The sequence below is a fragment of the Sciurus carolinensis genome, chromosome 7 (assembly GCF_902686445.1).
Source record: "Sciurus carolinensis chromosome 7, mSciCar1.2, whole genome shotgun sequence".
Lineage (NCBI taxonomy): Eukaryota > Metazoa > Chordata > Mammalia > Rodentia > Sciuridae > Sciurus > Sciurus carolinensis.
In genome coordinates this window covers 118,563,623-118,707,801 of record NC_062219.1, presented here as the reverse complement: position 1 = coordinate 118,707,801, position 144,179 = coordinate 118,563,623, and the positions used below count along the sequence as shown (strand labels likewise).

Here is a 144,179-nt window from a genome sequence, read left to right as displayed (position 1 = left end):
TGCCACTGCTCTCCTGCACATCTTTGGCAGGCAAATCAACACAGAAAAGCGACATGTAGGAAAGAAGCCTGGGTTCTTCATTACCCACCACCTCACAGGCGGAAGCAGGATCTGTTTTGTTTGTTCCCCTTCCTGCTGAGTCAAATCAGGCCTGGAAGCTGGAGGTGGAGGCGGGAATGGAGTGGGCAACTGGGAAAAAATGTCAGGGAGATGCCCTGGAATGGTGATCCGATTTCTAGAAATGTGGGAACCCAGGACCTGCAAAGTCAGACCTTCATCTGGTGTCAGCAGTTTGCTTATTTGGGATGTTGTTGGCAACATCCATTTAGTGTCCCCTGATTATTAAGACAGTTACAAGGTCCAGGACTGTGCAGTCTGAATATCTTCAGAAGTCTCCAGGATATGCATTATGGACTCTGCAATGGCAGGCGGGGTGGACGCTGCTGGTGCCCACAGCCTTTGGCTCTCAGGGCTACACTTGAAGGCTCCCAAGGTGGCCTCCTGACTCCACCAGGGGCTTTCTTCTGACTGCTGGAGCCCTCTCTGCTGGCATGGGGTAATGTGGACACACTGAGGTCAGTACCCCTGGAGACTGCCCTCACTCCATCATGGGTGGGCAGTGAGTGGATAAAGCCCCAGGCAAGATACGTCAAGGTATGCCCCTCACTGTCCCTAGAGAGTCCCACTAGGATTGAGCACCTGCTGTCCAGTCTTACAGGGCCTGAGAACACCTTTTGAATTCCCTTCTCTTCTCTCTTCCCCAGTCCTTGTCAGCATTTTGGAGTGGGCTCCTGGCGAGGCCTCACCTAGATAGCAGGATTAGAGCCTCAGGAGCTCTGATCTAGGGGACAACAGGCCACGATGACCTCACCCCAAGTGGTATAACCAGAGACCAGGCTGCTCCTGTCACTAGAAGTACACTGGAGACCACCTCCAAAGGACCCCACCAAAGGGATCCTGCCTTGGTTGGCTTTGGTGCTCTTGATGAAGACTCCTAGTCACTCATTCATTCGTTCAACAAATATTTAGTGAGTTTCTGAGCTTCTGAAGTTTGGTCTTATGAAAATATGGTCCTTCCCTTTCCCATGTTCCAGGGAGAGTGGTGGGTCTTGAGTTTTTGTTTTTGTTTTTGTTTTGAGTTTTTGTTTTTTGTTTTTTTGGTTTTTGGGGTTTTTTTTGCACGTCTTAGTTTGAACTTCACTTTTAGGACATGTTTTTTAGAGATTGTGTTAAAATTTCCATCCTTGTGTCTTAGTTAATAGATAGGTGTGTCTTAAAAATCAGATCAAGTTGTTCCTTTCCTTTTTTGCCCACTTTAAGAGAGAACAAGAACTCCAGAAGTCTTTTCTCAAAGCATGTGAAAGGGTAGTTAATCATGGGGGCGGGGAGGGGCCTTATGGTCTTCAACCAGTCTTCCCAATCCTTCCCACCCCCACCCCAGATCTGACTCGCCACCACCTTCCAGGCTGGTTCACCTCCAGCCTCACCCTCCCCTGCATCCCCAATTAGCCCACAGCTTGTCCCAGGAGACACACTGCAAGGCTTGTATGTTTGTATTGACCAAGGTGGTGACTCAACTCTAAATACTCACTTCTCCTTCTGCACCCCTCACCCAGCGGGAGGCAGGGGACTGAAGGTAGAACAGGACCTTGGGCAGAACACAGCCTCCTGGGCCTGGATTTCCTTGTTTGGGATAGAAGGGAGTTTCCAGAGGCCATGTCAAAGCTCTCTCCCAGGGTTGACGTTCTAGGACTTGGCAAGTAGGACAAAATGAAGCAACAGAAGGTCCTGGTGACCCCCACCCCCGCCTTACCCTACCTTGCACAGCTTCTTCCCTCCACCCTGCTCTGCAGGACCTCCATGCTAGTCTCCCTCCAGAACCTGCTCCAGGGAGAGTCTACCTGTCAGTCCCACCTTCCCTGTAATCTTAGAAATCGGTTATCTTCCCCATCAAAAGTCAGGCAGTGGACCCCAGAGGTGTGAAGTCCCTTCACATTCTGTAAGCCACAGTTTACTCCTGTCACAGCTCAAAAAGTCAGGAAACCAGTCAAGCAGTGTTCCAGTGAGCCAGGGAGCAAGAGTGGCCAGGGCACCTCACAGCCCAGGGCCAACACACCTGCACGTGGATGCCGCAGACTCCCATCCAGAGCAAAGATCCTGGCTGGGGTCAGCCAGCTGCCTAGCCTATGATTTTCATGGCTCAGGAAGTACATTTTAAAATATCTTAATCTGGGTATGGAGGCATACACCTAAAGTCTCTGCTCTCAGGAGGCTGGGGCAGAAGAATCATAAGTTTGAGGTCAGCCTGAGCAACCAGCAAGACCCTGTCTCAAAATAAAAAAATAAAATTAAAGAACTGGAGATACAGCTTAGTGGTGGCGAATCCCTGGGTTCAGTCTCTGGTACCACAAATAAAATAAAATAAGCTAAAATTAAAATAAAAACTAAAACCAAACAAAAATCTCTTAGAAGATTACCATCAGGACCAAAGTGTGGCATTAGCATCTATCAAGAGCCTGTGTGATCTGAAATATGTCACTTAGCTTTAAAGCTTCTCATTTGAAACACAGACATAAATACATTAATTTCCAGCCTGCTCCATGGCTATAAGTATCCTGGGGTAGGAACATTACTTAGGAAAAGGACATGAAAGGAGATGGCCAATCAGCCAATCAATCCATTTCCCATGGTTACCTTTGGGTGGATTTGACTGTTCTCTAATATTTTCTTGCCCTTCTCTGACATTTTCCAATTTTTGACAATAAGTACATGCTACTTTTAAAACAATAAAAATGAAGCGGCCAGGCACAGTGGCTATTCAGGAGTCTGAAGCAGGAGGATCATGAGTTCAAAGCCAGTCTCAGCAAAAGCAAGGTGCTAAGCAACTTCAGTGAGACCCTGTCTCTAAATGAAATATAAAATAAGGCTGGGGATGTAACTCAGTGGTAGAGTGCCCCTGGGTTCAATTCCCCAGTACCAAAAAAAAAAAAAAAAAAAAAAAAAAAAAAGTTAAAAAAATAAAAATGAATCATTATTGCTTAAAAGAAGGTTTTATGTACATGCAACTGTTTTGCCCCATCTAGCTTCCTCCCTGGCAATGTTTCCAAGTCTCTAAACTGGAAAGGATTCAATAACTCATTCAGCACCAGTCCTTGTGTCCCCACTGCAGACTATCTGCTCCTCCATGCCAGCTGTACACCTTCTCTGACTTCCTCACCAAGGAAGAGTTAAAACGCAGAGGAGCTGGAAACAGCGAGAAAGTAACTCCTTGAATAAGAAGGGTTTGGGCTGGGGTTGTGGCTCAGTGGTAGAGCACTTACCCACCACGTGTGAGGCACTGGGTTCGATTCTCAGCACCACATATAAATAAATGAATAAAATAAAGGTCTATCGACATCTAAAAGTTTTTTTTTAAAAAGAGTTTATGAATTACATTTAAGACTTCAACAAAAAAATCAGCTTTTTTCCCCTCAAGTCAGAGAGTCTTCCTGGAAGCTCGCAGATGTGCACTTGAGCTTCACATCTGGCTTGGACCTGGGTGCCTAAGGATGATGTGGCCGCTGTAGGACCTACAGGAGAACAGGCCAATGTTCCCTCCAAGAGCAGGGGAAAACCAGAGCAGTCAAAGAAGGCTTAGCCACATTTAAATGTATTGAGAATTGTTTTTGGAGAGAAAGTGTTTACCTCTGCCAATGGACTGTGTCCACCATAGAGGTACCATCAACATCATGTTCACAGTAAATTTCATCCTTCCAATTCAACTTTTCCATGCATGTGCCTAACTCCCTGAGAAAGATCCCCTAGCAATATTTGACTTGTAATTGAAATCTGAAGGCCTAGAAATACTCCCTGAATTCTTAGTGAGATCACAACATGGGGAACCCAAGGGACCAGGATAAAAAGACCTTAACACAGAAGTAAATAAACAAACACTTTTTCAAAAGGGGAAAATATAAGTTTCTGATCCCAAGTTCTCACTAAGGGAGGTCTTTTAAAAAAAATTTTTTTTAGTTGTGAATGGACACCATACCTTTATTTTATTTATTTTTATGTGGTGCTTAGGATCGAAGCCAGTGCCTCACACGTGCTAGGCAAGCACTCTACCATTGAACCACAACCCCAGCCCTAAGGGAGGTCCTTATTCTAACAGTTTTACAGTCAGGATAGCCCCAGCAGTGACTTGGTTCATCCACAAGTGGCAAGACGTGGTGAAGAGGATCCTCGGGGCTCCTGCCCAGCCACAGCTGCCTCAATCAGAAAAGGAAAGGTGAAACTCCTTCCAGCAGAGTTCATTTTCACTCTCAGATCTTCAAGGCTTTTATATGCATTGGTCTGAGGAAGGCGATCTGCACCTAAGGATTTTGGATCTGGAACCAGCAAAGCAAACTCCAGAAGCCTTGGCTGACACAAATGGGGATTGGACACCATTTGGATAGTTCCCATTTCTGGAGGAGAAGGGCACCACCTGTACCAGTTGGTGCTGTTTCCCAGGTATCCAAGCCTTAGAAACTGAGAGGGAGCCAGGCTCAGGTGGCACAGCCAGTAATTCCAGTGACTGGGGAGGCTGAGGCAGGAGGATCACAAGTTTGAAACCAACCTTGTCAACTTAGAGAAGCCCAGAGGACTTAGCAAGACCTGTCTCAAAACAGAACATAAAAAGGATGGCTGGGGATGTGGCCCAGTGGTTAAAGGACCCTGGGTTCAATCTCTGGTACCCTCCCCCCGCCAAAAAAAAAAAAAAAAAGAAAAAGAAAGAAAAGAAAAGAAAAGAAAAAGAAACTGAGGGGCATTTGTGCTCCCTTGCTAGAGAAGGGGCTCAAGACCCAGCACTTGTCTACTCCACCCTCCTGCAAGCAAGAGGAGCAGGCAATCGTGAAGCTGGAACTGTCTGGGAAATGCCAGCCAGGGAGCCTACCAGAGTTGGGACCTCTGAGCTCAGCAAGAGCCAGGAAGAGGCTGATAAATGGCTGTGGTTCTTGGAGAAAGGGAAGTGGAGAAAGGCCTTGGGGTAGGATGGGGCCCCCGCTCTAAGGGAAGAAAATGGAGAGGGACTGCTGAGGAAGGGGTGTCCCAGTGTGATTATGTTTGACAATTGCAGGACCTTGCTTGTAGAGGAACTTTCAGGGACCACACATCTGGTTGGTGTAGCAGAAATGAAGCAAGGAGACTTCAGAAGGGATCAGGGGGGCTGGAGGGGCGGGCTGTGCGGGAGAGAGAGAGGGAGACTGTGACAGTGAGGAGCATCTGGGCGTGGAGCAGAGGGACAGGGTTGGTGGTGAGCTTTAGGAATCTGTTGGAAAATGAGATTCCAGGCAGTTAGAAGGTCTAATAAACTGGAAATCGAGGGGGCTGGAGAGATAGCTCAGACGGTAGAGTGCTTGCCTTGCAAGGCCCTGGGTTCGATCCCCAGCACCCCAAAAATGGAAATCGAGGTGGGAGGCGGGCAGGTGGATCCCTGCGTGCCGCCTGTTCGTCCGCCAGGCTCTTACCTGCATCACAGGTGGAGGTGAGGGAGCACCGACTTTCGTCGAGAGCGCTCCCCTGGCAGGCGCTGCTGGGCATTGTGTCTATGCTCCCGACCCCTTCTCCCCAAACCCCCTAACTTGGCGCTGAGAACTGAAAGGTCGCGTGGGGTGAAATCTCTGGCGAGAAGTGCCGGGGCCTGGAGCCTGGGCCCCCGGCAAGAAGGCGCGCGAGGCGCTCGGGTAAGCGCTATCCTTCCGGGAAACAAAGAGGACAGATCGGGATCGGCTGCCACCCCCGCCGCGAGGGCTCGGGGAGGGCAGGGCTGGCCCCGCGGGAGCAGAGCCCCGGGCGCGGGCCGCTCGCCGGCCGCGGGAGGCGTGGGTCCCGCTCGCATCCTCCCGCCAGCGGGCAGCCCCTTGGGCGCCCTGGCTCTGATTCGGGCGGACGGCGGTGGGTACTGCACATCGGAGGAGCCCAGAGACACCGGGTCCTGGGCTCCAGACCTCGGCGAACAGCTTGTCACCCGTGCGTCTTTGCTGATGGATACGAAGGGGCGCCCAGCGGTCTTCCTGGAGGGGTGAGGTGACCTTCCTGCCCCCACCCGCTCTGGGCCTGCCTTTTGACCCCCAGGAAGCCCGGCAGCTCGCGGCCGGGGCAGCACCGAGGCCGGATACTCAGATGCCTCCATCGACACCTATTCCCTGACTCTGGCTGCAGCAGGCGTGTCGGCCGCCCGCCCATCACCGCGTCCACTCGCCTCGCACCCCCAGCCTGGAGGGGGAAGCTCAGAGAGACTGTGAGCACCACAGCAAACAGCACACGCAGAAGAAAAGGAGGGAAGGGCTGGGGACATCGCTCCGTCGGTAGAGTGCTTGCTTCGCATGCACAGGCCCTGGGTTCAATATAAAAAAAAAAAAAAAAAAAAGGGAGGGAAAAGCCTTAAAATCTGAGGGTGGAGACAATGTTATAAAGAAGGCGGAACATTGGTATGTCATAAGCTCAAGGCCAACGACCCAACAGAAAAACAAGACAAGAACAAAATGGTTCAAATAAAATCAAAGGCCAAAAGGCTCCTGCATATAGAAAAAGATGCTCCAACCCTTTGTTCAAGATGTGCAATTTGAGCCGGGGGGCGTGGCGCCACCCACCTATAAACTCAGCGATTTCAGGTAGGAAGATCTCAGCAATTTGGCTAGACCCTGTTTCAAAAAGAAGGGACCGGGGGAATGTGGCTCAACGGTAGAGCACCGCGGGTTCAATCTCCAGTACTGGTTTTAAAAAAATGATGTGCAAATTAGGGCTGAAGATGTAGCTCAGTGGTAGAGCACTTGCCTAGCAAGTGGGAGGCCCTGCCTTCCATTCCCAGCACCGGAAAAAAATGCAAATTAGAATTAGTCTGAGGTATCATTTTTTTTAATCCCTTAATTTAATAAAAATTCAAAAATTTAATAATATAATCTGCTGGATAGGATGAAGGGAGGGCATTCCCTAGGGCATGCAGTGGTACACCCAGTGGTGAGCAGTGTGGCAGGATCTGGCAGTTATAAATGCCTTTACCCTTGGCTCAGCAATGCCGGCACCGGAAATTCAATAACTGCACCTGCCCATTTCCGAAATACACATGGTTACTTATTTCATCAGGGTTTATAACAGTAAATGATTAGAAATAGCTCAGGTGTCCATAAGGGGTTGATAGAATAGCTATGGTACATCTGTCTAACAGAATACTGTCCAGCATCTGATGAAGCTCACTGAGGACCAGGGAAGCCCTCCAAGAGACAGCAGAGCACAGTGATTAAGAACTGGACTCAGGAGAGGGGACCTGGCAGCTACTGCACTGACAGTCCCCTGGAAGTGGGGCTGGCACAGGGACAGCAATGATGACACTGAAGATATTTCATTGTTTGACACAGAAAAAGAGACAACAGAGCAAGAAAATCCAAAATCACGCATCCAGTGGCACCCTTTTTCCATTTGTTCTATCACATGATAGCCTGTCTTCTCTGTGCATTGCTCAGCAGCAGCTTTAGAGCCTGTATGATGGCAATTACCTTGTTGCTGCCATGTGCATTTCGGGCAGTAGAGAAAGCTAGACCAGTGGTGGGCCTTCTGTGGTAGAGTCATATCCGTGAGGATGGAAAGCCTCATTTAATGTGTGAATCCAGGAAGGCAACTCCTCGGGAGAACAAAACTGTTTTAGAGGCTGAATCAAGGGTTCTTTGACTGGGACTGATTGCCTGTCCAGTGCTGTGGTTGATGTTTGCCCTTAGTGCTCTCTTCCCCTTCAGAGTGCAGTGGTTGGCTGTGGTGATCATAGGTGTGGTGCTACAAGGTGCCAACCTGTTACAAATCGGGCAGCAGGAAGAACTTAACCAGCAAGTACCTTGTACTTGAAAAGTGTCATTGGAGATGATCAGATTTCTTCATATATATATATATATATATATATATATATATATATTTTTTTTTTTTTTTTTTTTTTTTTTTTAGTTGGCGGTGGAACTTCATTTTATTTATATGCAGTGCTGAGACTCCAACCCAGTGCATCACACATGCTAGGCAAGCGCTCTACTACTGAGCCCTACCCCAGCCCTCGGATTTCTTCAATAGAAAGCTTATACATTCTGTGACATTGGGGAACAGCCAAAGAGAATCTTAACTATGAACTGTTTGGAGCTCAGTCCATTGCAAAGAGAAATGTTGGGTTTGTTTTTTTCACTTAAAAGTTTTGTTTTTAAAAAGAAAACAGCTGTGTGTGGTGATGCATGCCTGTAATACCATGACCTGGGAGACAGAGGCAGGAGAATCACAAGTTTGAGGCCAGACTCAGCTAAGTACCCTGTTTCAAAATTAAAAAATGAAAAGATCTTGGGATGTAGCTCAGTGGTAAAGTGCCCCTGGGTTCAATCCCAGCATTAAAAAAAAAAAAAAAAAAAAAAGAAGAAGAAGAAGAAAAGAAAAAAAAGAAAGAAAAGAAAACCATTTTCATACTAAGTTTTTATTTATTTTCTCTAGAAGTTGGGGTTAGGAAGTTTGGGTCATAGAAACATCATCAGAATTTATTTTATGGGGTACATAAATACATATAGTATGTATATATGCATATAGTAATATATCAGTACATCCCAAATTAACTTGTTCATTCATATTACAGAGGTCTTTGCATTTTGACCCATAGAACATGGGAGGATGTTCTTAATCTATCTGAAAGTTCTATGTGTTTACATACTATTTCTGTAGGTTATATTCAGAAATAAGTTTTGATTCCATGGTAACAATGAGTACTTGGTTTGTGTATGAGTTAGAAAACTTAGAAAAAATGTTAATTTTTCATATATACTGCATGTTGAAATTGTTTACTGTAGACATGCACAAGTAAAAACCAAATTCAGACCAGTAGTGTTAACTAGTCTCTAAAATATTGTTTATCTTGGGGCTGTAGCTCAGTGGTAAACGCCTGCCTAGCACATGTGCGGCACTGGGTCCGATCCTCAGCACCACATAAAGATAAAAATAAAGGTGTCCATCTACAACTAAAAAAAATGTTTTAAATGTTATTTTCATACTGCAGCAAATCATTTACTTAAGGCCCAATTAAACATAAACTTGAGAGCTTAAGTTTGAGAAATATGCAGGGATTGCTGCTGTTTTATTCATTGCATAGAAAGGTTAGCCAGATTTTACTTTGAAACTTCTCAGAAACTCGTCAATGGTCTCTGGACTAATAAAATCTTATCTTTTATTGATAAATGAGTATATTCTTTATGTTTTAATAATAACCATTAAATACTTGGCACAATAAATGCCTGAAGACATTTTATTTTATGGATTTTTTCTTGCTATAATGGGGATATTATAAATAATACATTTGTATTTATGACTTTTAAAAAAATTTTTTAGTACTAAGGATTGAACCCAGGGGCACTTAACCACTGAACCACATCCCCAGTCCTTTCTTTTTTTTTTTTCCTTTTTCTTAATATATATTTTTTTAATTTAGAGACAGGGTCTTCCCTGAGTTGCTTAGGTTCTCACTAAGTTGCTGAGGCTGGCTTTCAACTTGCCATCCTCCTGTCTCAGGCTCCCCAGCTGCTGGGATTACAGGTGTGCGCCACTGCACCCAGTTTAATGATATTTCTTAAAACAAGGTAATGTGACTGTAAACTAAATCAATCTACAAGCTTTTGTAGGCATTCGTAAATTCTGTTGTAGGTTCTATAAACTTTGTTCCAGTCTTTTAATCAGCAGATTATGTTGTGAATATACGTATGCATTGTTAACATATTTTTAAAGGTGTTTTGTTTAGTTGAATAAATGTCTTTGTTGGAGTGATAGCTAGGAAGGTGCACAATTTTATATTTGTATAAAACTATCATTTACAAAGCAAACAAACCTGGATTCAGGACAACCTGCCTGGCTTGGAATCCTGGTCACATCACTTACTGGCTCTGAGCCCTTGAAGTTAGTTAAACTCTTTACTGCCTCCCCACTAAATACTGCCTCTGTCTCCTTAATAGTAAAAGAACTAATGATACCTAGCTCATAAGGCTATTGTGAAGAGTAAATGACTAAACATTTGCAGAACACCTAGAACAGTGTTTAACCATCATGTTAAGCAGAAATCCAAGGTATAGAATGATGTGTATTACATGCTACTTGTGTGTGTGTGTGTGTGTGTCTTGGCATTCCATATCCAAGGGTTCTACATCCTCTGATTCCACTAACCTGGGATCAAAAATATTTGGAAAAAAAGTTACATCTGTACCAAACATGTGTAGACTTTTTCTTGTCCTTATTCCCTAAACAATACAGTATAACAAGCATTTACATAGCATGTACATTGTATTAGGTATTGTAAGCAACCTAGGGATGATTTAAAGTACACAGGGAAGTGTGTGTCAATTATATGTAGATACTACACCATTTTATGTGAGATAAGCATCCATGGATTTTGGTATCCATGGGGGTTCCTGGAACCAATTCCTCTTAGATACTGAGAGATAACTAATATATATTATTTTCTATGTATATGTAATATATAATTTATATATTATATGTACATATAATATATATTATATCTAATATATATTATTTATACAAAGAAACTCTCAAAGGATACATAACGAACATTTGGAATTCAGCATAGAAAATAAATGCAAGAGGTTTCACCATAACTTTTTATATTATCTTGATTTTTTAACCATATGACTAAATAACTATTCAAAAGAAAAAAAAAATGAAAAGGAAGTTTCAGGGTTTCCTCCACATCAGCCAGCCATAACATGGCTGATGGAAATAAAGGAGCATTGCCTGAGATGGACTAAAAAATTGGGGATGTTTCTCTTTGGAAGGACAAAGGGAATGCTAGGAATAACCAAGGTGGACAAAACTATGAAGCAACACGAGCAGGAAGAAGTAGACTCCCTCCTCCATAAGAGAAATATGCACAAGTGTCTCATGGCCAATAAAATAACAATATTTATTTCATTTTTAAAGTTAGTTTTTTTAAATAACATTTTTCCTATGAAGAACTCAAGATACATAGGTAAAACTTCTAATTTATAACAAACTTTGTGAATACTTGTGATTCTGTTGACAGGGGTATGTGAGGCAGATTAGAAGGGAAGAGAGAACAATAACATGAAAGGCAGAAGAGAATGAGCACAATAAATCCAGCTGGCAAAGGGCCTGCCCGTCAGTAACAGCGAAACCACTGAGCAGTGGGAAAGCAGTCTGGGTTCTCGCCTGCTGACGAATTCATAATTCAGGTCTTGCACCCTGGGACTGCTGGCCAGGACTAAGCACCCCGATTGTAAACAGGCAAGTCTGAAGGAGGCAGTGAGAGCCGCCTGCAGGCAGGGTCAGGGGTGGTGGGGAGCAAAGTGGTTAGGAAAGATGTGAAGGGGTCGCGGGGGAGGGAGCGTGAGAAAAGAACTTCAGTGTTGTAGAATCCAAACCCGAGGAGGTTTGGATCACCAGCAGTAGTGGTGATGGGAGTGGGCAGGTTCTAGACATGGAATTGGGAATGAAGATCGGTGATAGATTTGAGTATTAGAGACTGAAGCTTCCTCAGACTTTCCACAGAGTAGACGAGCTAGGATTGAGGTGGGGCTGGGAAACGTGCTGAGGAGAAGCTGGCAGGGCACATCTGGACTTAAGGAAGTAGGGCCAAAGGTCAAGAAGGGCATGATCCCCAGGGAGATGCCCAGGAGAGAGTGCCCATCTCTGTGACCTGTTTTGATGACATGTTCTATTTCATTCATGGAAGGAAGTGATCAAGGTTTCCATGTAGGGATCACTGGGCCCATCCACAATGTTGGCATTTTCTGGGCTCCTGATTACTCCCCGGGCTTCACATGATGAGTCGCAGACATCTCACAGCTGGTTGCTGACAGTGCCCTGTGTGCCCACAGTTCTCCAGCAAACCCACACAGACCAACCATGATGAGTAAAAAGAGAAGAGGTAGAGGAGGAGGGTCTTCTTCCCATCTGTCTCAGCAGGATTCACATTTCTCAGAAGGCAGAGGAAAAACAGAACTTGACATTTATAATCCTTTTACAGCAAATGGTTATTCCAGAAAAAGCCCAACAAAACCCGAACTCTTCTAAAGACAAATAAAGCAAAATGAGCCAGCGCATCTCTGCCTTCCTGTTGAAGATCCTGTTTAAAAAAGAGAGGGTTAAAAAAAAAAAAAAGCAATAGAAATAATCCAGAGTTAGAAACTTAGCATGCTCGAAAATATAATTCAATCCATGTGGCAAACAAGCAATTTCTGAACTGTGTGAGCCAAAGTTGAGTCGCTCAGTCTCTATTGTCCACTTCACCTTGTTTGCTGGGGGCTAGAAGAATAGGCAGGACTTGGGTTGAGGGAGAGGTGAGATGAATCTGAGCAAAGTTAGAGGTGACAGAGTTCACCAACTTTAGAGGTGACAGAGAGTTCACCGACTTTGGTGAGCAATAGGCAAAGGTCATGTTTACGTGGAAACATCAGGAAAAGGAGGCTGAGAGTGAGACACATGAGGCCCCTTCCCTGGCCTGCAGTAGCCTCTTCTCAACATGGCAGCCTCGCTGGATCGTTCAACTGGGCTCCTCTGCTCAGCGATCTCAGATGGCTCCACCCGATTCAGAAGAAAAGTCAGGATGACTTCAAAACCCTGGCAATATGCCCACTGCCCACCTCTCTGACCATCTACTACGTTCTTCCTCGCTTAGTTCAGTCACACTGGCCTCCTCGCTAGGCCAGACACACTCTTGCCTCAGTCTTTGCTGTCCACAGTCTCCAGGGCTCCCTGCCTGTGTCCCCTTCCCATGCCTCTTTGAAGGTTTTACCCAAAGTCACCTCCTCAGTGAAGTCTTCTCATAACACCCATGCTAACAACTGCAAACCCTAACACTCCTCGTCCTTTTGCTAGAATTATTTTTCTCCTAAGCATGTATCACCATCTCATAAACTATACACTTTATTGTCAGTCTCACTTACAGACTCCATGAGATCAGGGAGTTCTGTCTCTGCCTAACTTCAGCATTTAAACAGCCAGGCACATAGCAGGTGCTCAGTAATAAATGAATGAATGATAAACCACCAGCAGTAGGGTAAGCAATTTAGACTGTCCTATAAGCAATTGTAAATCATTAAAAGATTTTTTCCTTTTATGTTAAGATAAGTTAGAAAAACTGAAGGTATTTCCTTCCAGAATAGCAGATGAGAAAAATAATGAACACCAAGTTGGATGCTCATATATTTAAATCCCAATTTTGCCACTGAGAAGCTGAGTGACCTTAGATAGGTTCACAATCTCTGAAAGTCAACCACTTCCTCTGAAATACTTTTGATGGCAATTTGCAGGGTTACTGGGAGAATTCAGTAAAACATGTAAAAGTGTCTCCAAGAGTAGCTGGAAGAAATGTTAGCTTCTCTTTCCTCTTTCTAACAAATTAAGAAATTCCCTGTGCCTTCCTGTTATCATTCAGGATTCCAGAGGAAATAATATAACACCTGAATTAGGCTAATTTGAGAAGGGTTAAACAAAGGAACTGGGCTGGGAAGAGCAGAGCTGCTGCCACTCCTGGGCCTGGAGGGAAAGAGGAAGCAGTTTCCAGAGCCCCAAAGGAGAGAGTCCTGTGGTAAAATTGCAGAGATTCTAAAAGCAATGAGAAGTCTAAAGTGTTATTTTAAAACACAACTTCTAGCTAGGGAAATTACATGACCCAGATTTAAAAGCATAAGAGTAACAACAAAAACCAACAAGCAGGTATTTGAACAAAAATTCCATATAACTAAATGGTAAAATAAATGCAATTTTGAGAAACAGATTACTTCTGAAAACACATAACACTAGCTTAAGTGAAAAGAATCAGAGCTGTGCAGCTCAAGAACAATCAGTTTAGCAGATGACGTAATTTGGGGAGCTCCTTGCCCACCAGCTCCAAGAGAAGGAACAACAGCTTCTTTAAATACACCCACAGCAGGAAGGCGTCTGGAGAATCAATGTGACCACTTGATTAAATAGAGTACAAAAGGTAAATAAATGATGACCATCTATGAAAGAAAGGTACTGTGCCAGATTTGAAATTCTATTATTAAAGTTGTCTGACCTAAGCTTTGAAGCAGCAGAGGCATTAGCATTTTAAAGCCAGCCTGGGAGAAATGTTTAAAAACCTGCTGTTATTTAAAGGTATTCTAAAATGCAATTTTGTGGTGGAGGGCAAGGTGTCCTTAAAGGTCTAGGTCAAAGCCAGCTGTAAGAAAAGCTATAGGTGATGTAAGGATAAACACATAGGTCAATGGAAGAGGACTGAGTCCAGAAACAAGCCATCACACTTGCAGTCAACTGATTTTCAACAAGGACAAGTCAATAGGGCAAGACTGGCAGGACAGCTGAAAACCTGCATGCAAAAAAATGAACTTCTAACTCCAACTGTTTATAAAAATTAACTTCAAATGGATCAAAGACCTGAATTTAGCAACTAAAACTACAAAGCTCTTAGAAGAAAAGTGTAAATCTTCATGACTTTGGACTAGGCCATTGTTTCTTAGCTATAACACAAACAACACTTGCATCAAAAGGAAAAAGAGAGGGGCTGGGCTTGTGGCTCAGTGGTAGAGCACTTGCCTGGCATGTGTGAGGCACTGGGTTTGAGTCTCAGCACCACATATAAATAAATGGATAAAATAAAGGTCTATCAACATCTAAGAAATTATTTTTAAAAAAGGAAAACAGAAAAGGTGAACTTCATTTAAAACTATACTTCAAAAAACGTCATCAGAAAATGAAAGGAGGACTGGGGATATAGCTTAGTTGGCAGAGTGCTTGCCTTGCATGCACAAGGCCCTGGGTTCAATTCCCGGCACCACCAAAAAAAAAAAAAAAAAAGAAAGAAAATGAAAGGAGCCAGGCACAGCTGCACATGCCTGTAATCCCAGTGACTCAGGAGGCTGAGGCAGGAGGATCTCAAATTTGAGGCCAACCTCAGCAACTTAGCAAGGATACCCTGTCTCAGAAAAATAAAAATAAAAAGGACTAGGGATGCAGCTCAGTTGTAAAGCAGCCCTGGGTTCAATTCCAAGAACCAAAAATTTAAAAACCCACAATGAGATAAAAGACAGCTAATAACAAATGTTGTAAAGGGTGTGGAGAAACTGGGACCTCATACACTGCAAGTAGACCATAAAGTAAAATGGTGACCCAGGTCCTTTCACATGCTAGGCAAGCCCTCTACCCAGCCATGTGCAGCCACTTTGGGGAAAAAAATCTGAAATTTCTCCAAAAATAAAACAGAGTTGACATATGAGCCAGCACTTCTGATTCTAGGTATGTACCCCCCCCAAACTAAAACATCTACCCAAAAACTTTACAAATGTTCATAGCATCATTATTCACAATAGCCAAAAAGTAGAAACAACCCAAATGTCCATCAACTAGTAAACAGATGAACAAATTGTGTTTTGTGTAAAATATAAACAATGGGATACTATCCAGCAATAAAAAGGATACATACTGATACATGCTACTGAAACCAAAAAATAATAGGTAATTGGGTCGAATAGAGGAAAGAAGGCCATCTGAGTCTGGGAAGTTGGAGACTGCCCCTAGGAAACTGGAATGCCAATGTCTCCAGAGCCCTTTTGATCACCAAGGTTACCTGCCTGTACTACCCCTCCAAAAAAGCTGCAGGCAGGGAATTGCTAATGAACGCCCCCTGGGCCCCTACCTGCCTGGATCACTCCATTTGGCCCTCCCCCCTGCAGCCCTTCCCCCTGCCCATCTGGTCTCGCCTTTTTGCCATCTCACCAGCATCTCCTGGGCCTAGCCACTAGGCAGGAAGGAGCAAGGTAAGGGGAGGGAGAACAGAAGAACAAAGGAGACCCTAATGTAGAAAAGATGCAGGGTACACTCACTTCTTGGGATACATCAGCCATGGCCCCCTGCTCCCTCCCAGGAGAAGTCTGCATTACTCCTTTGAATAAAACCTGCTCTATATGCTTGCCTCCCTGGCTTCTCTGGTGTTATACTTCAACATCTGAGGAAGCAGAACTCGTCACCGATAAACGGTGGTATCATACAACATGGATGAACCTCAGGGGAAAAAAAAAAAAAAAAAACAGCATGCTAATGAAAGAAATCTAATGCAAAGGGCTCTGTTTTGTGTTATTCCACTTATATAAAATATCCAAAATAAGTAAAACCATAAAGCAGAAAGCAGGCTGGAAATGTTAGCAGGAAAACTGAGGGAAATAAGAAGAGATTACAAACAGGCTTGGGTTTTCTTTATAGGGTGATGAAGATTTTCTAAAATTGACGGCACTAATGATTGGACAATTCTGTGAACATACTAAAAAATCCGTTAATCATGGGGCTGAGGCTGTAGCTCGGTGGCAGAGTACTTGCCTAGCGTGTGTGAGGCACTGGGTTTGCTCCTTAGCACCGTATAAAAAATAAACAAATAAAATAAAGGCATGCTGTCCATCTACAACTACAATTTTTTTTTTTTAAATCAGTGAATTGTATACTTTAAATGGGTGAATTGGGTGGTAGGTGAATTATTCTCAATAAAGCTGTTAATTAAAAAAAGAAGTTGCAGGAGGTCAGTGTCCATTTAGTGAGCTGAAGGGGCTAAGTTTAAGACTCATAAGTAAATTGCAACTTAAAAGGTAAAGGAGAGGGAAAAAATGGGCAAAGGTGACATCGAGCAGTGACCTCTCCAATGGGCACAGGCAACACAGAAAGTCATGGCTGTGAGTCATCCTGCCCTATTTCTTTCCTCCAAAGACAAAAAAAGAAGGAACCATGAGTCCTCAGAGTTAGCTAATCATGAAGTACACAAGTTGAGTTGAAGTTCATGAAGTACAGTCGTCAAAGAAAACTTTCCTACAGAAGAAACTGTAGCAAAGGAGGGAGATGGTAAACACCCGAATGTGCCTAACAAAAGATACATAAGACAAGAAGTATTCATCCCCAAGTACTGAAAGGGCAAAGGCAAAAAATACATATTTTTATTTAGAGAGATAACTTTTTTTTTTTTTGTACCAGAAATTGAACCCAGGGGCTCTCAACCACCGAGCCACATCTCCAGCCCTTTTTATTTTTTTTATTTTGAGACAGGGTCTCCCTAAGTTGCTTAGGACCTCGCTAAATTGCTAAGATGGCCTCAAACTTTTGATCCTCCTGCCTCAGCCTCCAGAGTCCCTGAGATTTCAGGCGTGCACCACTAACTTTAGATAAATAACTTTAAACATTTTTTTTTTTTAGTTAAATAGACACAATACTTTATTTATTTTTATGTGGTGCTGACAATCGAACCCAGGCCTCACCCATCCTAGGCAAGTGTACTACCTAGTACTAACTTGCTAGGCAAGTTGTACTGAGTTACAACCCCAGACCTAGATAGTTAACTTTTAATGATCATTTTCTGTGAGTCTCTAAGTGATTTACATAAATTATCTCATTTAAATTTTCACAACAACTCTATAAGGTAAGTACCATAATAATCACCATGTTACAGATGAGAACCAGGAAAACTAAGTAACTTGCCCAAGGTCACACAGTAGGTAAGTGGTAAACCAGGTTTGGACCCAGTATTTCAACTCAAAAAGCAGCACATTTGACCTTTTACACCATAGCTGGATATTCACTGAGTGGTGAGTCCCTATGTAAGTATCTCTTCTACACATGTCAAATTTCCATTGCAGTGTTCTCATAAGGTCATCCACTGAGACTAGAGGGTATGGCTTTCAGGTGAGTACTTCTGGAAAGGGATCCTATGTAGAAAATGTATGGAGTCGAGGAGGTATTCCCACCTCTCTCTGAGCCTCACACCCTTGGGTCCTGATGTCAGCGTTCAGATGGCGAGAAGTGGCTCTTGGGAGACAGTGGTCATCAAGCAGCAGCCTGTATGGTAGAGTGTGTGCATGGGTGTGGGAGCCAGCCAACGTGGCTCTGAGTCCTAAATCTGCAACTTACCCTCTGTTTAACTTGTCTAAGCATCAACTTCCTTATCTGAAAAGCAGGAATAATAATAGTTTCAACTTCATTACTGGGTGAAAGAATTTAAAAAACAAGGCAGGTGAACCCTTAACGTAGACCCTGGTAAATAGTGTTTACCAGTAAACATTATTACATAGATCTAGTTTTTCTTCCAACAGGAGCTAGTCTGAGAGCTAGGACTTGATAGAGGCTGTAAAGCTCACAGAGAAAGCAATTTATAATCCAAATTCTAACCTCAAATCTCAAGATCCCTGAACTCCAGACTGGTTCTTACAACTCCTACACAATTTCATAGTTTCTCAATTTGTATTTCTAATAGTAATTTATTTTTCCTAGTACTGGGGAATGAACCTAGGAGCACTCTATCACTGAATTACATCCCTACCCCTTTTTATTTTTTATTTTGAGATAGGGTTTCACTAAGTTGCTGAGGCTGGCCTCAAACTTAAGATCCTCCTGCCTCAAACTCCCACGTGACTAGGATTACAGATTTGTGCCACCACGTCCAGCTATTGTCTAATAGAAATTTCAAGCTTATATGTCTCAAACAGAGCTCTTTTATTTTTCCTTATCTGTCCTTCCCAGTTCTCCCCATCTCAGTAAACAGTACCACCATCCATTCAGACACTCAGGACAAAAACACTGAAGTCATCCACGACTCTTTCTCTCCCTCCCCAAATCCAGTACATCAGCCGATCCTGCGGGCTCTCCTTTTCCATTTTATCTGACAACGAGTCTGATAGTCTCTCACCACCTCCACTACCACATGCTGCTGCCTCCTTTGGGGGTTCCTCTGGATGCTGCCCCTCTTGCCCTATATACAGCCTGTTCTCAGCATGGCAGTCAGACTTCCTCTCTAGAACTTTCCTTTATACTTAGTGTAAAACCTGAGCACCTTTTCTCCATCTCTGAATCAGGTCAACTCCCAGGTCTCTCTCAGTCCACTCCAGTCATTCTGGCCCCCTTGCCATTCCTTTCTGGTCACAAGGGCCTTGCACTCACTGTACCCTCTACCTTTTCCCCAGGTGTGCCCATGCTCGTTCCCTCACTTCCAATCTCTGCTCACAAAGCGCCTGCCCAGGAAGGCTCTCCCTGATGGCCAATCCAAAGCCACTCTCCATCCTTCGGTCTGCCCTCATTCTGCTTTGAGTCCACATCCCTGACTGACTGGCCCGTCTCTTGCTCATCGACCTGTCTCTTGCTCATAGGCTTCATGGCCTTGCTCCTACATTTTCAGTTCTATGAGCTTAGATTCATCTCTGTCCTGCACGCTGCGCCAGCTACCAATACCTAGATGTGAGCTGGCACAGAAGGTACTCAGTAATATTGGTTTGCATGAAATTAGTTTATCAGATATTTCGTTTGACTGTGTTTGCCTCTTTCTGTTTCCTTCTTGCTTCTACAGCATTACTGTTGGGAACTCCTATTCATGTTTTGTCCCAGGGGATGTCTGAGGAAAAGGCTGTGTATTGTCCACTTTTGGACCAGAATACAGCACTCCCTGAAGACACCATGGTGGCAGCTAAAATGATAAACAGGAAATTATCACGGCACAGGAAAATGTAAGGGCAGGAAGTCAGGCTCCGAGGGGCAGGCACCCCTACTATCATGGAGCCCCAGGGAATTGCTGTCTACTGCCAAATGCAGGTTGTTGAGCAGGCAACTAAACTAGCTGTGAATTTCATCACCCCCAAGATTCTGAGTAGTCATCATTTCCCATGACCTCTTCTTATCTCTTATCATAATCAGGAGAAACTAAGATATCTTGTGGGGGTGGGGTTCACATCAGATCTTAGGACTGGCTCAAGGAGGATAGCCATAAGCTAAAGCACAGGTTCTCCTCCCTGATTGTGCATTACACTCACCTGAGGAGCTTTTAAAACACTGCCCAAGCCTCAGCCCCTAGTAAGTCAGAATTTCTAAGGGTTGAGCCCAAGTGTCTGTAATTCCTGAAACTCCACAGGCAATTCTAATATGCATCCTCCTTGAAGGGTGTGGGGCAGTTCCTCAAACTTTAGTGTGCACACAAATCCCCTCCACCCCCCGGAAATGTGTAAAAAGGTAGAGTCTGATCTGTGGTGATGTGGGCAGGAGACTGAGATTTTGCGCATCTAACCAGTTGCCAAGGGATGTTGATGCTGCCGGTCCACCAGCCACATTGAAGTAGCAACTATGAGATCTAACGCTGACTGACTCAGGCTCACAAGGTACAGGTCTAATGTTTGGTGACCCAGATATTATGAATCTAAGTTCTGATTATTCCTGGGATCTCAGGCACGTGGCAGCCATTGCTGCTTGTCTTCCTGCCTGGCAGAATCTTGCTGGGGAAACTGAAGTCTCACCTCTTGTGCCATCCTATAATCGATGCTGTCCCCAATGTGTCTCAATTGCATGGCCAACTTCTGGATTACTTCCTCCTGGTGATGATTCTGGCCAAGGCTACTCTCCTTGAACTGAGAAAGTGAATGATGATCTGCAATGACAGAAAGAGTTCAAGAGATAATTCCTCTTAATCTGTAAAATCATTTACCACTAGTTACTAAAAACTGTCTCAGACAATGAGAGTGATGAAATCCAGTCATTATAATCATCAAAAAGCAAAGCCTTGCACTGGAATAGATCTGCTCTATCCAACAGAAATATAATTAAATCTATCTATCTATCATTCTATATATATATATGTACACATGCACACACACATATGTGTATATATATATATGTATATATATATATGATTTTATTCACATATATATATATATATATATATATATATGGAAATTGAACCCAAGACCTGGGGCCTATTCACCAAGCACTCCTGCAAGACATCTCCCCAAGAAAAATGGAGGGGGGCTGGGGATATAGCTCAGTTGGTAGAGTGCTTGCCTTGCAAGCACAAGGCCCAGGGTTCAAATCCCCAGCACCGCCAAAAAAGAAAAAAAAAAAAAGAAAAATGGAGGGGCTCAGGAGGAGGGAGGGGAAATTGGTCAAACATTAAACCTCTCCCAGTGCATCCTTTCCTAATAACAATGGGCTCTAAAGGAAAGGGGCAAATACGAATGCTGGGTCCTAAACTTTGACCTTCCCCCATTGCAAATTAGTCCTAACTGGAGGCACAGCAAATATTAAAACTCTGGGAAATAATGAATCCCAGAGAAAGAAAAGCAAAGGGCAAGATTTGAGTACTCATCCCTCAGGATCTGGACTCCTATTTCCCCAGACAACGAGTTTCAACCTTTTTACAACTACCCTCCTAAATAAAAGTTTTTACCTGTGCAACTAGCCCCTGATGGTCAAAACTGAATGTACATGGCTTTAATAATTACATCATTGTACTCTATAAAACCAAAATTCCCTCTAACTGATGGCCATTTTTCCCATCCAGAAAATGGGCCCCAACAGCATCGGAGTCCTCGAAGGAATAAAGGCTTCTCTGAATCCACTGAGTCTGCTTCCCATCCTTTTGCGCTTACACACTCTATTATTACTGACCTACACTCCCAGCCCATAATTTTAAAGTTTCCAGTAGTAAAATCAGGTGAAATTAAATTTTTTTAAACTTTATTTATTTTTTTAATGTGGTGCTGAGGATCAAACCCAGTGCCTCACATGTGCTGGGCTAGGACAAAGTTTCTGTTCTCTAGTTCTCACAATCCATAGGTTAGGGATGATACAATTCCCAAGGAAAAAAGGGGGGGAGAATTGGACTAAACATATACATATGACTTTGTAGATAAAGTAAATTTTATGTTGGACTTGTTTTATTTCAATAAAATACAAGAACCTTAAATTTTCAGGTTTGACCTCTAAGGGTCCAGTGGAAGAGAGACAAAAACTTCAACATAAGATGTTATACTAATAAGATTTGCACAGAGTCAGGGAAATGACCAAGAAGATGATTATATTATCTGTTGGATCTTGAAGGATGAAGGATGACTTACAGTCACAGATGACTCAAAAGCCTGGAGAAGAAAAGAGAGATGTGGGTGGGAACCAACTAGACAGGAGTTGCAAACAGACATCCCAGACAGGGAGGGCAGAGTCTTAATGCACGAATTCGCCTCAGCCAAAACCCCTGACAGGTAGCTTATACAGTAGGTGAAATATATGCACTTTTGATCAAAATTACAACCCTGCTCCCAGTTATTTCCAATTTCTATTGTTTCTATTGTTATTTTCAAGTGTACCTTGAAGCATATGCATATTGAGATTCTCACCTCAAGTCATTTTGAAATAACACACTAATGATCAGCTGACACCTGCAAAGACTACTTAGAAAAAGTGAGGATATCTGTGAGGGTTGAGAGGTCACCCGGGTAAGATGCCCAAAGAAGAAAGGGGATCAAATGGGGAAACTCCTCCAAACAAATTGCTCCTATTTCAAAATGATTGGCCTTCCTGAGCCAGTCAAAAGCATATTAATTTACTATTATTTGTTTGCTAAATGAATTGTCACCTGGAAAATACAAAATCTAATGTTTACATTAGGAAAATGAAACACAAGTTAGATAAGTTTCAAAGGGACACTGGGAGGGCTGGGGTTGTAGCTCAGTGGTAGAGCGCTTGCCTAGCATGTGTGAGGTACTGGGTTTGATTCTCAGCACCACATATAAATAAATGGATAAAAAATAAAGGTCAATTAACATTGATTTTCAGATCAACATCTGAATTTTTTTTTTTTTTTTTTTTAAGGGACACTGGGAGAAATGAGGCAACCCACAAGCCTTGGGTAGTTCAGTGACCAGGGGAGTTAGGCAGACAAAGAGAGGAAGGACACAGGACAACAGAGTGAGTGTGCTAAAAGTGAGAGGTGTATTTGCATTCTGGAGTACAGCATGATTACTTATATTTTGTGCATACCTGAGTGACTAAGTGGCAAAACCCTGGAGGACATGAATCTATTTCACAACTCTAGGACCCAGCTCTGTGCCTTATACACAGAAGGTACTCAACAGATAATTGTCCATTAGGTTAGGGTTGAATGATAACTGTGGACTTCCCCCAACCTACCCATCCCTCAACTAGTTGTTACTTTAAGTTTACCTAAAGTCAGTCCTATCTTTTAGTTAGTCTTGGAGTCAGTTCTTCTTTCATTTAAGGTTACGAAATAGCAAGAATAATGCACATGCATATATTTTAAGCTTTGGGTATAGAATCTTATCAGAAGCCTGGAGATACTATCACAATTGCTATGTGAGTGTTAACTGGTACAACTGTGTGTGTGTGGGGGGGGGGGGGATCTGGACCTTTTTGCACTTATGACATCATATTTGACATTTATATGTGTAATTAGCTACCATCTGCCTCATCAGACCATGCTCCAAGAGGGAAGGAGTTATTGCTGTTTTTGTAATCCATTAGTACCCCAGTAGCCAGCTACTGACTGAAATATAGTAGGTCCTAGTATTTTCTTTTCAGAACTGAAGATACAGGAGTATTCTACCACTGAATTACTCCCCAGCCCTTTTTATTTTAAAATTTGAGACAGGGGCTAGCTAAATGACTTGGGGCCTAAATTGCTACCTCAACCTCCCAAATTGCTGGGAGATATGGGTCACTGCACCTGGCAGTGTTTTCTGAATGAACAACAAAAAGCAAACCAAAAAAAAAAAAAAAAAAAAAAAAGGCAAAAGTAAATATCCAAGCACCCTCAAAGGGAGATATTGAACAACAAAATTCTGTACTGACTTTTATATCTATATATCTCATTTATACTATACACATTTACTTTGCTCTTTCATTACTTTTTTTTTTTTTTTTTGGCACGGTATTGGGGATTGAACTCAGAGGCGCTCTACCTGAGCCACATTCCCAGCTCTTATTTCTAATTTTGGCTAAACTGCGGAGACCGGTCTCAAATTGTGATTTTTCTGCCTCTGCCTCCCAACTCACTGGGATCACGGTGTACGCCACCGCGTGAAGCTTTAAGTATTACATTATGTCCTTTGTCAAATCACTGCCTCCCCTCTTCCCCCATCAATGGGGGGGGGCTCCCTTTTCTCTTACTCATCTGTTTCTTCCAGGAGTCTCCAAATTAGCTTATATGATGTATCAGGATGGTGTGACTCTGGATTTCCCACAACCCTACCCATCCCTCAACTCTTCTAAGAAAAAGCGGCTTTAAATTCCCCCATACAAAAATTATGTCGTTTTTTCCAGTTACGTTTAAATGAGTAGATTCCCCCCAAAATAAGAGAGATAAATCTTGGCTTCAGGAAGCCCCTTGCCAATGAACGGCTTGTGATTTCCATTTTCAGTCCGACAAAAGCCACCAAGAAGACAAGGTGACCTCTTCAATCATCGGCTTTCTCAGTAAGTTTTTCTCTGAGCAGTATTCAAGGATTTTCTTTTTTTTTTTTTTTTTTTTTTTTTTAGGGTTCACTGCCGGAGAGTCCACGGGACCTCTGAACGACCTTCGACACCTTGGTGAGGTCCCCACTGCTCAACGCAAACTTCCAAACCATACACTTGGGTGGCGGGAACAGCGCGAGCAGGGCGGGCGAGTTGGGCGGGAGGCGTCACGTGGGTTGGTTGTGGCCAATCGGGAGCACACACGGCGGCGCAGCCTCCTAAGGCGATCTCCGAAGCCGCCCGCGGCGCATGCGCTGCTCGCCCCGCGCCTGGCGGAAGCGCGCGCGTGGAGCGCGGGACTCGGTTACACAGCCCTGCGCGCCGCTCGGCCTTTGTAGTTCTCGACCTCATAATGAACTCTGTGCGCTTCACGCATCCTCCCCTCAGTCTTCATAGCCCCCATTTCTTAAGCGGTATCATAAAACTAAGCGGTTATGAAGGCAAACCACGTTTCCTGGACCGGGAAAAGTGTGGGAAGGGAAAGGCCCCCTTGCTTTTCATTGATCGGCAGGCGTGGAGTGCACACGAGTGGACCGCCGCGCTGAAATACGAGGCACCAGTGAGATGTGTACCAATAAACAGGCAGAGTTCTCGGCATACAAATAGACACGAGGATATAAGCTGTTATCGATAAATCAAAGGGAGTAGCATGATGAACTCGTTACCCTGCTTTTTTTTCCTTTTTTTTCTCTTTTGTCAGTGGATCTTCATTTTATTTATTTTTATGTGGTGCTGAGGATCGAACCCAAGACCTCACACGCACCAGATGAGCACTCTACCATGGAGCCACAACCTCAACCCCCTGCTTTTGCTTTTGAAGTGAAACCGTAATTAAGAAAGCATTTAGGTAAATGTGGCAAGTTCACAGGCATCTCGGAAGATAGCCATCAGCCTCGTAAGGACTGAAGATTCCGTGGAATAGTGTGAAAATGTATTGGAAAGAGTTACAACAAAACAAGACCAGAAGCGTGGGGAAGATTGCCTAACTTCCTGAGCATAGAAAAACCACTGTTGATTCTCAAAACAGTGAACTTCATAGTCTATGAATTACATCTTGATTTAAAAAAAGATGTAAATTCTAGAAGGTATTCGTAGTTGACAATCTCATATTCTGAGAAATCATTGACACACAGATAAAATTCAAAATATTAATCAACCAAGTTCTTTCTAGACAATAGGTACCACATTTGGTGTGGTGGCAAGCAACTATTAAAATGCTTTGAAATTCCACTTTCTGGGCTGGGAGAGGGATTTCAGTAGCAGAGTGATGGAGTAGCATGTGCAAGGCCCAGGGTTTAATCCCCAGTACCATTAAATATATCCTCTCTATCTCTCTCTCTCTCTCTCACACACACACACACACACACACACTCTACTAATAATAAACATGCAACAACAACAAAATTTCAAGTTACACTCTCAGTGGCATGTAATTTGTTTTCAACTGAACTGAAATTAATGCTAGTCCTTTCAGGTAGCTAGCATATTTTTTAATCTAAAAGCCTAAGACTCAATACATTTAATTCTAACACTCTCGATTAATAATCTTCAAAAACATGGCTTTAGCCGGTCCCAGTGGTGCATGCCAGTGATGCCAGTTACTCAGGAGGCTGAAGCAAGAGTTTGAGGCCGGACTCTGCAATTTAGCAAGACCCAGTCTCAAAATTAAAAAATCAAAAGGCCTGAGGATGTAGCACAGTGGTGAAGTGCCCCCAAGTTTCCATCTCCAGTTCCAAAACAAAACAAAAAACACATTAGGTTTTAATTTGCCAGCATTTTAGGACATTTAGGAATCACATGTTTCTGCAAAACAAAATTACAAATTTATCTTTCCTTCATGTCCTCTTATATTAGTAAACTTAAGACGGAACCTAATCTGAATGATCCCTGCCTTAACAATACAGCTGTTGTCAGGTCAAGTTTAAAGACAAGTTTGTGTTAAAAGGTAAATTTGATCTAATTTGATTATTTGGGGTCATCTTAATTAGTTGTCACATCAATTCAGGGCTAAAAGAAGAAACAGTACCATGAAATAAAGTCAGTATTAGATGTTTCCCACTTAAGAAGTTGGATGAATAGATTTACCACTGTCTCCTTACAGTTAATCTTCAAATAAGGTATTTAATGCCCAATTTTATGTCCTCAATACCAAGAAAAATACATTGAAATTGGAATATTATCTTAGTTTAACATTAATATCTTACCTGGATTCCTTGACATGGCTGAACTGTGTGGGAGCTGACAAGTTGAGTCATGTATGCCCTCTGAAAACTGTATTTTGCCCACAGTGATTTGCAACAATTTGTTACTTTGAGAGCCAGAATTCAGAACTTCTTTAGGTTCATAAACAATGCCCTGGTGTTTTTTCTTCCTCATGTTTTTTCTCTGTTGAAAAATATATTTTCAGAGAATGTCCCCAATTTCCCATTAAATATTTGGTAGTTACATGAATAGGAATGCTTTAACAGTACAAACTGCCTTAATTCCACAAATAAATGGGTTGTGGGTTTGAGTGGGAGGTGAAACAGGATGATCTCTAAGGTCTTTCTCTGTCTTAGAATCTACTACCCCCCAACACCCCACACATTCTCATCTCCCATTAGTTTTTCCTTTCAATAGCCACATTCTATAGGGGAGGAGTCTTAAGTTGGTACACAAAAAAGAGAAATAAGTTAGTATAACCAAAAAAAAAAAAAAAGATCAAAACCTAGAGAGGTAGGGAGAAGTGGAGGTATAATACATAGGCCTAATTCTTTTGATGTCTCTATCACTGAGACATCCCCAACCCTTTTGTATTTTGAGACCAGGGCTTGCTAAATAGCCCAGGCTGACCTCGAATTTGCAATCCTCCTGCCTCAGTCTCTTAAGTTTTACACTGGGATTATGGGCATGCACATCATCCTTAGGTGGGATAGAAGAAATAAGGATAGGTTGAAAGGAGACGAACAGGGAAGGGAAAAGAAACTGTAATTTTAAATCTGCAAAGTTCCATGAACACCTCACTTTTATTCTCCAAACCTGTTTTCCTCCAGACACAAATTCTTAAAAAGCTTTCAAATCTTAAGAGTTTTGTGAGTCTGCATGATTAACGTCTACTACGTACATTGCTGACTTATAGAACATATTTTCTTTAGACTAAATAAATCAAAGGGAAAATACTGTTAGAGACTTAAGATGTGGGTATATTCCAAACATTATTTATTGAGTGGATGACAATTAACCTAGAGATTCTAAAGTGAACCACCACCCTGACCTACCCTGGGCTCCATGATTAGGAGAACCGAACTCACTAAGCTGAGGTCACCCCCACCTGCTTCTCATGTTGCTATTTACAAAGTTTTCTTTAAAAAGAAGAGCCCATGACCCCAACAGCACATGGCACCCTGGAGCACCCACCCGACCAGCACTCCTCTCCCCTTGAGTGTGTACCCGCTCTGTTGTTTGCTTTCCTGAACAAATCTCCTTCCTTTCCTAAATAAAGTTTTATTTGAGCCTCTTTCCATGCATCCTGAGATTCCTTTCTGTGGCATACGTCAGGAACCTGCCAGCGTCCCCCTTCTCCCTTCTGGGGGACCTCCTTGGATCTCTAACTGGTGACAATCCAGCTATTTGTCCTGCTTCTTCATGTGTGAGTTTCCTCTCCAGAACGATTCTTACATTTTCTCCTTAATCTCTTTATAGCTACTAATAAAGGCTCTCTCCTACGCCTCTCCTTTTACCTGATAATATTGTCGCACCAATCCAATGAACTGAAAAATCGAATTAATACTTTCATTATCTTTCTTTGTTTATTCCCTGGACTTAAAGATTGGTCATATAGTTCAAATTTCTATTGTACTGTGATGGTAAAACCAGATCTGGTTGTGAAATGAAATTACAAAATCATTACGGGAAGAGTCCAGTGCCTGGGGAAGGGGTCAGTTCTCCTCCCCTCTCTCAGCCTTTCTCAGGAAGCCTAATTTACCATGGGCCCTACCTTCTGCATTGTCAATAACTGCCCTAAGAGTCTGACTACTTCCTCCTGAAATGTAATAGATGTCTGCGAAAAGAGTTGTTTCTTCTTTGTTCTGTGAGCAAGCTTTATGTTAGAGACCCTGCACAGGCCTTCAGCTGCATAGATTAGGGATTTTTTTAAAAAAAGAGGAAAAAGCTCCAATGATAGGATGGGTCTAAGATGATGTCAGATAACCTATAAATTTTGTGAGAGGGCTGGGGATACAGCTCAGTGGGTAGAGTACTTGCCTCGCAAGCACAAGGCCCTGGGTTTGATCCCCAGTACTGCAAAAAAAAAAAAAAAAAAAAAAAAAAAATTGTGAGAAACTGTGGATCAGGGCTCAGAATTTTGGAGTGCTAATCTCCTCTGGGTCCACCGGCGTAAAATAAAGCTTGGTTTCTCCTACTTTCTGAGTGCTGTCTTGTCGTTTCCACAACAGTACCTTCCAAATCTAAAGAGTTACTGGAAAAGGAAGGAATTACACCATAATGAGTATGAAAAGAAGGTCACAGCCAGGCGAGGTGGCACATGCCTGTGATCCCAAGAGATTGAGGCAGGAGAATCATAAGTTCGAAGGCATCCTGGACAACTTAGCAGGACCCATCTCAAGATAAGAAATAAAAATGGCTGGGGATGTCACTCAGTAGTAGAGCACCTCTGGGTTGAATCCCCCATTACTGAAAAAAAGAAAGAAAGAAAAGGTAATAGAAGAGGCCTTTGGGAGTTTTAAACCAGTGTTAATAAAAGTAAGTGAACCAAATATGTAATTTTAAGTTCTCTAGATAAATTTTTAAAACAAAAACAAGTGCTGCAAATTAGTGCAGCCACTCTGGAAAGCAGTGTGGAGGTTCCTTAGAAAACTTGGAATGGACCCACTATTTGACTCAGCTATCCCACTCCTTGGCCTATACCCAAAGGACTTAAAATCAGCGTACTACAGAGATACAGTCTCATCAATGTTCATAGCTGCTCAATTCACAATAGCCAGATTGTGGAACCAACCTAGATGTCCTTCGATTGATGAATGGATAAAGAAACTGTGGTATATATATACAATGGAATATTACTCACCTTAAAGAATAATAAAATTATGGCATTTGCAGGCAAATGGATGAAATTGGAGAATATCATGCTAAGTGATATAAGCCAATCTCAAAAAACCAAAGGACAAATGATCTTGCTGATAAGCGGATGATGACACATAAAGGGGGGGTGGGAGGGGGGCAAGAATGGAGGAAGGAGGGACTGTATAGAGGGAAAAGAGGGGTGGGAGGGGTGGGGGGGGAAGGAAAAAATAACAGAATGAATCAAATACCATTACCCTATGTAAATGTATGATTATGCAAATGGTATGCCATTACTCCATGTACAAACAGAAACAACATGTATCCCATTTGTTTACAATAAAAAAAAGTGAAATTAATGTTAATGATGTATTTTATTTCACTTAGTACATCCCAAAATAAGTCTAAATGCTAGTGTTTCAACATGTAATCAATATTTTTAAATGGAATATTTTACATTCTCATAAATGTAAGTCTTGGAAATCTGGTATGTATTTAGCACTTGAGGGAGATGTAGAGGGACTCAGGCAGCCAGGACAAGATGGCAGTGAGGAGCTCTGGGCAGGCCAGAATAAAGGAGAGAGTGTGATGAGGTCAACTTCCTGGCTGAGGAAAGTGCTCCAGTCAGACAGCCGCTTCCGTACCCGTGCTCCTGCCTGGGAGTGAGGGGGGCTCAATAGAAAAACTCAAACAGACGCTTGGACAGAGGGGGCACCAATCAATAATAGCAAGGAGTGTGTTGACAGGGGAGGAGACGAGGAACAAGGAAATTCTAGAGACCATAGAAAGAACCCCCACCGGATTCCCAGCTCTGGGACCCCTTCTGTTTGGAGAAGTCTATCTCTGTATCTCTGTCACTTTTGCAATAAACCTACTTCCTGCTTGCTATCTCTGTGTCCTAGTCTTCAATTCTTTGTTGAACAGAGACAGGGAACCCTGCACCCCTAGAGGATAACACTTCCAGCACACCTTGGCTGAGCCACAGTTCAGGGTTCAACAGCACAGCTTCAGAAGAGCAAGCAAGGATTGAGACGAAGTGACTGAGAGAAAGATGGTAGCTTTCTCGGCCTCACAGAGCCAAGGGGAGGAAGGTCAGCAAGTAGAATTCCCACTCATCATTTTTCAAATGTACCACATTCTCCTGGGTAAAATGCTTCTTCAATATATTGAATAAGTTTATAATTCAGGTCAAACTGAGGGAGGGGGAACTGAGGATAAGAGGTTGTGGGTGTCTGGGTATTTTGTTGCCTTGGGTATGTTTCATTTCATCTATACTTTGTCAGGCAACTTTCTGTCCTTAATCAGACTTTTCAATAAACCTCCTACTGGGAAAAAGACTTTATATATTTAATACTTAATATAAGTATTAAAATTCCTAGATGAGCAAAGTTGGTAGTCAATACGCAGATACAATGAAGTACTTACCTAGAAGAGTCGGCTATAGCCTTGCCCTTTCGCCTCATGTGGAAATAACTTTTTCGTTCTAGTTATTCACGTGACATTGCTAAATAACTGAAAATAAAGTACCTAAACTATCAAGAATGTTGGACTTGGGACTGGGGTTGTGGCTCAGTGGTAGAGCGCTTCCCTAGTATGTGTGAGGCACTGGGTTCGATTCTCAGCACCACATAAAAATAAACGAATACAAGAAAGGCATGCTGTCCATTTACAATACAAAAAAATTTTTTTAAAAAAGAATGTTGGACTTGATTTTCCCCAAATCACTTATATTTTGTTATAACATTTCCCAAATAATAGCTCTGTATTAAAAATAATCAATGCTGATTATATTTATCATCTAAAAATCATTTTTAATATATGTAAGAAATACACCATGCTCTTTTATATAGTCATTAACATAACTGGGTTAATTACCTTTAGGAAATTGTGTCTAACTGAAAACATCAGGAAATCCCAGGATTCATGAACATGAGACTGACTTCGCCCTTGGAAGACTAGACAACCATTAATTGTGCATGTTGTCTATTTCATAATCATTGGTTAGGCTAGGTATCTTGTCTTATTATTTAAAAATATATTTATAAAATTTTTCACTTAATAAAATTATTTTATCTATTTCTTGGGTTGTTCTGCTATAAAGTTTAAAATGCCTATCAGTGAAGTGTTTACATTTCTTGTACAATTCATCCATTTGTGGATTCACATTTTGCTATGTGTAGAAGGCTGAATAATGCCCTTCCCACCAAGATTGCCACATACTAATCCTGGGGACCTGTGAATATGTACCTTCACTGGCAAAATGGACTTAACAAATATAAATAAATTAAACCTCTTGAGATGAGGAGATTATCCTGGATCATCTGGATCCAATAAAATCACATAGATACTGGGAATTGAACCCCGGGGGGGGCCTCGTTAAGTTGTTGAGGCTGTCTTTGAATTTGTGATCCTCCTGCCTCAGCCTCCTGAGCTGCTGGGATTACAGGCAAGTGCTACCACCCCCAGCATCATGTTGGTCTTTATAGAGGGAAGCAAGAGAGTGAGTCAGAGAAGGAAGTGTGATAATGGAAGCAGAAGTCAGGATAATGTGTGAAAATGCTCATGAGCCAAGGCAGGGAGACTGTCTGTAGGAGCTGAAAAGGGCAAGGAAACAGATTCCTTCCTAGAGCCTCCAAGAGGTATGCAGTCCCAACAAATCATTGTAGATTTTCTGACCTCCTGAACCATAAGATAATACATTTGTGTTACCTTAAACTGCTCATTTTTTGTAATTTGTTACAGCAGCAACAGCACATTTATATACTGCATTAGTCTGTGTGCGTATAATTGTCAGTACATTATAGTTTTTAAAATGTTCATCATAAAATAAATTTGGAGAGAGAGTTATGGAGACACACTCACTGTACCATAACATGGCTGTTGTCCATAATAATAAATAGATAGTCAGAAGAACAAGGAATGCTGCACTTAAAATACTTAATGCAAATTAAGCTTCAGATTTTTATAGCAAGCAAATAGATGTTGATTGACAATGAAAAATAACCATTGATCCCCTACTGAATGCCAGGCACTGTGTGAGACATTGGGGGCACAACTGTAAACAAGATGAAGAGTTCTCTCCCTTGTGCAGCTAATATTCTAGCAGGGGAAACAGTCATCACTTGTCATTAGACTTAAGTTAGGTATAGAAGAGTGTATCATGGCACGTGGACCTAACCTAGTATAGGTGTCAGCAAAGATGCATCTAGCCATGATGTTTAAGTTGGACCTAAAAAATGACTTGGAATTGACCAGGAAGAAAGGTGAGAAAAAGAATGTCTCAGAGAGTTGAAAATGTCAAGAGCAAAAAAGCCCAACGGCAGTAAAGAAATCAAGTCATTTGAAGAACTGGAAATAAAAACAGTAGACTTTCCAATTTATCACAGTACCACCATCTCAAAAATAATGAGAGGAAAATGTACAACCAGGAGCACACATTTCATCTTTACTGAACTGCAAGTCACCCCAAACCACAGTGCATGGAAAAGGAAAATGGATCAAGGATGGGAAAGAACTTGGTAGATCCCAGGAAGGTCAAACCTAAGTGGTTGCAGGAGAAGTAAGGAGAGTCACCCTGTGAAATCCTGTAAAGATCTGGGTAGCAAAAGCAGGTGAAGTTCAGAGGGAAGCAAAAGGAATAGAGAGGGGTGGAAATGTAGTGCTTCAAAAGGGAGATTTGTTTGAAAATCTGCTTAAGAAATAGTCAAATTCCCAGGTCCCCACCCCATCTCATGCAATCAAGTTACTATTTTTACAGTAAATGTCATTTCTGGAGAAAGTAAGCTAAAGAAGTTCTATTTGGAGAGACACCTGGCACAGATCACAGTGAACATCTGACTTATGGGAATGTAGGAATTAACTAGAATTGAAAACAAGACACCAGGGCCTCCTTTCCTACTTAGATAAAGAACTTGTGAGATGGTGGAATTCACTGCGGGCTTTTTGGGGGAAAAAAAAATATACATATACATATACACACACACCCTCAAAACCTCTGATCAGCTTTTACGACTTCACTCTTAAAATATGAATGGAGCCGGGAGTGTTGGCACACACCTGTAATCCCAGCAACTCAGGAAGCTGAAGCAATACAGTGAGACCTTGTCTCAAAACAAAAACTAGAAAGAGGCATAGCTCAGTAGTAAAGCACCTCTGGGTTCAATCCTCAGTAACATACACACACACACACACACACACACACACACACACACACACAGGAATTAGATACAAATGGACAAGAACCATTAGATACCAGAGGAAAACCTTCAACATGGAAAAAATTTTTAAATCTCCAACATGGGAAAATCAAAGGAAAAAAAAAAAAAAGGAATGACAGAAAACAGAAAATGTAGGGAGCATAAAAATACTTTAAAGAAATTATACTGTCATCAGAAAAATATTGTATCCATGAAACAAAAATAGGTACACTCTGAGGAAAAACATTCTACATGTTTTAGTGGTTGTTTCCCTTGTAAGATTAGCTTTCTCCCATTCTAATCCACTCCCATGTTCTCTCTTTTGCTTTGATTTCTCCTTCCCTAACTCTCTTCTTGGTGACTCTCTTCTTTTCCTTCTTTCCAATTCCAATCTTTTATCGCAGTCTCTGTGGCGCAATCCGTTAGCGCGATCGGCTGTTAACTAATCCCAATTTTTCTTCCTGTTTCTCTTCTTTTCCTTCCTCCTCCTCCTTCTTTTGGCCTTCTTTTTCTCTTTAATTTGATATTGCTTCCCCTGACCCTTTTTCTTTCTTTTTTCCTGCCTCCTTCTCCCCTCATGGGATTTCAGACATGCTAAAAAAATTATTCATCATATTTAGTGAAAGTTTTTAATTTACAGAAATTCTATTTTCTATTTTTGGTGCTTAGAATAATTAATCTCAAAGTAAAGAAAGAAAAAAAACCTGTAAAACTTTTGCATCGTGTCTCAAAATAAAGGCATTAAAAAAGGAAATAGGGGTTGGGACTGTGGCTCAGTGGTAGAGCACTTGCCTGACACATGAGAGACACTGGGTTCGATCTTTAGCACCACATAAAAATAGTTAAATAAAATTAAGGTATTGTGTCCATCTACAACTAAAAAAAGTATTTTAAAAAGGAAATAAAATAATTTTAAAACATGATGTGTTCTTAATTTTAAGAACTATTATAAGAGCACCATAGGAGCTTTTAAATCAAGGTGCTTTTAAATTATGTGTGACTGATTTTTTTCAGTGGTTCATTGGGTCTAACTGGAAAAGTTTTCCCAACCCTATTTTTTGAGTAAGAAGAATACCTGCTGGGAATCTTCAAATCTTGGAAATTCTGCTTACTTGAACTGACAAAATTTACACACACGACTGAGATCATCTCTAGGAAGCTTTTGGAGCCCAGGTCAAATACTGCTTCCTGATCTCCTTTCCCTATATCCTTCTGTACAAGTAGAATCAGGTTACCAAGGCATTATGGTTAGTCCAAGGCAACCATGGACTAGTTACTGATCCCTGAGCCTCAGATACTTTCTTAATAAGTGAACAACCTCACACAGATGATTTATAAGACCCTTTCCACATTTGGCATTTCGTGATTGAACCCAAACAATGGAATTTTTAATAGAGGAACAAGAAACCCAAAGGGTGGACTTTCTCTCTAAGGACTATTAGAATTTCAAAGCTGAAATGGTTCCATGGAGTTGACCTACTGTAATCTAAAATGATGACTTCATCTCTTTGAGCCTTGATTTCTGCACCTGTGACAGGGGACTAATCAGACCTGTCTTGACAGGTTGCCAGAAGCTGGTGTGTGCATAGCCTTGATACTAATAGTATCAATAGACACTTAAGGGTCTCTAATTCTCAGTGGGAGAATTAGAGCTGCCACATGGACGGTGCTTGGAAGATGGTAGCTCTCATTTGGTCTAAGATTCCTCACTTTTAGATAAAAATAAATGAGACCAGTGAGGTAATGAATAACTCAAAGAAGATCAGCTAGTGCCAGATCCCAGAATTCCTTAATTCCTATTGAACCTGTTCATCACTGTTTCTCAAAGCCAATTTCTAAGCATATGGTTCCAACCTGAGTTGAGTATCTACTAATTTTCAGCATCTTAGAGGACTACATTCATTTATAATAATTTACAAAACAACAACAACAGCAACAACAACAAAAAACAAGAGACACCAACCTAAACTACTGGCTAACTTTGTATCAAGTGCTGCAGCCTTTCAAAGCAAAAAGAGAGCTTTCTGAAATTATTCCTGTACATTTGTTGCTATCATGTGGTTTATTAGAAATCAAAGAGCAACTAAGGAAGGAATGAACTAGCAATTCCTAACAAGTCCTTCTAGGTTCAGCAGAGGACATTGATAGTTGGGTGTGTATCGGCAACTTTTTAAATAAGAACTGGGCTGGGTATACAGTTTAGTGGTAGAGTACTTGTCTAGTATGTGCAAAGCCCTACGTTTGACCCCCAGTACTACAAACAGCAACAACAACAACACACACACACACACACACACACACACACACATACAAAACCATGAGCGCAGTATTTAGTGTACTATAAAAAAAATTCACTACAGAGAACACATTTGGTAGAAAACTAAATATCCTCTTAGGAGATGTTTAATTCTCTTAAAAATATTAATTCTATTGTTATCAGTGATTGTGGATAAAAGGAGAAACTATTGAAAATGTTTTGTCAGTGTAACATATTTTTATTTTCATTCAAATGTCATGACAATCGTTAAGGAAGCCCATATATATATATATATATATATATATATATATATATATATATACACACACACACACTATATATATATATATACACACACACACACTATATATATATATATACACATATATATTTTAAAATAATAATAAAAATAATATTTTGGTACTAGGGATTGAACCCAGGGGTGCGCAACCACTAAGCCACACCCTCAGCACTTTTTATTTTTATTTTGAGACAGGGTTGTTACTTAGGCCCTCATTAAATTGCTGGGGCTGGTTTTGAACTCGAAATCCTCCTGCCTCAGCCTCATGAGTTGCTGGGATTACAGTGTGCACCATGGTGCTAGGCATGAAACCAGTATATTTTGACATAAAAACAATTTAAGGTTGGCATGAGGGAAGACTACTTTACCTGAGAAAAGAGTTCTTGGGTGATCCTTTCAGAGGTAAGATTAGTTTGAATGGAATGTGTGTATAGCATTGATACTAACAGTACCTTAAGTTTCTCTAGTGTTTTGAGGTAATAAAATACTTTTGCATACATTTTGATTTTTTTTCCTTCTTAACAACCTGATGTCAAATGTAGGTCAGTTATCATCTTACAGATTAGGAAACCTAAACTTCCAGTCAGTCAGATGGAATGGCCCCAAATTGAGGTCATCTGACTCTTTTTGCCAATATTTTATTCACTCTATTAATACTGCCTTATAAATATAAATATCACTTCAAGTTTTTTTGTTTGTTTCATCTGTACATTCAGAAACACTATTTCCAGGTAAGCATCACAATCCTGTGTAAACAAGGAGAAAGCTTTATTTAGGTTCCTAGTTAAGAAGCAGAGGAAGCTTTCTGAACTTACCTAGTTACCTTTTTGTTTATTTGTTTTTCATTGTGAAGTTTATTGGTGAGGGTTAGTGAAAGACCCTCCGTCCCCCTGTCCAAGGAAAATCACGCGAACACTGGCTGCAAAAGCAAGAGGCTATTTATTAGGTACACAGGCGCCTGCGGGTGCGCAGCAAAACCTCAGCCGGAGCTTCGGTGAAGTGGCACACCGGGCTTTGGGGTACAGGGTTTTTATAGGGTGAAGGGGCAGGTTTCGCGCGGGGTAAGTAACAGGTTTCTTATTGGCCATCTAAGGGTAAGGTTATTTTTCTTCATGGTTCCTGCTTATCAATGTAACTGTGCTGCTAACTGTCTCAAGGACAAACAGGACTGCTGGACCCCTGTGCTTAAGAGGGATATTTGTCTGAGGAATGTGCGGTAGCCTGGAAACCTTATCCGCCAAGGACGGGAGCGGGGCTCAGCCTCGACTCAGGGTTTGAGGCATGGAGCTGGGGCCTTTCATTAGAAACCAGGACACATGCTTTGAAACAGACTTTGCATATTTTCAGTTATGGAAAGTTTGGGGAAAGGAAAGCTATGGTCAAGGTAAAAGAATTTCATGGGACTGGGGATGTGAAATTCAGGGTAGAGAACTAGCATGGGGCCCTAAGTTCTACTCCCAGCACCTCAAAAAAAGAAGAAAGGAAAGAAAGAGGGGAACAAGAAAGAGGAAGGAAGGGAGGGAGGGAGGGAAGAAGAGAAAGAAAGAAGCAAGGAAGCTTGGTTAGTTAGTTTTGTGGTTTTCTGTGGTAGCTGGTGGGCATCCCAAATCTTTGTAAGCCTAAGGTTCACTGGTTCAAGTCCTAATATGACCAATGTGTACTTTGGGACTTGTGTATTTGTTTTCCTTTTCAAACAAAGTTGAATTAAAACGCATATAAGGTTACAGAAACCTTCCCAGCATTCTCAGAATCGGGTTCAAGAGTGAGACTGTGTGTTCACAAACAAGAGGCAACGTGAGCCATCAGGGCTGGCACTTGGGATAGGACCGTCAGAGTCTATCTGCAAACCAGTAAGGGGAGTAATGAGAGATAAACATGTTATCAGCTTACACCCAGCCTCCTCGGAGCCCGGAGCCCGGGGAATAGGCTTCTGCATTTCCTGGCTTCCCCATTCCGGCTCCCTACAGGACTTCGATTTACAGAATTTAATTTGATTCTGGAATCTCAAACTGAGCATTCTGTGTAGTTTAAAAAGTCAGATTTGAGATTGTCTCGGCATATGGGCAGGAAAGGGAGGGAGCTCCTGTCTTCACCAACATTATAAAAGCCCTTACTGGAGATTAGTCTTGTCCTAGGCTGTTCATTGTACCATTTTTCTAACACTCACACTTCACCTGCTTGTCCATTCCCTTTTCAAAAAACAGATATCTAAATAAAGTTCCAAAACTGTATTAAAATGTGGAATACTCTCAAAGCTTTCCTTTTTTAAAAAGCTTTCATTCTTTAAGTAATTTAACTTTTAATGGATGCATTTACAAACAGCTTGGTATAGAGAAAATATATTTAAGCTCTTGGATAGGACTAACCTCTTCCTCCAGATCTTTTCTTTAAAATCTATTTGCTATAAAATAAAACAGAAAAAGAAAGCCACACAATGGAAATGTTTGACTTCATGAGTTAATACAAGGCAACCCTGAACGGAACTTCAGTCAAGCCCACAGCTTTTCTCCCCATCCTAGAAGACCCTTCCCTGTCTCTTCTGAGTCATAGCCGGGCCTCCCTATCCAGCAAGTAACCATTGTCCCACCTTTTGTAGCACTCCCTTTCACTTCCTTTTTCCTTAATGTGTATCACCCATATGCCTGCCCCTAGGCAGAAGGGTCTTCCTCATCACACACACTTTTTTAAAAATTTGATTTTTTTTTCTTTTTTCTTTTTCTTCTTCTTCTTTTTTTTTTTTTTTTTTTTTTTTTGGTGCTGGGGATTGAACCCAGGGGCCCTCTACCACTGAGCTGCATCCCCAGATCTTTTCGAAAAAATATCTATATAATTTTTAGTGTAGGTGAATACAATACCTTTATTTTATTTTTATGTGGTGCTGAGGATCAAACACAGAGCCTCGGACCCAGGGCCTCACTCATGCTAGGTGAGTACTCTACCAATGAGCCACAACCCCAGCCCCCCTCTCCCAGTCATTCTTATTTTCTGTTTTGAGACAGGGTCTGGATAAGTTGCTGAGGTTGGTCTGGAACTTGTGATCTTCCTGCCTCAGTCTCCCAGACTGCTGGGATTAGAGGCGTGCACCATCATGCCTGGCAAGATCTTTTAATTTTATTTACTTGTTCACTTTACAATTTGTCTTGAAAAGCAGAGAACTTTTTAATTCCTAAAATAAAAATGATTTAAAAAGAGAGAGAGAGAGAGACAGCCCCTTATTCATCAATCTTTGGGTCAGATTCCCACCCCCTCCCTTCAGGAGACTGAACCCAGGATGCTTTGCCACTAAACTACATCTCCACCTCTTTTTTCTTTTTCTTTTTCTTTTTTTTTTTAAACTTGAGAGAGGGTCTCACTAGATTGCCCTCCCTGGTGGCTGGATTAAGCCACACTGCTGGGTTGGGTCAGATTTTTGTATATCACAAATCTGTAGAGACAAATCTTTCCAAAACGGAAGAAATTGTTTCAAGAATTGTCTTGCAGGGTCTGGGGTTGTGGCTCAGTGGTAGAGCGCTTGCCTAGCATGTGTGAAGCACTGGGTTCCATTCTCAGCACCGCATATAAATAAATGAATAAAATAAAGGTCTATCAACATCTAAAAAAAAAAAAAAAAAAAAAAAAAAGAATTGTCTTGCAGGAATATCAAGAGAATTTAGTCAAACTATTTTCTCATGTTCCATCCTTTTCAACTCCAGTCCTAATCCTTATCTCCAACCACTTTTGAAGAGACTTTTGTAAGGAAAAAGAAAAAATTAACGGATCATGCTCTATTTATTTATATGGTTTCCAATACGTTTAAAATCAAGAGTACTTTTCATAATCAGTACGATTCTTTAGCTTCCTGTCTTGTTTTATTTTGTTCTGAGGTGCCCTGGATGAGCCCAGGTGTCATGCATGCTAGGCAAGTGCTGTTACACTGACATTACACCCCAGCCCTATTATGATCATTTTTAAAAGTACAAAAGTCACTTTAAAAAAGTACAAATGACAATCAGTAAGAACTGATGCTATTTTCTTTCCTTTTAGGTTTCCCCCATTCTTTTTATAGGACATGGACCACGCATTGATGTTTTGTCAGTTGAAATATTTTACATATAACAACCAGTTTTTCATTTTCTTCCAGTTGATCTGAAATCTAGCAACTACTTTGCCATCGCTGGTAGTTTCATGAAACTCAGTGTCTGAGAAAAAAAAATAATTTTTTTTCTTTCGACCAGAATGCATATCCAAAATAGGTGCTTCCGAGCAAAATGTGTTTAAAGAACTCAAATATTTTTACTACGACTGCACCCCCGCCCCGCGAAGGTACGGGGAGGTTGCGGCTCCGCATCGTCCTACGGCATAGCAGTTCGAGGACTGCGAGAGCTCGTTTCACAGTTCAGAACACTACGAACTTTCCCCTCTTAGCCTTTAATAACTGGCGGAGGGTGTTCGCGGCGTCGACGCCGAATCCAACCCTGCCGGGCAGAAGCGCCCGCGTCCTCCTGCGGCCCGGCGTGGAGTGGAGGAGAGCGCCAGGGACACCCTCCGCAGGGCGGCCTTCCCGGCGTGCCCCGCGCGGAGGGGACTCTTAACGTGAAGCGCTCAGTGACTCAGCCGCGTGGCCGCGCCGGCCAGGGCGGGGAGCGCGCGCCGCTGCGGCACTGCCGGTCCCGGCGGCGGCTGGTGGCGGCGCGGCCTGCGCGCGCCTCCCGGGCGGATTCCGGCCCCAAGCGCGGGAGCGCGACGGGGAGCGAAGAGTAAGTGCGGCCGGGACGGGTCGGGCGTGGCCCAGGGTTGCCTTTGTGTCGGGGCCTTCTCCTCCTGGCGCCGCGCGGGCAGACCCCGGCGGCGGCCCCGACCTGAACCGCAAGGCCGCGCACTCGGTGGGCGCCGGGAAGGGTCGGCGGATGGGTGACGGGCGCTGCTGCGGGTCGCAGGGTGAAGTCCGATGCGGGCGTCGTCGGGGGTCGCGTCGGTCCTGGTGGCACCCTGTCCAGGGGGCGGCCGGAGTGTCCCTCGCCTGCCTCGCAGGCCTCGGGTGGTGTATCCCGCCAGAGCGGAGAAGACAGAGCCCTGGAGCGTTCGCTGACAGCACGTTTGTGGGCGCTTTTTGTCTTGGCAGTTAACCGAACCATTAAAGAGAATGTAGCTGATCGGACTTCCTCCTAAACTCTGCCTGGAATAAATTGCATTTTGCTCGGTCCTTTCACCCCTGCTCCGAAGACTCTTTTCCTGCCACACACAAATGACTAGCTTTCTTCCGTGACTCTGAGTGCAAAAGAACCGAGGAGAGCTTTAACCTGTAATTTTCTTTTAAGTAAAACCCCACTTTTTTTTTTTTTTTTTTTTTTTTTTAAAGTGCTGGGGAATGAACCCAGGGCCTTGTGTTTGCGAGGCAAGCACTCTACCAACTGAGCTATCTCCCCAGCCCTAAACCCCACTTTGTATAGCACACAGCGTTTTCAGGTTTGTGAGCCCAGTTCTGCCTTATCAGAAAACCTCTTCTGTCTTGAAATTTGTGATTCTTTGTGAAAATTCTTGGGTTGAACCGATTATTTTTAAATAAGAATCCAGTGAACAAACTAACAAGATAAACCTTTGAAGGAACTGTAGAGCTTCTGAAAATACATTTCCAAGTTCTTTAATTGTGTCCTTGTTTAGTTTAACCAGTAGGTGCATCTGTTACCTGGGAAATTGAGTTTTTAATTGCCCCCCAAACAGTGTTGCAATATCAATCAGATGCGATGAATCCTGAAGCAGAACTTCACCTTCAAAGCCCCACTACTCTCCAATCCAGGCAGTGGTTCTCAAAACAAGGTTTTTCTCTAATAAGGTTAAGGTACCCTAGCACCACTCTCAAAGTTTGTTTTTAGAGATGTTACAGGTCTCTGAGTCTGCATTTTAAGCAAACACCCTCCCCTGGTCTGTTGCTAGTGAGCTAGTGACCACACCTTGAAAAACCACCATTGGGTTGGGCATATTAAAAATCTTATCTTTTTGTTGACTTATTCCTCTTCCAACTCTAACAAGTCCTAGGCCAACTGCCCTGACTCTCTGGAAGGCAGTGTGAAAAAAGATAGTGCCTTTTTGAACCCTGATGTCAGGACAGGAAATGACATTTACACATTCTCTTATGCTTTGGTGTCATAAACATTTGCTGTGCCTACTTAATCTGTCCATTTCCTTCTGGGGACTGTTTGCAGTGTCTTCAGAATTTAAGCTATACTGGAGGGCCAAATCTCCCCCGCTCCCAGCTCACTCAGTCTTCCTCCCCATAGAACAGGGCAGCCAATGCTGTGTACTTCCCATAGCCTTGAGTACTTATATTCTCTGGTATATATGAATACCAGTAGCAGTTTTGAAGTCTTTCAGTACAGCTGGACATTAATTTAGTCACCAAATATCCCAGTAATGCCTATTTTGCCCAAAGTACTGTAATAGGTCATTTTATCAACAATGTTGCTTATGTAGCCCAGAGTTGCATCCGTCTGTTAAATCAGAATTGAGGCCTGGCTGATCTGTACTCTGCTAAGAGTTTTTTCTGTTTGTTATTGCCCTTTTGAATTTTTGTAAGGAGATTGGTGTTTGATTTTTCTTACTAATCCATCATTTTTCCTGGTGATTCACAAAATGTCATGCTTTTTCTTTGATTGCCTTGGTCTCCTGATAATTTTGGTCTTGAGCCCCCAATCTGACATTATGACCTCTTCTTTAGCTAATTGGAATAAAAAGTTTAGGGGAATTGTTGGTTTACTGAGTGATTCATTTATTTATTTACTTATTTTATTTTATTTCCTCAGTACTGGAATTGGACCCAGAAACACTTTACCATTGAGCTAATATTATCCCCAGCCCTTTATAATTTTTTTTTTTTTTTTTTGAGACAGTCTCAAGAAGTTGCTAATCCTGGCCTTGAATTTGGGATCTTCCTGCCTCAAACTCCTGAGTTCCTGGGATTATACTCATGTACCACCATGTGTGGCAGGATTGCTGAGATCATGGAAATATGAGGCTTAGAGATAAAAGGGACCCTATTACAAATTTATCTAGTGCAATACTCTCATCTTTCAGGTGAAGAATCTAAAAGATGAAATGGCAGAGTGAGGACTCTTGGCTCCTAGCCTTGAGTTCTTCCCCAAATCATCTCAAGTAAAATGCTTCAAAAGTGAAAAAGGTCCAGAGAAATTAGAAGTAGATGAGGAAAATAGAGGTGACTGACTTCCTTATAATTACAAAAGCAGTATTTTCTTATCTGGAAAATGGAAATTGAAGGAGAATATGATCAAATCAGAAATCATGAGGAATGAGAATAATAAAAGACATCTTTAAAACTTGAAATAAGGAGTAAAATGATAAATAAACAAGAAGATGGCCATCTCATAAAACCCAAGAGATGTTATAAATTCAGTGTTTTAAAAGAGTCAATGAAAGTTTTAAATATTTTGGTGATTTTTATGTTAGATGCTTGAGCTATGCCCAGAATCTTTTGAAGTCTTAAATATGCTATTGTCCTTACCAAAGTTACTAGGTATCTCTCTGTTAATTAAGACTTATCTAACTTTGAATCTGATTCAATGTTTCCTAACTCCTATGGGAAATGAGATTATTGGAATCATACATGCACTTCTAGAATAGTAAGAAGGAAAGAAATTGGATAAAAGAAGAGGACCTTTGACATTTTTTGCATGGAATACTCAAACATTGTTGTATTGTTCTTGTATATCCATCAAAGTAATAGAAATAGTAACAGTAAGGGCTTAATTAGTATACCTTAGGTACCAGACAGTTTCCTAATGCTTTTACATCATTGCTCCATTTAATTATCTCTATTTTATAAATGAGAAATCTAGGACACAAAGAGATGAGGCTTATCCAGGCACACACTTAGGAAGTGGCTGAGCCTGTGTTCAAATTTAAACCCATCTGACTTCAAAGCTATGAAAACTTATGCTTGGTAGTGTCCTGGTTCATTCTGTGGTGTAGTTAAGAATGTGGGCTCTGGAGATACTCTTGTCTAGGTTCAACTCCTGGCTCCTTCATTTACTAGCTTGGATAAAGTACTCATCAGTTTCTGTGTCTCTGAAATAGAATTAGTACCTACCTCAAGGTTTGGGGGATTAACTCATGTAAAGTGCCTTAGAACTGTGCCTGACAGATTGTAAGTTCTCAGAAAATAATGGCTGTAATTGTTTTTTAAAAATTAATTTATAAATAAAAAAATAAAGTCACATTTTAGGATATCAAAAAAATTAATTTATTTCAAGATACTATTCTATTTAGAAAGCATGTCCTTTCCATTATTTGAAATACTAGGGTTTTATAAGTATAGATATAAAATAAATTTTATTTCTGTTTTTACTGAAATGGGGAGTCCTACTAAAATTTTAGAAAGTATTGGGATTTAATGGAAAGCTCCAAGACCCAGGCCATAGGATTTGCTTCTAGTTGTCTCTGCCTTTCATAGAAAAGATGTAGGGATCAGATGAACTAGCAAATATGAATGAAATTTGAATTTGGTATGCTATACAAATATAAAATTCAGTTATTAAAATTGTGAGGATAGGGCATGGTGATACACACCTATAATTCCAGTGATTTGGGATACTGAAGCAGGAGGATCACAAGTTCAAAGCCACCCTTAGTAACTTAGCAAGGCCCTAAGCAACTTAGACCTAAATAAAAAACAAAAAGGACTTGGGGTATGGCTCAGTGGTAAAACACCCTGGAGTTCAATCTGCAGTATGAAAAAAAAAAAAAAAAATTATGGAGGGATGTTATAATGAATTATTGTTGGGTGAAAGTTCAACTTTCTTAAAATAAAAACTACTAGTGATTTACACCTATATATGAAGATCACAGTCTATACCGTAAAACTAAGACACTTTCCATAACCCAGGGCCTTGTACTTATGAGGCAAGCATTGTACCAACTGAGCTATATCCCCAGCCTGAAAAATTTGATTTTTGCAGTTATGTCTTTGTATGAGTTTGCTCACACTGCCAAAACAAAGGACCACAGATGTGACTCAAACATAGGAAATTTATTTCCTCACGGTCCTGGAGAGAAGTCTAAGACCAAGGTGTCAGCAGGGTTGTTTTCTTCTGAGGCCTGTTCTTGACTTCACATGGTTGCCCTCCCTGTGTCTTCACATGGTTGCCCCTCTTTGTATCTTTGTCTTTACCTCTTCTTAAAAGGACACTAATCTTAGTGAATTAGGGCCTGCCTTAATGACTTCATTTTACCTTAATTGTCTCTTTAAAGGACTGTCTGCAAATACAGTCACATTCTGAGATACTGGGGGTGAGGACTTCAACAAATAAATTCTTCATTTTTCTTTTTAGATGTTGATAGACCTTTATTTTTATTTATTTATTTATTTATTTATTTATTTATTTATATGCAGTGCTGAGAATTGAACCCTGTGCCTCATACATGCTAGGCAAGTGCTCCACCACTGAGCTACAACTCCAGCCTAGATAAATAAGTTCTGCAGGGGACACAGCATTCCATTTTGATGCTCTCTACCTGGACATAGTATCCTGCCCCACAGGTTGAGGGCTCAGTCTCACAACACTCCTTACCAGTCTGTTAGGAATTTGCATGCTGGGTAATCTGAATACTCCATTCCCTTATCAGGAAGTGCCCTCTGCGCTGGGCCCTGGGCAGCAAGCATCCTTTTTCATGTGCCTGTCAGCTATCCTACCTTTACCTGTTATTTGGAACCTCCTTGCTATTGAGTATCCTAAGAAGCATATCGTACCTCTGCATAAATCACTGTGTTATATTTAAAGGTATCACAATTATCCTGTTATCCTACTGAATAATCTGCTTTAGAATCAGTTTCATATATATAACCGAAATTCCTAATTCATCTCTTAAGCATATTTCTTCTTCAGATAGAAAAATGTCAGACTCCCTTATGTGATAATGTATTGTTTTCTATTTCATCTGATAAAATTTTCTCTTAAACTCTTCTATTAAGCACTTAAAAAAAAAAAAAAAAAACTATTACAGTGATTCCATCATTTTCTTAGGGAGTTCCCTGGTTTTAGAGATACATTTTCCTTTTTCCTCATTTAAAAAGTAAGAACTTTCATTTTAGAAATTTTGGGATATTGTGTGAAACAGTAATTTTAAAAAGTTCCTAGGCTGTGGTTGTAGCTCAGTGGCTGAGCGCTTGCCAAGCATGTGTGAGCATGTCTGGGTTCCATCCTCAGCACTACATAAAATAAATAAATAAAAGTTTTGTGTCTACCAACAACTAAAAAATTTTAAAAATCTTATGACCCTATCATTAAGGGAGAATAATATTTCATCATTTTTCTATAAATACATTATAATTTCAACCTGCTCGAAAACCCTAACATATCAACACCATTTGCATGTTTTTAGTTATTATTCTAAAACATACTTTTAATTTTTTAATTGATTTATATTGATTATTATTATTATTATTTTTGGTACTGGGATTGAACTCAGGGGCACTCAACCACTGAGCTGTATCCCCAGCCCTATTTTGTATTTTGTTTAGAGACAGGGTCTCACTGAGCTGCTTAATGCCTTGCTTTTGCTGAGGCTGGCTTTGAAATCACAGTCCTCCTGCCTCAACCTCCTTAGCTGCAGGGATTACAGGTGTGTAGCACTGCACCTTGCATCTCTATTGATTTTCAAATGTTAAACCAACCTTTGTCATTATGTATTATCCTTTTTTTATGTATCAGATTTGATTTTCTAATTATTTATTTGTTTTTTTAAGGTGGTACTGGGAATCAAACCCAAGCCATATCCCCATTTAGGAGTTTTGTGTTTATGTTTATGAGAGTGGCCTGTAGTCCTTCTTGGTAATGTCCCTGCTATGGATTGGATAAGGAATGTCCTCAAAGGCTCATGTGTTGAAGGCTTGGTCCCCAGTGCAGCAGTATGTTGTTGAAAAGGTCATTGTTTTTCATTCTTTTCTAACATATTCTATAAAACAATAGATTTCCCTCTGCTTGACTCAGCAAGTTCTGATATATTGTATTTTAATTATTCAGTTAAAAATATTTTCTACATTCCACTGTCTTCTCCCCACACCCTTCCGGGGGTTTTAAAGTACGAGGGGTACTTTACCACAGAGCCACATCCTCAGCCCTTTTTATTTTTTGTTTTGTGTCAGGGACTCACTAAGTTGCTGAGGCTGGCCTTGAACTTGGAATATTCCTGACTCAGCCTCCGAGTTGCTGGGATTACAGGTGTGTACCACCACACCCGGCATGATTTCTTTTTTTCAAAGTTTTTCAAAAGTGTGTTACTCAATTTGCCAACTCTCAGGGATATTCTTATTTTGTTATTGATTTCTAACTTTATTCCATTATGTTCAGAGAACAGCACTGTATAATTTCAATCTTTTTAAAGATATTGAGATTGCATTGCCAGAGTATGGTCACTTCTGACTAATTTTTCAGATACACTTGAAAAAGAATGATATCGCACAATGGTGGGATGCAAATTAGGTCAAATTTATAAATGGTGTTATAGATCAGGAGTTGCTAAACTTCTGCCAACTGCCTGTTTTTATAGTTTTATTAGAACACAGCCACACTTATTTATGACTAAGACTAAGAGTGTGACTGCTTTTACACTCTAATAGTGAAACCTACAACACTTAAAATATTTACTGTCGACTTTTTTTTTTTTTTTTTAATCAGAAAAGTTGGCCACTCTTGTTCTAAATTCTAACTGCCAGGCTCCCATCCGAAGGTCTTTTGTTTGCTCCTCCTGCTTGGTGGTAAGCTTGTTCTGGTTTTTGCCCCCGCAACACCATTGGGCTGACAGAAGCACTGCTTAACTCAACTTTAACTGCTGTTTAAGCTGCTCAGCTTTGTAGCCTCTTGGCAGTTGCTTCCAAATTGACAAATCTGTGGAGGGCGGAAAGTTTCAGGCTTACTTTAGTTTATTTCCCTTCTCTACCAGTCAGGGGTCCACAGAAATAGAACGGGTGTGTGTGTGTGTGTACGTGTACGTACACGTCCACCATATATATTGAGATGTTGCAAGCAGTTGACTGACTCAGGCTCAGAAACTGGCTGGTCTGAAATCTCTTGGGCAGGTTTCCATCACAAGGGGCAGGCGAAAACTCAGGCAGGAGCAGAAACCACCATCCACAAGTGGAACTTCTCATACCTCAGAGAAATTTCATCTCTGTCCTTCAAACCCTTCCACTGATTGCTTCAGGCCCACTTAGATTATCTAGAATAATCTTCCTTACTTAAAGTGATTACAGACACCTAGGTACTAACCTCATACCTAGTTTGAGTAACTGGGAGCTGTAGCCTAGCAAGGTAACACATAAAACTGCCCACCACTCCTCTCCAGGAACTGACCACCTTACTAGTTTTCTAATGCCTTCAAACATGTCTTTTTCCATTTTGCTAGATTTTGTGATAACTCTTACCAGATAGTCTGATAGGAACTTGTAAGTCATTAATAAGAAATGTAAGTCCCAGTGTTTTATAAAAATGTTCTAAAACATTTTTAATAGTTGCGTAGAAATGCAACAATTGGGCTTTATAATTTAGTTTTTTTTCCATTCCCCCCCTTGGAGAGCCATAGAGAAAAAAAAAAAAAACCCAAAGTGTTTTTCCTGTTCTCTACTTACCATACACAGTCTACCCTTCTGTGAGCAAAATGTGTGGTGTTGTTCCCACACACCAGCAAGCAGTTCTTCAGCAGAGGACCCACTAGGTGCCCTCTCATGCATTCAGTTCTGATGCAACCTGCCTGGACATAGTGACCAGCCCACAGGTCGAGGGCTGTCTCACACACTCCCCCACGTAAGAGGCTGTTTACAGGTGGTTCTACCTGTGCTTCTGACTAGCTGGCCATGTCAGGGTTCCAGCAGCCCCTCCGTGGATGATGAGTTTGCTAGAGTGGTTCATGGAACTCCAGCAAACACACTGACTGATGTGTAGTAAAGGATGTTTCAGAGGCTGCAGATGAAGAGATGCATGGAGCGAGGTGTGGGGAAGAGTTGAGGAGTGGCTGTGCTCGGCTCCCTGCAGCCTCCTCTGTGCTGTCTCTTTTGTGCTTTTGTGGCAGTTGCATTACGGAGGCAGGAGGCACAGGCTGTGGTTCCATAAGGTTTAAGCGTGGCCCCGGAAGGTTCGCATGTTGGGAACTTGTTCATAGTGTGGAGATGCTTCAAGTGGGATCTTTAAGAGGAGAACGAGGGGAGGTCCTTAGGTCATTGGGGGCATGCCCTCAGAAGGAACCGCGGGACCATAGCCTCTGGCTTCCTCTTTGGCAGTGTGATGTCTCCCTCTTGCACTCCTTCCATCTGCCATGAGGTCTTCACCAGCATCGTTCTCTCTTTTTTTTTTTTTTTTTTCAGTTGTGCAGGGACACAATACCTTTATTTTACTTATTTTACTTTTTATATGCAGTGCTCAGGGTCGAACCCAGTGCCTCACCTGTGCTAGGCGAGTGCTCTACCTACCACTCAGCCACAACCCCAGCCCAGTCCTCTTTCTTGAACCTTCAGAATTGTGATCTAAATAAATTTCTCAGCTGGTAGTGTATCTCAGTGGTTCAGCTCTTGCCCAACATGCACAGGGCCTTAGGTTCAATCCCCAGTACCGCAGGGAAAAAAAAAGAGATAGGCAATTGAAGAACTATAAAAATAGATGCGAGGGGTGGGGGGTCAGTGAGATAGAGCAGGGAGAATGGGGCGGGGGGAGAAGTACTGGGGACTGAAATGGAACAAAGTATATTCCATACAAGTGTGATTATGTCAGAATGAATGAACCTCACTGCTGTGTATAAGTTTATGCACTAATAATAACTTTTTTTAATTTAATTTTTTTTTTTTTTTACAGACTGCATTTTGATTCATTGTACACAAATGGGGTACAACTTTTCATTTCTATGGTTGTACACAATGTAGATTCACACCATTCATGGAATCATACATATACATAGGGTAATACTGTCTGTCTCATTCTACTATCTTTCCTTCCCCCATTCCCTCCTGCCCCATTGTTCTGTACACCATCCAAAGTTCCTTCATTCTTCTCTTCCCCGCCCCCCCCCCCCACCTACTTCATTGTGTATCATCATCCACTTATCACAGGAAACATTCAGTCTTTGATTTTTTGGGCTTGGCCTATTTCACTTAGCATATTTTCCAACTTCATTGATTTATCAGTAAATGCCATAATTTTATTCTTTATGGCTGAGTGATATTCCATTGTGTGTATATACCACAGTTTCTTTATCCATTCATCAATTGAAGGGCATCTCAGTTGGTTCCACAATCCAGCTATTGTGAATTGAGCTGCTATGAACATCGATATGGCTGCATCACTGTAGTATGCTGATTTTAAGTCCTTTGGTTATAAACCGAGGAGTGGGATAGCTGGGTCAAATGGTGGGTCCATTCCAAGTTTTCTGAGGATTCTCCACACTGCCTTCCAGAGTGGCTGCACCAATTTGCAATCCCACCAGCAATGTATGAGTGTGCCTCTTTCCCCACATCCACGCCAACCCTTATTATTGCTTGTGTTCTTGATAATAGCTATTCTAATTGGAGTTAGATGAAATCTTAGGGTGGTTTTAATTTGCATTTCTCTAATAATAATAACATTTTTTAAAAGATAAAAAAGGACTGGGCATATAACTCAGTGGTAGAGCACCCAAGTTCAATCCTCAGTACTGCAAAGTAAAACAAAACATGCACACACATTTGCTTATTACAGCAAAGAGAACCATGAAGGATAAAGAGAAACTAGTCATCCAATGCTATGGTTTGATTGTGTGTCTTTCCAAAATTCATATGTTGGAATTTAAACCCTCAGGGTGATGGTGTTAAGAGGTGGGCCTTTGGGGGGACAATTAGGCAATAAGGGCACTACTCTTGTACCTTATAAAATGGAATGGAAGGGAACCAGGTAGTTTTTCTGTACTATATGAGAACATACAGATGGCAACATCTGTGAGGGACAGGCCTCACCAGATACCCAGATATGCCTTCATCTTGAACTTCTGAGACTCCAAAACTATGAGGAAATAAATTTCTGGTTCTTTGTAAATTACCCAGCCTTAGATATTTTGTTATAGCAATACATGTGGACTAAGATACCTGGTTATCTGTACGGAATAAGTGGGAACAGATTAGAAGGAAATCAGAAGGAGAGAGGCTCCTGAGGCTTCCTTTTTTTTTGTGACTTTAATTTTTGTTGTTCTTTTTTTGCGGGGGAGGGGCTGCCGGGGATTGAACCCAGGGGCACTCAACCACTAAACCACATCCTCAACCCTTTTTTATATTTTATTCAGTGGCAGAGTCTTCCTGAATTGCCTAGGGCCTCGCTAAGTTGTTGAGGCTGGCTTTGAACTTGGGATCCTCCTGCTTCAGCCTCCAAAGCCGCTGGGATTACAGACGAGTCCCACCGCACCCAGTTTGTTGTTCTTTTTGATAACTTTTAATTTTATTAGTTTTTAAAAGCATGTAAATGTTTTATATATTTAAAAATAAATTTAAAAACTAATGAATATATACTATAATTGAATGTAAAGAGAAACAAATGAATCTAACTTATAGAGCATACATAGAAAAAAATAAAATAACTTTTGAACATAGTACATTGACTGTGCATCCTAGTGGGTTGTACTTTAAGGACAAACAGACTGTACCCGGGCTGGGGTTGTGGCTCAGTGGTAGAGCGCTCACCTAGCACGTGTGAGGCTGGGTTTGATCCTCAGTACCACATTAAAATGAAGGTATTGTGTCCCCCTACAAATAAAAAGTATACATTTTTTTTTTTTTTTAAAGACCTTACCTACAAAACTCTTAAACCTACTTAGTTTATTGTTAGGGCTGTTATTGACGTTATTATTATGAAACTGGTTTATGGACCAAGATTTAAAAAAATTTTTTTAGATGTTGATTGACCTTTATTTTATACATTTGTTTACATGTGCTGAGAATCACACCCAGTGCCTCATACGTGCTGGGCGAGTGCTCTACCACTGAGCCACAATGCCAGCCCCATGAACCAAGATTTTTAATGTGAGAGAAAAGATGTACTAATATAAAGAACTGTATTATTGGGTTTAAATTACAAATACCAGTATAAATTATGTTTGTTTGTTTTTTAAAGAAAATCTCTACTTTATTATTGACATGGCCTAGAGGTAATGACACCCCAGTGAGGATACCTAGTGCTAAAATAGCTTCCCAAAAAGCCTTATAAATGAAATATGAGACCAGTTGGATAGATCTGATTATGGATTATTTATTGATAACATGGAATTATTCATTTTTTAAGTGTGAAAATAGTACTTTTGTGTTTTGTAGAATTTTCTAATTAAGATACTTATGCTAAAATATGAAGGATGAAGTGCATTGATGTCTATAATTTTCAAGAAATTTGGAAAAAATATATAAATAGTGTGAGTACCGTGCTAACAAGGCAGGGTGATCACTGGTCAATCTGAGTAAGGCTATAATTTTCCAATGAATTTGAAAAGTTTCAAGATTAAAAGTTGGGGAGAAAATCTTACCTATACTTCAGAACCCAGGTCAGATTTTATCTCTTTTATGAAGACTTCCTTTTTCCAACTACACTAGCATATGTGATTTTCTAATAAGAATTTTTTTAAAAAATATTTCTTAGTTGTCGATGGACCTTTATTTAATTTATTTATATGTGGTGCTAAGAACTGAACCCTGTGCCAGCAGAAAGCCAAGTGGAGATGAATGCAGTATAAAGTGTGAAAGTGCGAGGCGGGATAGTTTCAGTAGTTGGGCAGCCACCGAGCACGGAGTTTTGTAGGGCACAGTTAACCAGCCAAAAGGCCTGACACCCCGGTGTGGCTCCTGTGGCTCCTCTCTTCTGCCCTGGTAGTGAGGGTCTTGCATGTGGCCATCACTCAGTGTGTCCTTCATTGGAATTGTGGGCTGCCAGGGGAGAGGTGGCAGGGTTAGCTTTATAGCCAGTGATTTTGAGGTGGCATTTGGGGTTGAGCATAATATATGGAATTTACAAAAAGAAAATGAAAAGGAGAATTTGAGTACTACAAATCAAAATTTCTTTTTTTTTTTTTTTAGCTCTGGTGACTTCTCACTCCAGCTTTTCTACCTCAGTATGGTTTTGATTGTTAATTTCCTGGGCTTAATTTTTACAAGAGTATATATGTCATTTTTTAAAAACAGAAGTTTTCTTTAATTAAACAATTGGACCCTTCTCCCTACTGCTTGTGTTTGTGTTATAAGCAATACCAAATTATTGTTTTACGATTTAATATGTAGAATTGATCATGTGTGTACCAAAGTCAGTTGACTGGATGTCTATTTATGGATAAAGCTTAAAATTATTCCTTGGTAACAAATTTATCATTGTTCATAGTGATTTGGTAAAAAACAAAACAAAACATTTAGATTAGTTCGAGTCCTCTTAACAAAATCACAAACATTCTTAAGATGCCCCTGTCTCCTAAGAACAAGAATTAGAGCTATCTGTCCTTTAGTTTGGCTTTCACACCATGGAAGTCCTTGGAAACCTGTTTTGTGAGTTCTAAATTATGCATATTCATGTCTTCCAGGACTCATCTCTGATTAAGCAGACAGTCGAGGACACAGGGTCTGAGAATGAACGTTCATCGTGGCAGTGACGGAGACAGGTTGTTGCGGCCAGAGGCCAGCTGCCTAGTGGATGATACCTTAGCTGCAGCTCAAGAAAAAGAAACAAATAGCCTGGCTTCACCTGGTCTTCATAATCTTACCTATCCCCTAGGTCCCAGGAATGAAGGTACATTGATTAGTTCTTGACTTAGTTTGAGGGCTGGGGGAGTTTTCTGACCCTTGAGCATCTTATTCTGCCAAGTAGGCATGAATATATTATCTACTTAATTGACTTAGCTTGCCTATTATAATTCTATTAAGCTGTCACAGAAAATATCCACTTATTTAATTAGCCTAGCACATCTAACTTGGTGATAATGGTGTAAGACAAACGCTGTAAGTTTGGAGTCAGAAGACGGATTAAAATTCTAGCTCTGCAGTGCATTAGCTATAACCACAGATGAGATCCTTAATCTTTCTGAGTCCTGCTTTCTTAATCTAGAAAACAGGGATATTGCAATTCCTCCTTCCTCACAAGTCTGGTGGATTTATGTTAATGATGTGAAAGCTCTTGATAACCTGTTAGGTTCTTTACTAATTTTAACAAGTTTTTAAAATGATCTTAATTTTAAAAAAATAATAATATGTGCATTATAGGAAGTAGAATAAAAGAAGCCAGGCAAAATCATTCACAATCACAAGAATCCAGTTAAATGTGCCCTCCTAGGTCCTGCATGTGTATATGCAACATCTCATTTTATGTGATTGAGATCATACGGTGTATGTTGTGCTTTTTCACTCATTGTGAATATTTACCAATTCAGAATCCCAAAGCTATATGAGTATTTTGATAACCAAGGATATATTACACAAATGATGTTTTAGAAAAAAATCTAATCTTGTCTTTCTTGGTGACAGAAATTTTATAGAAGATAAAAATGGCAATAGGTTTCTGTGTGTGTAGAAGTATTAGCAGAATTATGATTAAAATGCTGCATTCCCTTAATGCATAATTTTAAATGAGACATAAGGTGACAGAGCACCCTAAGTATAATATTTCCAAGAGAATTTATTGTCAGATCTCTGTTGTTAAAATATTAGCAAGAAGGTTTGTTTCCATTGAACTACTTAATGTATTCCTGTGGTACAGCAAAAAGATGCACGCACGTCAATGACTATTATCAGAGGTTAGTGTGAACACATCTGCATAGACTCTTCCTTTAAGCTTTCTTCTTTCCCTCTGCTGCCAACCTAATGAACAAGTTCTGATATATACTGTTCAAAGGTGGTTTAACAATTTCATGCCCAAGATGCATCATTTTTATCATTTATAACAAAAAGATATTTATATATTGGCTAATTTACTAGCTGTATTTTCTAATCATACTTTTCAACTTGCAATAAAAATAGCAACAATAATAGCAACTGCCATTTATTGAGCACACACTGTACTAGGAATTGTACACATAGTACATTCTCTAGATCAGAGGTGGCAAACTATGGTTAAATCTGGCTGCTGCTTGTTTTTGTAAATAAAATTTTGATACACAACCCTGAAGACCATTTGTTTACATATCATCAATGGCTACTTTCCTGCTACAGTGGCAGAGACTGTGACCTGCACAGCCTAGAATACTTCTGCACTTTACAGAAAATTTGCCCACACCTATTCTAGATAAATCTTTACAATTATTATCCTTGTTTTACAGATGAAAAAACTGAGCCTTAGAAAGCTTAGGTAACTTTCCCAGGTTCACATTGCTGGGAGGTGGGGAACCAAGATTTAATTCTGTCTTTCTGATCAGGTTGTGCTATATGTATCAGCTGACAGTAAAGTGTGTGATTGCACCCTAGAGAAGGCCATTAGGAGAATTTGTGCACCAAGTCTCTTCCTACCCTGCCATTTAAGTAAGGCAGAAGCTGAGGCTTCTTCCTTGGGTTCAGGAATCAACCCAATTTAATTGCTTTATTGTCGTGAAATCAAGCATTCTAAAGAACTGAGTCAGTAACTCAGGTACCTATTTCATTTTTTTTTTTTTAAGTTGTTGATGAGGCTTTTATTTTATTTATTTATTTATTTATATGCAGTGCTGAGGATCAAACCCAGTGCCTCACATATGCCAGGCAAGTGCTCTACCACTGAGCCATAACCCCAGCCCCCCACCTATTTCAATTTTAAGAACAGCACTTCAAGTGTGAAAGTCTATCTTGGTAACCCAAGTGTTTCTTGCTACAGACTAGCCTATGCATTGTGTGACTCCTTAGCTCTTGGTATGCAAACATGGGGCTATAATGTCAGAAGCTGTAGGATGTGAACTTTATTTTTTGGTCTATATATTGATTTATTTTTGTCTTCAAACAAGTAGTTAATAATGTATTTGGTTATCAGTGCATGACCCAATGGGCAGTAATCATGTTCATGAATAATTATATATACATTTACAATGTATGAGGGGGTGGAAGTGAGGCAGTTCACTTGTATCTAAAACATTTTATTTCTTGTTTTCAAAAAAAAGTTTGTAAAAAGGTAGGAAAATGTTAATAACTAAACTTGTCAAGTAGGTGATTGAATACATGTGTTTTTTAAAGTTTGTGCTTCTGTGTATTTGAAATTTTTCTTTAAAAAATATTTTTTTACATTAGAATTAAATATATGAGGAGATTGCCTATTTAAAAAATTGTCTTAGTAATGTGTTTGTATATGCTTCTGATTCTCTTCTATATACATCCATATTTCATATATTTATTTTTAAGCCTGTGTGTATTATGTGGTATTGTACTTTTTTTTTTTTTTTTTTTTTTTTTTTTTTGTGGTGCTGGGGATTGAACCCAGGGCCTTGTGCTTATGAGGCAAGCACTCTACCAACTGAGCTATATCCCCAGCCCCAGTATTGTACATTTTTAAGTATTCTCATACTGTCAGTTCATAATCAAAACAACCCTGTGAGGTAGGGAGAGTGAATATTATTATCCTCATTTTACAGATAAGACCACGTTTAGAAAATTTAAATAGCTTTTTTAAAATGGCTTTTTTATAATAGTAAGACAAAACACCAAAGTTCCATGAATGAATTCTAGTACCATTTGCCCTGGAACTATTCCATGGAGAGCAAGACCTGCCTGTTCAATAAATGGTGTAGATGATGTTAGGAATCTCCTGTATATAGTGAAATGCATTTTTCTATGAATTTTTAGGAAAAGTGATATATTAGATAGTGAATCCTCCTTTCTGGAAAAAAAAAAAAAATTTTTTTTTTTTTTTTTTTTTTTTTTGCCATACTAGGGATTGAACCCAAGGCCTCATGCCTGCTAAGAAGCACTCTACCACTGAGCAATACCCCCTGCCTTTAAAAAATTTTATTTTGAGGCATGGTCTTGCTAAGTTGCCAAACCTGGCCTTGAACTAGTGAACCTCCTGCCTCAGCCTCCTGAGTAGTAGGGATTACAGGCATGTGCTACCATGCCCAACTGGAAAATAAAATTTAAAAAAAAATTGAAGAGTGAAATTGTTTTAGCACATAGCTATAGGGGGTTTCCTAAATAAAACATGGGAAATATAAGAGTATTATTTTGAGATAGAAAAGAAAACAGAAGAGCTGTTGCCTTGAGAACCAATCTCTGGGGAAATCAGGGGAAATGGCAGGGAACTCCTGGGTCTCCACGTAAATTCTTCTCTACTCTTTGCTTTTTTAACCATATACACAGTTTACATTTTAAAAATCATTATATTTTCCAATGTGAGTATTTCAGCATTCATTCCCTGCCAATCCCCACCCCACCTATATATTGGAAAATAAGTTCAGGGAGATCTGATATGGTCTCTAGTTTTGTTTTTAACCCTAGTCTAGTTTTTGCCTGTGATCACCTAAAAGTTTGGGTTTTGTTCATTTAACTGTTGTTGTTTTAAAGAAGACAGGTTTTATTTTTCTCCCAAGGCTTTTGTTCTCAAGTTATTTGGTTTGTTTGTATGATCTTTTAGACCTTTCACTTGATTATGCCTCTCAGCCAGCAAATCTTCCTTTTCCTCACATAATGCCGCTTCCCGAAGACATTAAAGGCTCTTGCTTCCAAAGTGGGAATAAACGGAACCATGAACCCTTTATTGCTCCAGAAAGATTTGGAAACAGCAGTATGAGCTTTGGCAGTAACTCTCATTCCCAGGCACCAGAGAAAGTGACCCTTCTTGTAGATGGCACACGTTTTGTTGTGAATCCACAAATTTTCACTGCTCATCCGGATACCATGTTGGGAAGGTAACTGATGATCATTTCCTTCCAGATTCACTCTTCTTTAGAAATAGAAATTCATGCTGTTTATCTTGCATCCAATGTGAGACTAAAAAGCATTGCATTACTTAAGTTTCTACATTCTTACTTTTGTGAAAAAGGAGGACAAGCTGGTACAAACTGTGTGTTGGTGATGTGAAGGGTGACGTAGTTCATTTTCAGCCAGTACAGGAGGGCTGAGGGCAGTGCTCTGTGGAGCTCCCTCCGCGCACCATCAGGGCCCCAGCCGGTTCCACTCCCAGGACTGCCAGCACACAGATCCAGTGGGGAAGCTCCACAAGAGGGAGGAGAATCTAGTTGGAACCATGGAAAGTCACCTGGTGAATCTCATTCCCTACTTCTCTGTAAGCTCACCGTAAAGTTAGGTTCTCCGAGTTACATAGGTCAAAGATGTTTGGTAAGTTGAAGCCTGAGCTGTGTTTTTTTTTCCCCCTAAGAAAAATCAGAAAAAACACATTGACACAAGAACAAGCTATTTTACTGAAAAACATTTTACTTGCCATTTCTGGAGTTTTGTTTGTTGTTACACACACTGTGCTGTCATGTTCTCAGACCTTCATTACTATTCACACGTTTTGAAATGGGATCTTTATACCCAGTTGTTTTGTTCTTTTGTGATCCCTGTCTTTATTCTCCATGTTCCGCTCCCTGTGCTGCTTCATTCAGACTTTGTCAAGTCCTCCTTTCACCGTCCCCTGCCCTTGGCTCTTCAGGGCTGCAGTGTAGGGAATGAAAGAAGTGCTTCCAGGAGCATGGCCAGGGGCAGGACAGCCTCTTTCTGACTAACCATAGATGTTATCAGGAAGAGCAAATTTGGATAAAAATGAAAGTACTATGGTAGTATGTGCATAGATTTGACTTTGGGTGATTTTCATCTACTGAGAAGTAGATTTTATTTTGTTTAAAGGTATGGCCTCACTCCAGACTTTGAACTAATTTGAGCTGAACTAGGAATCAGAATTCAGTTATTCAAATATGTGTATCTTTGAACATAAAAATTCACAATGAACTACTACTTTAAACTAGAACCAAACCTGTTTCTGTATTTCTCAGATATCTGAATTAAGATGAGAGTAAAACATTAAAACTTTTCCAAATTGGCCATATAAGTTAAGCAGATTTGACTTCTTCTTTCCAGTTTTAGTATCACTACTATTGTCCCTCTCCCTCAAAAAAAGTGTTCCTCAGTGCAGGCTGACTGTTTTAGATATATTGCCTCTGAAAGTAGTGATCACGAGAAAAAAGGCAAGCATTTTCTGGGTAACAGATTCTTGGTTCTTCAAATCTGGGGATGGGTGGATTTCCCCACAGACAGGAGAGTTTGGTTCTTTACCTAGGTGGTTCATTCAGCTGAGTAGTCTAGGGTCACGAGTTCTGTGAGTTACCCAGGTTCGTTCTTAGAGCTCTCTGTCCTTTGGCTGTGTACATACTTGTACCTAGCCAGCTAGCTTTCAGATGTGGGCCACTAGTCACAAGGGGAAGAGCTGCAAGAATACGAATGGACTAAAGTAAATCCCTGCCAGCATTACTAGATGAAAACCCCAAGCTTCAGTCCTACTGAGGCCAGATGGCAGGGATTGTCGTTATAGCATGTTGTTCACTATTTTGATTCATAGCTCTCTCAGCTAGACTTAACCAGAGCGTGCCAGGCAAACACCAGCATTCTTTGGAAATGACTTTTATCAGGATAGAGTTCTTATTCATGGAGCATGATTTGGAAAGTGTGTAATACGGAATCATTTTCAGACCTTTGAAAAGCAGCCAATTCAGGTTAGAACAGTTGTGAACTGTTAGTTCATTGCAGCTCTTGCCCATAGGCTGAGGAAGGAAATGGTGGTGAGTCCCGACGGGGAAATCAAATCAGGCTGGCCGAAGCTGGAGACTGCCTGCCCAGGCCCTTGTGCTGCCTTCCCTTTTCCCTCAGACACAGGCATGCAGCTGGAGAAGTCAGGGGTCCGAGGCTGGAGGGATCTGAGAGGAGGAAGGCAGGATGGGGAAGGTGGGTAAGATCAGCGAGCCTCCTCTCTCTGCCCTCATGACTTCTGAGATGCTGAGATGCCTCTGAAATATGTCAAACTGCCTGTGAGCCTGATCCCTGCCCTCCTTTTGTTCTTCACCTCAGAGTTCTTCAGTAGAGCAGCTCCTTGGATTATAAGGGCTCTTTTCGCAGAGCTCCACTCTTAAGATGTGCCAGGAAAGGGAGAGCATTACCGTATCATAGCTGCACCTGCTAACACGCCTACCAACACCTGCTACCATCAGTTCAGATGGTAAACACCTAGAAGAAAGCAACACCTAGAAGTATTGAGGAGCGCCTGTCCGATAGGTAGTGCTGACAGGAAGGCAGAGGAGGGGTTGGGAGCAGAGATGCTCTCTTCCAGAGCCATCAGCAGATTCAGGCAGGTTCTTGGGCCCTGGGGAGGACATGAAAGGCAACCAGCACACAGGTTAGAGATTTTCTAAGGGCCATGTCTGCTGTTGATATTTTATTGCATTTGCTGCCAAAGAAGCTCACTACAAACGAACCTTGAGGATTTGGTGCTTCGTTCTGTCTTGCACATCCATTCGTAAAGCAGTTGCTCTCCTCTTTTCCTGTCTGAAGGGAGTTTCCTAAGACATGAGTTCTTCTAGGCCTTGGGACCCAGGGCTATGTTTTTAGCTTACACTGCGGGAGAATGCAGTAGTCTTACAAAATGAGGTAAAGAAGGGAGAAGTCTCATCTGAAGAGTCCTGCTGGAGAAGGTAACGTTGCCTGGGTGTCTTGCAGGATGTTTGGACCAGGAAGAGAGTACAACTTCACTCGGCCCAATGAGAAGGGAGAGTATGAGATTGCTGAAGGAATCAGTGCAACTGTATTTCGCACAGTGCTGGTATGTGGTAACTTCCTTTTTAAAAATATTCTCCTCCCTAGGAACATGCATGTGCCCTTACGGATTCTATCAGTTACTCAGGAGGCTGAAGTAGGAGGATCACGAGTTTGAGGCCAGCCTGGGCAACTTAGTGAGACCCTGTCTCAAAATAAATTTTTAAAAGGGCCAAGGATGTAGCTCAGTGACAGAGTGCTAGCCTAGTATCAGCAAGACCCTGGGTTCAATCCACAAGAAAAAAAAGAAAGAGTTCCATTAGCCATGTTCCTGACTTCAGGGTTTGTTTCCCCGTTGTTGCCTTTCCTTATTTTTTATTCTTGTAACTTCTATTCTTGTCCATCTTGATTATGTGAGCTCAGTTATCAAGTTCTGATTAAACATGTCAGGATAGCCAGGAGCCACTTTGTCATTTAATGATAATTCCAAGAACCTATCACTTTAACAAAAGCAGGAGTAAATAGGGTTGCAGAAGTCATTTTTCATGTTGTTCTTTGCCACATTTCTTCTACCTAATGTATTTACAGGATTATTACAAAACTGGTATCATCAATTGTCCTGATGGCATCTCTATTCCAGACCTTAGAGATACATGCGATTATCTCTGCATTAACTTTGACTTCAACACCATCCGATGTCAAGATCTGAGTAAGTACAGGAATACCTGCCACTTGCATTTGAACAGCCTTACTTTGTTTGCTTAGAAGCAAATGATACTTTTTGTTACTAAACAGGAGGAGTTTCCATTGTAGGCCAGAGTCATCTGTAGAGGCAGAGATGTCCTACTAACCCCTTCCCTCTCCCTCTTCAAAGTATTTTGAGAATGTGGAGTAAACAAAGGGAATCATGCAGGGGGTTCAGGGAGTCACCAAGCTAATTGCTTCCCTCTTGGGAAGGATCTTGGTATCAACTCTTTTTTTGTTGTTTATTTATTTATTCTTATTAGTTATATATGACAGTGGAAATTGTTTTGACATTATACGTATTGGAGCACAACTTCTTATTCTTCCGGTTGTACATGATGTAGAATTTCATTGGTCGTGTAATCATATATGCATGTAGGACAGTAATGTCTGAGTCATTCTTTTTTTCTTATTCCCATCCTCTCTTTATCTAATCCAGTGAACTTCTGATCTTCCCTACCCACACCCCCTAATTGTGAATTAGCATCTGCATATAAGAGAGAACATTTGGCCTTTGGTTTTTTGGGATTGACTCATTTCACTTAGCATGATAGTCTCCAGTAACAAAGATACTGATTGTCCACGAGGAAAGGCTCACTAATAAAGTCAAAAAGCAAAAACTGGCTATGTTCTTTTTACCATTATTTTAATCATTATTAACCTACTGTTTGTAAATATAGATTTGCTAACATCTTACAACAGCTCTAAAAGATGGTTGCTGACTGAATTGTAACAAATAAGGAGAGTGAAAAACCTGCTTGTTCAAAGCTCTAATCATTAAATCTAGGATTAGAACTCACATTGCTCTTATTACCTGTGCTGCCTGAATTATTTAAAGAATCATTGTTTGAAGTTCTTAATACATTGCCCTGCCGTTTGCATGAAGGGTTTTAGACTTGTAGTTTCTCTGCTAAGTCTAATATACACTTAGAGTCAGTGTTACCAAACATCAGATTATCACTGTACTCTGGTACTCCAACTCCATGAAGTCAGGGTCCAGAGCATCTTCAGAAGGAGTACTACACAGAGTCATCCGAACCTGAAGGTTCCATTTCCTATAGAATTAATGTTCCTGGCGACACTGTGTTCAGCAGAACCTCACTTGTTCAGAATGCTCAGGGATTATTAAACATGAGTAAATTGAAGGCTGGCAGAATATGAGACACATGTAACAAAGTTAGCTTACTGATCACTTTGAAGCAGGAAACAGTGTCTTTACCTTGAAATATATGACTCCTCTGCACCTTACCGGTGCTAACAGCTGTAACCGTGTAGTCTTTTTTATTCCAGACATAAGTGCATCTAGACAGAAAGCACGTTCAGCTGTGTTTTCTCTCCCCAGGTGCTTTGCTGCATGAACTGTCTAATGATGGTGCTCACAAGCAGTTTGATCACTACCTCGAAGAATTGATTCTGCCTATCATGGTGGGCTGTGCCAAGAAAGGGGAGCGAGAGTGCCACATTGTCGTGCTGACAGATGAAGATTCTGTGGACTGGGATGAAGACCACCCTCCACCCATGGGGGAAGAATATTCCCAAAGTAGGAGCCCCTGCAGGGTGTAGATGATTTCAGCAAGAAAAATACTGTTCAGACAGCCAGATCTCAGCACCAGTGTAGACCTCGCTGCTGAGATGGTGACGTGTGCTCACCTGCACGGTGACCCTCTAGTGCCACAGGTCTGACCCGGTGCTGGAATGCGGGATGTCATTTCTCTTACTCCTACTCTTGCTGTCTGGTACTGTGTCAGATCTGAGGCCACAGATTGAATAGTGGTGTCATTGTTCTTTCATTTCATTAAGTCCTTTTGAATTGGTAATAATTTAAAACAAGTATAAAAAGATCTACATTTAAAAGTCTTGTTCCATTCCTGCCCCATCTACCCAGTTTCCTCCTGTTTCTTTTATATTTGTCCAAGTATATTCAGCACACATAAACCATTATATACTTGTTTTCCCCTTTATTTCTTTTCCTTTTTCTTTTTTTTTTTTAAACATTTTTTTAGTTGTAGATGGATACAATACCTTTATTTTATGCATTTATTTTTATGTGGTGCTGAGGATTGAACCGAGTGCTTCACATGTGCCAGGCAGGCGCTCTACCACTGAGCCACGCCCCAGCCTCTTTTCCCCTTTCTTACACACGGTTTTCTACCATGTCTATGATAAAAAACTTCGCATTCTTTTTTATGGGTGCATAGTATTTCATTGCATGAATGTACCATGATTGACTAGGCTATAAATGCTAAATTATGGGCAGTGAATATCCTTTTAAATAGTCTTTTCATGTATTTATTTCACCATAGGATACTTCCAGAAATGGAAAGTCAAACGTTTTGTGTTTTTATAATCTTAGTAGATGTTGCCAAATTATCCCCCATAAAATGATCGTACCAATTTATGCTTACAAAACATATGATAGATTTGTTTCCCACAGCCTTACCAAACAAAATACTATTTTTAAAACTTTTATCTTTGCCACTTTCTTAATAGGGTTTTTTACGAAAAGGCATCTCATGATTAGCGTGAGTTTTAATTTGTGTTTCTTATTTCATGAGTGAGGCTTTTTAATATCTTTTTTAAGAGTAATTCTAATTTCCTTTCTGTTAACAGCATTCATTCCTTTGCCCACTACACAAATGGATTTAGTCTTTCAATTAGTGGTTTGTGAATGCTGTCTTTATGTGGAAGTTCTGTATTAAGGAAGTTGGTCATGATATGAATTACAAATATTTTCCCCATTTGGTTGTAAGTTGAGTTTTGTTAATGGTCATTTTGGCTATGCAGAAATGCTGTATTTTTTTCTTTTATGGCTTCTAGGTTTTATGTCACTCAGAAAGACCTTCTCTACCCTGAAAATATAAAAATTTCTCTTATGATTTATGTATTATTTAACATTTAACCTTTGACCTCTTTGGTTTCTTTTGGTACCAGTGGTCAAGTACAAGTTCATAGTTTGGTTGTTACCTCATCTCCTTCCTCTTATAGAGGACTTCATTCCATGACTAAACCCAGGGTTTCTTTTTGTTGTGTTTCAGTTCTTTATAGTTCCAAGCTCTACAGATTCTTCAAATATATTGAAAATCGAGATGTTGCTAAGACAGTGTTAAAGGAACGGGGACTGAAAAACATTCGCATTGGAATTGAAGGTAAAAAGAAAAGTCCCAGTTAGCGTCACCTTGTTACTTAGGGAGTAGCTGGGATCTGGGGCCACAGCTCATCACTGCAAAACTGAGCTTGGGGAGGGCGTGGGAGGCACATGGCGAAGCCGCCTTTGTACTTAAGTGTAAAGGCCTCCTGGGTTTTGTTTGTCTGTATGTTTTCTTTTCATTTTTTTCTCCATTGAACATGCCTTAGAACAGTCACAGGAATAGGTCTGAAGCGCAGCAAGGGCCAAGGACAGTGGCAGGGCTTGCAGCAGGGCTGTGGCTCACTGTGGGGGGATTGTTCAGCAGTAGTCCTGGTGAAGATGTTTGTGGGACCTGGAAGGTCCTGAAAAATACAGCTTGGGTACTCAGAATTCAAGACTTCGAGGAACGTCTGGCTTTATTGGCAGAGCTACTTTAAATGACCTGTCGCAGTGGCTCCCATCCTCTGTCCTTGTGGAATGGCTCAGAGGCTGATTCTTGAAGTGCCTGAAGCCATCCGGGTCTCCTCACCATGGCTCTTTGACTCGTGTGCTTTGCTGTTCTTCCTGCCTCACTTTTGCCCTCAGAACCCATCAAGCTTTCATTATATCTGAGTTTGGAGTTTTAAATTGGAAGAAATTTTGAGATCATCTATTAAACTCTTCGCATTGCCTTTCCCATGTGTCTAGAGAGACCCTAGGAAAAGGATAGGAGCAGCCCATCACACCATGAGAACATTCTTCTAGGCGTTTTAAGAGATACCTGCCTCCCTTTCCTGCCTGCCCGCTACTTCTGGCCTCTGAAGTTGCTTGGATTAAGATTTTTCCCGTTCCCATGTGAAAGCTTTTCGGTATTTTAAGCAGCATTCCTGTTTGTTCATTAGACTAAACATCCGCATTTCCTTAACTATTCCTCATATAGTTTGCACTCTAAGCAACAGAATTAAGAGGACAGAAGTATGCAGGCCCTCATAGGATTTGGTTTTGTGGTATTGTTGCCACAAAACAAGTCTCCTGAAATTAAAAGAGGTTTCTCTTCCCCTTTCATCAGAAGAGATTGAATTCTTGTTACTTCTCTTAAATTAGTCCCTTTCTAGGGACAAGTCCTACTAACCAAAGGGCTAGGAGGGCATGAGGCAGGGACTGGTCACTTCCCATGTAGTTTTTCTTGCTGTCTGGATTTGGGAGGAAGGAGGAAAAACGGACACAGGCTAAGCACAATTTGCCAAAATCATGAGAAGAGCCTTTTTCTCTGTTTCAGGTTACCCTACCTGTAAAGAAAAAATTAAGAGAAGACCCGGCGGTCGGTCTGAAGTTATCTATAATTATGTGCAGCGTCCTTTTATCCAGATGTCATGGGAAAAGGAAGAAGGAAAGAGTCGTCATGTGGATTTCCAGTGTGTTCGAAGCAAATCCCTCACTAATCTGGTAGCTGCTGGGGAGGATGTCTTGGAGGACCAGGAGATATTAATGCACCACCCACCCCAAGTGGATGAACTTGACCGGCTAAATGCCCCACTTTCTCAGATGGCTTCTAATGACTTTCAAGATTAGGCCTGCTGTGAGTCCACCCCTCACCACTGCTCTTCTCTGTCTGGGATGCCCTCAGCTAGGCCTTCCTGTCCTCCCCATTGTCTTTCTCACCCTGAGTAGGAGACATGCTTTTCCCCCATTATTTCATTGGCCCCATAATTAACATGTCCTTTTCAGTAAGTCTGTGCCTCTGGCAAGGAATGAAGAATCACGCTTTGGTAATTAGGCCACCAGTTTTGCAGCAGCCCTGGTAACTTGAAAATTTTTGGTCTGGTGCTGTTCACTGAATTTCTGCATAACTGCAAAAGGAGGAAAGGAAGTCAAGACCTGTTGCCTCATATTAAGCAAAGCAGCCCTGTCCTTTGTGCTCTGTGGTTTTTGTTTGTTCTGTTTTATATTAGGTAAACTGCTTAGCAACAAAGGGACCAAACTTAAAAGGAGACAATCTCTTACATTGTAAAAGCAGGCACTAGTGAGACGCTCACTCGAGATTAATGAAATGCCATTCCTGGGCCGTTTACACCCAGATTGCATCTAGGAAGAACTAGGCTCACTCAGAATGTCCAAAAGGAAATTCTTAAGAGCTGAAGTTCAGTTTCGATTCTTACTAATGCAATGAACAATCCAAAGCCACACAGAGAGGTTCTTTGGCAGAAAGAAGAGCAATGACAACAGTGTGTAAAAAACCTTTTTAGCTTATGAACCTAGACAAATAGATGATTCATTTGGAATGAAACTCATAAGTCAAATAGCACCTCTCCAAATCAGGCCAATCAGATTATCCTGGATTGGATTCTGGTGTGAAGTCACAGGTCTGGACACCCTAGGGCAGCCCTTTGCTACCTGAGATATGGCATAAAGGCCTTCAAGATGAGGCCAGAAGTTTCTCTTAAGTGCTCAGTATCTTTTTATGTGTGTTTGGGACTAGGAACCTAGAAGCACTCTACCACTGAGCTTGTATCTCCAGTCCTTTCTTTTTTTAAGTTTTACTTTGAGACAAAGTATCACTAAATTGCTGAAACTGGCTTTGAACTTGGGAATCCTCCTGCCTCAGCCTCCTGAGTCACTGGGATTATAGGCATGTGTCACTTCTCCTGCAGTGCTCAGTATCATAATAGAAAGATTTATAAGCTCTCCAGAGAGAAGGCATTTGTGATAAAGCTGAGTGGGAAAACTCATGGGCAGGATTTTTCTAAATTTGTTTTTATACAATAGTTCAGTTTTTTAATAACCCATTATCTGCTCACACACTGAGTAAGAAAATGATACTTCCCAGTGGAAGGCAAGTCAGGTCCAGGCCTGGCTGCTTTGTTGGATTTCTCAGCTCTGTTAACAGTGCATGGTGGATGACAATACACATTGCTGTCCCCGTTCCCCACCTGCTTCCAATGCTTCTATGGCTAGTAACAGCAGGGCTAAATTCAAGAGTCCAGCACCAGATGGAAATGCTTTGGGATTATATTACGCTTTCTGATAGAAGTTGACTGGAGTTTCCCACCCTGGACATTTATCCATTACATTGTGAACAGGGGCTGGGGAGAAAGCTCAGCTGGTAGAGCGCTTGCCTCACAAACTCAAGGCCCTGAGTTCGATCCCCAGTACTGCCCCCCCCCAAAAAAAAAAAAAAAAAAACATTGTGAACAGGCAGTTTCCTTCAGGTCCTTTAAGGTAAGAACATGACTCATTTTCTTAAATTCCATTCCCACTGGGCACCATAGAGCAGGCTCCTCAATTCCATTTTGACTGCCCGAGTCACAGTCCCCCACACACCAAGTCGGGTGTTGAACTTGCCTGTTTCTGGGATTGAAGAACAAGAATGTTCTTAAGTGAGCAGCTTCACAGTGGGAACCAGTGCTGTTTCTCACTTGGAGAAAGAGGGGTTAAGCTGAGCCCTCTCTCACCTGGAGTTCTAATAACCAATGGTGTCTATTTTTGCAAGACCAACGATCAGGGATAAGGTAAGGTTAGGGTTATTTGTAGTCAGAAATTAGTATTTCTGTGAAACTAATTGGCTCATATTTGAAGTCACCTTACCAGCACTACATGCATATCCACTAGTAGCTGAGCAGCTCAGATAGCGTTGAACGGTGCTTCCCAGCAGACTTAGAGGCCATCGCAAAGGAAATCGGAATTACCTGACGTTTGTGTATTTGTGATACAGCTTCTCCTCTTACAGCTTATGTCTTTTGAGTGTAAATGTGCCATCTACTTAGACCGTGCTTAGGTAAAAAAGGTCATCAAAGTATGGTATGTACTTGACGCTTTGTTCTGTGTTATTAATTCCCTCAAGGTTTCAAGAGTTGGATCGCTCCACTCCCAGCATTGTAGGTTAACATGCATTTGGCCCCAAGCAGTGGGGTTTGAGGAAGTGGAAATCTGTGAAGATTAACCTACTAGTGTCCCCGGTGGTGGTGATTAAGGGAAAAACTGGGACCGTAGCTCCCTTCTGGTGGAGGGGGAGGTTTTTTCCTGCATCCCTCCCAATCCCAACCTGGACCTCAGCATCACTGTAATTTGGTGGTTCCTCTTAGCTGTGCCTGCTGTATTCCCAGGGTTGGGACATTCTGCGGTGGCAGGACTTCTCAGTCCTCACAGGAACAAGGACTGGGTTGCTATCATCCCCTTGAGTCACTTACTGGCCAGTCAGGCAGGAGGTTTTCTCTGTAATAAAAAAGGTGGAACTTAGGTTTAGTGTCCTTTCTAAGTGCCTCAATAAGTAAGCCAGGCTGTTTATACAGGAACATTTTCGTAAGAAAAATGGTTTGACCCACAGTATCAGAGTATCGCAGCAAGCCGAGATGAGCCTGGATCTAGGTTTAGACTCTGGGGTTCGCGCCTGCATCATACCTTGTGTAGCTGTGAGAAAGCATTAGCCACTGGAGCAGGAGCAAGGAGGTGACGTTACAATGTGTCCTGTCCAAGGATTTCGTGGTTTCTCCAAAGTGGAGTAAGTGTTGGAGTGACAGAAAAAGGGGTAAGGAAGACAGAGCAGCTGGGTTTACTGCACAGTGTCCAATGGCTAGAATTATCTAAGATTAAATCTTGAGGACAGTGTGAGATCTATGAAAATACTGTGGAATAGGCCCAGGGAGAAATAGATCTATTTTCAAATAGTGTTATGAAGTGTTTGTCATTAAAACAAATATTCAGAGCACAGGCTTTAACTCAAACTCTCATAAAGTGTGATATGAAGTCCTTAAAAATCAAGTTGAAAATCAAGGATTTTTAAGTAATACATTCATCCAATGCCACTTCTTGCCATCATTTTGAAACTCTTAAAATGGGCATAGTGAGCTCAGAGCAAACCTGATGCTTTTGTGGGAGATGGAGCCCCATTTGTGTTCTGGATGGGATCACCTCTGTGGGAGAATTACACTTTCTCCTAAAGGCAAAATGCTTGTAGGTTTTGCCTCTTTACTTTGTATTTACTTTTAAAGTTGCACTTGTTCACCTACCAGTGTTTACAAAATCGTATATTTGGGATGCTTTTTCTATAATAAAATATTATCATTTGTGTGCCTGGTTTTCCCCCCCCCCCCCCCCCTTTTTTTTTTTTTTAGTAGAAAATAAAATTGCAAGACACGAAGAGGACAGGAAAGGATGGCACTGGCTGAGCAGAGGGGAGCTTCCTTTCCTCAGACCCAGGCCTCCCTGGAGCATCTGCATGCTCTCCCCTCGGGCTGTCCTAACTTACAGGTTCACAGCCTTAATGCTCTGCCTCTCTTGAGTTCTGGTTAATTTGCTCTCAAGACCTCGGGGCACTCAAATCCCAACCCCTCTTTTGCTGTGATTTGGCCCCACTGTAGTCAAAGTGCCTGCCCAGCCTTCCTTGTCCTGGAGCTTACTGGTGCTGCTAATAACTTACAGGTTGATAAAGCAAGCTGTGCACCCTGTAGCAGGCTACCATTTTACCCGAAAGCCCAGGAGTTAAGAACATACCCTCCTGGGCTCAGTGGTTCACACCTGTGACCCCAGCTACACAGGAAGCTGAGGCAAGATGATTGCCAAGTGCAAGGTCAGCCTGGGCAGTTAAGCAAGGCCCTATCCCAAAATAAAAATAAAAAAGGGCTGGAGGAGAGCCCCTGGGTTCAATTCCCAGTAGTCACACACAAAAGAACACACCTTGAAGACTGCTGGGTGTGTTTTGTGCCTGATCACAGCCATACACTGACTGGGACACAGTTCCATCCATGTGGAGCAGACCTATAAGTAGTTCAGGCCCTCCTCAATGGAGGAGTCAGTTTTTACTTAGAGGAATTCACAAAAAGCTTCTAGAAGTCACATGTGAACCAAATCATGAACTGCATGAGGGGAGGAGGTATCCCAGGCCAACTCAGGTACATGTGCAAAGGTGGAATAATTACGTCATCAGGGAAAAGGACAGGATGATGCAGAGGTGGGCAGAATAAGGAAGGACTCTGGCTCAAAGATGTTTGGACTCCATTAATAGGAGCCCTAAAGGGTTTTTATGTAAAATGATGAACCAGACTTGGAATTTAGGATTTTCTTTGGCAGCAGGGAGAGTCATTTGAAAGGGGGGGACCCGACACAAGGAGGCCAGCTCGAAGACCACTGTAATGGACAGTCAGGAATGAGGAGACAGCATGGGTAGAATGGATGGCCACGCCCCGAGCTCAAATGTTCACTGGAGAGCGCCTTGGAACATTCGGGGTAGGCTAAACTAGAAGTGTGTGTGGGAGCCAGAGGAGTTCTGTTCAGAGAGCTTTTGTTTGAGTCTATCTGAGGCCTTTCAGGCGACCATTTCTGGTAGAGTTCTGGGAAGGGACCTAGGTAGGGTAGGTCAAAAGGTAAGACCTCAGTTCAGAAGTGGTAGCTAAAGCCACAGCAAGGAGAAATCACACATTTAAGAGGTGGGCAAAGGGACTACTGAGGAGGAAGTGAGAGGTGGGAGGAGAGCTTTAAAAAGCTCAACAGTGCTAGTGCAGCAGGTTGGTAAATAAGAGGAAGATGAAAGAGAACACCCAGGACCAGAGGAATTGCAACATTTAATGCTAACTTGTTTTTTATATGGATAATTAACATGTTTCACACATGGGACAGAAAACAGACTGAAAGCTGGGCATGGTAGCACATGCCTGTAATCCCAGCTACTTGGAAACTGAGGCAGGCAGTTCATGAGTTTGAGGCCATCCTGAGCAATTTAGCAAGACTCTCCCTGTCTCAAATCAGACTGGAGTGAGCTGAAGTGGGAGAGGGAATGAGTAAGTTAACCCAAGTGCCTCTACCACACAGGATCACACTGCCCAGGCCCCATTCCTGGACTGCTCGCTTTCCCCTGTCAAATCACGACTACCTAAAGAATCATCTTTGGGAAGCTTCCCTGAGCCACTCACAACTGAATTGGCTTGTCAGCCCTCTCACCTTGACACCGATGTAAAAACTTCACTGTTGATGCTACAGTTGGCCAAGTCCCTTAGTGCAGGCATTCTCTCCTCCAACACATCTGCAGTTCCAAAATGATGAGCACGCTATTAGGTGCCCCTATTGAGCATCTATCACTATGGATCTTAAACATTGTTTGAGCAAGATGTTTCTCTCTGGAAATAGAAGTAAAAAAGTATCAAGGAGTCTGGGTGTTTATTTTTATTTATATTTATTTAGAGACAGGCTCTTGCTAAGTTGTCAAGGGTTTTGTTAGGTTGCTGAGGCTGTTCTCAAACATGCAATCCTCCTGCTACAGCTTCCCAGGTCACTGGGATTACAGGCATGCCCCACCTTGCCGGCTAAGGAGCCTGTTTTTTAAGTCAGTGTTGGTTTTGATAGATCATTCCAGGGAAACGAATGCTAAGTAGGAAATGAAAAGTACCATTCTCGGAATCCTTTTGAGTTCAAAATTAAAAATACTATGTGGATTACACACACAAGCCCCAGAGAGAAGGGGACAAGGTGATCCAGGAAATGTGCCTTTCAAGGAAATGATTCTAAAAAAAGGCATCAGTGATCAATGGCAGGTCTCCTATTAGACCACACAGATGAGTTTTGAAATCAGCACTCTGCTGTTCAGAACCTGGATGTTAATCCTGAACAAATTCATCTGAATCTTATTTTTTGAAAGTAATTCTAAAAAGAAACAGGTACGAAAACTTTTGAATCAGTATTGTTTCATAAAGCTGTACTAGTGTAACAAAGTTTTATTTTCCAACTTTCCCAATGAGAGTAAGAGAATTAGCTGTGAACAAGATCAACGCTGAATCAGTGTTTCCTAAGATGTTTCTTGGGACCCAAGAGCCTTGGAAAAAATACTAATTCTGCCTGTATGTGGCCTCCCTCTGCCTGCAGTTTCTACTCTAGGTTGTCTCTGACCCTCTCTTCTTGCCTATTTGAGGTTCTTTTCCCCGGAAAAGGAACTAAGAAGTGAGACAGAAGAGCACGCCTACAGTACACAACGTCTCAGAGGCAGACCCTGCTCTGCTGGAAATGGAGGGGTGAGAAGACCCATTCTGTCACCTTGTAAGAAAAGAGGGTTGGGTGGTGAACAGCTGTGCAAAGGGCCCACTTCTGCATAGGTGACAGCACTTCTGCCGGCAGATGTCTCTGGTCTTGCTGCAAGGGAAAACCTGATATCCTGAATGAGGCAGAAAGAACACGAGCAGGGGCCAATAGAAGTCTCCATGCGGACACCAATTCAGAGGGCTGGCTCTCTAGAAACCAAAGCTGGCCCCGGCTTCCCGAAGCAGAATGGCACTTTGCATAGTGGACCACGACATATTGTTATGATGTTCAAAGACTAAGGGCTTCAAAGAAGACAACAGTACTGTTTTTCTGAAGTATAAGCCATTTTTGCTTTAGAACACATCACAGATTTCCACTACTGTTTTCACACAGTTTATTCAGAAGTTTAAAAATTAAAATGGAGGCATTGTCCCCTAAAACAAACCACCCCCTGCCACTCCCCAGCACACACAGCTATGCTACTCCTGCTACTTCTCCTTACCCTGCTTCCTACACGCTCTTGCAAAACACATGTGGGTCAGGACCCCAGCTATTTGGTAATACAAAGGGACTACAAAGTTACACAAAAGAATTTCATTTACTTCCTTTCACTAACAGGCTATGAATGAAAGATTAAGGGATAAACACACTACCTTCATCCAGAGTTTAGACTTCCCTAACATTCTGTTTTTCTTCATCTAAGATGTTAAAACCCAAGCAGTTTCGCTTACAACTGTAACTCTGATCCTCTTCTCTTCTGAATGTCTAAGCTGGGACAACTTCCCCTTCAAAGCTGACCTTCTCAACCTCGAGACTGAAGCAAGCAGTCTCCCAGCTGGAGCTTGGCCGTGATGCTCTACAACAGGCAGTTACCACACAGGTGCAAATGATGCTTTAATTATCAAAACTTAAAACCAAAAACGAGTAATGCATTAATATGGAACCTCCACATTTTTCTGACGCAGCAAAAGTCCTCTGAAGGTGGCAGAGCTGTGACAGAGAAGGCACTTTGTGCTAAAATTCAGAGGGTCTCTTGTGAGAGAATGCCACAGCAGAGGCCCAGTCGGCCCAAGCTGCAGGCAACCCTTTAGGGTGGGGGGCATCCCCCAGAAAGGCATCTGCAAAGGAAAATTTTGTAATCATGATTCCAAGGCAAAATGGCTACTAAAAGTCGGGAGAGGGGAATACCAAGAGAGAAGACAAAAAGATTGCACCAGGGATTGAGGAGTGAACCTTACAAGGACTTGTCAGCTGGCTGTGTGCTCTCCATTGAGCTGGTATCTTCACCACTTCCAAGGAGGTTCCAGGGAGCTGCTGCAGACTTCGCAAGAGCAGAGACAGCCAAGAGCTAAGCGCTCTCCTTGCTGTCCTCCCAGAATACACTGAGTTCCTGCTGGCAGCACTTGCAGGTATTGCTGGTTCATGGCAACATCCATCTTAGGAATTTTCTGACACATCCTGAAGAGAATGTGAGGGTTTCCACCTGATCCAGAACTCCTTGGCAACACCCAATGGCTTTTGGGGCCTCTAAGAGCAATGACAGATCAAGCTGGTGTCCCCATTGACACTCAGAGGAGCAGCACGAGTCTTAGATGGGGGAGAAGGGAGATAATCAGTGGTCTGAGGGTCTTTATCCTAGTACCATAAAGTGCACCATGAATGGTGGCTATGAAAAGCCACTTGTCCGAGGCCGAGGTATGGGGAGAAACTACCATCGCTGTCCAGTGGGATGGTGGGTCATTTCCTTCAGCCAGAATGTTGGCTGCTGAGACTATCATTATTGCTTTGTTTTCTTAGTTCTACAGAACTTTCACTGTACAGAAAAACAAAATACTTGGTGGGCTTGGCAGATAGTGTGTCACCGTATCACTGGAGTTGGCTGATATTTAGTGAATGTCCATTAGAATTTCAATAATGTTGGATGATGGCTGTTTTTCCCCTTCATTCTGATGAATTCAGGAAAATACAAAATTCTTTTTAAAACACCTATCAAATTGGCTCATGATGCTTCTAAAGAAGCAAGACAGCTGTTTATGGCCAACGTAGTAGAAATGGTTGTCACTGTTCTTTCACTTTTCAGATGTATTATGGAAGAAAATCCACTTACTATCACATTTCAGGAAACTTTACTATGACATATTGATGTCTTCCACAAACTTCTTGGAAGCTCTTTCAAAAAAGCGTAAGAGGAAAATTCTAATGTTGTACAAAGAACTCTGCTCCACTCAGGATTCCGTGACTATGGTCCTATTTTGCTGCTTTCATGTAGGAAGGTATTGCCCCCCTTGCAGTCAGGCCCTCAAAGCGCTTGTATGTGTAGTTGATGAAGACCCAGTCTTTGTTCTTGTAGTCAGTCTCAGGGTGGGTACTCGTGGCCACTGGGAAAGAAATAGATGTGAGAGTTGAATCACAGTCTCACCCCAAAGAACTACTCAGTACTGAAGATGTGACGTTCGGAAGAACGCACCAATTTGCATTTGGAAAATGTTATTTTTCACTCTGCAAATGTTCTACATTTGCTTATATATTCTTTGAACCTCTTATTTCTGCACGAGTATTTTTAAAGTTTTACTTTCCCACTCCTGTCATTTTGGTCTACTATCTTTAATAAATAACAAAAGAATGGATTTTTATGACTTGCCTACCCACCTGAGCAGTCTAGACGTGGGAATTTTGTATTATTCATTTTCCATTTAATAAGGTCTCACTACTAGTATTGGAAAAATACTGACAAAGGACCTGGAGAACTGAAGTTCCTGTCCATGTTCTCTACCCTGATTTATAAACATTGCCCCAAAATTAAGGACAGAGAGGATAATGTGATTATAAGGCAGCAGAGGTAATGCTGGTGGAATTACCTGTTGGCTTAAGAATATCAGACTCTGGAAACTCATCAAAGTTTGAGGTATCATCAATGCTTTTGATTTCAATAGATATTGCAGCAGGTCTCTCCCTGCCAAGAACAGACATGCCAAAAATTACTATAGTTAGTGTTCACATGGATATCGATCAAGCCTTTCTCCAAAAAGACTCATGGTCTGACATGGGAAGACTACTCACTGTCAGGAAGCATTTCTTTTCTCTGAAAAGCTCATGAATGCTGACCAAATGAATGCATCAAACAAAAATTACTATTATTTTAGTACCAGGGATTGAACCCAGCAGCACTTAACCACTGAGCCACATCCCCAGTTCTTTTTGTTTGTTTGTTTGTTTTTGAGACAAGGTTTCACTGAGCTGCTTAAAATTGCAGAGGCTGGTTTTGAACTTGTGATCCTCCTGCCTCAGCCTCCTGAGCTGCTGGGATTACAGGCATGTACCACTATAGCCAGCAACAAATAAATTTTAATAAAAATAAGAAATAAGTAACTCAATCATTCATAGCTATGAAGAAAGACAGGAATACTGTGAAACTAAAATTCCAAGTTAATGCACTCCTAGATCACCTGCCTTGTCTACTAAAAGGGAAAATGAACTTCTAAATGTTCCCTTATGTTCGGCTATACCCTTCTTCCACTAAAGGTGCCAACCAGTGGGTGGCAAAAGGAAGGCAAAGCTGAAAATCACAAGAATGTAAACTAGAACACAATTATAAAATGACAACTTCCTCACCTTCTGTTTAGCAACCAACAAAATGCTGTTTAGCAACCTTCTGTTTAGCAACCAACAAAATGCTGAGAAGGTGTGGGGCTACAGCAGGCGGTCCAGGCCACTGGGAGCACCCTAATCCTCCACCACCTCCCCTCTCCCTTCCCCTCGGCACACACCCCCAATCTGCTTTTGCTCCTATTTCCCTTCCCTCTCTCCCAGTATTAGCCACTACCCTGTGAGCAGAGTCAGTCTTGCTGGTGGCCTTAACATCAGAGAGTTTACAGAAGAGCAAAGACAACACACTTCCTAAGGGCTCCCTTCACCAAGGGACCCAAAGTCCACTGGGCTTTATATAAAATAATTCTGGATTCAACATAGCCCACAGCACACGGCTGATAAGGTCCAATTCCCAATCTTCGCCAAGAATAAAAATCCAGAAAAGACTACATTTCTAAGAAGCTGTCTTCCTTTACTTAGCTGGCCAAAGATGATTCTTTCAAATCAGTGCTAAGTAAATTACAGACTTTCAGAAATAATCCTGAAAATATTTATATAGGTATACCTGATATGTTCCCAGTCAACACCTTCAAAAAAAGAATTACTTTTGATTTCCTCTACTCCAGGGGCTCCAATTCTATGTTCCCATTCACAGCAGAATCTGGAAAAGACAGAGGCCTTTCAGCATACCTCAAGTAGCTTCTTCAGACAAAGAAAGGAATCAGCTTTTGTCTTTTTCTTCTTTGTTTTTGTTTTGTTTTGTTTTGTTTTGTTTTCGAGAGAAGAATGAGAGGAAGCAGGGGTCAGAACCAAAGATAATGAAAAAAAGTCTCAGCAGCAGGAGGTGGGGCAACGTTCTCTGATACCTCAGAATCAGATCCTTGGCTTTCTCAGAGATGGGGACTTCTGGAGGAAAAGTCAGAGTTTCTTTCCAGTTCATCACCTTCTTATACGTCTCTTGAGGGGTCTCAGAACAGAAAGGTGGGTAGCCTGTAACAAAAAAGGAACTTTGGAGTTTTTACAGCCCAGAACTTTGAATCTGACTGAAATTATCCTCCTTAACACAGTTCTACATATTGTTAATGACTACCTGATACCTCTGTATGTCCATTCCTCCATAACACAGGCAGGATTTCCACTTATCCCAGAGAACATCTAGACCAATTTTTCATCCCCCACAATCCCCCCCCCAAAAAAAAACCCTTCACTAACCCTGAAGTGAAGTTATGCCTCTGGTACCACTAGGAAGCCAGCTAAATAGTTGCTGGGAAAAGAAAGAAAGGTATAAATAGAGATGCAGATGTGGAAATTGCCATGCCCAAAGAAGAAATGAAAGGATGAAATATCACAATTTTAAAAATGTCTCCATTCTAGGAATATATTTGTTTGGGTAAAGAGCCAAACCAGATGAATAAGAAAATATACGGGCTTTAAAAGTGACCACCATGCCTCTTTTTTGAGAAGCACAGGCAAGAAGATAAACACTGATGTACTCTATTACCCCCCACCGGCCCTTCATAATGTTCGGGGTACATTCACCTGACAAGTATCCCTCCAGTGTTCCTAAAGACATGCAGCCCAATGACTCCACACCCAGTTATCCACACAGACTCACTTTCCTATGCTCAATAGCACATGGCCATCCCCACAGAGATCCCTCTACAGAGATATATCCAAAGAGTAGAGAGGTCACAGGGTTCCCTGATTAGAAGGCTTTGAGAGAGAGAGGTGACACAGCAAATTACAAGTGAAGAGTGAGGCAGTACCCAGTTAAAACTCTACATACAATAGGTGTTTAATAAATACAGTGCTAGAGTTCCTAGATGGAGAGGATGAAAGCACAGAAGAAAAACATAATACATGATCAGTAAAGCAACCACAGGACTACAGGAATTCTAAGAATATAGTGGGATACATTTGATTTGAGAGTTGTCTATCTAGGAAACTTAACTTTGAAAGAAAAGCAGGGTTGGAAGGGAGCACCTAGATTACCCCCAGTTGAAAGAGATCTAATATCAATCTAGAAGTCTTTCCTGGATGCAGAGAAAAAGTTCTCTGGAAGCATACAACTTACCGATGAGCATCTCATACATGATCACCCCGAGTGACCACCAATCACAGAGCTTGTTGTACCCGGTCTGCATGAACACCTCAGGAGCAATGTAGTCAGGAGTGCCTACTGTGGAGAAGGCCTGAAACATGTACCACAATATCAGGGAGGCCAAGCCAGGCAAGCGGGTATGCAGAGTTCTGTTCTAGAGACCAAAGGTTACAAAAGTACCAACAGGAGCTACCCTGAAACTAACTAAGCCGGAGAGTCCAGTAGCTTAAAGCAAGCTTGATTTGCTAGCATACTTCCCACAATGAATAATAAAGCTTCATTAATGAGGCAAAAGACCCTTCCTAGGTCAAAAGTATCTCTTTCTTAACAATTAGTACCATAATTGACTAAGATTAAGCACAGGCTATACTCAATATGCATATGCATCTCTTTAATCCTGACAAAACCTCTACAAGGAAGACCTTAATAGCCCAACATTGCAGATATAAACATTTGACATTCAAGATACATTTGCCTAAGGCCTCAAAACTAGTTATGTGGCAGAGTTCAGTTTGGAAATTAAATATCTTGCTCCAATTCCAATTATTCCTCTTTCTACATACATATTGTTTGATTTGGAAAAAATCATAAAGGAAAGCTTGATTATCAAAAGCTAACATTACACACTATAGATCAAAGTTTACGTCTCCTTACCAAACTTAATCATTTCTGGAAATAATTATTAGAGAAACATTTCATTTTCTTTATTTCTTTTTTTGGGGGTAGGGGGTGGTACTTGGGATCGAAACTAGGACACTTTATCACTGAGCTATACACCTTTTTGTTTTGAGACAGGGTCTCATTAAGTTGTTGAGGGTCTCACTAAGTTGTTGATGGTCTCACTAAGTGCTAAGGCTGGCCTTGAACTTGTGATTCTCCTGCCTCAGCCTCCCAAGACCACAAGATTATAGGCATGGACCACCATACCTGACTAGAGGAATATTTTCTAGAGTCCAGTGTTTTTGCTCTATACCAGGAATGCAAAATACTAGGAGGAAGTACAGTCAAAGTCTTCTGATGTGCTTAGCATGTGAGGATCTACCATGAGTAAGGCTCTAATCCAGGTGCTTTAAACACTACATAATCTTTAAAATAAAAAATAACAGCTGTGTTGTCTTTTTAAAATATTTATTATGAAATCTTACAAACATACAGAAAAAAACAGATAATGCAACACCACCCATAGTAGAGATTAATAATCTACTCTATTTGTTGCAATCACTTATCTTTTTTGGAGAAAAGGAAACTACAGAAACAATTAAAGCTCTGCCTTAAAAACCCCATCCCTCTCTCCCCAATGAGGCAGAAACTACCCAGAAGTTGATGTGCTGTACTTATGTATGTTCTTATGTGCTGTTCTGTGGATGTGCTCATAAATTAGATTATTTCTTTATATAAATATTTAATAAGTGTTTTCACTTGCCTTTTTTACTCAACATTATGGTTTTGAGACTTATTCATGTAGCTCTAGTTCACTCTTTTCTATGGATATTATTTTCTGTTACAGAAACAAATCACCATTGTTTTTATCCATTCTTCTAAAAATGGGCACTTACATTGTTTCTAATGTTTCACTATGACTACACCTGAATAAACAGTCTCTTTAGTATCTCCTTGAGCGCTACGCAAGAATTTCTGAGTCATATACTAGAGATTGAATATTGTAGTAATATTGCTGGGTCTTGGGTTATAAACATTTCAACTTAATGAGTTAACCAAAATTGTCCATCAAAAGTGGTTATTCTTATTGAAACTCAGGCAAGGGGATAAGTTGGTGCTATGTACCTTACCAACACTGGACTTGGGCAGATTGTTAGAAGTCTACCAACTTAATGAATATGAAATAAGATGTTTTACTCTGTATTTCCCTTATTTCTAGTAAGGCTAAGCACATATTTAGATCAGAATTAACCATTTTAGTCTTTTAGTCTTTTTTTTTTTCCTGTGAATTTATTTTCAGATCTTTTGCCCATTCTTTTTTTTTTTTTTTTTTAAGTTGTGTTCTTCTTCTTGATTCATAGGAATATTTATGAATTCAGGACACTAATCCTTAATATCATCTCCCACTATGAAGCTTATTATTTTTATAATGGCTTTACAAATGGAGTAATGTTTGCTACATAGGAAAAGTAAACATTATGTCACATACATACATGTGTAATTACTGAATTATGAGGTACAACAATGAAATGAACACCCATGAGTTCAACTAATAAACCAAATGCCAGTATCATTAAAGTTAAACCTACAATCCCATTCTATCCCTTCTCACCTACTACCCACCTAAGTTAATGTTTATTCTTCCTCTGAACTTTGTTACATGTCTCTCTAAATGAGATCTCCCTTAGTTTTGGTTTTGAGTTTTATAAAAATGGTATCATTGTATATGTAGGCTTCTGCTGTTTGATTTCTCCTCTTAATGTTCTCTCTCTCTCTCTGTTTGTTTTGGTACTGGGGATTGAACTCAGGGGCACTCTACCACTAAGCTATATCCTCAGCCAATATTATGTTTTATTTTGAGACAGGGTCTTGCTAAATTGCCCAGGCTGGTCTTGTACTTGCTGTCCTCCTACCTCAGTCTCCTAAGTAGCTGAGATTACAGGCATGCATCACATGCCTGACTCGTCATTTTTAAAATTGACCCATGCTGTCACATGTAACTGTAGTTTAAGTAATTTCACTATTCTGTAAAATATTCTATTCCAGATGTAACCATTTCACCGGGTTATTTTCAGTGTTCTGCTATGAGAGAAAATGCAATAACCATTCTTCGGTGTGTCCCCTGGTGCACATATGCACCATCTGCAGGGCATGTGACCAGTGGTAGAACTAACTGCAGCACTTCTCAATGACTGGCCTGTCTTTGTTTATCTTTCAATATAAACATTTTTTCCCTTTAAAACAGTAAAAATCAATCAAAATCTTCCTATATGATTTGTACTGCTTATATCAATTCAAAAATCTTGCCTTGCTCTGGGAACATATAGATATTATCTTGTATTTTCTTCTAAATTTTATTGTCCTTATAAAATTAATTTTTGTGTATACTACAAAGTAGGGATCCATTTAGATAATCACACATTATTTTTATTTTTTATTTTATTTATTTATTTATTTATTTTTTGGCAGTGCTGGGGATTGAACCCAGGGCCTTACCAATTGAGCTATATCCCCAGCCCCAATCACACATTATTTTTAAAAAATACAAATATTAATAACAAATTTGGGGGGTTTTGTTGTGTTTGTTTTTAGCTTTTAAAGTCTGGTTCTTGAGTCTCCCCAAGAACCAAAGTATTTTCATTCTAATTATAAAGGTAAGAAACTACAGATACTCAAAGACTAGATTTATTCTAGCAAAGATGAATGTAAATAAATCATATCAAAGATTATAAAACCAGAGTCTACTGCCACAAGAAAAGAATTCCTTCAAGACACTAAGGTATTAAAAACAACTCTTAGAATAATAAAATATAGCCAACTGATGGCTCAAACCTGTGAAAGGAAGAATAATGCCACAGGAACTCAGTCTCATTTCCTACACTTATTTCCTGCACTCTTTGGGCCAAGTGGAGCCTTTCCAATCTGGGAGTCATTCCCTTCCCAAGCCTTTGTCTGTTTTCCACAAGGGGGTATCCTCCAGCTCCAACCTCTTAAAACTGTACCTTTTTCTTTTGTTGTCTGAGTATTTATAACGTCAATGAGAGCTGTAATCTAGAAGAGCACTACTGCTTGTTAATAGTCATTTCAATCGCACCATGTGTTCTAGCCCTTATGACTTCATTTCAGAGTTTTAAAAGTAACAAAACAACTTCATTTCTTTCTTAATCACTTCTGTAAATTCCATACTCAAAATAAACTGACAAGGATTAAATACCTATACGTACATCACCTCTTACTTTGGTGGCTTAATAACTTCAAGCTGATTCATACCTGTACCTAATCAGTTACTGAGGCCCAAGGTTACTCAGAACCATGTCACAATTTAAAACACTACAGTATGATGTAAGCAACCAAGGAGTAAAGCTAAAGCCTCTACAATTTATTTATTAATTTGGTACTGGGGATTGAACCCAGGAGCGCTTTAACACTTGGCTACATCCCAAAGCCCTTTTAATTTTTTATTTTGAGATAGGATCTCACCAATTTACTCAGGGCCTCTCTAAATTGCTGAAGCTGGCCTCCAACTTGTGATCCTCCTGCCTCAGCCTCCTGAGTTATTCCCAGGATTACAGGGACAAGCCTCTACTTTTTTCAGTGATTTCTAATGGACTGAAAAGCAACAAGCTGGGGAAACAATTACACATATTAGGCTCAACCTGGAGCTATTTGTTTGTTTGTTTTGATACCAGAGATTGAACCCAGGGGTGCTTAAAGACTGAGCTACATACTCAGTCTTTTTAATTTTTTATTTTTTTGAGACAGGGTCTCACTAAATTGCTTAGGGCCTCACTAAGTTGCTGAGGCTGGCTTTGAAGTTGTGATCCTCCTTCCTCAGCCTTCTGAGCCACTGGGATTACAGGCATGTGCCATTGTGCCAGGGGAATTTATATTAAGCATTAGTTAATATCAACCTTCAGCTTGGTACCAGCTGAATGGGATCATTTACAAAAAAGTTAAATATCATTAATTAACATCTGGAAAACTGGGAGAGGCTTTATTCTCTTTAAGTTATGCAAAGAGGTAATATGAAGATTACCTTAACTTATACTTTCTCACTTCTATTGTGAATAGAGTTAAAATCAAAAGTTCAGACTTTCGAAAATCTTTTAAAAATGAAATTTAACTCCAAATACAGAAATTGTGAAATCTCTTTTTTACAGACTTCAAGTGGTTCCTGCTGAATCTGATATGACCCTTTGGTGTCTGTCAAGGAGCATAAAGCTTGTCTCGGAGTATAAGGACAGTTTAAGGTACTGAAACTTAATTACCCCCAATAAAAACGTGAGCACAGTAAACAAAAGTTAAATCCTAACCTGCTTTAAGAAAAAAGGGCTAGGAATATAGCTCAATAGTAAAGCACTTGCCTAACAGGGTTAAGGCCCCAGGTTAGATACCCAGCACTATCCAGAAAGAAAGAAAGAAAAGAAAAAAAAAAAAAAAAAAAAAAAAAAAAAAATCATGACATATAGCCCATCTGGTAGAGTGCCTGACTCTTATGCTGGAGGCCCGGGTTCGAGTCCCCAGCACTCTGGGTTTGTGGAAATTACCAACAAAAAAAAAATCATGAAAGATTCCTTATTTTTTGTTAGTTTCTAAAATATAAATATCAGTTCCCCAGCAAGGCAGAAGCTATCATTTCAGACCATCTTTTCAGTGAAGGATCTCAACATTAACTGCACGGCAGAATCACACAGGGTTATATACCACAGACCAAACGAGTCAGGATCTCTGTGGGTAGGGCAAAGACATCAATATGTTCTGAAGCTTCCCAAGTGATTCCTATGTATAGCCAATGTTAAGAACCACTGCTTTGAAGGGCTCACTGGCACACACTGTAATCCTGGTAATTTAGAAGTTGAGGCAGAAGGATCACAAGTTTGAGGCCAGTCTCAGCATCTTAGCAAGACTCTCAGCAACTCAGAGACTGTCTCAAAAAATAAAAAGGGGTGGGGATGTCACTCAGTGGTAGAGAGCTCCTGGTTCAACCCCCAAACCAGTGGTGGTGGTGTTGGGGAGGAGGGGGAACCACTGTTTTATACAGACATAAAGGAAGCATTTGACCAATCTGTTTCAGATACTCCCTAGGCCTGGATCAACTATGTAAACAGTTTTTCAACCACAAATAGAATTTAGAAGTCTAGCTTCTAAGGAAAGGGGACAGTATTAGAACTAATTGTACTAAACTAAAGTATCCCCAAGTTAATTTTAGAAAAAGACATCAAAGTTTCATTTCAAGTTGGGTGGTGGCACATGCCTGTAATTCCAGCTCCTCAGGAAGCTGTGGCAGGAGGATCTTTGTTCAAGACCAGCATCCACAACTTAGTAAGACCCTACCTCAAAAATGTAAAAAGGGCTAGGGATGTACTTAGTGGTAAAGTGCCTCAAGATTTGATTCCCAGGAAAAGACAAAAACAAAAAACAGAAAATGAAAGAATGAAAGGATCCATCTAAGTAGTATACTCTAGCTCCAAAAGAGTAACAAAATCATCATGGTCTGAAGTTCCATTGATAAGCTTCAAATAAATCAAAATAAATGCAAGCCCTTCCTCTGATTCATTCTTTCTTCCTTTCTTTTTGGCAGGGGGGATACCAGGATTGAACTGAGGGGCACTCAACCACTGAGCCACATCCCCAGTCCTATTCGTATTTTATTTAGAGACAGGGTCTCATTGAGTTGCTTAGTGCCTCACTGTTGCTGAGGCTGGCTTTGAACTCAAGATCTTCCTGCCTCAGACTCTTGAGTTGGTGGGATTACAGGCGTGCATGTTTCTTAATTCTCTAGGCTTCCATTTTCACAGGTGACTGACATATACTTACTAAGTGACCCACTAAGTGAGTTAATAAAGGTACTACAAAGGAATCCAAGTCAGCATTTTACTAAGTCTGGCTGAAATGTAAGTATTTGGCAAACCTGCTAAGTCACTATATATATGCAGACAAGCAGAAGCACTACCATTTATTAGATAACATACACATTTGATCATCATTCCAAAGTACATGTATGTTGTATTTCAAACATGAACCAATTAATTAGGTATTGTTAATAATAAATTTTGCCTAGATAACATTTCACTGGTAAAATTAAACTATTTAAATAATTTCCAACATACTATCAAGGTAAATGCAATAAGGTTATTATTTTTAAGCTTGTGGGGCATAATTTTATATGTGTATATACTCGAACAAAATAATAAAAATTTCCCTTCCATTTCTCTCCAGTTTTGATTATCAAGTACTTTTTTCCATCACAAAGAAAATGTGAGGCTTAGGGTTTGGGGTTGTGGCTCAGTGGTAGCATGCTCGCCTAGCAAGTGTGAGGTCATGGGTTCGATTCTCAGCACCACATAAAAATAAAATAAAGGTATTGAGTCCACCTACAACTACAGAACATATATATATATATATATATATATATATATATATATACACACATACACACATTTATGTATATGTATACATATACCATTTTAAATTTTTTTAGTTGTAGATGGACATAGTGTCTTTATTTATTTATGTGGTGCTGAGGATCGAACCCAGTGCTCCACCCATGCAAGGCAGGCACTCTACCACTGAGCCCCAGCACCAGCTCCAGCCCAAGAATATACATTTAAAAAAAAAAAAAAAGAAAAGAAAAGTAAGAAAATGTGAGGCCTACGAATTGAGGAGTTGTAACTTGCCTAGGTGAATTAAAATTTTAACAAGTTGAGAACCAAAGCCTAAAAACTCAAGGCAGGTATTTACACTTAACTTTCAATGAGAGATCTCCAGCATTAAATACAACCCCTTTAACTAGGGAAAAGTGGGCTAGGAAGGAAAAGTACTGTCACCAACCTAAAAGGTCAGAACAAGTTGACCCGCTGAAAATGTCACCATCTAAACCACCCAATATTATCTGTTCTCCTTCAAAAGATTCCTTTTGGTACTACCAACATAATGACAACACTCTATTAAGATAATCTTAAAAGCAAGGGATGTTCTACAAATATTTACCAAATGCAAATTCATGTGTATATTTTTTAAATTTATTCATACTTGGTCTGTAGCATTTCAAAAGCCACAGCTATTACTTACTAGCTGACGTCTGTTTCTTTTCCAGGTTTCTGCTTTCCTTTTGGAGTTCATGTTCTGGAAAGCTAAAAGTAGAAAAAAACAGCTCTAATCAAAGTTTATACAGAAATGATTACTATTTTTTGGAGGGACCCTCTGGTTCATGTCACATGAGACCATAAGTTTTGTTTTTTCCACACCTGTACACAAAAACTTCAGATGACACATTTCCCAGTAGGTTTGTAAGCCCAAATCAGAGGTTCTCAAGCATTATTAACTCAAAAAATCATACAATGAAAGTTGTAAACAGCACTTGTATGTGGATCATGTAGTCAGAGGGAACACATTAAGGTCTTACTCAGACTTACAGGGAACTTAGCCTCAGAAACAAAGGTCCTGAAGTATACCTAAAATGTTAACTATTTCTCAAAATTATCATCAAATTCCCAAGAGGAACAATTGTTATATATTCAGAAATTTCTGAATTTAGGATACATTATTTGACATAAGCTTTTCTAGGATGAATTATAATTTTACTATGTAATCTTCAGTGATTTGATAGCAATCAAATAATGCTCAAGTAGAAGTAACCCTCATTAAGATAAATTTTTTTCCTGTCATGACAGAAAGAAGAACCTAGGATAAATAAAGTCTGGAGCTATTCCCAGGACCTTTTCTTTTCCTTTACTACCTTTGCTTACCTACTCCACAGTCATCCCCAGAACCTTCCCAGTAGAGCTCTAAAGAAAGCTCTTTCAACACCTGTCTTAACATATCTGGTAGCACTCATCTTGCCTCACCAGAAAATACATATCACAGGCAAACCTGAGAAAGTAATTTTCTTCTCTACAAACTCAGGTTGTAAGACTCTATCTTTCCTGATAAATTTGGTTGCCAGGGAAAATAGCAATTCCATAAGAAATAAAAAGACTAACATCATTGTTAACACTTACTAAAATCGCTGGGGAGGCTATGGTTCAGATTCCTATAAAATTCGGTCCTATGTGCTTTTTTCAGTCCTGTGCAAAGGCCAAAGTCCGAAAGCTTCACATGGCCCTACGATAAAGAAGAAACAAGGTGATGGGTAGATGAACACTTCCTAGAGACAGAACACAACATTATCTTCTGCACCCCCCCACTATTCATTACATCCCTATGGCAAAAGTATACTGCTTTTTTCCTTTTCTGTTACAGAGAAAACTATGTGATAACACTTTTAAAAGAATACCTTGAATCTACTATACAAATAAAAAATTTTCATTTTTGCATATTATTTTTGGTTTTGTTCAAATATAGGTTTTTAAAATTAGTTGAATGCTCCATAGCATCTGGACACATTTTTACTACTTCTTTAATGAGTGCAGGGACTATTATTAATGTCTACATAATTTAGTCAACTGACACAGTACCTCATTATTACCTAACCATCCCAATACTGAATTCTAACTCCATTTTCAATTCTTTGCTCCTAGGTAACATGGATTTTAAGTACACTGTGACAAGAGAGGTTGTATCCCCAGCCCTAAACATGAATAACACAGAAGACAACCTTAACAAATGTTGTTAAATGATGAGTAAACAAACAAATGTTTGTTCATACAGCTTTTTCTCCTCTTAAATTATTTCACTGGGATAAATTCTTTTTTTTTTTTTTGTGGTGCTGGGGATTGAACCCAGGGCCTTGTGCATGTGAGGCAAGCACTCTACCAACTGAGCTATCTCCCCAGCCCATTCACTGGGATAAATTCTAAGAAGTAAACTACTCAAAAGACAAAGGGAATATTATTGCACAGTTCTTAATAAATGTTGCCATACCATATTCTAATCAGAAGTCTCTGACTTTATAATGCTTATCAAGGAAACTCACACCTCCTATGAGTCAGATACCATGATCAGTACTTTAATTGTATTGTCTCATTTATAACTCTTTAGTCACACATCACTGACACAGTTATTAAATATCTTGCTGGCACAACAGCAAAACCAAAGTCAGAAATTAGCTGGTACTCTTTCCTGCCAGACCAGGATGACTTTACCTCTCCCAAAACACCTTGTCTCCTCTGGAAAACAAGGATAATGATATCTTTCTGGCAGGAATGAGAATTGATGCACATAGGGTTCAAAACACAATTCCCGGCACATAATTAGCCCTAAGAAAGAAGTAGGTACTCCTGAGGTGGTGAGTTTTTCTTCCCCCATTACTGGGGATTGAACTCAGAGCCTTGCACATGCTACGCAAGCACTCGACCACTGAGGTATATCCCCAGTCCTTTTATTTTTCATTTTCAGACAGGGTCTCACTAAGTTGCCCCAGCTGTCCTTGAACCTGAAATCTTCTTGCCTTAGCCTCCTGCGTAGCTGGAATTACAGATATGCACCATCAAGCAAACTGTTAAAATTTTAAATAAATCAGGAGGTAAAACCAAACACAGATAAAAGAATCCTGATGCTCAGGGAGATCCCTGCTCAAGGTCACAAAATCAGAAATAGTGTGGCCAAGATTTGAGCCCCTGTGACTTCAATGTCGTTGGATTTTCCATGACATGGCCTTCTTTGAGTACATCCTCGGGTTTTAACATACAAATTTCTCAAGGGACAAGGCCATAAGAGCCCTGTTCAGATAGGTCAGGTTTTATTGTTTTATTTTATTTTTTTTTTGGGTGCTGGGGATCGAACTCAGGGCCTTGTGCTTACAAGGCAAGCACTCTACCAGCTGAGCTATCTCCCCAGCCCCTTATTGTTTTATTTTTAAACAAATTCCATTTGTGTGTGTGTGTGTGTGTGTGTGTATGTGTGTGTGTGTGTGAGAGAGAGAGAGAGAGAGAGAGAGTAAACTGCTAAAACAAGGACAGCTTTGAGCCTGCTAACTTGGTATTTCTTTTTACAGAACTGCAAACAATTAGCCAAGGAACAGGATCTCAAGATTATATGTTTTGCCTGTACACCTCTAGGAAAGGAGATGTCTAACAAAAAATCAGTATGTGGACCAAATACTATTCAAGTCTAGACTTTCAAAAAATGCTATAGCTATAGTGAGCACACAGCAGAAACTCAGTACTTCTGCATTCATTCCTATAATCTATGTAGCTGAACACATAAATGAACTTGCTTGTGAGAAAATTTTATGACAAGTCTGAGCTAGCATACTACAGAGGGCAAATCGATACCTTCCAGAATCCCCACTTCTCTTCAGCTAAATGAAATCTCCAAGTTCTTGGCCTTCAACATGTTTGCTGAACCAGAACATGGACTAAGTCAGCATTAATGTGCCTCGGGTACAGGACCAGGACATGTGAACTCAAAACCACACAAGGTATGCCAGTGCTTTATTAAAAATACGTGTGGGGGCTAGAGTTGTGGCTCAGTGGTAGAGTGCTTGCCTGGCATGTGTGAGGCCCTGGATTCAATCCTCAGCACCACATACAAATAAATAAAGGTCCAATGACAACTAAAATAAATTTTAAAAAATATGCTGGGAAAGGTGGTGCATGCCTGTAATCCTAGCGGTTTGGGAGGCTGAGACAGGAGGATCATGAGTTCAAAGCCAGCCTCAGCAATGGTGAGGTGCTAAGCAACTCAGTGAGACTCTGTCTCTAAATAAAATACAAAATAGGGTTGGGGATGTGGCTCAGTGGTTGAGTGATCCTGAGTTCAATCCCCAGTACCAAAAAAAAAAACAAACCATACACACCCATATACATATATCTGAACTTGATGGCATCAGAAAATATCTCCATAGCATTAATGTTTTAAAAGCAGAAATCCAAGCTATTTACTTTTAAGATGCTAACTTTATATAAGACTGACACAAAGAGAAAGGTATCAAAGTTATTAAAACAGTGGTAATCTTTCAGTGGTGAGATTATAGGTTATTTCTTCTTTACATTGTTCAAATTTTCATTTATATTACTTTCAAAATGAAGAAAAAAACTACTAACCAGAAGAAATTATTTGACAAGTCTCCTGCTCTCTTAAAACAGAAAAACAAAGGTTTTCAAAGAAAGATAGAAATCTTCAGGACTTTCAAAGATAAGATTAAGTTACAAAAAGACAGCAAGGAAAAAAAATACACTAGGCATTAAATTTACTTTTATACTTAGAAAAATTCAGTCAAGATAAAAATTCTGCATAATAGAACACAACATTCTAGAATTTTAGAGCTAAAGGACTTAGAGCTTCTCTAGATCAGTATGTTCACTAACTAGATAAGAACACTGAGGTCCAGATGGTAAGAGATTTGCCAAGCTTCTCCATACTCAGTTAGCAGTACAGAGATTCTCTTCTAATTTACTGAGTTTAGAAACTAAGCAACTAAGCTTATTTGCATATCTCAAAATAAATATAAACAGGCCAGTACAACAGAGACTGAGCAGTCTTCTTTAAACAGAGGGAATGTGATTAAACACGTGGACTTTGCACCAGGTTTTTTGTTGTTGCCTTGCTTCCTGGTTCTTGGACCAGTTCCTCATTAACTGATGAAGTTTCCTACACAGAGGTTTGGATAGGTAAAGTATTAGCAATATAGTTAATTATATGCTAAGAGAAAAGTACTATCTTTGGCTTTATTACAAAATAACACTCTAAATTAATTGTGTTCTTGAACATTTTCAAGAATGTCTTTTAAGAGGAATATTCAAAGCAAACTGCAGAATCCTGAGTCTTTCAGAGAGAGGAAGTGATAGCAAACAACAATTTAAAAAAAGAGAGGAAAAACACACACACAAGGTCAATCACATCTCCCCTATGTCATTACTACAAGTGATGCAGGTGTTACCGCAAAGGCTGCTCAGAGCAGCGGACACCACCTGCTGATACCTCCACACATACCTTGCTGTCCAAGAGAAGGTTGTCTGGTTTGATGTCTCTGTGGATGAATCCAAGTTGGTGAATAGAGTCTATGGCTAATACTGTTTCTGCTATATAAAACTGAGTTTCCTCTTCTGTCAGGGTGTCTTTTTTCATCAACAAGGTCATCATGTCCCCTGTAGGTAAAAAGATACAAAGCCACCACCACACAATCACACACAGACACAGACACACAGACATACACACAAGCAACACGTAAGTAAGTACTGGTTTTCAGATCTTCTCTATCTGCCAACATGAGGCACATAAACAGAACCCTGCTGTACACCACAGACTGACCCGCACTGCCACTATGACTGTGCAGGAATGACAAGGAGTAGTTTATAATACTTAAGGGGTTTAAAAAAAAAAATCACAGCTACAGAGAGCAAAACATTTTCATACCTAAGCTATGTAATACTGACCATTTTGCTGTGATTTCTATTTTGCTTTTGAGAGGAAAAGGAAATTTCTCCCAAACAACTTTTAAAAAAACACTTTTGCTTAGTATAATTATTTGGACTATGGGGAAAACCTACTTTACTTTTCTTTTTTGCACAAAAATCTGAAAACCTCTCTAACTCTAGAAGCAAATGGCACTTCACATAGGTTGTATTGCTGCTGTTAGAGAAAATGAAATGTCAAACAAAAATGTAAATATCTGGGAAGGCTAAAAACAAGCTTTCCAACTTCTATTCACAAAACACTGGAAGATAAACCAAAAAAAGGCAGAACTTATGCAGCCAAGCATCAGTCAACAAAAGCTGAAAATGCCATACCTGGATGCATAACAACTGCCTCCCAGAAGTGCACACTAAACACCTCTCAAGACCAGTGATTTTTTCCTAGTGTTTTGTTACATAACAAATGTATACCAATATCCATCACTTTTAAAACAAAGAATCAGTTTTAGCAGTTAAATGGCAACCTCCTTAGTTTTCTGCAAAGTCAAAATTTAATTATTTCTGCTTAATATGAGCAACATAAAATAGCAGAAAAAAGATTCAGATCCTAAAATTCAACAGACGAAAACAAAGAAAATATGTATAAGTAGTTTAAAGTTAAGAAAAATAGGAAAGGTTCAGTTTAAACCTCATATAAAGCTATATATATGTTAGAAAACAAGGAAAAGAGAAAGAAGCCTCTATTTTAATACAGCATCATGCTGCTTTTAAAATTTCATTTCAATCATAAATTTTATTGTTTGTATTCTTGGGAGAAAAGTAAGATATTTTTCACTCAGGCAAAAATTAAATCCTCTTTTTGGCCCAAGACTTTAAAAATATACTCCTAATTACTCCTGTAAGCATTCAATCAGGAGGCACACCAAAGACTGGGGGTGTGCACTCAGACCAACATTAAGAGGCCTGCACTCTTGGCATAGGACAGCAGTCAATGGCTTCATACAGCACCTGTGTAAGCCTGCCCAGATGACCAGAGAGCTCAGGCCAGATAGTCTATGCTGCTGGAGGCCAGCTTCACCAAGTGCAGGAGACATGAGAAGCTATGGAAGATGGTGCAATAAGGAGATACACATCAAGGAGTTGGTGACTGGGCTGGGGAGATAGCTCAGTTGGTAGAGTGCTTGCCTTGCAAACACAAGACCCTGGGTTCAATCCCCAGCATTGAAAAAAAAAAAAAAAAAAAAAGAGGAGTTGGTGACTAAGCTGGCTCTATTTAAGTACTAGCATGTAAATATTTAAAAGTTTCTCCTCATTCTGCTGGACAGACTCTTTTGTAACCTTGATCAATTGTTAATAAAAAGTATTGATGACCCTGGATCTAAACTAAGGGTTGTCACAAGATCATTATTATGCCACAACTGTATTTGCTTTGCCAAGAACCAAAAAGCAAACAGTTATCTTTTGTTTTTCTCCACCAGTTTGCTCAGAATTCATCTAATCACTGAGAAACAGACTGTGTTCCCCCAAAAAGATGGTATGTTCTGTTCTGAATTTACTTTGAGAGGCCTTAGAAGAGGCACATGCCGAGGTATGTCAAACTGGAAATCTCAGAAATGAGAAACTGATTCTGGCTACTAATATAGGTTATGAGAAAGTCACTCCTTATTAATAAGTAAAAGAAAATGAAATTTAAAAAGTTGAAGCAAAGAATATTATAGCTTCAATTTTGTCACTTGGATACCTTATACATGATTCCCATTGACAGGAGGAAAGCAAGCAGAACTGCCTAGTTTATTCCTACACATTTTAAAAGGAAAAGGAAAAAGAACTGTCCATCTGAAATTATGAGAATGAATGAAAAGGTTACTAAGATTATAGAAAGGCACCCCAGCACAAGACAGGCTATGACCTCCTATATAGACCTAAAAGAAGATAAAGAAAGAACTTTGTGAGGACAATTAAAGTAGAAAGGAGGGTTAATTGTTGATGTGAGAAAGAGAAACCACAGAACAAAAAGAAAAAATGACCTTTCATTGTTAAGTAATTACCTCCAGGCAGGAACTCCATGATTAGGTAGAGGTTTAGCTTATCCTGAAAACTATAGAACATTTTCACAACCCACAAACTGTCTGCCTCCACTAGAATGTCACGCTCCGCACGAATGTGGCCAACCTGGAGGTATACGCATTTGATTAATGACAAGCCTTGCTCTACTTTATTAGACTGCATATTTGCTTAAACAATTTAAATATTGTTTTGAGTATTTAATTGTGATGATGCAAAAGATCTACTTACACAAACCTACTAACTCAAAATTGACATTTGATTTGAAAATATTTGGTGATGAAAACTTGAGTGATAAAAGGCTTTAAAAATGGCAAAATGAATAGCTATAATACAAATGGCAACTTTAACATGCTATAAATTAAACCTCTGATCAGTTAAAATTACCACTCTTTTGCACATATTTCTGTTCTAATAATCCCTTATGATAAAAATAAGTCCCTAAAATAAGACTCTCCAAACAAGTCCTCCCTCAAGTCTACAATGACATATAAAATGACAGTGACAATTCTAGAATACTATGATGCCACAGAATTTAGTTCACTGTGGAGCAAAGAATATGTGCTCAGTCATTTCTCACTACATTAAAATATGAGAACATCTGCTGGGTACAGTGGCACATATCTGTAATCCCAGCTTCTCTAGAGGCTAAGGAAGAAAGAAGGCAAGTTTGAGGTCAGCCTGGACAACTTAGTGAAACCCTGTCTCAAAATTAAAAAGTTAAAAGGGTTGGGTAAAAACAAAAGCTCAGTGGTAGAGTGCCCCTGCATTTAATTCCCAATACTATAAGAAGAAAAAAAGAGAGAGAGACCAACTAAGAAAAGTTATAGATTAAAATTAATGACATTTTCAGTTTTTTTGTTTTACTAAAATAGCTAACTAAAGGAGAGCAAGTTGCAAAAGGATAGGGCAAACTGGTAGAATTATTTTGCTAAAATAATGCTTTATAATATCAAATTTGTCATATTTACTTTAAATATATAATAGCAATCAAAACATTGCTACCTATTATGAAATCCCATCCTTCCTTTTCTCTTTTCCTTTTTTTTTTTTTTTTTTTTTTGTGCTAGGGTCTTGCTATATTGTGGAGACTGGCCTCAAGCTTGAAATTCTTCTGCCTCAGCCTCCTCTCTTTAAAAGTGTCAGAAGATCCAAAGTTGGGTTGCATCAAGTCTAAGTTTTATTTAGACCCAGTCCAAGCCTTTAATAGAGATTCTGGTCTTAATTTATGCTATCAGTCTTCTTTTTTTTTTTTTTTTTTTGGTACCAGGAATTGAACCCAGGGACACTTAACCACTGAGCCACATCCTTTGCCCTTTTTATGTAATTTTTTGAGACAGGCCCTCTCTAAGTTGTTTAGGGCCTCAAGAAGTTGCTGCTAAGTTTTGAACTTGCCATCCTCCTGCCTCAGCTTCCTGAGAGGCTGCAACCAGCTTGTTACTAGTCTTAAGTTTTTATAATATGTTCCAAAGTAAAAGATGTACCAAGAATCATAAACTGATACCTTTGTTGGCAAATTCAGCCCAATGGTTGTTGTTTTGATTAATATGATGCTTTACACACTTGCTTTATTGGTACTCTTTGCACTACTCTTCCACTTGGACATGGAGCCCACTCTCTCCTATCCTACATATATCTTGGATTTACATATAACCTGCTTCATTTGTCCAGGTTAATTCTCAGGGCCATGGAAGCATTTTAATTACATATTTGAGTTTTCAGTCGCTACTAAAATTGTTCTTTGGGAGACAACAGCTTCAATGTGCATAAAACTACATTTTTACTTCTGTATGTATGGTATGAGTGAAAAAAATGTACAGTAAGGGAATAATGCTATAAAACCACAAAAAAGTTAAGTAAAGCATCTGCCTTTATTCAACCTAAATATAAAAGTAAAGTTTTTGCAAAACTAATGCTGCTTGCTGACCTGTAGTCCTGCAGCCATAGCTATGACCCCATTCAGAAATTAAAAACTGTTCAAGGTGGCCTTCATGTGCCTGCTTACATTAAGGCCCCTACCTACTGCAGGGAGCAAGGAAAAGTGGGGCACTACTATTACTACACTCACCTCGGAGGTCAAAATGGTGACTGCAGCATTTCCTGTTTGTCCAGGGGAAAGCTAATCATTGCAAGCACACCTTGCCCTTCTCTCCTGAGGCTGATATGACAGCGAGGAGTCTCAAGATCTACAGGTGGAGTCAGTTGAAGATGGAAAAGGAAAGAGCCAAAAGGTTCTCTTTCCTCCATTCTGTAAATATTTAATAGGGTGGGGTGCTAACTGCTCTCTGGGGCACTAAGAAAGCAGAGATGAAAGTTAGGCTTTGTCCTACCATAATAGTACACTGGCATCACAAGTAAAATTGCCCTTTTTCACTAGAAATATCTGACACTAGCTAAATACTGGTGTCTTATCCTTTAAAATTTTTCCAAGTAGAATAAAATGTAGAGCAAAATAACAAGCCAAACTCTCAGTGGTAGCCTTCATTCATGCTCAGTTCAATAAAGTCAACAATAACAACAACAAAAAAATTTTTTCCTCTAGATAAGGCACCTGTAACTATAAAAAGTTAGGCTCTGAATCTAGACTTTGTCAGTTCTACCCAGAAATGATGACTGGATTTGCACTGGACTACTAACTTTCACTTATGCTCCTTCAAAATGTTTGACCCAGGTAGAATCTATGGTTAGAGACTTTACCTGGACTATACCAAGATCAAACCTAGGTAACTGGTACATCACTTAAGGTGAGCTAAACAATTAAGTTAATGTCCTATTTAACGCATAAATTAATGCAATGTTTAAAATCCTAATTCTAATAGATATGTTTATTTTCATGGAGAAAAATCTTAGAAATTGATTTTTAAAAAGGCAGAATATTTGATAAAATATTAGATACCCTGTTGGGCACCTGGCACATGCTTTTTGGAATTAATAAAATTCTGAAAGTCACAGTATGCGCTGTACTTTACAATTTTCTTCTGACTGCTAATTATTTGATAAAAGTTTCAAGCCTTCATTAAAACTATAGAAAGTATGTCTTATAAAAATAAATCTTTTTAATTTTTTTTTTTTTTTTTAAATGTGGTGCTGAGGATCGAACCCAGCACCTCACAGATGCTAGGCAAGGACTCTGCTACTGAGGCACATCCCCAGGCCCCAAAATAAATCTTATAATAATAAATCTTACTTATGAAATGCAAGTATACTGACTAGTCAATAACAGAAATGATATTTTCCTTCTCAAGATTAACTGGCATACTTTCAGTACCTATACATTCATACCATACACTAAGTTCTAAGTAATATATAAATAGGGCTACACTGCAGTTTCATTTTTATTTTTTTCAGTACTACGATTGACCTCAGGGACATTCTACCACTGAGCTATATTCTAGCCCTTTTTATTTTTGAGATAGGGTCTGCCTAAGTTGGCAAGGTCAGCCTGGAACTTGTGATCCTGTCTCAACCTTTGAGTCTCTGGGATTACAGGCATGTGCCACTGTGCCTGGCTTACACTGCTTTTTGCATAAGATTCCTGTCAGCTTAAAATACAGCATCTGAAGATTTACGGCCTGAGAATTTGACACTGTCAACCAAAATTCCTAGGAGTCTAAAGTTTCTGGGTAACAATGAAAATTAAAGAGAAAATAAAACTTCCAAATTTTGGAGGTGGCACTTGAATGAAGGCAGAGAAGACTCCATGATTACACTCCTCTCAAGAGGTAGACAGGACTGGATATAGGGCCTGTCTCCATCCTTAACCTTGGGCTCTTTAGAGAAGCTCTCTCTGCCAAAAGGTCTCTCTTTACACTCCTGTAACACTGGACCTTTTACAGGACACTTGTGGTAATCACTCACAGCAATTAAGAAACCAGCTAAATTAAACTGGATTTACAGAAAGTCTGCCTTCTCACTTTTTAAAAATATACCTTTCAATATTTGTAACTTACTTATTTTGCATAAGGAACTTACAAATCTCATAGACCTATTTGCAAAGTGGGCTCAGGTTTTAGAAAGTATTGAGGTTCTTTGACAGGATGACATGCTAGGGCCTCAGTCATGTTAGCTAAGCACTCTACCACTGAGCTACATCCCCAGTCCTGTGAAAGCATTTTTAATCATTAAAGGAGAAATTGCAATGCTCTTCCATTTGCATCATATTTTTCAAATTAATTCAGATATTGGAAGATCAGCCTCTCTAAGGTAATAATGAGCTGTTCAGAAGACCTAACTTTGGTTTAGGTGTGAATGAATGAACTTACAGAATGAAGCATATTGAGACACACCTTACAATGTCAGTTCCAAATTCTAACTCCTAGTCCTCAGTTCCAAGGTATATAAACAATTCCTATTCTCAGCATTTGGTAAGCATCCATACCAAGTATGACCTTAAAAAGAGGTCCTCATGATAAGGTTATCTTGTAATCAAGTGGGAGCTTCACACAGCAGCTACTTCTGTAACAGGTTTTCAAAGTTAAAATGACTACCCACAAGCATTATTGGTACTTTTAAATATGTAACTGCTTCTTTGTAAGAGTAAAAAGTAGTTATCATATTATAGTCATAAATAACAGAGCTAAAGAAAATAATAATAAAATATACATTGCAACTAAGCAAACAGTTTTAGAGACAAAAAATTCAGAGGCTGACCAAAAACCCTGCTCCAACTGTGCTTTACCTGCTCTTTTTCGAGCATATCTGCTTTACGGAGGATTTTCATTGCATATACGTGCCCCGTATCTTTCTTCTGAACCAGCCGCACCTTAAAAAGTCAAAAGAAATGCCAAGTCAAAAGTCCACATCACCAAGTTAATGCTTTCATGTGTTATAACAAAGACAAAGGTCTTTTGTTTGGTTGGTTTTTGGTTTTGGCAGACTTGGGGATGGAACCTAGAGCCTAACAAGTTAAACTGAAAAAGTGTCATAATTTGAACATAAACAACTAGTAGTTAACAAAGCAGAAGAAAATGCTTTTCAGTGTCTCAAAATGAATACATTACACATAGTAATGTCACTACTGGTAACATTCTCAAACATCTCTATATCTGAACAGCTTTGGCTCCACAGTTGAACAAACCAATCTAATTTAAAAGCCTCAATTTCAAACTTAAGGATGAGTTAAATACCTGGTATATGTTATCTAATCATCTCTGGAAACCTAAGCAAATGATTATAACAACATTTATAATAAAAGTAAAAACTCATGCACAGGAAAAATGTCTGGAAGTAAAATGTTAAGGTTTCATGCAGTTTTACTTTCTTTTGTATATTTTCCAAGGTTTCAAAAGAGAACAGATGGGGCTGGGGGTGTGGTTCAGTGGTAGAGCACTTGCCGAGCATGTATGAGGCACTGGGTTTGATTCTCAGCATTGCATATAAATAACTAAATAAAATAAAGGTCCAAAGGCAACTAAAAACGTTATTTAAACAAGAAGAGAAAGAGAGAACAGATACTTCTATGATGAAAAGAAAATTAACAGTCCACAAAACAAAGAAAAACTTCTTGGCACGTTCTTGTACATCTTCCCCTTCTCTTCCAAGATAAAGTTATTTTTCTCTGCATCTTGCTTCACGTTTTTCCTGTGTCCCATGTCCCTTTCTCCCTGAACAGAAAACCAGTCTAAGATTGCTTTCCCTCTCTCAAAGGGTATCAACAGTGATTCTGTATACCAATGGATCAATTTTATCTTTCACTTGTGCCTTTGAAATATCACATTTCCCCTGGGTACTGATTTTTACTAATATGCTACTCCTTCTATACAAATATAATTTAACTAATATATGAGCAGGTCATTCACTTTGGGTTTTTCCATTAATGAGAATTATCTTTCAATGACTCCTTCAAACACCCCCAACAGCTTGCTCTGGTAATTGAACAGAATACACTTATAAGCATACCTGGGCGAGGGGGCTAGAAATGTAGCTCAGTGGTAAAGCACTTGCCTAACGTGTGAGGGCCTGAGTTCAATCCCCAGCACCACCAAAAAAAAAAAAAAAAAAAAAGAATATCTGGGCCAGGGTCTGGGGATATAACTCAGTGGCTGAGAATTTGCCTACCATGAGGGCCTGGGTTTAATCCCCAGGACTGTTTAAAAAAAAAAAAAAAAAAAAAAAAAAAAAAGGACATGCGCCAAAGTTGCAAATGCTTCCAGTTCTCTACCACTACCTTTATAACTCCTTTCTGTAAATTCTCTCCTAGGTCATCTTTTCAGAGATATATGAATAAAGGGTGGAGATAGCTACTAGTTTGCTCCCGGAGAAGTACTGTGGTATTGGGAAAAACAAAAGCCTTAGGGTCAGACTTGGACCTGATGTCTGGTCCTGGTGCACAAATGCTATGTGACATTGGGTTTTTATATATACCCTCAGAGTATTAACTTCAACATCTATAAAATGGGTTTTTGTCATGATTACAGGAGAAAAGCATTGAGTAAATAATAAATATTGATTTCCTTCTACCTTTCAACTCTCCCTCTAGATCAATATTTAAAGTACCAACCTCATCCCTGGCAAAATAGAAAAGAACAGAGATCTGGGACAGTGAAGAAGGGAAGAATGAGAGAAAGAGGCCAGATAGAGCAGTTAGGATGTGGTCTTGTGTGCCTGTCCACCAACCCCCACATATTTCATTTATATCAATGATGGTATGTTGCAAAGTTTGAAGTACCGTGGGGTTTTTTGTACTTTACAAGCAGCTTTAGTTTTTACCTCACCAAATGCTCCTCTGCCTATGACTTTTAAGGACTCAAAATCTTCCAAACCAAGTCTTGTTCTCTTCAAACGAAGAAACTCTGTCTCCTTCCGAGCATGTGCTGATCTCCTGAGTCTTTTCTAGTATTTAAAAAAAAGAGGAAAAGTAAGGAGTTGAAATTATGAAACTGTACGACTAAGTCATATGTGTGTCTTGCCCAGGTGGAGAACAGGACCACACTAAACCTAGACAATCTCACACAACAGTACAACAAAAGGATCCTTAAGAGGTCATTTGTCCTTTCCCTGGCCTGCAGACACAAGAAGCTGGTGCCTTCTCTGGGAGCTCTGACTAATCTACTTCAGCAATCCATTACTCTAACATTTCTAATGAAAGAGGATGAACATTTTCTTTTAATCCTTTTTATATAGAATAAACTTGTTTTTTTATTTTACTTTGGGTTTTGTTGCTATTGTTTGATTTGTTTGTTGTGCTGCAGTTGTTGTTTTATGGTTCTGAGGATGGAACCCAGGGGGGACTTCCCAAGTACCACTCCTGCCCTTTTTGAGACAGGATCTCACCACTAAGTCACTGAGGCTGGCCTTGAACTTTCAATCCCACCTCAGCCTCCTGAGGTGCTGGGATTACAAGTGTGCGATACTGTGCCCAGCTCCTTTGGGTCTTCATACATGCTACATATAGTTCATTGTGTGCTGGAACTTTCTATCATTCTTATAAATAATGCATATTTTTCACCACCATCCTGGATTCTAAATTTCTGAAGGCATTTCTACTGCCATTTAGTTACTTGCATGATCCTTCATTAACTGTATTTTTCCTGTCACATCTGTAGGCAGTGGGCAGAGGGCTAATTTGAGATAGGTAACTTGCTTCACTTCCACATAGTGTTTCACTAAACTCGTAAGATTGCTATGCCTTACTCTTTTAAATTTTAATTTGATCTCATTGACCCCACCCTTTTTCTTGGAATTCTCATCTAGGCACATACATGCCTAGAGAAGTCTTCCTTTCCTGGGTATCTAATAATTAACTTCTCCTTCTTTATGCATACCCAAAACCAGAAGCATGCCACCCCTCAAGTTCCTTTGTGACTGAGCCCAAACCCTTCTTCCCCTTGGCACCAAGGCTAACTTGATGAACATGAGACAACCTTCTGTGCTGGATTTCAAGGAAGATTTTTCCAATACTAATTACCTCTTCATCTTTTAGGCCTTCCTCTTCCATCACTTTTTCTAACTTCTTTTGTCTAAAACAAAAAATAACAAGATATATGAAATAACATTTGAATACTTTCTGAAAATTCTATACAAAAATAATAACTGGTTTTTGAAAAATGACAAAATCAGGTAAATCTAAAATGCCTCATTAAAAACAAAAAAATTAGGGCTGGGTGTGTAGTTCAGTGGTAGAGCACTTGCCTAGCATGTGTGAGGCACTGGGTTCCATCTTCAGCACCACATAAAAATAAATTAATTAATTAAATAAAGGCATTGTGTCCATCTATAACTAAAAAGAATTAAAAAAATTAAAAACAAAAAAATTATAATTACTAAGACAAGTGAAAAGCTACCCATCTTTTGTTAGATTTATATTTTGAAAAAGATTCTTTAGCCAAGTGCGGTGGTACATGACTTTAAACCCAGTTACTCAGAAGGTCAAGGCAGGAACATGGCAAGTACCAGGCCAGTCTGACAAACTAACTCGACCCTGTCTCAAAATAAGAAATAAAAAGGGCCAGGCTCAGTGGCTCATGCCTGTAATTCCAGTGACTTGGGAGAATGAGGCAGGAAGATTGAAAGTCCAAGGCCAGCTTCAGCAACTTAGCGAGACCCTATCTTAAAACTAAAAATAAAAAGGGCTGGGGATGTAGCTCATGGGTAAAGCATCCCTGGGTTCAATCTCTAGTACCAAAAAATAATTAATTAATTAATTAATTAAGGACTGGAGATATAGTTTAACAGGACTGGGTTGACGGAAAAAGTATATGTTAATGCAACACAGAATTTTTTTTTGAAACCAAATGTTGGTTTTGTTTTTTTTTTTCCTCTCCAGTTATTTCCTCCTCACCAAACCACAAAACAGCTGTTATTTGATAACTGCTTATATCAGGGTGCTTCTTTTTCTCTCTCTGTGACTGAAATCTACTTCCTTTATTTCACACCTTCTTCCCCCTTCCTGCCATGAGCAAAGCGTAATAAATAACAAATGTAAAGGCCAATTTTAAAGATTCAAGGGGGAGGACTGATCAAAAATGGTAATTGACACCACTATCCAAACTTAAGATTCCAAATTCTTGGAGTACTAAATGATGGGGGTGGAGGGGGAGTGCAAAAGATTGAATGCCAGGTCTCTTATATACCCCTAGCCTCATATGAGAATTTTGTTTTTCTTTGTGGTACTGAGGATTGAACCTAGGGCCTTGGGCATACTACACAAGGAGTTTACCACTGAGCTACATCCCAAGCCCTTGAGAATATTTTTGATCTACAGTTTCATAGTGATTTGATAAAACTTAAATAAGCACATGCACACACATACACAAAACTTCCTTATAACCAATTCTACAGATCCAAACTTCATTTATTCAGCATAATTTAAAAAAAAGTACACCGGCTGGAATCTTCCTCACCACTTATCAGCATCCCAGATAAACAGGCAATATGAGGGTGGGGCCGAACAAAAGTGTAGAGGAGCAAAAGCATATACCTAGTGTGGCTGACGCACACTGCACTTCCAATGCCACGTCAGTGTTGGCACTTACTCTGAAGACAAGAGTTAACAGGTTGTATGCAAAATGTGATAAGATTTCTATTTTTGAATACTAATTAGCAGTAATAAGGATCTGATGGACTGGCAGGCAGGAAAAGCAAGCAATTGAGAAAGACATAAGGCTAACTAATTCAAATATGCATTGAAGTTCTGGTACTAGGGCTGGAAAACTAGAATGACATGAAAGGTTCTATTATAAAGATCAACTGCAGTAGGAATCATAGGAAAAGTCTTAAAAATCTCTTGTCTGGGAGATAATGATGCCCCCAACCAAAATAGGAAAAAGAGAGAAGAATATGGAAAGAAAACAAGTCTCATTTTGGTCAAAGATTACTTATTACAATAATTGTATTTAGTTAAATATTTTATTAAAATTCATATTACAAATCTACGGGCTCAAACAATGAATAAGAATATGTCACCAAACTCAAGAAGTGAAAAGATCTACTCTGATCCTGATGGAAAAAAAGATTCCAGTACATGGCTCCCAGTCTCACCACTTTCTTCACACAGTTCTCAAAATATTTTGGGATATGCATCTCTGTATGCATGTGTATTCAATGGAAAAGGCTATAATTCTAATAATTTTGGGAGTATAAATTAATACCATTTCTGTGGCTAGATAGTTAAAATAAGGAAGCGTAAGACACAAACTTAAATAATAACTTAATTATGGCCAGTTCTTTTGGTGCTTGGAATATCAAATACTGTCATACCTCCTCCTGACTACATTTTTGTTGAATAACCAAACCAGACTGAACCATAATCTCGTGCATTATCCACTATGTCATAGAACTGGTTCCTTTTGACTATATTTAAAATATAAATACAATTTTGGAGGTTTCCACAGTTTTACTTCAAGTATAACTGATTTCAATAGAACACCTGCCTGGGTGTTCTAATATATCAGAACTCATTACTTGACCACAATGAGATTATTTCATTAGCGAAAGTATCCAGGAAAAAAAAAAGTATCATGACAACAATTCATTGGTTCCTGAGCCACAAAGACCTTGACAACACCAAAAATGGCAAGCACATTCTAAAATGAGGCTTAAAAATGGCATCTTCTGTAGGAGGATACTAAGGAACTATTGTTAACTTGGTTAGATTCATGATTATGTAAGACAATGAACATATTTTTTGAAGATACACATTGAAGAGAAATGATATTTGGAATTTACTGTAAAACACAATTAGCAAGAGCCAGGCGCAGTAGCACATGCTTGTAATCCCAGTGACTTGGGAGACTGAGGCAGGAGGATCCCAAGTTCAAAGTTGCAATTTAGCAAGGACTTAAGCAACTTAGCAAGACCCTATTTGAAAATAAAAAAATAAAAAGGGCTGCAGATATGGCTTTGTGGTTAAGTGCCCTGGGTTCAATCCCTGGTAGCAAAACAAAACACAAACAGGGCTGGGGATATAGCTCAGTTGGTAGAGTGCCTGCCTTGTAAGCACAAGGCCCTGGGTTCAATCCCCAGTACCACAAAAAAAAAGAAAAAGAAAAAAGAAAAAATCCACAAAGAAACACAATTAGCAAGGAAAACTGAGATAACTGACACAAATATAGAAAAGTATTAATAATTATTGAACCTGAGGGACGAATATATTGGGAAGAAGTTGACTATATTACTCTTTCTGTTTGTTTTAAAATTGTTCATAATGAAGAAGAAAAAAAGTAGGCCCCTCTACAGGTTGGGGCAGCACTGACTAGCTAACACTCTGGCCTTTGGTGGAGCCACTGGGCTACTCATCTTCAACATTCCAAACCAGAACCTTGGAAGAGACCCCAGGTCACTTTCACAGGGAGAAGTCACATCCAACCTCACCCAGGCAGTGCCTTCTATGTGCCCCATTTATTTGCATGTGTGCTCATTTTCCATATGAGATGGTTAGGTTATATGAAGGGTAGGACCACATTTGAATCCCTGATTTCCACATGAATAGTGCTTTGTACACAGCTACTTTTTAAAACATATGTTGCTAATTTTTATTTTTTATTTTATTACTGATTTATTGATTTTTGTGGTACTGGAGTTGAACCCAGGAGGACTCTACCACTGAGTTATAGTCCCAGCCCTTTTTATTTTGAGATGAGGTCTCCTAAATTGCCCAGGCTGGTCTCAAATTTGCCATCCCTTCTGTCTCATCCTCTCAAATTGCTGGGATTACAGGCATGTGCCACTGCAACCAGCTAAGGTTTTTGTTTTTGTTTTTTTTTAAATAAAGATCAGAATGTGTCAAAATGCGTAGAAACATTCCTGACTACTACTTATGAGCTCCCTTTTCTAAACCTAATTTATTCTAATTTCTATTGATAAGACACTTCAACTAACCATACAGATTTTTAAAATCTCATAAGTTACAGCACTTTTACTCTATACTCTGGTTTTACTGATATCTGGTCCATGAAGACCATTAGAAGATCTAGATTTGAGAATGGGGATGTAGCTCAGTGACAGGGTACTTGCCTAGCATATCTGAGGCCCTGTTTCAATCCCCAGCACTGCAAAAAATTTAAAAAAAAATTAAAAAGATCTGGATTTACCCATCTTTGAGGCTTAATAAAACTGATACTGGTTCACTAACATTAATCACATATTACTACTCAGTATCAGATCATTCCAAACACAGGCATAGTTAAGAAAACTTGAGTGAGAATACCTTTTTTTCTTTTCTTTACTTTTTCAGAGCTAGGGACTGATCCCAGAGCCTGGTACATGCTAGGCAGGTACTCTATCACTGAGCTACATCTCCAACCCCTGAGTAAGAATATCTAAGAGAAGTTACAGACTATGTGGGTTCTCAGAGAGTAAAATGCACAAAAGTCTTTATTTGACTGGAGGGTAGAGGAAGCATACCATTATTGTCTGTTAAGTTAGGTTTATGTTTTTGTGATTTTTAAATTAATCCACCAAAAGGGTCTTCATGAAGAAATAATACAGAATATTTTGTCAGATGAAATGCCTGTTCCCTCAGTTTCAATTACAGACTGCTATATATTATATCTAAGTCATTATTTTTCATGAAAAAATAGGCAATTATCAACACCCATTTGGCACATAGGATCACATACCAGCAAGAAGAGTAGCTGTTCCTTGAGAAAATGATAATAGAGGCTGCTGTCAAAGGCAAAACACAAACTGAAGAAATAGAGTGGATCTTGTACTATTGAATGTTTACAGTGTACCAATGGCATTAACAGGATATCAAGCAGCATTCCACACCACTGTGTGAAGGACACTACATTCAGGGGGTTTAACTTGCCACAGTGTTTTTGTAAAACTGCTCCAAGTTCTTATATTTTACTCATATACAGGAAATAATTCCCAAATGAATTTTATTCTTTCTTCTATCTCTAGACTTTGCACATCGCCCAATGCAAAAGTTATTTATTTAAAATATAACCTAGTGCTCTACTAATACGAAACAGTGCAAACGTAGCATTTTGGCAAAACTTAAAGAGCTCTAAAAAGCATCCAGGGCTGGGGAGATAGCTCAGTTGGTAGAGTGCTTGCCTTGCAAGCACAAGGTCCTGAGTTCGATCCCCAGTACCGCAAAAAAAAAAAAAAAAAAAAAAAAACAATAAAAAGCATCCAGACAAGGCACAAGAAAATTAGTATTATAGCCTGATCTTAAAATGTACAAGCCCAATTTGTGAATTATGCTCAAAAGGGTAAATTTCTGAAAACAGGTGAGTTGAATATTTCAATAAAGTGTGCTTTATTTGGGGGGACAACTAATTTGACAGAGGAAATTCTAATTCTCAAAAATGGGTCCAATTTGCTACATGATGAAATGTGAAAAGAGTGCCTTTTTAGGACATCAATTATAATTGTTTTAAAATATTAACAAAGATCTCTTAAAAAGTCATGAACATTATTATTTTTAAGCTAAACCTGAGAACCTAAACTGTCAAAAGTATAATTATTAATTTATCCATGAATATTTTGTGCATACACTTAAAATCTAAGCAGAATTCTTTATAAAATTGAGGAAAAGGGCTGGGTATAGCTCAGTGCTATGGTGCTTATTAGCATGTCTGAGCCCTGGGTTCAATCCCACCACTGCCAAAAATGAAACAAGAGTTTGGATCATGGATACCTACCCATTGTTGCTAAAACACAGCAAGGAACTTTCTTCAGTAAAGTTTTGTGAAAATTCAACTCGACAGCTTTGCTTATAGCCATGTATACTTAAAGAGGTGAACTAGTCTCACTTAGATATGCATGCTCTTTGATGGAAAAAATAAAAATATTAGATGTATTCTTAAAAAAGGATTTGGGTGAGTGGGTTTATCTCAGTGTTCTCAGATTATAAAAATGGCACTTTGAGTATATAAAAGTATTTGCAAACCTTTTTTTATTCAGATTATGAGTTCTACTTTATTTAAATATTCAAGAAATCATGTAAATTTTAGGTCCAGCTGAACAAATATTGAGTGCCTACCATATAAAAGACTTCCTCTTCACTAGGGTTAAAATCACACAATGTCTTCTGTTTGTAGTACGTGAACTTTTGTTTGAAAAGCAATTGTTACATATAAATCTTAACAAGTTAAGTTCCATTTTTTGGAAATAAAGTTCTACCAAAACTAAATATGTTTTTAGAATTTACTAGCCCAGGGTGGGGAGATAGCTCAGTTGGTAGAGTGCATGCTTTGCATGCACAAGGCCCTGGGTTCGATCCCCAGCACCGCAAAAAAAAAAGACCAAAAAACAAAAGAATTTACTAGCCCAATACTAATTTTAAACCTTCATCATATATCAGCCATATACTCTTTTTTTTTTTTTTTTAATCAGGGGCACTCAACCACTGAGCCACATCCCCAGCCCTATTTTGTATTTTTATTAGAGACAGTGTCTCACTGAGTTGCTTAGTGCCTCGCCATTGCTAAGGCTGGCTTGAACTTGAGATCCTCCTGCCTCAGCCTCCTGGGCTGTGGGGATTACAGGTGAGTCACCATACCAGATGAAAGTATTGATTTTTAAAAAGACTCAAAATATTGGTGACTGAGGATGTGGTTCAGTGGTTAAAAAAAAAAAAAAAAAAACTGCCTAACATGTACCAGTCCCTGAGTTCAATCATTAGCAGTGCCAAGAAGAAAAGAAAGAAAGCATTTACTGCTTTGCTTTTTTTTTAATGAAAAATGCTTTTTCTACAAAAATTTTTACATTTTCTAACTCTCTTAAATGTCTAACATTTTTTTCTTAGCATTTCTCTCTCTTTTTTTTCACTTACAAGGAATTGAACTTCCTAATACTAGGAATTAAACTCAGGAGTGCTCTACTGCTGAGTTACATCCCCAGCTTTTTTTACTTTGAATTTTGAGACAAGGTCTTGCTAATTTGCCCAGGCTGTCCTCAAACTTACAATTCTCTTGCTGCAGCCTCTCAAGTAGCTGGGATTATAGGAATGTACCACCAAGCTCAGCAATCCTCTTGGTTAATCTGGTCTTTAAAAAAAAAAAAAAAAAAAAAGGCAAAACCACCAAAGCTTTTGACCAGTCTTTTCATCTTAGGACTCCCAAAAAGAAGGAAAAAAAAACTAAATCACTAATGACAGCCCATTTTGGGGCGTATTCTTAATATAAATCACAATAGAATATTTATTAATAATGTAAAAAAACCAAACATCATCTTGTTCCAGGAGAATGAGATGTATATCAAGATGAACCATAGCTAAAGTAAAGCCAACAGGATTAAAAACCAGATGACTATAATCAAATAAACAAGTAACTAAATCAGAATTCATCAGCATTTGTTTTATAATTATAATCACTAAAACTGGTTTCAAGAGTGTTGTATTTGAAGAGCTGAAGAAATAGCTCCTTTTGGAGAATGTTTGCCTAGCATGCGTAAGGACCGCAGTTCAAATCTCCGGCCACTCAAACGGGGAAAAAAAAAAAAGTGTTGTATTTGAAAACAAGTATCTCCAACAATTTTCACATGCTTGAAGACATACAGTGCTGATTTGTCTGTAAATAAATACCCATGTAATTCTCCATATTAAAAGAATAAAAGTTCTGGGCACAGTGGTGCATGCCTGTAATCCCAGCAACTCAAGAGGCCAAGGCAGGAGGATTACAAATTTGAGGACAGTCTTACAATTTAGTGAGACCCTGTTTAAAAAAAAAAAAAGAATAAAGGAGAAAAACAGTATGATCGTTTCAAAGATACAGAAAAAACATTTGACAAAATCCAACACTCACAGCCAAATATAACTAACAGTAGAACAGTATATTACCTCTTAAACTGATAGAACAGAGATGTCCATGCCCACCGTTTCTATTTAAAACTGATTGCACTGGAAGTGCCAGCCAGTACAATAAGGCAAGAATAAGTGAATAGATTGAAAACAGTAAAACTGCTACACTTGAATATGACTTGATTGTTTACATACAAAATCCTACGGAATCTTCAAAACATAAAAATAAAAATTAGAATAAGTAAATTAGCAACCTGCTGGATACATGGTCAATACACAAAACATATTTTTATGTACTAGCAGCAAACAACTGAACAATGAAATTTCAAATATCTATTTACAATAGCATAAGAAATACTAGGGGGTGCTGAGGTTACACCTCAGTGGTAGAGCGCTCGCCTAATACACATGAGGCACTGGGTTTGATCCTCAGCACCACCTAAAAATAAATAAATAAAATATATGTGTACATCTATAACTAAAAAAAAATTTAAAAAAAAAAAGAAATACTAGAGCTGGAGTTGTGGCTCAGTGGTAGAACACTTACCTAGCACTAGGTTCGATTCTCAGCATCACATATAAATAAATTTTAAAAAGTCCACCAACAACTAAAAAAATTTTGAAAAAAAAAAAAAAGAAATACTAGGAATAGGTAAACAAGCAATATGTAATATCTACACACTAAAATTACAAAATACTGTTGAGAAAAATTAAGGGAGAACTAACCAATGGAAACATACCTTGTCCATGGATCAGGAGCCTCAATATTGTTGTGTCAATTCTCCAAATTGATCTACAGATTCTATATAACTCCAATCACAATTCCATTAAGCTTTTTTTTTTTTTTTTTTTTTTTGCAGTGCTGGGGATTGAACCCAGGACCTTGTGCTTGCAAGGCAAGCATTCTACCAACTGAGCTATATTCCCAGCCCTTCATTAAGCTTTTCTGTATAAATTGACAAGCTGATTCTAAAATTTACATGGAAATGTGAAGAACCTAGAATGTCCAAAGAAATCAGCTACCGTAATCAAAATGGTGTGATACTGGTGTAAGGACAAACAAGATCAATGGAGAAACCAAGAAAGAGATTCACCCTTATATATGGTCATTTGATTTTCAAGAAAAGTGTCAAAGCAATCTAAGGGGAAGAAGTTTTTCTACAAACATGCTAAAATAATAGGATACCCATTAGGAAAAAAGTTAAACCTCAACTCCACACACATTCATTCAAGATGAATCACAGAACTAAATGTAAAACGTAAACCTACAAAAGTTCCAGAAGAACACAGAACATCTTTATGACTTGGGGACAGGCAAAAGTTTCTTAAAGGATCACAGAATACAATTACCATAAAAGAAAAAAAAAAAAAAAAAAAACCAAATCTGATTTTTCAAAAGTTTAAATGTAGCCGACTGCGATGGCACATGCCTATAATCCCAGTAGCTTGGGAGGCTGAGACAGGAGGATCACAAGTTCAAAACTAGTCTTAGTAATGGCAAGACACTAAGCAACTCAGTTAGACTCTGTCTCTAAATAAAATACAAAACAGGGCTAGGGATGTGGCTTAGTGTTTGAGTAACCCTGAGTTTAATCCCCACTACCCAAAAAAAAAAAAGAAGAAAGTTTAAATGTAGTCAGGCATGGTGGTACATGCCTATAATCCCAGCAACTCAGCAGTCTGAGGCAGGAGACTAGCCTCACTAAATTGCTGAGGACGGCCTTGAACATCAATCCTCCTGCCTCAGCCACCTGAGTTGCAGAGATTACAGGTATGCACCAACACACGTGGCAATTCATCTGACAATTTTTTAAATGGTTAAAAAAAAAAATCAACAAACACTTCACAAAGGAAGATACACAAATGATTAAAAAAACATAAAATTTTTAACATCATTAATTATCAAGGAAATGCAAATTAAAATCACACTGAAAGCCAGATGTGGTGGCTCATGCCTATAAATTCCAGCGACTACAGAGGTTGAGGCAGGAGGATCACAAGTTCAAGGTCAGTGTCAGCAACTTAGTGAGATCCTATCTCAAAATAAAAAATAAAAAGGGGTTGGGGTCTGGGGTTGTGGTTCAGTGGTAAAGTGCTTGCCTATCATGCATGAGGCATGGATTCAATTCTCAGCATCACATAAAAATAAATAAATAAAATCAAGGTATTATGTGTCCATCTACAACTAAAAATATTAAAAAAAAAAAAAAAGGAGCCTCTTCCTAATGCAGCTCAGTAGAGCACCCCCAGATTCGATCCCCAGTTACACATACACACACAAAAATTATGCTGAATGAAAGATGCCTTACTTAGATGAGTACTTTCTATATGAGTCAATTTACATGTTTCATTTGTATGGAATAAATAAGACTAATATACAGTAGAAACAAAATCACAACAGTGGCTGCCTGAGGAGCAAAAAGCACAAAAGAACTTTCTGGGAGGATGGTAACATTCTATATCTTGGTAGGGATTTTAAGTTTTACAGGTGAATACAGTTGTAAAAACTTACGGTGTGGTACCCTTCAACTTGTGCCTTTCATTGTAAGTCAATTTTATACCCCCCACATATATACCTGTAAATATTAAACTCTAGTTAATGTTATAGAAACAGAAATATTCAGAAGTAAAAACTATTGCTATTTGCACATGCTTTGAAGTTTGGCAAAAACTTAATATGGATAATGAATGGAAAGAGGGATGGAAAGATGGATATGTAATAAAGTAAATATAATTAATGATGATTATGGACTCCAGATGATTGATATGCATATATGTATTCATTATATAACTCTTTCAATCTTTCTGTACTTCTGAATACTTTCATAATAAAATGTTGCAGAAAATGTTTTTAATTATGAGTTATCACATGGATAGTGTACGCCAGATTAATCAACAATAGTTGCAACTATTACCACTAATTATTACTATGGTGGTTATTCATAAGTTCTATCTAACCCCACAGCAATCCTACAAGACAAGCAGTATTATTCCCATTTCCTAATGGGAGAACTAACATAAAGATTAAGGAACTAGCTGCAGCCTCATGCAGCTACTAAATGATATAGATAGGACTCTTAGCTTGGGTCTGACTCCAAAGAGGCTGCTCTATCCATTATATCACACTACCCTAACATGTACTCCAATGATTTGTCCTAATTATTATTTTTTTTATAATGCAGTAGAATAGTATGCTATTGACATGTAAATGGGTTAATGGCAAGTACTCTGGGAATCCTTTACACTGTCATTCCACTATAGTGAGAGAGGCTATACCATGGCTGTGCTCATCTGGTTTCCTTCAACAATATCAAGTGCATTTTATGATACTAGACATGAATGCCACAACCATGACACAATTCTTTCAAACTGAATTCTTTACCTCATTTCTCGTTCTTCATGTTGAGCAATAAGGTTGCTATAAAAATTTTCCAGTGTCACTTTGGTCATCGTCACCCTTTCCTTTGTGTGATTACTCATGGACGAGCAAGGTGTTGAGCCTGTCATTGCCATGGCTTCTAGAAACAAAGAAGAGGTTTTAGAATTCACTCTCCTACCTCACTGGCAAAAATGTAAATTGGTATAAGTTTTCCAGAGGACAAACTGGTAACATGTAACAAGTCAAACAGAATATTTGATGAAAATCAGTATATATTAAGGTTCTATGACCCAAAAAATCCATCTCTAGGTATAAGGACCAGAGAAACGATCACACAGGTTCTTGAAGGGATAAGCACAGGATGTGCTTTCCAAATAGGATGTTCATTAGGCCATCATTTGTTAAGGGAGGTTGGAAGCAATTCAGTAAGGAAATAAGTAAAAAAAATGCAGTGAATGCAACCCAGAAGCAACTCTATTTACTTACAAACCACATGAATATATCTTTATAACATAGTATTACATTTTCAGAAAGAGAAAATAACAATACCATGTACATAAATTAAGAACATAGAGTAAACCAGGTGTGGTGGCACACTCCTATAATGTCAGTGACTCTCTCAGGATGCTGAGGTAGGAGGATGGAAAGGTCACGACTAACCTGGGAAACCTAGTGAGACTGTCCCAAAATAAAATAAAAAGGGTTGGGGTGTGGCTCAGAGGTAAAAGGTCTGAGTTTAATCCCTAGAACCACAAAAGAAAAAAAGAACATAAAGTATACTTGCAATATTCTTTGTAATATTGTTTCCTTTATAGGTCTTTTTAACTTGTAAATTCAAATAATCAGCAAACATTTATCAAATACCTTAAGGCTGTGTCAGAGCACACAGATACCTATAGAGCAGTATTTGAGTCACAGTTTTATCAGTAGAAATTGAAAATCTTGAAGAAATTAAGATAGACCCATAAAGATTCAGAAACAAGGGTGTTCAATGCAGCACAACAATGACAAAGAAAAACCAGAAATAATGTGAATATACAACAGAACTGACTGAAAGTTATGAAAAAGCCTAAAATGAAATAATAAGACTATTAAAATATATTCTATTTTGTGGTACAAGGGATTGAATCCAGGAGAATTCTGCCTCTAAGCTAAATCCCCTGTCTTTTTTTTTCCCCTCTTAAATCTTATTTTGAGACAGGGCTTTCTCTAAATTGTGAAGGTTGGTCTTGAATGTCCATCCTCCTGCCTCAGCCTCCCCAGTAGCTGGGATTATAAGCATGAGCCAATGAGTAGAAGAACTCAAGGTTTTCCCTCTTAACACTTAGCGGATTTTTTAATTGTTTCGTGGATTAAATTAAGGATTATAAGAACTGTACAAACACTTGCTATTGCTAAGAAAAAGGCTTAACATTAGCAGTTCTTAAACAAGATACTAAGGTGAAAATCGTATTTTTTAAAAATCCCACCAATCACAGGAAATATACCTTTCAAGCAACTTGGAAGACTGAAGCAAGATGATCACAAATCCAAGGCCAGTCTAGGTAACTCAACAAGACCTTCTCTCGAATAGAAACTAAAAAATAAATAGTGGGGGTAGGCTAGGAATGTAGTTTGTCTTTTTTTTTTCCTTCTTCTTGGTACTGGGATTGAACCCAGGATGCCTTACCACTGAACTAAATCCCCAGTTGTCTCATTTTTATTTTAAGATAGGGTCTTGCTAAGTTGCTGAGACTGACCTTGAACTTGTGATCCTCCTGCCTTAGTCTCTGGAGTCACTGGTTACAGGTGTGGACCACCATGCCTGGCAGTGTCAAACATTTTGATTCATTTTGAGGTGCAAAAAGGATAAATAAGCCAGGCATGGTGGTGCAGTCCTTTAATTCCAGCAACCTGGGAGACTGCATCAGGAAGATAGCAATGTTTGGGGCCAGTCTCAGCAAGAAACCCTCAGTAACTTAGGAAGAACCCCATCTTAAAATTAAAAATAAAAAGGACTAGGAGTATAGTTCAGTGGTTCAATTCCCTATACTAAAAAAAAAAAAAAAAAAAAAAATCACATATTCGAGAGAGGGAAGAGTAAGGAAGGGAATGGAGGTTGGATATGATCTAAGGAAGTTATTTGTGTATAATATGCCACAATGAAACTCTTCTGTATAATTAAAATGCACTAATATTTTTAAAAGATTTAATATTCAGAGCTACCTTTTTTTTTTTTAAATGGGAAAGTTTCTACTAATACCAGAGCAAATTCAAATGCTTTTTGAATATCAGTAGAAGAATTTTTTAAAACCTCTGGTTTATGAAGGTTGGGTGTGGTTCCTTATTTGTCAGTCTGTGCCCCCTCCACCCACAATGAAAACCACATGCACTCTAAAGTGTGTTTGGTAAAGAAAGTTAAAACCAGATCTAAAAACTAAGTCAAAAGCAAGTGAGAGCCGTGTACTTCTCCCTTGTTCGAAAATTTCTGCAGACACCTCACATAAACGTAGTTACATTTTAACAACTGAAATGATTTCAACATAAAAATATGATATCCTCAGAGTATTTAAGTCTAAGACAAACAATGCAATTAATAAATGTGAAATGAGCATATTAATTATTTTTAGTTGACAATAAAGCTAAAAAGAAAAGAGTATATTTACTTTAATGAGTATTTAAAAAAAAAACTGGAAAAAAAATGTTTTGACTCATTTAAGTTACTGGCATTTTAAAAAGATCAACAGGAATCAGGCTTGGTGGCTCACACCTGCAATCCCAGCAACTCTGGAGGCTGAAGCAGGAGGATTGCAAGTTTGAGACCAGTCTCAGCAATTTAGCAAGGCCCTTTCCAAAATAAAAAACAAAAATGGCTGGGGATGTAGCTCAGTTGTAAAGCACCTCTGGTGTCAATCCCCAGGACCACTTAAAAAAAAAAAAAGAAGAAGAAGAAAAAGAAAAACAAAAGGGTCAACAGGATATTAAGTGTACTCAAAGATGCACATACATCAGGCCAACAAATCCTTTAGGTTGAAAACCTTTACGTAAAGTCTCTAATGTAAAGGTGAAAGTTGTACTATTCTTCCCTTTCACCTGTCTTCAAATCCTCCTCTTTCTTCTCTTCTTCCACACAACAGATTTAGTCTAATTTTAATAATTTGTAATAAAAAATCAATTAATATTGCCCAATAGCAATTTATATGTTTACTGGGTCAGCCAAGTACTTTTTATATGATGGTGCTTTACCTTGAGCTTTCCATAAGTCACACCTCCTGCCCTGACCCACAAGCCACTGGAGTCCTTGCCCTAGTTATTCAATTTTCTCTCAACCCTGAAGAATTAGTGAGTAGTAGATAGGTGAGAAATCCTTCAGTTTTTAAAAATCCTTGAAAGCATGTGATCCTCAAAAAATTCAGGAGCGAGGGCTGCAAACTCAAAAGTTGGTCAATAAAAACCACCCTGTTTTATTCAATCTAGATAGTTTGGCTGGCTGATTTTACAATACTATTACCTCTATAAATGCCAATACTTTACTTCTCACCAATACTTTACTTCTTTGTGACTAACAATACATTATCTCTCAATGGCTAATTCAACCTTGGGGGTAAGACTTCTTTAAGTCACTTATATTTCTGATCTCTCTTGAAACCTAAGCCATTGGAAAGCAAACACCATGTCCTATACTTGTTTTAATATTCTTGCCCCATCTCACACACATGCTGTGCACTTAATAAGCACCTCTAAAAAATATTAACTAGGAAAAATATTTATTTCTGATGTCCATTCCTAGGAGATGAGAGTTTGTATATATGATGAGGGAGGGTTGGGATAGCGTTGGTTTGGTATGCAGAATTGGGAGGCTGGAGTTGTCCTCATGTGAGGGAGCTGCTATCTAATGTTTGGGGTGCAGAGGGGAACCTGTTCTTGTGGTGGTGGTGGTTTTGTGTTTAGAGAAACAATATGTATCAGTGGGCTAATTCACAGCCAAGTGAGTTGAAAGGAAGAGGCAGTATTAGGTGTACTTTACTCCAACCTTCCTTTGTATGTTTTACAGAAGGAAGAGTTTCTTCTCGTGTCTTATGTATCTCAGAATGCAATGGGAAATCTGGTCTATTAGCCACTATGCACATTTTCCGACACAGAATTTCCTCTAACTTCTTATCGACTTTTTCCTTTCCTTAGTCTCTGTTCCTTTTCCACCTCTTCCTTAAGTACCTTCCCTACATTTTCAGTGATTTTAAAACTATCGGAATCGCAGTATCCTGAAACTAACCAAACCACTCCAAAGTGGGCTTTCGACTTCTCGACCTAGAACAACGGTTCCTGGGTTCTTAAACCCCAGAAGAAGGAAAAGGAGATGAAAAGTGGTGATGACCCAGAACCCAGGGGGAACTGATAGTTGGCAGCGAGCAGACAAAGCTGGCAACATGGAAAGGAGAGTCTGGCTCCCCGCCCCAACTGCACACAAGAAAGAGAAAGGCCAGGGTGGGGAGCCTGAGGCTGGGAAAATGTGGAGAGGACCACAGGAGTCTCGGGAGACTGACAGGGGCTGAGGAGCGGGGCCGGGGGGCTAAAAGGACAGGGCTGGAAAGAGGGCGCCAGCAGGGAGGGGAGAACCCAGAAGAGTCAAGAAGAAGGGAGATGAAGGAAAAGCCCGGGATGGCGTGGAGACGGCGGCAGCCAACACTCACCAGAGCCCCGGGGAGGCAGGGCTGGCGGCGGACAGCCGCAGGCACCCGCCCGGTCAGCTGTCTCGACGCGCAAACAGAAGCCTCAGTGGCAGCACTCAGCCAGCCAGAGGAAGGGAGGGGACGCGCGAGGGGCTCTGAGGTAGGCGCCGTGGAGCGGTTTCGGGAGAAGGACAACAGGAAGCGCCCCAACTGCCGGAAAAGACGGCGGCACAGAGGGGCCAAGGCAACCGGTCCCCGGCCGCTGAAAGGAGCTGCCTCGGCGGCTCGGGACTGAGACTGCGCGTGCGCGATTCGCCGGCGACGAGGCCGGGTTGCCGAACTGCGCGTGTGCGGCTCCGCCCCGCCCATCGCTCCTCACCCCTTACCAGGTTGTTCTAGCTGGCGAGGCTCTAGTGTGCGGCTTGGGGCGGTCTCGAGGTGGGCTGGGCTAGGCTGGGGTGAGCTAGACTGGGCTGGGCTGGACTGGGGAAGTTACCCTGGTTTTGTTTTGGATTTTTGCTTTTTGTTTTGAAATAATTGCAGGCGCACAGGAAGTTGCAAAATTAATACAGAGAAGTTCCGTATACCCATCACCCACCCATCCTCTCTCAACATCTTACATAAGATACATCATTATCAAAACCAGGAAATTGATATTGGTAAAATACAATTAACTGTTTGACAAACCTTACTCGTATATAGCCAGTTTGGTATGTATGTGTGCGGGTGTGTGTGTATGTAATTCTATGAGATATAATCAAACTAATAATAATATAGTTTTCCCCACCCTCCATGATTTCCCATCTTTGTAGCAGTAAGTTGGCCGGAACTCCTGACCCCACCTACTCTTCCTTAAAGTAAGAATTAACGTGCTGTACCTGGGATCAGGTGAGCTTCGTAGGTTTGGGCAATGGCTGCTGGGAGAGCCTCCCACTGTGCACAGAAGAGCCTGCTTTTCAATTTTACCCGACTACTTGTCTATACCAAGGTAAGTCCAAAGTTCACTAGCATTTAAACACTCGCGCAGTCCTTGTGGATTGAGCACAGAGTCCTTAACTCGGAAGTGTCAGCTTCTGGAAGCAAAGATGAGTTAGATCTCTTCCTTGTCTACCTTAAGGGGACAATTTAGGGAGTGATAGAAGTATCTGCTCCCAGTCATTCACCCACATTTTGTGGTGTTATGGTGCCCCACTGTCCTATAACTGTGATGAGATCCTAGGACTTGGTTTCCTCCTTTGTGGATGTAGGGATCCCAGGCTTCCTTTTCTTAATGGTGTGAAAAAGAGACCTTGAGTTGATTGCTGTCATTGTCAAAACCCAGTTTCCTTTTGGGTAGCCTCAGGAAAAAAATCACTTTACCTTTCATTCTCTGCCCAGAAGTATCTCTTCCTCAAAGCCACCTTTCAAAATCTTATCCATCCTTAGCCACTTAATAACAGTCAAAATGTTTACATAGTGCTTTACAGTTTAGGAACAGCTTCCACTCAATTCAATCTCACCCAATCATCACAATTCTTAAGCAGGTCCCATAGAGTTAGGTTTTACAGATAAACTAACACTCAGAGCAGCTAAGTTATCTGCTTGAACTCTCACTGTTAGTCAAGACTAGTAGCCAAGCAGGGAATCTATTTCCTGATTGAGGATCCAATGCTCTTCTTCCCCTGTTTTCCTTTCTCTAAAACCCAGCTCAAACCTTGCCTCTCCTTGAAACCTTCCCAGTTTCAGAAGAGGAATTTCACTCTCTGTCCTCAATTATCTTATATCGATTTGTATGTACCCCAACTCTAATAAATATTCATTTTTCCCCCAAATAGCAAGAATATGCTGATCTCCTTGCATGAACCCAAGAGATGAAATTTTGTCAAGGCTCCAAAAATTACAGTAGGTGTTACTGTTTTCAGTACTGGGAATTAAATCCAGGGTTACTCAACCACTGAGCTACATCCTCAGCCCTTTTTTGAGATAGGGTCTCAGATAAATTGCAGAGGCTAGAGCTGAACTTGCAATCCTCTCAGCCTCCCAAGTTGCTAGGAATCATTATTCTTTTTGCCACCCAAGCAACTGAACCCCTTTCTTATTATCAAAGGAGTTGGGGTGTAGCTCAATGGTAGAATATCCCTCTTATCATCATCAAAACTGAAAATTACATATATCCTCTCTCCTAGAGTTCCTGGCAGATAGGGCAAGGGCACAAAATCTAGGTGCTACTCATCGCTTAACCTACCTTAGACTGTGAGTTGGAAACTTGGATGATCTAACCCGTGCTTATCTCACTCTCACCCTGGTATTGTGAGATCTTGCCTTTATTTTAAATTTTGATGTTTTGTTCATCATGAATTTTTGCATTTTTATTTTTTTAAAAAACCTTGCATTGAAATATTACTTATCTTAATTACACTGAGCTTTTTTCTCCCCCTTGTCTTAAATCTTATAACTAAGATACAGAGTTAGTTTTGCTTACCTGTTCATCTCATCCCTGCCCAGGCCCTAGAAAGATCACTCAGTTCATTCTGGTGAAGGTGGTGGATGCTTCATATAGATTTCAAGTTGATGTGGCCATGGCACTCAACATGTCAACTGTCAGTGATATCAGCCACATCACCTTCAAGATCTGGGCCCAGGAGTGGGGACAGCAGTTTCTTCATCAGACTAAATCGTCAATGTGATTTTAGGCCTTGTTCTTGCATCCTTTTAACACTGCGCCTGGCTCTTGGGTTGCTCATGGAATTTGGTACACAACCCTGTATCCTTTATTTTTTCCCTTTTCAGTTTCTTCCTTTATTAAAAAAAAAAAATCAGTACTGGAAATGGAAGCAAGGGGTACTCCACCACTGAACTATTCCCTCCCCTTTTTATTTTTTAGATGGTCTCTCTAAGTTGCCTAGCATGCCCACTAACTTGTTGTCCTGCCTCAGCCCTCTGAGTAGCTGGGATTATAGGCATGCACCTGGCTTCAATATCTTTGTTTGAAAGTCCTTTTCTGCATAAATTGGTCAGAGTTAGTTTGTATAATTTGCACTTAATAACTCTAACCAATGCAATAGTCTCTTGTTATCCTTGTCCAAGGACTTCTGAATATAAAAATGTATAACATTGCTGTAATTTTATTCATTGTATAGGTTATGTGGTAAAGTCACTGGCACTTCATGACATCATTTTAATCATGAGGAGTTAAAGCCATAGACCCAAAAGACTATGGATAGAATCTTACCACTTTAAATTTGCTGCAAAGGTCAGGTACAGTGGCCAAACCTTTAACTCAGGAGGCTGAAGCAGGAGGATAGCAAGTTTGAGGCCAGTCTAGGTAACATAATAAGACCCTGCCTCAAAATAAGAAATAAAAAGGAATGGAGATGTAGCTCACTGGTAGAGCACCCCTGGACCAATCCCCAATAGTACAATCAACTGATCAATATAATTGCCACAAAAGAGGTGAAGATGTAGTTCAGTGGTAGAGCACTGGCTAGCATGTATAAGGCCCTGAGTTGAATCCCTAGTACTACAAAACAAAAGTCTGATGCATTCACACATGCCTGTAACCCCAGTGACTCAGGAGGCTGAGGCAGGAGGATCACAAGTTTGAGACCAACCTGGATAACTTGGTGAGACCCTGTCTCAAAATAAAAATTTTAAAAAAGTGTTAGGGATGTAGCTCAGTGATGGAGTACCCCCTGGGTTCAATCCCCAGTACTGCAAAAACATTGCCACAAAATACCAGAGAAAACCTTGGTATTATTTGAACAAAAAGGACTGGTACTCATCAAAAGTTTTGTCATTTTAAAATGCATCTCCTTGCGAGTAACAGGTAACTGGATTTACAGTGGCTTAAACAAATAAGGCTTCATTTGTTGTACATACAAGAATTCTGGAGGTATATAGCTCAATGATGTCAGGGTTGTCTTCTCTGTAATTCTCTTGCTTTTTGCCTACTTGACACAAGTTGGCAGCCCCAGCTCCAGGCATCGTGTCTTCATTCAAGATACACAACTTGTGTCTTTACAACTGAACCTTTCACTTTAACTAAGAGAGTAAGAACTTCACAGAAAGTGCTTTTTTGTTCTCTGCAATGGAATCAGGCAGGAAGACAGGGATTGGGAATAAATATTCAATTATCTGGCCAATAATTTCTGCTATGATAGTATATATTACTTTGCTCATCTCTCTCTTTTTTTTTTTTTTTTTTTTTTTGTGGTGCTGGGGATTGAACTCAGGGCCTTGTGCTTGCAAGGTAAGCACTCTAGCAACTGAGCTATATCCCTGGTCCTGCTCATCTCTTTTAATATAACTTATTTATTTGAAGAACTGACATATAGCAGAACCCTTATTGTCTTCTGGTTAATGAGAACACTGACCAGAGACAATACCTATATATTATTATTATACATTGTCTCTGCCCTCAATATCATTCACCTGATCAAGGCTTCTCATTTTTTGTTTTGTTTTGGGGATATATTTTTGTTTTTTGTTTTTTTGTTTTGTTGTTATTGTTATTTGTACTGGGGATTGAACCCAGGGGCGCTTAACCACTGAGCCACATCCCTAGCCCTATTTTGTATTTTATTTAGAGATAGGGTCTCACTAAATTGCTGAGGCTGGTTTTGAACTTGTCATCCTCCTGCCTCAGCCTCCCAAGTGACTGGGATTACAGGCCTGCATCACTGCGCCCAGCCAGACTTCTCAGTTTTATAACAGGTTTCTCAGAAACTCTTGGGGGAAAAAAATACAGTGTTCTAGCATATGAAATTATTCTTCACATATGGGACTTCAGTTATTCAGTTAGCATTTTTCATCTTGCTGTTTTCCTCAGTTTCTGACCCAGTAGCCTTTCCTTTTTCTTTAAACTTTGTCCAAATCATTCTTTGCCTAAGGGAATCACTTATGGGTGCATCACCAGCTATAACTCAGCCTCTTGGCGAGAACCACAGCCCTCATAAGGACAAGCTGTTCCACCCCATGGCAGTGTATGCCCCACCCACAGGTGGAAATGGCAGCAATTGACTATGAATGTTCCTTCCGTAGGAGGACAGAAAATGGGCTTGATACACGCTAGCCCAGTGCTTTTTAAACTTGATGTGCACACAGTCCCCTGAAATTTGGTTAAAATGCAGACTCTAGGGCTAGGAGTGCAGCTTAGCCCATAAGCAGGAGGTCTTGGGTTTGATCCCCCAGTACCACTACCACCACCACAACAACAAATGCAGACTTGAGTTCAAATGATCCGGGGCAGAGCCAAGTTTCTGCCTTCCAAACAAGGCCCCAAGTGATGCTAATGCTGCTGGTGCACATTCCATGCTCGGAGTAGCAAGGAACTTGAACATGCATTTAAGTGAAAAATAGAAAGGGGAAGGTGCCCATGACCCTGTAGGGTGATGCTATGAGATAGATAGGGCACATTTAAGGAAACATTCACTCTTACTAGGGGCCACCCCTGCACTCAGATACAGCCCTGAGAGTGAGGGAATCCTTACATTGAACATCCTGGGACCCTTGTTCACCTCATCCTCACCCCAACCCTGGGAACATACCCATCAAGTAGTAACATTTTGGTGGGTTTGTCCCCTGGTCCTAGGGATTGAACCCAGGGCCTCATGCTTGCAAAGCACATGCTTTCCCACTGAACTACATTCCGAGTCCGTGCCACCAGACTACTATATTTTCGTTTGGTTTGGTTTGTTTTGATACTGGGGATTGAACCCAGGGGCACTCTACCACTGAGCCACATCCCTGCCCAGATCTTTTTATTTTTGATTTTGAGACAGGGGCTTGCTAAATTGCTGATGCTGGCCTCGAATTTACATACCTCCTGCTTCAGTCTCCAAAGTAGCTGGGAGTAGAGGCGTGCGGCACTGTGCTTGGCTCCAGACTGCTTTCAAATACACACTTCACACATGGGATCAGACTGTATGGTTACAGTACTATATTATTCTTACTTGTTCACTTACATGTAATTGTGATGTTTTAAGTCCTTAAACTTTGATCATTTAATATCACAAACTATTTTAATAATTCTGTTCCTCAAAAATAATGCATATTCACTTTCTCTGAGTATAGAAATTATGAAAAGTTACTATTTTCTTTGTGATGGGCTGACAGATCTGACTCCATGAGAATGTCATAGGCCAGACTCTAAGGGAAATGACTAAACAGACTCCATGTTGCTCTGAGACTCCATGTTATGTAGAAAATAATCTTTTCCCATGGGAACACCCCACCTCTGTACCCATCATCAGTTACTTAGTGTGACATGTTTAACAATACAGAATGATAATTCCTATGTAAAGAAAAATTGCTCTCTTTTGATTCCTATTGCTCCTAAACAATGTACCATGTGAACAGTGATTGTGTGGATGTTAGTCACCATTCTTTAGTTTGTACCTAGGTAAGGGTCATTTTGACCCACTTCTACCTCTGTTGATGATCTCATGATGTTAGTTTATAATTTCAAATCAAGAAAACAGACAATTATGATTGATGTGATTTTTGGTATAAGAACGCCTACAACCCTATGGTTGGGGCTGTTCTCCCAATAGCCATTTTTGGGGCATTGTATGAGACAGTCAGCTGGCCGGCTTAATAAAGACTCTCAAATTTGGACTTCTCAGTGGTGATTGGTCTGTTCTTAAGTTGCGCCCATAACATTCTTCCTTATACTTTTCTGCACTTTCTAGGTTTTCCACATTAGTTCCATATAACTTTTTTATTTAGTTTTTATTTTTATCAGAGTAACACATGTACAGACTTGAAGAAATCAAGTGATCTTCAAAACTTATGGTGAACAGCAGTTTCCTGCCCTACTGGCTCCCACCAGATTTACTCAGCAGAAGCTGCTGTTTTCAACACTTTTAGTTATTTTTTCTGCTTTTTACCTCCTTGTTTCTAAATAATACTAGACAGCTGTATCTTAAATTTTTATTTTAGATCTTTCTAAATTTCCTTGGTGGAGTTGAGGATTTAACTCACGCCATAAGTTCCATACAACTTCTTCCACTACTGCCACCCCCCTTAAATCAATGTTCAGTTTTTATAATGGAACCAACTTACTATCTTGTACCACTTTTTGTTTCTCCTGGAATTAACAATTGCCTCATTTTTTCCCCCTTGCCTAGCTTTTTGAGGCTTGTTTTTATTTTTGATTTAAGTACTGGGGATTGAACCCAGGGATGCTTTACTACTAAGTTTATATCCCTAGTCCTTTTTTTATTTTTTATTTTGAGACAGGTTCTCACTAAGTTGCTTAGGGCCTCACTGAATTGCTGAGAATGGCCTTGAATTTGTAATCCTCCTGCCTGAATAATTATAATAATATATTAAAAATATGTGACTATGGGTTGGGGATACAGCTTAGTTGGTAGAGTGCTTGCCTTGCAAGCACAAGGCCCTGGGTTCAATCCCCAGCACTGAAAAAAAAAAAAAAAATGTGACTATGTTCTTTTTCCCTCAGAATATGGAATTTTCAATTTAATATTTTCTGACTGTCATTGTGGATAAGTGAAACCACCAAAAGTGAAATGGAGGATAAAAGGGGACTTCTATATAGAGATGATATAAAGTATATTTAAAAATATGGAGGGCAGACTGGAAAAGCAGACAAGAGTTGAACTTGCAGTTTGAAGTCTGAAATCCACAGGGTAGGCCAGTCAGCTGGACACTCAGTCAGATTTCTGTTGGCCTGGCTTTTTTTTTTTTTCTTTCCTTTTTTTTTTTTTTTTTTTTTGGTATTGGGGATTGAACCCAGGGATACTTTGATTTACCAATGAGCCACTGAGCTACATATCCAGTCCTTTTTGTTTTTTATTTATTTATTTTTTTTGCGGTGCTAGGGATTGAACCCAGGGCCTTCTGCATGCAAGGCAAGCACTCTACGACTGAGCTATCTCCCCAGCCCTATTTTTTTCTTGAGACAGGGTTTTGCTAGTCTGTCCTCAAATTTGTCCTCCTGCTTCAGCCTCTTTTTTTTTTTTTTTTTTGGTGCTGGGGTTCGAACCCAGGGCCTTGTGCTTACAAGGCAAGCACTCTACCGACTGAGCTATCTCCCCAGCCCCCTGCTTCAGCCTCTTGAGTCACTGGAATTACAGGTATCTTCTACCAAGACTGACTTACGTTGCCCTCTTAAGGTACAGTTCTCTCTTCTCAGAGAACAAATGGCCAACAAATATATGAAAATATGTTCAACATCTCTCACAATCAGGGAAATGCAAATTATACTGCACTAAGATTTCATCTCCAGTCAGAATGGCAGTTATTGAGAACACAAACAATAATAAAAACTGGCAAGGATGTGAGGAAAAGGTGCACTCATACATTGGTGGGACTGCAGATCAGCACAGCCACTCTGGAAAGCAGTGTGGAGATTCCTCCAAAAACTAGGAATAGAACTAGCCATCCCACTCCTTGGTACTTATCCAGAAGAACTAAAATCAACATGACTATAGCAATACAGATGCTTCAATATTTATAGCAGCACAATTCACAGTAGCCAAATTATGGAATCAGCCCAGATGTCCATCAATAGATGAATGGGGGCCGGGGTTGTGACTCAGTAACAGAGCTCTTGCCTAGCATGTGTGAGGCACCGGGTTCCATCCTCAGCACCACAAAAATAAATAAAAGGTATTATGTCCATCTAGAACTAAAAAACATTTTAAAAAATAGATGAATGGATTGGGAAAATGTGGTATATTTATATAAAGGCATTTTGTTCAGCCCTAAATAAGAGTGAAATAATAGCATTTGCCCAGAAGTGGATGGAAATGGAGAACATCATGCTAAGAGAAATAAACCAGACTCAGAAAATCAAGGGTCAAATTTTTTTTTTTTTTTTTTTTTTAGTACCAGGGATTGTACTAAAGGGCGCTTGACCACTGAGCCACGTCTCCAGCACCACCCCCCTTTTTTTTTTTGAGACACAGTCTCACTAGATTACTTACAGTTGCTGAGGCTGGCTTCAAACCTGCAATCCTGCCTCCACCTCCCAAACCCTAGGATTACAGGTGTGTGCCAGCGCACCTGGCTCGAATGTGGAAACTAGATCAAAAAGAAGGACAGAAGGCAGTGGGGGATTGGCTATCATAAATACATAGGGGAAGATCAGTGGAGTAGAGAGGTAGAGAGGAAGGATGGAAAAAGAGAGGAAATATGATTGAATTTAATAAAATCATGTTATATGCATATAAATGGATACCAAAGGGAGTTTCACCTTTATGTAGAAAGAACCAATCAAAAATAAATAGAGGGGCTGGGGTTGTAACTCAGTGGCAGAGCCTAGCACATGTGAGGCACTAGGTTTGATCCTCAGCACCACATGAAAATAAATAAATGTATCCATCTACAACTAAAAATGTATTTTAAAATAAATAAATAGAGGAGTTGCAAGTCAGCAAGCAGAAGGCTGTCAACCAGAGCAATGCCTAAATCAAAGGAACTTGTTTTCCTTAAGCTCATCGGGCAGTGATTCTGACAGTGAAGTTGAGAAATAGTTAAAGAGGAAAAAGCAAGTCGCTCCAGAAAAACCTGTAAAGAAGCAAAAGACTGTCATCTTCCAAGCAGAGCAGCAGCAGCAGAGGTGACAACATGCTTCACATCAGGATTGAGGTATGTCAGTGTTGGGATTCTAAAGGGAGAGAGTATTGAATGGATCCAGAGGTAAAATGAAACCAGGAAGAAAAGGTATTTCTTTAAATCCTGAGCAATGAAGCCAGCTGAAGGAACAGATTTCTGACATTGATGATGCAGTAAGAAAACTGTAAAATCTGAGCCATATAAAACCTGTACTGTTCTGGTCGTTTTAATCTGTCTTTTTACATTGGCTTTTGTTTTCTAAATGTGGTTTTCCAAGGTATTGTATATTTGGATTGCAGAACAATTTGTAAGATGAATACTATTTTTAATGTGCATTATTAAAAATGTTCTGAGTGAAGCAAATGGTCAACTTTATTAAGGAGGATTGCTTTGTGCCCACCACCTAGTGTAAAATTAAATCAAGTAATTATAAAAAATAAATGTGCACACCTGAAGTTGCAGCAACTCAGGAGGCTGAGGCAGGAGGATCCCAAGTTAGAGGCCAACCTGGGCCACTTAGTGAGACCCTGTCTCAAGATAAAAAAATAAAAAGGACTGTGGATATAGCTGAATGGAATAGCCCCCTGGGCTCAATACCCAGTATTGCAAGTAAATAAATGAATAAAAATCTATCTTCATAACACAACAACATCTGGACTAATGTTTGAACAGGTACTGTAGCCTAGTCAAGTTGAAAACAACGTTAACCATCACACAATTCATCTTCCTAAATAATCCTTCCCACCTCCTTAGTGTCCCCCTTACTAAATCTTGTGGTCTTCCCTTTAAATATCAACTATAGGCCTGGGGTTGTAGCTCAGTGGCTGAGCACTTGCCTAGCATGTGTGAGGCACTGGGTTTGATCCTCAGCACCACGTAAAATAAAGGTATTTAAAAAAATGTTGACTGAAAGTTATAGTTGATATATATATATATTTTTTTAAGGCCCATTGCTTTTTTTTTTTTTTTTTAGTTGTAGATGGACACAATACCTTTATTTTATTTATTTATTTTTATGTGGTGCTGAGGATCGAACCCAGTGCCTCACACATGCTAGGCAAGCGCTCTACCACTCACTGAGTTACAACCCCAGCCCAATTTTCAATAAATATTTTCCCAATGTATTAAAACGATCAATCAGGAATTATGCTAGAATAGACAAAATGTAAAAATAAAGCCTACAGGGTTGGGCTGGGGTTGTGGTTCAGTGGTAGAGTGCTTGCCTAGCATGGGGGAGGTACTGGGTTCAGTCCTCAGTACCACATAAAAATAAAAAAACAAATGTATTGTGTTCATCTACAATTTAAAAAAAAAAAAAAAAAAAAAAAACTACAGGGTGGATGAGAGAGTCAATGGGCATCTCCTGTACCCCCGTCCAGTGACCTTCTCATCTCCGTTTCTTTCCTACTGCCTTAGGAGAAGGGGAGACACCATTACTCCATGGTAACTGCCAGTAACCGAGCCTGGCCAGGAGGGAGAACTTGTCTGCAGTGCCAGTCCTTCTGGGAAGCATCAGTAGAATTAGCTGGGCCTGCAACAACTGTCTGACTTGTCATTTTTAGCCTAATGTTTAAATTACAAACCTGAAAACTTCAAAGTACTTTCTTTAAAGCACTAAATGCAAAAAAAAAAAAAAAAAAAAAAATAGCTTTTCACACTACTTCTTGGTTTCAGACTTACAAACATGCCAACAAAGTGCATGATCATGTATTTCATATAAGCTTTGATCATATATTTCTGTCAGTTTAGAACTTTTTTTGGGGGTGGGGGGTGGATACCAGGAATTGAACTCAGGGGACTCAACCACTGAACCACATCCCTAGTCCTATTTTGTATTTTATTCAGAGACAGGGTCTCACTGAATTGCTTTAGCTCCTTGCTTTTGCTGAGGCTGGCTTTGAACTCTTGATCCTCCTGCCTCTGCCTCCCAAACCACTGGGATTACAAGCATGCACCACCATGCCTGGCTCAGCTTAGAACTTTAAAACAATTTTTTAAAATATTTTTTTCTAGTTGTAGATAAACATAATAACTTTATTTATTTACTTACTTTTATGTGGTGCTGATTGAAACCAGTGCCTCAAAGTGCTAGGCAAGTGTTATACTACTGAGTCACAACTCCAGCCCCTAGAAATTTAAAAATTTTCTTCAAACTACATGCTTAATGGTGAAACCAAAATAATTGAGAAATCTTAAGAAATACAGATTTTTAATTAATGTTTTCCAAGCCATATGGAGATTCCTAAGAAAACTTGGAATGGACCTGTAAGCTCAAGGGCCAGGGCTGGTGGACAAAAATGGCGGAAGCAAGCTTTATTGGAATTTGGCTCTCGGTGGAAATTCCCAGCCCACCAGGGTACAACACAGGGTGGAGAGCCGGAGAAAATCGCTTGTGGCCCCGGCTGCGCAAGGTCTTTATAGGCCGGAATAGGCGGGGGTCCTGCTGAGTGATAGGGGGACGTAAGGGTGAGTGGGGTTTATCTGTCGGGTTTGATTGGTCGCTCTTTGGCACACTGCCCGGTGCCTTAGTTGTTCTGCTCCCTCCCTTGCAGCCGCTTAAATCCCGACCTAACAGTACCCACCATTTGACCCAGGTATCCCACTCCTCAGATTATACCCAAAGGAATTAAAATCAGCATACTATATTGACGCACCACATCAATGTTCATAGCAACTCAATTCAAAATAGCGAAAGTATGAAACCAACCTAGATGCCCTTCAACAGATGACTGGATAAAGAAAATGTAGTATATATACACAATGGAATTAATATTCCATTAATTAATATTTACCTGGCATTTGCAGGTGAATGGATGGAGTTGGAGAATATCATGCTAAGTGAAATAGGCCAATCCCCAAAACCCAACGGCCAAATGTTTTCTCTGATAAGCAACCATTTATCAGATACATAACAGAAGGTGGGGCATGTAAGTGAAGAAGGGAGGAGTGTTGAATTGTGTAGAGGGAAATGAAGGGGCAGGGAGGAAAGATGGTGCAATGAGACAGACGTCATTACCCTGGGTACATGCATGATTACACGAATGGTGTGACTATATCGTGTACATCCAGAGAAATGAAAAGTTGTACCCCATTTGTGTATGATAAATCAAAATGCATTTTGCTATCATGTATTACTGAATAGAACAATTAAATTTTTTTAAAAAAAAGAATTTAAAAAATTAATCAATGTTTTCCAAATGGCTATGTGTGTGTATTGTGATGAAGTATGTAAGTATATGTAGCCTGAAGGCCTTACGAATGCAGAAGAGAATGAGAACTCTAATTTCTGAACAAATACTGTATTAAAACAAGTTCCCAGCCAGGCACAGTGGCATGCACACACCTGTAATCCCCACTACTGGAGAGGCTGAGGCAGGAGGATCAAAAGTTGGAGGGCAGGCTGGGGATGTAGCTCTGTTGGAAGAGTGCTTGCCTCACATGCACAAGGCCCTGGGCTCAATCCCCAGCGCCTCCCCCCCCCACACACACACACATGCACTCTTGGCAATTAATTTAGTGAGAGTTCCTATCCCAAAATGAAAAATAAAAAGGGCATGCCTGTAATCCCAGTAACTTGAGAGCCTGAGGCAGGAGGATCACAAGTTCAAAGTCAGCCTCAGCAACTTAGTGAGGCCCTAAGCAACTCAGCAAGATCCTGTCTCTAAATAAAATATTAAAAGACTGGGATGTGGCTCAGTGGTTGAGCCCCTCTGGGTTTAATCCCTGCCCCCCCCCAAAAAAAAAAGTGGCCCTGGGTTCAATCCTCAATGCAAAACCAAAAAGAAAAAAGCCTTGGCGCAGAGGTACACCTATAATCCCAGGGGCTTGGGAGGCTGAGACAGGAGGATTGCAAATTCAAATTCAAGGCCAGCCTCAGCAACTTAGACCCTGTTTCACAAAAAAAAGAGGGATGGGGGGAACTGAGGATGTAGCTCAGTGGTAAAGTGCCCCTGGGTTAAATTCTTAATACCAAAAATTTTAATTTTTTTTTTTTTTTTTTTTTTTTTTTTGCGGTACTGGGGATCGAACTCAGGGCCTTGCACCCAACAGCTGAGCTATCTCCCAGCCCTAAAATTTTTAAAATATTAAAAAAAGGAGAAGGAAGAAAAGGAAAAGAAAGAAGACAAGTTCCCAAAAGCAAAAATAAAGCTGAGAGTCAGAAATGAATGGGATAAGATGTCCACTGACCTTATTGTGCTTACATAGGAACCTCCCTGTAAAACAAGGGAGTTTCTCGGCTGCCACCGTTTAAAGGTTTTCTTCCAAATGGAGGGGTGGGAAGCTAAGTGACTCATAAGACTCACAGGCTCCCTCAGGAATGGGCTAAATCTTCCCATGTTTGCAGAGGCCCTAGAACTATCTTAACTGCCAACTGATAAATGATCTCACAAATTCCCTGAAAATAGAAGTATTTGGACTCCATTTGTTCCCAAGAGAGGTAACGACACACACATACAAACACACACCTTAAAGTATGTTCCATTTCCATAAATTAAGTAAAACTTGGGTTAATTTATGTGAGTTTCTTTATGATAGGACGTCTCAGGGCCTTTAATAGCATTATGACTCTCCATCAAGAATAATTTATTATACAGGATTTTCAGATTCACTTCGGAGGTTTTGTGGAACACTGACTAATATTTCCCTAAACGTATGCTCTGGGTGGTCACATAGATCTAGATGGTCACCCTTGGGGTGTAGACTTAGGTGAATGGGGCCAAAAGCATCACCTGTTAGTTCTTGTGTGGTTTTAGATCAAAGGAGCAAAAGGGAGCCCATTACCATTTCCTGCCTCTGAAAAATGATCTCATAAATTTGCTTTTTTTTTTTTTTGGCAATACTAGGAATTAAACCCAGGTCCTTGTGCATGCCAGGCAAGTGCTTTACCACTGAGCCACATCCTCAGATCTTTTTATTTTTTATTTTGAGACAGGTTCTCACTCAGTTGCTCAGGCTGGCCCTGACCTTGTGATCCTCCTACCTTAACCTCCCAAGTAACTGGAAATAAGTCATGGGCTATTTGTGCAGGGTTTCCCTTTTATTCTATTTTGCTGTGTTTTAATTCTCCCCTTTCATTCTAAATTGCTAATAAATACTTGAAAATCTAGTATTAAGAGGAAAACCTGGAGACCACTTCAGCTAATCCTTACATTTCACAGATGCAAAAACTAGCCTAAAGAGAGAAATTAAGTTGCCTAAAGTCACCAAGATAATTAAATTGTGGCACTCAGTTAGAATTAGGTGTCTTCCCTTCCTGTCCTCTGATTTTTCTCCTGCCCTGCGGTACCTCCCCATATGACTAAACCCACGGACTGACAAAGTGCTGTTATTGCACAATTTTGACACATCTGTTTATAATAAAAATGAGATCTCAGCTTAGCTGATGGCCCATTTTATCTCAAATCTCGATATGATAAAATAGTTGAGTCATTGGCATTTCGAGCAACAGATTTGATCTGTGATTTCAGCACTGGATTCTTAACTTGTCTATGAACACACAGTCCCGTGATGTCTCCCTTGGAAACTAAATTGTAGGTCGTGTATGGCATGGTCTATCTTTCTTTTTTAAATTTTTGTATTATTTAAAGAATAGATCAAGGATTATAAAAGATTCAAAGTGAAAATCTCATTCTACCTCTGTTGTCCATTCTTTCCATATAATTAGCTTTCCTCTCCACATAATTAGCTATTGAGTTACTGTTTTGTGTATCATTTGGAATTCTTCATGCAAATGGAAGCAAATATGAATATATAGTCTTATTTTTCTCCCTTTTAAACACAAAATAGTACGATCTCTTCATTAGGCACGGTTTCCCTTTTGGCTGTAGTCACCTATTTATAAAGAAAGATTACACCAACCACTAACTCCTCCACAATCCCTTCTCCCTGGTGTTCTCAGGTGCTAGGAATCCTGCAGTCCCCTGCTGCTTGCTTGGCCTCTCTTGGTTTGGTCTTTTTTTTTTTAATTTTGAAAGTCACACTTGCTTGGCTGGTTTTGTCGGTGACCTTAAATTTAAGCACTCAGGGTGTAGTCTGTACACTGGTATTTCATGCTTTAAGAAAATCCAGTACACAAATGTCAACATTTCCAAAGCAAATTAAGGAGTGGTTGTTTGCATTACAAATGAACCTTGCAAAAAACCGATTCACTTAAACCTTTAAAATGTATTTACATACATTTATTTATTAAATAGTACTTATATGCAGTACAAAATTCAAAAGAATAGAGAATGAAAACCTTCGCCTTATTCCCCAGCCCTGGAGCTCCCCTCCCATGAGCCACTTGGGTTGCGAGTTTCTTTCTTCCTCCTCTCGTCCTCCTCCCTAGAAATTGAACACAGCGATGCTTCACCATTGACCACATCCCCAGTCCTTTTTATTTATTTATTCTGACATAGTCTGGTTAAAGTTGGCTTCTATCTTGTGATCTTTCTGCCTCAGCTTCCCAAATTGCTGGGGTTACTGGTATGCACCACTGTGCCCAGCTGTGGCCAGTTTCTTGTGTACCCTTCCATATTCTTTGCATATGGGGACACATCATTCTGTAATCTTTTTTGAAAATAGCACCCTAAATATAGTGTTTTCTACCTTTTACTTTTGCTGGAAGATATATCTTGGATAAGCCTTCTATATAAGAATAAATAGAGTTGCCTCACTCTTTTTGTAAGGGCTGCATAATTTTCCATTGACGGATATGATAAAATGAATCTGACTTAAAAGGGGGTTCTTTTCATAGTGAACTCATTCTTCCCTTGACAATCTGATTTCATCCCTTGACAATCTGATTTCATCCCTGCAGTCCTCTTTACAGTTGTTCTTTACTGTAAGAAACGTGATTGTCTCAGGGTGCATCCCTTTGTGCAGTACTCTATGAGAGAAGCCACCAGAACTTACAGACAAACATGCGCCAAAGTAAAACGCGTGTTTTCACCTCCTAAATTTCAGGGTTGAATTTCAGGCTACTTCAAGATCCTCAGTAAATCCTAATTTTCAGAGTAACTTTTTTTCCCTTTCCTGATCCTTAGAATAAGCTTCTCTCTTTCTCCCTCTCTCCTCATTACTGAAAGCTGAACAGTTTAATGTCAGTTTTCTTGTTTGTCTTTATTTTTATTAAGCAGCAAACTTTTAAAACCTGCCTTATTCTCCAAAGTACCCTTTGCCCCTCTGCTGAGGACCACTAGCAGGTTTTTTTTGGTTTTGGTTCTGGTTTTTGGTACCAGGAATTGAACCCAGAGGGGCCCTCAACCGCTGAGCCACATCCCCAACCCTTCTATTTTTATTTTTTATTTTGAGATAGGGTCTCACTGGGTTGCTTACAGTCTCCCTAAATTGCTGAGCCTGGCTGTGAACCTGTGATCCTCCTGACTCAGTCTCCCAAACCACTGGGATTACAGGTGGGTACCACTGTGGTGCCCGGTTCTAACTCCTCTTCTCTGACTCTTCTTCTACCAGGACTTTAAATGCTGGGGTTTTTCCAAGTCTGGCTCTTCAGCTTCCTTTGTCTCCCTGAGTCAAGTCAGTACTTCCCAGGACTCCAGAGTCTCTGATGTTTTCAGCCTAGATCATTGCTTTGAGCTTCAGACCCTGTCCCCAATTGCTTCCCTGACATTTTTTCATGAAGAGGTTGAGATAAAACGTTTGCCACCTACAGGAATGGGAGCTTAAGATAGAAATAATGGTACAGATACAGGCTTTCTGGCACAGCTGGAATTTATACCCACTCTAATGACTATTTCAAGTTGTTTCCACTTTCTTCAGTTAATTTGATTTTGCCAGCCCTTCCCAGACATCTACATTGCTCTGTCCCTTACACAATTAGCTGATCTTGTCACCTCTTGCTTCACAGAGAAAACAGGCCACAGAGAGTTCTCTCACCTGCCACCAGGTCCACAGACATCTGCTCCTCTCATTCTTTTCTCCTCCCATTGAGGACAATTTCCTGCCAGGCTTTGGCTAATGTCACTTCCTGGCTTTTCGGGGAGCTCGATCTTCTCTCTTTCACCTACTCCCTCTTCTCCCTGCTTCCAGCCAACATTTATACACATCAGAGGCTCCCCATCTTAAAAGTCTTCTCTTTTGATCTGTGTCCAGCTTTGGCTACTGCCCTTTGCCATTCTCTTCACAGCCAAAGTTCTTGAAAGAGTCGTCTCCATTTCCTGTCTCTAATTCTATACCGCCATTGTCTCTACCTGCTATAATTCTGCTTTCTTCACATAACCTGCCCAACTGTTCTTGACAGGGTCAGTGTCCTCCATATTACTTAATCAAATAGCTTGCCTTGCTTGGCCTCTCTGCAGTATTTGCCCTCATTGGCTAGTCCCTTTTCTTTGAGGTACTCTGTTTCCTTGCCACCTTGCTCAAGATAATATTTTGTAAATAGTTCAGGGTGGTTCACTGGGTAATTGCCAGCCCAGGGACTAGATTTTCCTTTTACCTTCACAAACACCTAGTTATCTCTAATTCACCCTTCAGGACTGATCTCAGGGAGCCATTCTCTGTCCCTGAAGACCAGTCTGCATGGCTTCCTCTGCGTTACCCAAGTAGCAATTATCACAGATCGCAATTAGAAGTGCTGGGGTCATTCTACACCCCCAGATTTTCCCCTGGTTTGTGCTTAATTCCTAGGGACTTCTGTGATGGTAATACACAGGGAGGGTGGCTTTCTACTCCTGACTATCATCTGTTTTGCCTCTACAAGGATGGAATGTACTATATCATGCTAGCTTAAAGTGATCCGAATGCTCCCCTCCACAATGGGTGGTAATTCTCCCTAATGTCTTTCCAGATAATGCCCAAAGTGATCACTGAAAATTATTAAGGCAGCAGTCCTGAGGTGGGAGCATAGCTCAGTGGTAGAGTATTTACTTGGATGAACGAGGAGCCGGGTTTAAACCCCAGCACTCAAAAGCAAAACAAAATGCAGCAACCCCTGAGAATAGCCTGACAGTGGCCCATTATTGGCATAAAATTTCACTCAGCAACCACTGAAGACACTAAAACAGTTATCAGGGAATACCTTTGTCCCTGTCCCTAACTCCCACTCCAGAAGCCTTGGTCCCGTTAAGGGGGCACAGCACAAGCTGGGCACAGTGGGACACACCTGTAATTCCAGCGACTTGGGAGGCTTAAGCAGGGGGATCCTGAATCCAAAGCCAGCCTCAGCAACGTAGTGAGGCCCTAAGTAACTGAGGGAGACCCTGACTCAAAAGTAAAATATAGAAAGGGCTAGTGATGTGGCTCAGTGGTTAGGAACCCCTGGGTTCAGTCCCTGATACAAAAACAAAAACAAAAACAAAAACAAAAACAAAAAAACCCACCCACAAAGGGACAAAGCACAGAACCTGGAAAACACAAGCTTCTGAAGTCTCAACTCACCTTCCCCTCAGAAGGAGGACCTGGTCTCATCTGGAGAGAAAGGAAATTCCGTCAAGCCTTGTGTGCTGTCTTTACACCAGTCCTTTCTGCTTCTCATGGGGTCACAGCTCAAAAACTAAAAAGAGTTGGCCACACTGCCTATAATCCCAACTAGTCAGCTACTTGGATGGCTGAGGCAGGAGGATGGCTAGTTTGAGGACAGACCCAGCAACTTAGTGATACCCTGTCTCATTATAAAAAATGGTCTGGGAATGGAATGTAGCTCAGTGGTAGAACAACCCAGGTCAATTCCCAGTATCTCATCTCATACACACATAGACACACACTCAGACACACACACACACACACACACACACACACACACACAGAGCCAGAAAGAGACTCCCTCCCTTTTCAGCTGAGTCTACCTTTCCCTAAGTTGAGACAGCAGAGATTTAGTTCATTGAATATGAGGCAAGGGTCATGGAGAAAAGAAAATCCTGGGGATAAAAACCATTGGTTAATATTCCAAAGTAGCATCCTGACTCAGTCCTGTGGATGTTGAGGATCCAGGGGAACCTAGGTATGGAGGTCACAAATAAATTCAAAATGACCTGATGTCCTTATGAGGCAGACAAACAGGTATAACAGGAGGAAGGAAAACTCATTTGTCAGAGTAGAAAAGAAGGACTGTGTCATCTTCAGCACCACCCAGAGAGATGTCTGGGGGAAATGGGAAGATTCTGTGATAGTTGAAGAGCAAAGGGTATGAGTCATTTGTAAATATTAACAAAAAGAAGGCATATGTTTGAGCCTAACTGTAGCTAGCAATGAACTTAATACCACCCCCATATCTCCCCTGAACCACCTAATTAGTCTAATTACCTCCTACCATATTTTGACCTTTCTATCCAATCTATATCCATGTTTACTATTTGTTATCTAAATGAAGCAGCATAGTCACCCTAAACAGAAGCCCACAGACAACCCGGGAAGCTGTGCATCTGAGAGAGACTCCTATCATGTTTTCTTGTAAATCTATATTAAGATACCTCCTGTTTTAGAATCTCAAACCCTGGAGTGTGGGGAAGGTAAGATGCAAGCAGAAGGTGAAGTGACTCATGCCGTAGCCGCTGCTGGTTCTCCAGGGGCAGGAGACCCACTCCAGGGCCTCTTGCTTTTATATATACCAGGGACGTGGCAGAACAAGCACATTTATCTGCAGGTCATGAGGAATTTGACACTGCCCAGATGCCATCAGCGCCTTGATTCAGCTGCCAAGATTCGCCTTGAGATCTGCGGCCCTTGGCTGGTTAAGAAGCTTCTCTTCTTATTGTCATCCCCTGTTAGAAATCTGGTTGTTGGAGGTCCCTGCAGATGACACCCTATCTATCTTTTGTTTTGGATGCTCTGCTTTCTTTTTCTCACTCGGATTTCTTTCTGGAGAGATGGCTTCAGAGAAACCAAAATAATTGGACTCCAGGGAGAGCTGAGGCTTAAATTAACTGACAAAATAATTTTTTCTCTGTATCATGTTCTTATTTCAAAACCTTACTTAAAAACTGGCTTGTGCTGGGCATTGTGGCACACACCTGTAATCCCAGTGGCTTGGGAGGCTGAGGCAGGAGGTGTTACAAGAGTTGAAGGCCAGCCTCTACAAAAGTAAGGCGCTAAGCAACTCAGTGAGACCCTGTCTCTAAATAAAATACAAACTAGGGCTGGGGATGTGGCTAAGGTATGAGTGCCCCTGAGTTTAATCCCCAGTGTCAAAAAAAAAAAAAGTTTTTTGTTTTTTCATTTTATCTAATATTCATACCACATTCAAATGTCTCAAAAAAAATTCCCAGAGAGCAAATCTGTTGAAATTAATATTGGTGCAGGACTATGCATTGATCTGATTGTTATGACTCTAAGACTTCTTTAATTTTTTTTAGTTGTGAATGGACACAATACCTTTATGTATTTATTTTTATGCGGTGCTGAGGACTGAACCCAGTGCCTCACACATGCTAGGCAAGCACTCTACTATTGGGCTACAGCCCCAGCCTCTTCTTTTCTAATCCTTTTGTCATAACATTGACTTTCTTTAAAAAAAGAAAAATACAGACAGAAACAAACCCATATGAGTTAGGACTATTATTGTACCCATTTTTCAGAAGAGGAAATTCTTGGACATAGAGGTTAAATAACTTGGCTAAGCATACACAGCTAAGGACCAAGTAGGAGAATCACAGTTCTAACCCATGCAGCCAGCTCCAAAGCCAGGCGTTGGGAATGGAACCCAGGGTTTCACCATGCTACACAAGGGCTCTGCCACTGAGCTCCATCCCCAGTCCTTTTTTATTTTAAGACAAGGTCAGTCTCAAAAAATTGTGGAGGCCAGTCTGGAATTTGTGATCCTCCTGCCTCAGTCTCCAGAATAGCTGGGATTACAGGAATGCTCCACCACTCTAGGCATGACATCAACTTTCAAAGAGATCTGATCAGATGTGTTCCCCCTTCTGGATTTGCTTTTCTGCTTCTTTGTGCAAACAGTTATCTAGCACCTTGCATTTACTATAAATTAAAATTTATGCTAGGAGCCAGACACTGTGACACACATTCCAGCAACTTGGGAGGAGGAAGCAGGAGGATTCCCAGTTTGAAGTTAGCTTTGGCAACTTAGTGAGACCTTGTCTCAAAATAAAAAATAAAAGGGGCTGGGATGTAGCTGAGTAGTAAAGTGCCCCTGGGTTCAATCCTTGCATTAAAAAAAAAAAAAAAAAAAAATTATGCCTGACATGGCAATGGCACATACCTATCTTCCCAGTATCTAGGGAGGCTAAGGTAGGAGGACCAAAAAAGAGAGACCAAAAAAAAGGTAGAGACAAAAAAAAAAAAAAGTTGGAGACCAATTTAGCAAGACCCTGGTCTCACAAAAATACAAAGGACTAGGGATATAGCTTCATGATAGAGTACTTGCCTACCATGAAGGAGATCCTGGGTTCCATCCCTAGTACTGGGGGTGGGGTGGGGGCTATCATAGGTGCAATCTGATAAATTTTTTGTGTGGGGGTGTGGTACTAGGAATTGAACCTGTGGACCTCTGCCATGAGCTACATCCCCAGCCCTTTTTATTTATTTTCATTTTAATTATTTACGCCCTGAGAATGGAACCCCAGGGGTGCTTTACCACTCAGCTACATCATCCCCAGCCCTTTTTATTCTTTATTTTGAGAGAATCTCACTAGGTTGCTGAGGCTAGCTTCAATTTTTTTGATTCTCCTGCCTGAGGCTCCCAGGTCATTGGGATTTTTTTTTTTTTTTTTTGGTGCTGGGAATTGAACCCGGGGGTGCTCAACCACTGAGCCACATCCTCAACCCTTTTTTATATTTTATGTGGAGACAGGGTCTTTCTGAGTTGCTTAGGGCCTCACTAAATTGCTGAGGCTGGCTTTGAACTTGAGATCCTCTTGCCTCAGCTTCCCAAACTGCTGGGATTACAGGCATGCGCCATGGAGCCTGGTTTTGGCCTTGAACTCTTAATCCTCCTGCCCCAGCCTTCCCAGTAGTGTTATGTTTTGACTTGTGTGTGGCGGGGTGTGGGGTGTGGGTATGCATTCCACCATTGTCAATAGTTATCTCAGTTCCTTAATGATCCCCTGCTGCTGCCTCTCCCCACTCCACAACCCCAGGCAACCCTGATCTACTTCCTATCACTACTATAGATTGTTTGCATTCCTAGAGTTTTATATAAATGGAATTATGTATATTTTTGTCTGACTCCTTTCACTCAGCATAATTATTTTGAGATTCATCCTTGTTGTTGCATATATTCATTCATTTAAAAAATAAATTTTTTAGATGTTGATAGACCCGTATTTTAATCATTTAATTATATGTGGTGCTAAGAATCGAACCCAGAGCTAAGCAAATGCTCCACCACTGAGCCACAACCCCAGCTCTGTTCATTCATTTTTTAAAATATTTTTTTAGTTGTCAATGGACCTTTATTTTATTTATTTATATGCAGTGCTGAAAATTGAACCCAGTGTCTCATGCATGCTAGGCAAGTGTTCTACCCCTGAGCCACAACCCCAGCCCCATTTTTATTGCTAAATAGTATTGCATTGTCTGAATATACTGAATTACCTGTTTATCTATTGACTAAATCAACTGGGTTGATTCCAGTTTTGAGCTATCATATAAAGATAGCTAATATGAACATTCAAGTACAAGTCTTTGTGTAGTGATATGCTTTCATTTCTCTTGGGCAAATACCAAGGAGTGTAATGACTAAGGTAGGTTATGTTTAACTTTTTAAGAAACTGCCAAACTATTCTCCAAAGAGGTTGCATCAATCACATTCCCACAAGCAATGCATGAGGGTTCCAATTCCCCCCACATCCTCATCAATGTTTATTACGGTACAGCTTTTAAATTTTAGCTATTCTAATAGATGGATCACCTAATGATTTTAATGCCAGTTGACCATCCTTGCTTGAATTAATTTCATTATAGCTTGCAAAATGCCGGTTCTATAATTACTTCTACAATGATTAGCTGCCATTCTTCAATAAAATGGTTTTCTTCCACCAATGAAGATTAGTTACACTGAATATAGTTCCCACTGGAAAGGTAGGCTAATTATTTCTTCTTAATTGCCAATTTTCAAAATAGAGTTCTTTTAATCCTCACACACCTTTTTGATTCAGGTAGGTCACTTGTCAGGGACCAAGAAGTTCTTATTCTGAGAACATTCTGATCTTTACAATAAGCAGCAGCGCCCCTCCCTTCCCGCCGGCGCAAACTTCACCTTCCCGGCGGCGCGAACCTCACCTCCCGGCCGGCGCGAATTTGCACCCTATCAGGAACCCAGCAGAAGAACACAGCCAACCAGCCTGCACCTTGTCACACCCCTCCTTCCCTCAGTATAAATACCCCTGTGTGAACAATAAAAATTTGCAGCTTGATCAGAATTCCTGTCTTGCTGCCTCTCCCTGCGTCTCTTGTCCCTTCATTCCTTCTCTCTCAGGTTTGCGGTCCCGTGTTGATGTCCCGCGGGTCGGGACAGTTGGCGCCCAACGTGGTCGATTGGAAACTTTGAGAAGCGGAACGCTGCCCTCCGGGGAAGACTTGGCCAAGCAGGATTCGGGATCGCCCTGGTAGACGCAACCGGGAGTCAGATCCAGGAGGAGAGTGAGGTCAGCGCAAGGTAAGTGACGTACCATGGGACAAGCAGTCTCGTCACATGATTTGTTTCTGACGGGTCTCGAGGAGGCCCTCAAGACTCGGGGAGCGCGTGTTAAGAAAAAGGATTTAAGATTATTCTTTTCATACATAGAGGATTTGTGTCCTTGGTTTCCCCTCGAGGGATCGATTGATGGTAAAAGGTGGCTCAGAGTAGGAGACTGCCTCAAAGATTATTATGAGACTTTTGGTCCTCAAAAGGTGCCCGTCACTGTCTTTTCTTATTGGAATTTAATTAATGAGATTCTTAAAAGTTCACCCTTTGACAGTGGTACTTTAAAACTTGTAAAGATTGGGGAGCAGGCAATGCAAACCACCTCCGCTCACCCTTTGCCCTAAATGTGGTAAAGGTCGCCACTGGGCCAAGGAGTGTAGATCCAAGACCAATGCCCTTGGACAGCCTATTCCCTCTAACTTCTCGGGAAACTCCTCTCGGGGCCAGCCCCTGGCCCCGACCACCCCCAGAGCAAACCCAGGGGCAATAAGGTTTGTTCCCTCTCAGACTCCCAACCCAATCCAGGCTCCCTGTCCTTCTCCACAATCACCTCCCTCCAACGTGCTACCCCAGGCAGCGCAGGATTGGACCTCTGTGCCTCCACCGATACAATATTAGACTCTATGCAAGGACCTCAAATAATACCCACTGGGGTTGTAGGCCCCCCTCCACCTCATATGTGTGCTCTTATTCTTGGGAGAGCTCCTACCACCTTACAAGGTGTTCAGGTCTTCCCTGGCATCATTGATGATGATTACACTGGAGAAATTAAAATACTGGCCACAGCTGTTAACGGAGTAGCTGCCATCCCTGCAGGAACAAAAATTGCACAATTAATACTCCTTCCCCTCAATTCAGGAAATTCACCAGGAAACACAGCCTCCTTAGGTTCCTCTGATGTGTATTGGGTCCAACCTATCTCCCACAAAAGACCCACTCTTACCTTATTTATTGAAGGAAAGAAATTCTGAGGGATCCTAGATACTGGTGCGGATGCCACAGTTATTTCTCAAAAATATTGGCCATCAGAATGGCCCCTCACCTCATCACTAACTGACCTTAAAGGAATAGGGCAATCAAGAAACCCCTTAGTTAGCTCCAGGGTGCTTAATTGGACTGACACAAAAGATAACACAGGGAATAAAGGAACCGTTACCCCCTTTGTTGTTCCTGATCTCCCTGTCAACCTTTGGGGACGAGACATTCTAAGCCAAATGAAAGTTATTCTTGCTAGTCCCGACTCTTTAGTCACTCATCAAATGCTTCGTATGGGCTTTATCCCTGGTACAGGCCTTGGGAGGCTAGGACAAGGACAGGTTGAGCCTGTACAGCCCATACAAAAAACAGACAAATTTGGACTTGGGTATGTGGATTTTTAGTGTCGGTCCCTGACCCTCCTGTACCCCATGCAGACAAAATTATTTGGGAAACTCAAACTCCTGTGTGGGTGGATCAGTGGCCCCTTACCCAAGAAAAATTAGAGGCTGCCTCTATGTTAGTACAGGAACAGTTGACAGCCGGCCATGTGGAACCCTCAACCTCACCCTGGAATACTCCTATTTTTGTTATTAAGAAGAAATCAGGCAAATGGCGCCTTTTACAGGATTTGCGCGCTATCAATAAGGTTATGCGCCCGATGGGGGCACTACAGCCAGGCATCCCTACACCGGTAGCTATTCCTAGGGACTATTATAAAATGGTCATCGACTTAAAAGATTGCTTTTTTACTATTCCTTTACATCCTGATGACAGACCCTATTTTGCTTTCAGCCTCCCCCGCATCAATTTTCAGGGCCCTATGCAAAGATTTCAATGGAAGGTCCTTCCCCAGGGTATGGCTAACAGCCCTAGTCTTTGCCAAAAATATGTTGCTCAAGCAGTAGACCCTGTGAGAGAGCGGTGGCCACAAGTTTATATATTACATTATATGGATGATTTGTTAATTGCTGCACCTAATACCTATGATCTTAATAATTGTTATTTGGATCTCTATAAAGCCCTTACTGCCTTGGGGCTTCAGATAGCCCCTGATAAGGTTCAAACACAGGACCCCTACACCTACTTGGGCCTCAAACTTCAAACTAATCAAATTCAAATCCCTAATATACAATTGCGTGTGGACCATCTCCACACTCTTAACGATTTCCAAAAACTACTAGGGGATATCCAATGGCTAAGACCATATTTAAAACTGCCCACCTATGTGCTTTTGCCTCTTAATGATATTTTAAGGGGAGATTCTGACCCTTCTTCTCCTCGAGAGCTTACTCCCGAGGCACAGCAAGCATTAATTCAAGTCACAGAAGCCATTGCTCAACAATTTGTTACACAAATATCTTATAACCTTCCTTTGGTTTTGGTTATATTACACACCCCTCATACACCCACAGGACTATTCTGGCAGCGGGATCCATATTTTAAAAATAAAGGTTGCCCCTTGCTTTGGGTTCATTTGCCCGCCACATCCTCTAAAGTTATTGCTGTCTATCCTGCTCAGGTAGCTTCTATCATTATTAAAGGCCGCTTGCTTTCTCGACAACATTTTGGCAAAGACCCTGATAGCATTCTGATTCCATACACTAAGGATCAAACCCAAATTTTGCTACAGACGAGGGATGAATGGGGTATTGCTCTATCAGGCTTTTTGGGAATAATCGATAACCACCTTCCCAATGACCCCCTTTTGCATTTTGCTCAGTTACATCCATTTATTTTTCCTCGGGTTACTCGGAAGGCTCCTATTCCACAAGCCCTTACCGTTTTTACAGATGGCTCCAGCAATGGCCGTGCAGCCTTTGTTGTTGATAATCAGCCCACCACCTTTGACACTGCCTATCCATCAGCACAGCTTGTAGAATTGTTTGCTATAACACAAGTCTTTATGACATTTTTTGATAAACCTATTAATATTTATACAGACAGTGCTTACATTGCCCATTCTGTGCCCCTATTGGAGATTTCACCCGCCATTAAGGCTTCCTCCAACGC

General features: G+C 40.3%; 3 protein-coding genes, 1 long non-coding RNA gene, 1 other non-coding gene and 2 pseudogenes across 10 annotated transcripts; 4 read left to right on the top strand and 3 right to left on the bottom strand.

Annotated features, from left to right (window-relative positions):
- The first annotated feature begins 6,555 nt into the window (after positions 1-6,555).
- Positions 6,556-7,879, top strand: LOC124989310 (Golgi apparatus membrane protein TVP23 homolog B-like; annotated as a pseudogene).
- A 3,444-nt stretch (positions 7,880-11,323) lies between these two features.
- Positions 11,324-26,676, bottom strand: Pxt1 (peroxisomal testis enriched protein 1). Its single transcript, XM_053743427.1, is given in 5 exon segments — positions 11,324-12,127; positions 20,295-20,425; positions 26,505-26,525; positions 26,528-26,612; positions 26,614-26,676. Coding segments are annotated over 5 exon segments (405 nt in total). The 3' UTR covers positions 11,324-12,022.
- A 14,036-nt stretch (positions 26,677-40,712) lies between these two features.
- On the top strand, positions 40,713-69,693 carry Kctd20 (potassium channel tetramerization domain containing 20). Of its 4 annotated transcripts, none has more exons than XM_047558169.1 (8): positions 40,713-40,848; positions 53,669-53,874; positions 57,736-57,940; positions 60,741-60,843; positions 61,365-61,485; positions 62,863-63,060; positions 64,556-64,666; positions 65,906-69,693. In XM_047558169.1, the coding sequence occupies exons 2-8, from the start codon at positions 53,715-53,717 to the stop codon at positions 66,196-66,198; spliced, it is 1,191 nt and encodes a 396-aa protein (XP_047414125.1). In that variant the 5' UTR covers positions 40,713-40,848; positions 53,669-53,714; the 3' UTR covers positions 66,199-69,693. The 4 variants fall into 4 exon arrangements, with proteins under 4 accessions (XP_047414125.1, XP_047414124.1, XP_047414127.1 ...); XM_047558168.1 differs by having other exon boundaries at positions 57,667-57,940; XM_047558170.1 differs by lacking the exon at positions 40,713-40,848 and having other exon boundaries at positions 53,758-53,874; positions 57,693-57,940.
- Positions 56,496-56,569, bottom strand: Trnam-cau (transfer RNA methionine (anticodon CAU)). Its single transcript has one exon. It is a non-coding gene; the product is annotated as a tRNA-Met (tRNA).
- Positions 69,694-71,817: 2,124 nt separating the features above from the next.
- Stk38 (serine/threonine kinase 38) lies at positions 71,818-117,332 on the bottom strand. Of its 3 annotated transcripts, none has more exons than XM_047557958.1 (14): positions 117,077-117,332; positions 112,410-112,542; positions 101,246-101,297; positions 100,048-100,170; positions 98,018-98,101; positions 93,324-93,447; positions 90,854-91,008; positions 86,980-87,082; positions 86,051-86,112; positions 78,293-78,410; positions 77,085-77,208; positions 76,784-76,879; positions 75,489-75,583; positions 71,820-75,008 (listed from the first exon to the last, which is right to left on the bottom strand). In XM_047557958.1, exons 2-14 carry the CDS (start codon positions 112,538-112,540, stop codon positions 74,878-74,880), a joined length of 1,398 nt encoding a protein of 465 aa, XP_047413914.1. In that variant the 5' UTR covers positions 112,541-112,542; positions 117,077-117,332; the 3' UTR covers positions 71,820-74,877. The 3 variants fall into 3 exon arrangements, with proteins under 3 accessions (XP_047413915.1, XP_047413914.1, XP_047413913.1); XM_047557957.1 differs by having other exon boundaries at positions 71,821-75,008; positions 112,410-112,545; XM_047557959.1 differs by lacking the exon at positions 75,489-75,583 and having other exon boundaries at positions 71,818-75,008; positions 112,410-112,545.
- Positions 117,333-117,434: 102 nt separating this feature from the next.
- Positions 117,435-120,595, top strand: LOC124988735 (uncharacterized). The gene is made up of 5 exons (XR_007109481.1): positions 117,435-117,493; positions 117,599-117,714; positions 117,868-118,043; positions 118,870-118,936; positions 119,540-120,595. It is a non-coding gene; the product is annotated as an uncharacterized LOC124988735 (long non-coding RNA).
- Positions 120,596-126,458: 5,863 nt separating this feature from the next.
- Positions 126,459-126,801, top strand: LOC124988733 (activated RNA polymerase II transcriptional coactivator p15-like; annotated as a pseudogene).
- The last annotated feature ends 17,378 nt before the right edge of the window (positions 126,802-144,179 follow it).

What these genes read in the sequence shown, in the direction of transcription:
- Kctd20 (XM_047558168.1), top strand. Translation starts at nt 53,715, where the DNA reads ATGAACGTTCATCGTGGCAGTGACGGAGACAGGTTGTTGCGGCCAGAG. An exon ending in CTGTATTTCGCACAGTGCTG is followed by an intron (nt 60,844 to 61,364) that starts GTATGTGGTAAC and finishes ATGTATTTACAG; the next exon opens with GATTATTACAAAACTGGTAT. An exon ending in CATCCGATGTCAAGATCTGA is followed by an intron (nt 61,486 to 62,862) that starts GTAAGTACAGGA and finishes TTCTCTCCCCAG; the next exon opens with GTGCTTTGCTGCATGAACTG.
- Stk38 (XM_047557958.1), bottom strand. Translation starts at nt 112,540, where the DNA reads ATGGCAATGACAGGCTCAACACCTTGCTCGTCCATGAGTAATCACACA. An exon ending in GCAGAGGAGCATTTGGTGAG is followed by an intron (nt 98,102 to 100,047) that starts GTAAAAACTAAA and finishes TGACTTTTTAAG; the next exon opens with GTGCGGCTGGTTCAGAAGAA. An exon ending in TGATATTCTTAAGCCAACAG is followed by an intron (nt 75,009 to 75,488) that starts GTAATTCCACCA and finishes TTTCTTTCCCAG; the next exon opens with TGGCCACGAGTACCCACCCT.